The sequence below is a fragment of the Pelodiscus sinensis genome, chromosome 19, assembly GCF_052426305.1.
Source record: "Pelodiscus sinensis isolate ZL-2025 chromosome 19, ASM5242630v1, whole genome shotgun sequence".
NCBI classification, from domain to species: domain Eukaryota; kingdom Metazoa; phylum Chordata; order Testudines; family Trionychidae; genus Pelodiscus; species Pelodiscus sinensis.
In genome coordinates, this window is record NC_143070.1 from 21,025,596 (window position 1) to 21,130,936 (window position 105,341).

The window sequence follows — 105,341 nt, forward strand, 5'->3', positions numbered from 1 at the left end:
CCGGGAATAAGACAAGAGAAATGTTATGAAATTTCATGTCCTGTCTTTAGAACACCTTTAAAATGTAGTAAGTAGAAACATAAAGGCTAAGTCTACATTGGCAGCTTCTTGTACAAAAACTCTTCCAGAAGAGAGCATCTACACTGGCATGTGCTTTTGCGCAAGAACATCCATGCCAGTGTAGACACTCTCTTGCGCAAGAAAGCTCTGATGTCCATTTTAACCATAGGGCTTTCTTGCACAAGAAATTCATGTTGCCTGTCTACAGTGGCCTCTTCTGGAAGAGCTCTTGCGCACGAGGGCTTATTCCTGAGCGGGCATGTCATAGTTCTTGTGCAAGAAGCCCTGATTTTATAAATTAGAACGTCAGTGTTCTTGCACAAGAACACACAGCCAGTGTAGACAGGCAGCAAGTTTTTGCGCAAGAGCTATAGAGTGGGCATGGCAAAGTGCAGGGGTGTCTGCAGGCCTATTGAGCATGCTCTGTGCAGAAGTGAATAAATGATTAAAATAAATGTTTAAGCAAATAAAAAAGCCCTTTTGTCACCACTCTGACTTGTGCCTCATTTCCACTGGGGAAGCTGTTTTAAGTCCTCCTGCCCTGCCTGTGCTGGGGCTTTGCTCTCTGTGTTGCAACGTTTACCTGGCGCCCCTCCCCCCACCAGAACCCATCCTAGCCCCGCCTGCATCTGCTCCACCCCCTGCCAAGTCAATGTGAAGCCGCCTCCTCCGTTGAGCCACTTTCCCCCCTTGCGAAAGGCTTTTAACAGGGACTAAGCAAAACTCACAGCGCGTGCGGGCAGAGAGAAGGGTAAAAGCTGCACGAGAACTGCGGCGCATGCGCAGTGCCCGGATCTCACACTAGGAGGAAGTAGCACAATCTCTCAGGTGAGCATCCACACACCCCCCCCCGCCGCGCGCCGCCCCGGGACCAACCAAACGCGCGCGCGAATCCGCCGCAGCCACGTGGGGCCCAGAGCGGACCCTGGAGCCCCAGCGCCGCGCGCCGGCCCCGCCCGAAACCTCCCACCTCGGGCAGCACCGAGCCCCCGCCCTTCGCTCAGCTCTCAGCCCAGCAGCACATGCCTCTCTCCACTTGCAGGCCGGCCCGGCCCGCCTCTGACAGACAGAAGTAGCCTCTGGCCTAGGGACAGTCCCCCCCCCCCCGGCGGGGGTGTGACCAGGCAGCTCCCGGTCAGAGCTACGCCCTGGCGCTGGACCCCAGTGGGAGTCACTGAGCTGCTGCGCATGCGTGGTCTGACAGCGCCACCCCTTCTGCTCCGCCGCTGTCACTCCCTGGCCTGCTTCAGGCCCCGCCCATCCCGCTGCGGACCGCAGCAGCGTCTGACTCCGCGCGCGGGTAGGGAAAGGTAGCGGACTTCGCCGCGGTTAGTGCGCATGCGCCGCGCTCTCTAAGCCGGGAGCCGTGTTCAGGGGCCGGAGGGGCCGTTACTCGCAGCGGGGCTGGGGAAGGGGGCGCCAGAGCGGGGGAGGCCGCAGCCCAGCGTGAGGAAGCTGGGGGGTGGCGATTGGCGCGGCGGGGGCAGAGGGAGGGGCTGTGACCCACCGTCCTGTGGTGCTGGGGGGTCCGGCGTAGGGTATCCAGGCTGGGAGCCGGGGGGTCCGGCTGGGCAATGGCCGGCTCTGCGGTCGCGTCACAAACATCCAGCCCCGCTCGTGTAGCTTCCTCTCTCAGGCTGTTGGTGCTTCCTGATGCTCAGGCTGGGCTGTTGAAGTGGGGGCGGTCTGAGACCTGGGTGTAGTCCGGGGGCGCACAGAGGGGCTGTGAGGGGGCTGCAGAGTGTGCGGGGCGGGGGGATTTGAACACAGTGAGGAGGGGCCCTGGCATGAGGGGCACAGAGACGACGGGGGGGGGGGGGGGAGTCTGGCTGGAGCAGGTGGCTGAGGGGCCCAATAGAGGCCCTGGCGTGGGCAGTGGGTGAACAAAGCTTTGGGAGCTTTTTTGGTTTTTAATTTTGATTTTTTTTTATCCTCAGTGCTGGTACCTCATGCACCTGCCCCCTCGGACCTGCCCCTCCATTGCTGAGCTCAGGAAAGTGAAACTACTCCTCTTCCCCAGCCCAGAGGCAGCCATGGCTGCAGAGAGCCCCATGCAAAGTTTCTGGGAGGAAGTGACATGTCCTGTCTGTCTGGAGGATTTCACAGCCCCTGTCACTCTGGAGTGTGAGCACAATTTCCGCCAGGCCCCCCTCAGCCCTCAATGCAGAGGCACTGAGCAGCAGGGACCCCTCCAGCCCAATCAGCAGCTGGTAAAGGTGGTGGAACTAGCCAAGCAGCTGAGTTTCCAAGCAGCAAAGAGAGCAAGATGGGACGGGATGTGCGAGGAGCACCAGGAGGCTATGAAGCTGTTCTGTGAAGAGGATCAAACTCCCATCTGTGTGGCGTATGACAGATCCCAAGCTCACATGGTGGTGCCCTTACAAGAAGCTTCCCAGGAGTACAAGGTACAGAACTGCTGTCCAATGTAATGGGAAATAACATTGGGTTTTAATTACAGGCTAATTTCATTGACTGTTACCGGGCGCATGTGTGAAATAAGTCTGAAAAGCCTTCATGATACAAGAGATTCTGTAAGAAGTAAATGTTCTGGCTTTGTGGCAACTTACATCAACTCTTTACTGATACCTCCTGTGGGAAATGTTTCTCTTAATCCTGAGACCCAGCCCTCACTGGTGACAGGAGGGCTGTTTGCACAAATGAACGTGTTAATCAGAGAGGTTTAGATTACAGGAGCTACAGGCTACTCTGTCAGAGCTGCCTTGCGATTGAAGAAGAGGCGGTTACAAGCTGCTACTGATTGGATGAACAGGAATAATAATCTGTCATTTGTCTTATAGATCCACAATGGCATCTGGGCCCTGCACAACACCCAGTGAGGGAAAGTTCCTGCTCTGAGCAGGTCACAGTCCAGTTAGACAAACTGTGGGGAGGGTAGGTGGGGCAGCAAGTTGCTCATAGTCGCCAAACACATCAGGGATAGAGTTTATTTCCAAACCCTGGTCCAACTGTTAGACTACACTGCTCTCTCTCTCAGCATCTCTGAACAGTGATGAAGTGTGGCTGTTAGGAGAGAAAGATGCCTTGATAAAGCCCTAGGCCCAGCAGGGAGAAGAGGTTTCCCACTGGGATGCTGAGCTTCTGGGCTGCTCCATGAGGGGTTAAACTCTGATGCAGCAACTGGCACTAGATGAGGTTGCTGGGCTGGATACTGTGTGGGGCCCTGAGCACCTTCACTCCACCCATAGCAGGGCTTCAGGAAGTGCAGGTCAATGCCAGGCACAACTAGGATTCAACTGGATTGTAGCAAGAGTTCAAACTGGTTAATTGATGAGCTAATATTTATTGGTGCCAGTTACCGGTTAAACTCCCCACTGCCTGCGTTCCTCATGCAGCTAACGTCAGTCTGCAGCTGCTGGGAGTTACCATCGGCCAGCAGTTTTTGTGGCCACCCCCGTCAGACCTCGCGAGAGAACCCTGGAACCAGGAGAGCCCATTTCCACTGCCTGCTCTGCCTGTTAGTAGGTTAAAAAAATTACTGTCACTGATAAAATTGTAATTGGTTACATGATTAGTATTGTTAACCACCTGCATCATTCTTTATGAAGGTGCCACCACCAATCCGTCCACCACCCTCACGGGTGTCCTTTATCTGCAGTCTCTTTCCGTGTCTTTTTCTATGGACAAAGCTACATCCAGGGCTGAGTCCCTGCTGGACAGAGGCAGAGCTCCACAAAACTGGGATTCTCTTAAAGGCAGACAAATGGGCTCCAAACATCTCATAGGGTTTGCCCTCGTGTTTATTTCTGTTTCTTCAGGAAAAATTGGAGGCCCATTTGAAGGCGCTGAGGGAAGAGAGAGAAAAGCTGCTGAGAAGGAAAACAACAGCAGAAGGGAAAAGCCAGGAGTATCTCGTAGGTTCTTGTGGCTATGAACCAGTAGGGACTGGCAGTGGGAGGGCTGTGTTAGGAAGCAGAATCCTGTGTGGCCTTGGTGAGGTTGGGCTTCTTTGTGTTTCTCCTAGATCATGGATTGCTGGCTGAGATCCATGTGTAGACAGGCCTTGAGCATCCATGTCAGTGCATGAGATAATTTCCAACCTTTCTAGTTTTCTCAGACATCCTCCCCAAGGGAGCTGAATGTCCCCCTAAAGGGCTGTCTGCTCACTTGGTACATTAGCATGTTTTCTTCTTTTTCCTCCCTGAGTATCTCTGTCAGGCTGGTGCTAAGTCCTGCCTCCTGCTGCTCTGGATCTGAATTCCCAGAGCCCATGAATAACAGAAGATGCTGCCCATGACAGACATGGGAACATCCGTTTCAGAGGTACACGGGCCAAAGGAGATGCTGGGAGAGATGCCTCTACCTAGTAATCACAAAGTATAGTCAAATGTTACAAATTTTAGGGTTTTCCAAGAAAGTCTCCCTGCTGTGCACTCAGCTCCCCATGAAAGGGCCCTCAGCTCCGTCCATGCCCCTGCCCAGCCCTTTCCCTGTTTCACACAGAAATGGATCCAAGTTGAGAGTCAGATGATTGTGGCTGAGTTTCATCAGCTGAGGCAGTTCCTGGAGGAACACGAGCTGCGACTCCTAACGCAGCTGGAGAAGCTGGATGAAGAGATTGGGAGGTTCCAGGCTGACACTTTCAGGAAGCTCTCCATGCAGATTTCCTCCCTCAGTGAGTGGATCGGTGAGCTGGAGGAGATGTGTCAGAAGCCAGCAAGTGAATTCCTGCAGGTGAGACTGAGGGAGAAACATCCCATCTCCCCACACAGGGAAAGGAGGCTCCTGAATCTGAAGTGCTGGGGTCCAGCTGTCAGATTTCAATGTAACACCTTGTGCATTGCTGCCATGTGAGTGACTGTTGTGCTTTGTAGAGATACAGGCACAGAACTATTAGAGATGGCAAATCCCCATTCGCTCAGAGGATCCATGTTCCTGGGGCCAGTTCAGGGCCTCTCTTCCCATGTTTGCAAAATCCCTTCCCTGAGGTCCCATGTTTGCAAAATCCCTTCCTTGAGGTCCCCTTGTGTGTGTTCAATGGGGCTGAAATTTTTTTCTGTGTCTTTTTCTTTTCTAGGACATCAGAAGCACCCTAAGCAGGTAGGTGGCTCTTGCTCCCCTCATACTGTGCAGCGCAGGGAAAGGGCTTGGAGCTGATGTTAGCACCACATCTTCCCAGCGCTCCACAGCCAGATGTTCGATATGAATATCTCTGACTCTTCTAATTCTGAGAGTCTCATCCTCGCACTACAGGCTCTGGAATTCCCCATTCAGGGAACAGTCTGACCTAAAGTGTTTCCTAGAACTCTCACCTCCCTGGAGACGGGCATCTTCAGGACTGTGGGATGGAACATGGGCCTGTTATTGCTGGGCACTGGGCACATTCAGCCCAGGGTAGCAGGGACCAAGAATCTGTCCCACTCAAGGGCTGTTTGGAGACCTTTGTGGAAAGAGCTGGGGCACGGGGAGCTGATGTCTCAGTCTAGTCCCTAGTGGACAGATTCCTTCAGCCCTTCATCTGGGGGCCAAGGAGTGAGTTGGCCATGGAGACTCAATTTCCCCTTAGTCCCCCAGCCAGTCTCCCCAGGCCAGAGGTGAAGAACAGCAGTGGGACCTCTCAAGGGAAGGTTGCATGGCCATTAGATGTGTTACCCCTGCTGTCAGGATGGGAGATTTGGAGGAATTCTAGCTCCAGGACAGTTAGAGCTGAGACTCACTAGCCAGAACTTATCAGCAGTAAACAAAATACAATCACATGGAATTGTTTCTGTCCAGGTGTGAGACAGGGGAGTTCCAGCTGCCAGAGGAGATTTCCCCTGAACTAGAAGAACAAGTCAGCAGTTTCTCCCAGAAAACGATTGCTCTGTCAGAGACTCTGAGGGAGTTCAAAGGTACCTAGAAGGGATGTATGAAGGGAAAGTGGTTCAAGTATCTGAGACTATTGAATCTGGCTTCTGAAGCCAACCTTGCCCTGCCTCAATTCTCACATGGAGAATGACAGTGCCATCACTCTGCTCTCCTTAGAGACACTGAGCAAAGAGACCCATCTGCTTGCAGATATAGCCAGGGGTCTGCAAACTCTGAACCGCCCATTCAGAGATCAAAATGGCTAAAGTTACTGTGATAGCCACATGTTCCACCACCACAGTTCCAGGTTATGATAAGAGTCAGTAAGTGAATGAGAAACCAAGTGGGAGGGAGTGAGGAGGGAAGAGTAAGTCTCACTTACAGCTTCTCTTTCCTGGGATTGGTGTGATGCTGTAGGGATATTGGCTCCATTGCTGGGAGGTTCCCGAGTGACAGAGGAAATGAAAATTTCAGACTCTTTTATACCAAATACCTGCATGTGTCTCTGTCTGGTCTCTGATACAGTTGAAACACAGGGTTCAGAGTGGGACATTGTTATAAACAGGAGAGCCTGGAATCTCACCTCTCTTATTCCTTCTCCCACCAGATACTCTGCCCTCTGCACTGGAGAGATCAAGAAGAAAATCCCTGGGAGCTTTCAGACAAGGTGAGTTTGCTGGTGGAAATTCTTTAAACTGTGAGAAAATTCCTGTGAAAACATCTTCATGTGATTGTCATTGAAGTTACCAACCAAACCCAGCGACCACGGTGCTCACAGCCCTAAATCTCACCCAGTGATCTGTGAGGAGACCTAGTGGCACTGCATGGGGACCTGTGGACACTTGGAGACACACTGGTCTATGGGTTTGTGATGCTAAAGGGGTGAAGTTAAAGCACACAAGGGATGGCACCTTCAGGCTCAGATTTCACTACTCAGTCAGTTTCATATGGGATTGGTTTCAAACAATAAATAGGCTGAAAGGCTGAGAGCTGACTGGCTTCCACGGTATCAGTTTGTTCAAGGCAAGAAACTGCTGAGTCCCCAAGGACTGTTAAGTCTAGTGCAGGCCTGGGCAAAATACAGCCCATGGGCTGGATCCACCCCACGGATGCCACTCCCCATCTGTAAGTCACTCAGAAAGGGACTGTGAGCCCGGAGGGGAGGGGGAAAGGCTTCAGGGGCTGCTTCCACCCCCAGGACAATCTCATTGGCCGATTTCTGGCCAGAAACAAAGCACTACGTCCCCTCCCCTCTGGATCATAATTATTCACATACCCACATGGCTCTGCAGCCTGTGAGAGGATCGGGCAGGCTCCCTGCCTGCCTGAGGTGATTTGCCTTTGGCCAGGAATCACTCATAAGTTTCCTGTCCAGAGCTTACCTCTGGCACCTCAACCTCTCTCTTCCCCTCCTAATTCCCCCCCCCCCCCTTTCCCCGCATACCCAAACTTTGTCCTCCTCCTGCAGCTATATATGCAAGAGCTCTCAGAGGTCAGAAACCCACAGCCCCTTATTTGTCCACTAAGTCACTTCTCTAAATTAAAGTTACTTTAAATATCTGAGTGGTTGGCTAATCCAGTGATGTAGATCACAGTCTGCCTTCTTCACCCAAACTCCCTCCTAGGCCTCTCTATCACTCCTGCATTCCAAACCCTTACCCCAAACTTCCTTCTTCTTCCAATGTCCATACCAGACCTTGCATTTCCTGCATTAATGTCATGGAAGAGTGCAGCTCTTAGCCACTTTCCATTTGGCCCCCCATCAAAATGAATTGCCCACCCCATCGACTGGATATGGTTTAGTGAGAGCCAATAAATGACGACTGGAGCCAGACTATTTCAGGCTAGAAAAGAGGAACAAATGTTTGATAGAGAAGAGGATTTGCTGCTGAAACAAATGATCAAAGAACTGGTGGATTCTCCATCTCTTGATACCTTCAAATCACTGGGGGACTTTCTAGAAAATACACAGTGGGGAAACAGAGCTCTGTGCCTGGGTAACTGGACTAAGTATAATGGCTTGTGCCACAGAGGGGGTCAGACTGTGTGAGTAAGGGTATCTTCTGATCCCATGAAACCATGAATTTTAAGATCTCACCCTGGAAACACTCAGCACACATGTTTAATAATAAGCATCTGAATGGTGGTGTTAACTTCACTGACTGTTGTGGAAAGGGTTTATAACGTCTGTCAGATGAGAGAACAAAGTTTGTGCTGCAAATCCATGAATGAAGACTAAGGGTTTTAAATACAGCAGCCTAAATTTAACTTATATCCATGCTCAGGCAGATGAATATGAGGCTTGTTATCCGAAACACTGGGTGCTGAGAACTAAATTCCATTGTGGCAGACGCAGTAAGGCTACATCTAGACTGGCATGATTTTCCGCAAATGCTTTTAACGGAAAAGTTTTTCTGTTAAAATCATTTGCGGAAAAGAACGTCTAGATTGGCATGGACGCTTTTCCACAAAAGCACTTTTTGCAGAAAAGCGTCCGTGCCCATCTAGACGCGGTTTTGCACAAGAAAGTCCCAATTGCCATTTTCGCCATCGGGGCTTTTTTGCACAAAACAGTTTTTAGCTGTCTACACTGGCCCTCTTGTGCAAAAACATTTCTGGAAAATGGCTTTTGCCCAAACGGGAACATCAAAGCATTTGAGCAAGAAGCACTGATTTCGGACAATAGAACGTCAGTGCTTTTGCGCAAAATCAGGCGGCCAGTGTAGACAGCTGGCAAGTTTTTGCGCAAAAGCAGGTGCTTTTGCGGAAAAACTTGCCAGTCTAGACGCAGCCTGTTGGTATAACTCAAGCCAGGTAGAGACAGAAATGAATGTGTATTTGGGATCTAACTCCTATGCGCTGTTTATGTAATTTCTAGACTAAAACTTTTGCCTACAATGGCAGAGTCTAACACTTGTCACTAGGGACAGAGTCTGGGGAGAATGGGGGTGTGGAAAGGATTAAAGCCCCTTCTGAAATGTCTCCAATTCTTCTTCTCCATCTGCCAGGCTGCAGAACACCTATGTCTGTCTCCAGCTCAGCCCCTGGCCTACAGAGCCAGGGACAGGAAGTGGAGCCAGTGAGCTTTGAAGAAGTGGCTGTTTATTTCTCTGAGGATGAATGGGCTCTGCTGCACCCGGGCCAGAGAGCCCTCTACGGCGATGTGATGCAGGAGAATTATGAGTCTGTGAACTGGCTGAGTAAGGATTCCTGTCTCCTTGGGTAACAGAAGCTGGGTGGGCTCTGGAGCATCTGTGTTGGGTTTGGTTCAGGGTCATTTGTTGCCTCTGCCCCCAATGTCAGGAGTATCTACCACAATCATCCTGGTTCTTGTGTGCAAGACTGTCACCTCCCTGCCCCCTCCCAGGGAGAGCAGGTTTAGGGACATAACAGCGGTGCTGCTCTTCCCACATCTAAGGTCTCACTGCGCTTCCCCCTGTCTTGCCCATCTAGTGCCTTGACCGGAGGTGTGAGTAGAAGGGCTCAGGCAGGAACAGCAGGTACCAGAGTTCTGGGTCTGGCTGCAGTGTCCCCTTGTGGTAGTCTGTTGAGCCACTGGAAGGAGGTTGCGGTTCACAGAGTCCTTCCCTGCCTGTAGCTAATGTCTGTGACATGCTTGTTCTTGCCAGTGGGAGGGTCTGGATGTTGGGGCTGAGGGAGGGTGGATGAGGCAGTTCAAGCTCTGCAGGTATTTTGTTGGAGGTAGCTCTGTAGTAGATAAGGAAAGTTCTGCTCACGTTCGCATTTCAGGCACAGGCTGGGTTTCCTTTCAAAAGTTCAGCTTCATTCTCTCTAGGGCTCACTTGCCTCTGTGTGCAATGGAGATAAATCATATAATCTGTGTTGTCTTTTTAGAGTGAAATATCCTCGGGTCGGGACTTTTTATTCCTATGGGAATGTCTGGTTTCATGCTCAACAGACGTGTGTTCAGTTTTCTGCCCATCACAGACTTCCTGCGGGACCTTGATGAAGTTCCTTAGACTCTGTGTGTGATCACCTCTCTCTGCAATAGCTGACCACGTGGCCCTGCCAACCTAAAATTTACTTGCCACGGGCAAGTAGATTAGCTCATTTGTCGAGCCATTGCTATTATAGTGTGTCCCTGTTTCACAGAGCTGGGGAAGGATACCTACAATAAAGAATAGTGATGCTTAGCTCCATATGAGCACCCCAATAGCCAAGGCTCGACAAATTACTCAAACTATTCGCCTGTGGCGAGTAGATTTTAAGCTGACGGGGCCACGCATGTGCGCTTCCGTGCGGCTGGCGAGCCCTGCCAATAGCACAGTGGGGTCCTGATTTACACCAGAATTCCCAGGTACTGCTGTGATTGATAATTTTGCTTCCCGTAGAGCATGCAGTGCCATATGAATTGCTGCTAGCGCCACAGAGCGTCATTACGGCTGTTCAGGGTGGCTTTTTCTGGAGCTCTGATGCCAGCAGCACTGGCAGAGCGTGTGGCTTGCCCATGCAGCACAGCTCAGGGTTATGCAAAGAAAGACCCAGACTCCATTCGGAGGCTAAGGCACTCAGCCAAGTTTATTGTGAAAAGGAGCAGGGTGCTAGTGTTCCAGCTCCTCAGGCACAGGTATAGTGAGACTTGTCCCAGCCCAATAACAGTATTAGCTCAGTCAGCAGTCAGAATGCTGTCCCTCAGCCAGCATCAACATGCCCCTCCTGTGACTTCCCCTCTCATACATAGACACAAACAAGATGCATGTTGCATTCCATTTGTTCTACCACCTGTTTGAACAAAACATCCGTATCCATTATCCCCTCATCCCACTCTTGTGCACAAGGGTCAATGTCTTTCTGAGCCATCTCTTAGGACTATGTGTTTGCATTAACTGCGGAGATCTCTGTGTTGATTGGCTTCCTCCTGCTCAGGAATGTACTTTCCTGGTTACTTGGTACCCACTGCCCCACCATTCTGCCAAAGCCCAGCCTGTTCTAGTTAAAAAATAATGGACATAAACAAGATAATCATAGTCATCACATCAGAACATTCCCATTGACATAGCATTCAGCACACTTTGCACAAGGTTTATTGCAGTTGTGTAACAGCGGTAGCATAATGATCTCCATGGTCATGTCACAGGTGGATCTTCTGAACACTAAATGAAGTTCTGAGAAGGGGTGGGGCCAAAGCTGAGGGGAACACACTCACAAGGTGTAAGGGTGATAGATTCTGTGCAGCCTTGAGGGGAACCAAATCAAAGGCCAGGCTCGCCACAAGAGCCAGACTGGGAAACCACACAAAGGCTGCTGCTGGCAGAGTAGAACTGAGGCTGCAGAGGGGGAGCTGAGCAACAGCCCCAAGTACCAGAGGAGCAGCATGGCCCAGCTCTGCCCTGGCTTACCATTCCCATGGCTGCCCAGGGTGGCGCTGGGCTTCTCTTGGGGTAGCTAGCAGGACCCACCCAGACATAGGCAGTTGGGATCAGGAGTATGGCGCATAGGCAGGACCTTAAGCAACCAGCCAAGGATTCACTTAGATACTCCGGCAACTTCCCCTGTCTCCTTCTGGCCCAAGTAGGGCATCTGAGCCAAAGATCAAGGGAAGCCCAGCCACCAGCCAGAAGTTTTGTGGACAGAGCCCTGGGGATCTAGAGCTCTGCTGGGTCCTTCATCTCCAAGTCCTAGTGACTTGCCATGTGGCAGCTGCAGTCTGAGCCCTGTCTGGGGACCTTGGTGTCAGACCTGCAAGCCCTCACTAGAGCTCCCCTTCTGAGCAGTGTGTTCTTGTCCAGCCCTGGGATGCCTGGGGGATGGAACAGGCTCTGAGGGGGATTGAGTTGTACCCTAGAGAGTGCAGCAGAGTGCTCAGCTCCCCTCAGGAATGAGCTGGGCCATTCCCAAGGTGGGGGGGGGAGGGGAGAGTGATGCACCTTTACTGCAGGTGAGTGTATCCTGGGATCTTGTACCAGCCAGAGCCCAATGTCTGCAAGGTGGGGAAGAGAGACTCTCTGGGTGGGTGACTCGGATCCTGGCTCTGGAAGCAGTAATGGCACAGACCTTAATGAACAAGATCAGCACTTGGTTCATTGCTCTCCAAACAGAATTTCAAGTCTCCAAAACTGATGTGATCTCCTGGATGGAGTTAGAGGAGGAGTTGCGGGTCCCAGATCCCCAGAGCTGTGAGGAAGGGGAGATCATCAGCAACACCCAGACAGGTGAGCAATCAGTCTCCATTTCTCCAAACTAATTTCTGTCTCATTATAGCAGATGTAACTTCTGTGTTTTCATGAAGTCTAACTGACTGTTCAGTCTGTCTTCAACTCCAGTTAGTGTGTGGTGGGTGAGGAAAGACTGGGTTCTCTTCTCTGTGGAAGGGTTGTGAAGCAGGAGGATGAACTCAGCTGGTGATAATTTGATCATTATTTGAGTGTGTGTCCCCTTTTCTATTCCTCTTTCAGAGCTTCCTTTCAGCTCATCATGGAGAATAACTCCTGTCTGGATTATTGCTCTATCCCAACAGGTGATGGGATGCTGACTGAGAACCATGAGAAGAGTCTTCAGCAGGAAGGACCGGAGCAAGTGTCTCCATGTGGGATGTTATTGGGAAAATCTGAAGGGTATGTTTTCCAGATATGTGAGAAAAAAGAGAACTGTGAGAGTCAGCATAGCCCAGAAAGGCAGCAGGGAAACCACCCAGGAGAGGGACAGGGTAACTCCAGTCACAGGAGCAGAGGGGAGAAAAGAAACACAGAAACCCCTCAACAGGAAATCCCTCATCAACAGTCACCCTGCATTTGTAGTGACTGTGAAACTCTTCTTGAACATCAAAGAGCCCACACAGGAGAGAAGCCCTTCAAGTGCTCTGACTGTGGGAAAAGCTTTATAGGGAGCTCAGACCTTGTTCACCATAAGAGAACCCATACAAAGAAGAAACCCTTCAGCTGCTCTGACTGTGGGAAAAGCTTCAGTGACAAGTCACACCTTGTTAGACATAAGAGAACCCACACAGGAGAGAAACTTTTCAATTGCTCTGACTGTGGGAAAAACTTCAGTGACAAGTCACACCTTGTTAGACATAGGAGAACCCACACAGGAGAGAAACTTTTCAATTGCTCTGACTGTGGTAAAAACTTCAGTGACAAGTCACACCTTGTTAGACATAGGAGGACCCACACAGGAGAGAAACTTTTCAAGTGCTCTGGCTGTGGGAAAAACTTCAGTCAGAAATCACACCTCGTTACCCATAGGATGATCCACACAGGAGAGAAGCCCTGCAAGTGCTCTGACTCTGGGAAGAGCTTCCATGAACACTCAGACTTTACGAACTATCAGAAAATACATACAGGAGACACACCCCATAACTGCTCTGACTGTGGGAAAAGCTTCAGTAGAAGCTCACACCTTGTTACCCATAGGAGGACTCACACAGGAGAGGAGCCTTTCAATTGCTCTGACTGTGGGAAAAGCTTTATAGGGAGCTCAGACCTTGTTCACCATAAGAGAATCCACACAAGAGAGAAACCCTTCAGCTGCTCTGACTGCGGGAAAAGCTTCAGTGAAAAGTCACACCTTGTTAGACATAGGAGGATCCACACAGGAGAGAAACTTTTCAATTGCTCTGACTGTGGGAAAAACTTCAGTCAGAAGTCACACCTTGTTACCCATAGGATGACCCACACAGGAGAGAAACCCTTCAGCTGCTCTGACTGCGGGAAAAGATTCAGTCGGAGCTCAGAGCTTGTTACCCATAGAAGGAGCCACACAGGAGAGAAACCTTTCAATTGCTCTGACTGCGGGAAAAGCTTCAGTCAGAAGTCACACCTTGTTACGCATAGGAGGACCCATACAGGAGAGAAACCCTTCTGTTGCTCTGACTGCGGGAAAAGCTTCAGTAGAAACTCATACCTTGTTAGTCATAGGAGTACCCACACGGGAGAAACCCTTCAGCTGCTCTGACTGCAGGAAAAGCTTCAGTCAGTGCTCCTGCATTACTAGTCATGGGACAGTACATACAAGAGAGTCACCTCATAACAGCTCTGATTCCAGAAAAGGCTTCAAACACAGGTCAGACTTCGTTAAACATACGACAACCCACAGAGGGGAGAGAACCATTCAGCTGCTCTGACTGTGGGGAAAGCTTCAGTCAGAGCTCAAATCTTGTTAGCCTTCGGATGACCCACAGAGGGGCGAAACGTATAACCTGAGTTCCCTTTAAGCTGTGTGGCCAGGTGGCTGTGCCACAGCCCATTAAATGCCATGTAAGCTCATAGGGCTTTGGTGGGGAGGAATACCGTTACCCAGTGGTCTCAACCCCAGCCCACACCTGCCGTGGCCAGAGTACAATTGACTATCCCACGGCCTTAGCCCCAGAGCTACCATGGCAGGGAGAGGTGTGTTTTCCTCCTCCCTGTTCACAGTAGCACCTAAGTTGGGGGAGTGAGAGGTTATGGAATTCTCTCCTCAATGTAGCCTTTCAGTGGCCTGCACGTCAGTCCCCTCCATCTTTGAGATCACACCCCCAGCTGAAGCCCTCAACCAGTATTCGCTCTAAGATTTTCCTTCCAGGAATAGAGTGAGTATTTTCTTATGCACAAAGAGTGACATCCTGTGTGATTGTTTGGATGTGTGCCACACACGAGTTAGTGAGCATTTTTGCGTGCGTGCATGTACACACACAATTCAAATGGTTTTGGAAGAAAAATACTGAAACAAAGGATAATTAACATGGTGCATGACCCTGCACACATTGACCCTGGAAACTTCCCCGCTTGGCACCTAGTCTCATTCCCACTCAGCCTTGCTCCACTGTTCCTGCATCCATGAGCTCCCCATTCGCTGCACCCCTATCCTGTGTAGCCTTTACCACCATCCCTGCATTGTGTTCCCTTTGCCCCTAACTTCTGCAGTGTCCTTTCATCCCAACCCCTGCACTTTCCTCCCAGTCTAATCAAGTCAAAGTGTAGTAATTTGTAAACTATAAAAAAGTATGCCCCATCCCTCACCATTAACTCTAAAGCTCATTCTGCAGCTGCAACTTAATGACATTCAGAAGATGAATTTAGGAATATCACCAGAAAATTTCATCCAGGTGTTTTTTTTAGTCCATATTACTACACTGTATATAGGGCATATAATCTATAATTAGATTATTTCTTAAAGTATCTGCATGCTTTAGACCCCTTTGAATCATAGAAAAGTCCCTTTAATATGTCATCATCAATTGCATATTGATTTAGCATGAATAGAAAATAATCAACGTCCATTAAGAAAGTTTTTGTTGCTTCTATGCAGTGCGTGTATGAGAGAGTGTGACAGAGAAATAACTTCCATGGGGAGAAAAAAAGTCATTGGCACAATCAGCACTAGTGATGTGGTTGATGCCTTCACAAGTGACGACTATTGTACGTCAGAGATAATTGTTCTTCTTGACATGGTTTAGGCTCTTAAATATGAACAGAACATTTTTCTAGTCATTTGCCATCTATTTTATCCCTCAAATAACCTGCAGATTTACCTTTTGAGATCTGGAACCAGACCTCCTCACCACACAGCCCTGGTTGCTAGAGCAGGCCAGTCCCTCACCATCATGTGCCTCTGGGTCTGGCCTTGGCTGCAGGCTGTGGCTGAGGGCACCAAAGCACACACTGCTCATGACACAGTTACGGCTCTGGTTCCAGCTGGGCTGCTGGAGCAGATTCCCACTGTGGCTCTTGCCCTGGCCCTGGCTGGGGCCACTAGAACAAGCACTGTGTGCCACTCAACCCACCCCAGAGCAGTTGAGTAGCCATGGCGAGGCTCTGCTTTGGAGGTGAGTGGGCCTCAACCTTAGAGGGAACCATACCCTCAACCCTCCACACTACAAATCTCTATCCAGTGCATCAGGGAAGGGCAGACAGATAAGCAGTGGCAAATTTTTAAAGTGCTTCTACACAAATGCTAGGAGTCTGACTAATCAGATGGGTGAACTAGAGTACCTCGTATTAAAGGAGGAGACTGACATAATAGGCATCATTGAAACCTGGTGGAATGAGGAAAATCTGTGGGACACAATCATACCGGGATATAAAATATATCAGAAGGATAGAGCAGGCCGGGTGGGTGGTGGAGTGGCACTGTATGTGAAAGAGAATGTAGAATCAAATGAAATAAAAATATTAAATGAATCAACATGTTCAATAGAATCGCTATGGATAGTAATTCCATGCTCCAATAATAAGAAATTAGCAGTAGGGATATATTACCAACCACCTGACCAGGACAGCGATACTGACATTGAAATGCTGAGGGAGATTAGAGAGGCTACCAAAATAAAGAACTCTATAATAATGGGGGATTTTAATTACCCCCATATTGACTGGATACATGTCACCTCAGGAAGAGAAGCGGAGATAAAATTTCTCAATGGCTTAAATGACTGCTTCTTGGAGCAGCTGGTGCAGGAACCCACAAGGGGACAGGCAATTCTCGATTTAGTCCTGAGTGGAGTGCAGGATCAGGTCCAGGAAATAACCGTTACAGGACTGCTTGGGAATAGTGACCATAATATAATAACATTCAACATTCCTGTGGTGGGAAGAACACCTCAGCAGTCCAGCACCCTGGCATTTAATTTCAAAAAGGGGAATTACACAAAAATGAGGTTAGTTAAACAAAAGACAGTGACTAGAGCCAAATCCCTGCAAGCTGCATGGAAACTTTTTAAAGACACCATAATAGAGGCCCAACTTAAATGTATACCCCAAATTAAAAAACATAGCAAGAGACCTAAAAAAGAGTCATTGTGGCTTAATCACCATGTAAAAGAAGCAGTGAGGGACAAAAAGGTATCTTTTAAGAAGTGCAAGTCCAATCCTAGTGAGATAAATAGAAAAGAACATAAACACTGTCAAATCATGTGTAAAAATGTAATAAGAAAAGCAAAAAAAGATTTTGAGGAACAGCTAGCCAAAAACTCAAAAAGAAATAAAATGTTTTTTAAGTACGTTAGAAGCAGGAAACCTGCTAAAAAACCTGTGGGTCCCCTAGATGATCGAGCTATAAAAGGAGCAATCAAGGACGATAAAGCCATTGCAGAGAAACTAAATGATTTCTTTGCTTCAGTCTTCACGGCTGAGGATGTTGGAGAGATTCCCAAGTCTGCACTGTACTTTGTGGGTGATGAATCTGAGGAACTGTCCCGGATTGAAGTGACATTAGAGGAGGTTTTAGAACAAATAGAAAAACTTAATGTTAACAAATCTCTGGGACCAGATGGCATTCATCCAAGGGTTCTAAAAGAATTCAAATGGGAAATTGCTGAACTATTATCTGTGGTTTGTAACCTATCCTTTAAATCAGCTTCCGTACCTAATGACTAGAAGGTAGCCAACATGACTCCAATATTTAAAAAGGGCTGTAGAGGCGATCCGGGCAACTACAGACCGGTAAGTCTAACTTCAGTACCGGGCAAATTAGTCGAAACAATAGTAAAGAATAAAATTGTGAAGCACGTAGAAGAACATAATTTGTTGGACAAAAGTCAACATGGTTTCTGTAAAGGGAAATCCTGTCTTACTAATCTATTAGAGTTCTTTGAAGGGGTTAACAAACATTCGGACAAGGGGGATCCAGTAGATATAGTATACTTAGCTTTTTCAAAAAGCCTTTGACAAGGTCCCTCACCAAAGGCTCTTGTGTAAATTACATGGCAATGGGATAAGAGGGAAGATCCATTCATGGATTGAGAACTGGTTAAAAAACAGGAATCAAAGGGTAGGAATAAATGGTAAATTTTCAGAATGGAGAGGGGTAACTAGTGGTGTCCCCCAAGGGTCAGTCCTAGGACCAGTCCTGTTCAACTTATTCATAAATGATCTGGAGAAAGGGGTAAGCAGTGTGGTGGTAAAATTTTCAGATGATACCAAACTGTTCAGGATAGTCAAGACCGAAGCAGACTGTGAGGGTGTCAGCCGACGGTCAGGGCAGTGTGTGTGTATGTGTGTGTGTGTGTTTCCGAGAAAAGGTTTAACATCCGTGTCTTTACTGCTAGGACCGGGGTCCCATCGCAGAGGGTGGCCAGCAGGCCAACAGATGCCCCGTTATATAGGAAGAGCTTATTACACCTTAGATTTTAACTGCTAGAACACACAGGTTCCTTTGCAGCGGGCAGCCTAGGAAAGGCTGGAAAGGTGCCCCAACGGATCTTGTCACCTGGGAGTGACACAGATCCAAATGCCCAAGCTCTCCCTATGTCTGTCCCTTTTTGACCAGCTGAAGTTCTTTTAAATTGTGCTTGGTTCTATTACAGCAACTGAAGGAGTCAGGTTAAAGCTTAAACAGTTACAGGTTTATTAAAGAAGCTTATAAATCATATGGTTACAATGGCTATTGCTCTATTTCTTAAATGCTAGCAAATATATATATATATATAGGTCTTAACAATGATTACAGGAAAAAGGTAAAGATAGAAAATAGAAATAATGGTACCAAGTGGCAGCTTAATCTTTAAAGAGCTCTAACACTATGTGTATATATATACTTAAGCAAAGGACCACATCCAGGTACAATTTTTACCCCTTTCTGTGCCTCTCGACTCCAGCGTGTCAGGCCAGGGCTGGTCTCTCAATTCCTAGGAAAGACAAATACGAGGTGGGCATCCCCTTGGAACCTCGGGAGATCAAACACCTAACCCGACCAGCAGATAGATGGTAGATTGACACTCACTTACAACCTTGGATCTGAGAGCAAGCCAAAAGTATTATCAACTAGCCTTGAACATAGACACAGTGAAGTTTCAGAGTTTGGATTCTTAAAACAATAACTTGGTTTCTTAGAGAGCAAATTTAACCTTAAAAGTTGAATGCCTAACACAAGCACTAACTAATTTGTGCTTTGTCTGTTTGCAATTTTAAGCAAGAGGACATAATTCAAAACAAAATAAAACTAGTTCAGTTGAAACCCACAAAATAGAGTTACAATATATAGAGCTCATTCTTTTATGTAGTTAACCGATTAAGTTTCAGTAGAATCCTTAATTTCTCTTGCAGATTTAACAAAAGTGTCCGTAGACAAATGTTTACATTTGATTGTTTCTTTGCCTAGATGGTTTGCACAGTGCTTAAGAAAGAGAAGAGGCTGCAAAGAAACAAGGTGTCATTTTTAAAGCAGGTTTCCCTTCACATATTACAACAATCGCTTAATTCTTTCTACACTCCCTCAGAGTTCACTTTTTACTCTTATGGTCTGTCTTAATTCTTGCTAAATGACTTTTCCTAATGACACAGGTTTATCTAGTATCAATTTGGTAAGGAGGGTGGGCTTTCCAATTAGCTCCCCCCACACCTCCTGAGTCCTTTCAATAGGTAAATCTGACTGTTTATTGCAGTCAGCTATTACTAATTTTAAACTTCTTAGCATAGGGTTTTCATAACATCCATGCTGTAGCAGAGTCTGTGGTGTAAATAGAGTGCTCATCTTTGGACAGTCATTTTCTTTTGGGCTATTCCCGGTGGCAACTCCTTTCCCTCCAATATGGGCTTAATGATTGGGAGAGGAGTGTGAAGTGTTATGGCTTGAGCTTGGGTTAGCTCTTCTGTTTCCCTTAGTGCTGTGTAGGCTGCCAGAAGCACTTTTCATAAGGCAAGTAATTTAACTGTGACCCTTTCCATAACTTCGAGCCAAACTGTTTGGGGCGGCAGGGTACAGTTTCTCCTTCTTGCCATAAGGCATAGGACATCCCTGTGTTTCCCACAGTAAGGTACAAATGAAATGGGGCATTCAGGTGAATCGGAACCATAGACTGATAAGTGCGTATCTCATTATCAGCTGTCTCAGAGCTTCCTTGTGGGTGGGGGCTCGTTCCCAGCGAGTACGCTTCCTGAGCAAATTATACAGGGAGTAGGTACGAATTAAGGTTCCCCGTTTTTCCAGATCTTTAATTAGTTCACAGACTGGAGCCATAGCTTCGGCTGGAATGCTGCACTGTTTTATCTTGGTTACACTGGAAGGCGGGAGAGCGGGGGCTTGAGCCAGCAACGTTCTAAAGCCAGCTCTAAAAGCTCATTTTTCTCTATTAATTACTTTCTCCTTCCCCTCTCTAGCCTCAGGAGGAGCTGTTCCTGTAGGTGCTCCATGTCCTTATTTAGGGTTCGCACCCGGGTATCCAGGTTCTGGCATTGCTCCCAGAGTTCGTCTCTCTCTCTCTGCACTCTGATCAGCTCTGTTTCTAAGTTCCAGTAGCTAGAGCAGGCTGCTTGCCACACACCCTTTAACAGCCAGATGCAAGTGCCTTTCCCTAAAATCTCTTTATCCCATTTAGGATTGCCCCATCCCTCTCGGGCAAACTCCTTTTCTATACAGCTAAAATCCATGTCTAGCATGACAGGCTTCATGCTGCTGCATTTGAACCAATAGCACAATCCTGCCGACTATGCCAATTCTGTCAGCTGACGGTCAGGACAGTGTGTGTGTGTGTGTGTGTGTTTCCGAGAAAAGGTTTAACATCCGTGTCTTTACTGCTAGGACCGGGGTCCCATCGCAGAGGGTGGCCAGCAGGCCAACAGATGCCCCGTTATATAGGAAGAGCTTATTACACCTTAGATTTTAACTGCTAGAACACAGGGGTTCCTTCGCAGCGGGCAGCCTAGGAAAGGCTGGAAAGGTGCCCCAACAGATCTTGTCACCTGGGAGTGACACAGATCCAAACGCCCAAACTCTCCCTATGTCTGTCCCTTTTTGACCGGCTGAAGTTCTTTTAAATTGTGCATGGTTCTATTACAGCAACTGAAGGAGTCAGGTTAAAGCTTAAACAGTTACAGGTTTATTAAAGAAGCTTATAAATCATATGGTTACAATGGTTATTGCTCTATTTCTTAAATGCTAGCAAATATATATATATATATATAGGTCTTAACAATGATTACAGGAAAAAGGTAAAGATAGAAAATAGAAATAATGGTACCAAGTGGCAGCTTAATCTTTAAAGAGCTCTAACACTATGTATATATATACTTAAGCAAAGGACCACATCCAGGTACAATTTTTACCCCTTTCTGTGCCTCTCGACTCCAGCGTGTCAGGCCAGGGCCGGTCTCTCAATTCCTAGGAAAGATGAATACGAGGTGGGCGTCCCCTTGGAACCTCGGGAGATCAAACACCTAACCCGACCAGCAGATAGATGGTAGATTCACACACACACTGCCCTGACCGTCGCCTGACAGAGGGTCTCCAAGAAGATCTCGCCAAACTGAGTGATTGGGCAACAAAATGGCAAATGAAGTTTAAAGTATAAGTGTAAAGTAATGCACATCGGAAAAAATAACCCCAACTATACGTACAGTATGATGGGGGCTAATTTGGCTACAACAAATCAGGAAAGGGATCTTGGCGTTATCGTGGACAGTACTCTGAAAACTTCCACACAGTGTGCAGCGGCGGTCAAAAAGGCAAATAGGATGGTAGGAATTATTAAGAAAGGGATAGAAAATAAGACCCAGAATATCTTACTGCCCCTGTATAAAACTATGGTACGCCCATATCTTGAATACTGTGTACAGATGTGGTCTCCTCACCTCAAAAAAGATAGTTTGGCCTTGGAAAGTGTTCAGAAAAGGGCAACTAAAATGATTAGGGGTTTGGAACGGGTCCCATATGAGGAGAGGTTAAAGAGACTGGGACTTTTCAGTTTAGAAAAGAGGAGACTGAGGGGGGATATGATAGAGGTCTATAAAATCATGAGTGGTGTGGAGAGGGCCGATAAAGAAAAGTTATTTATTAGTTCCCTAAATAGAAGAACTAGAGGACACCAAATGAAATTAATGGGGAGCAGGTTTAAAACTAATAAAAGAAAGTTCTTCACACAGCGTGTAGTCAACCTGTGGAACTCCTTGCCAGAGGAGGCTGTGAAGGCTAGGACTATAATAGAGTTTAAAGAGAAGCTAGATAATTTCATGGAGGTTAGGTCCATAAAAGGCTATTAGCCAGGGGATAAAATGGTGTCCTTGGCCGTTGTTTGTCAGAGGCTGGAGAGGGATGGCAGGAGACAAATCGCTTGATTGTTGTCTTCGGTCCACCCTCTCTGGGGCACCTGGTGCTAGCCACTATCAGCAGACAGGCTACTGGGCTAGATGGACATTTGGTCTGACCCAGTATGGCCGCCCTGAGACTCTCATCACCAGCCCCACCCCAGAGCCAGCCTTCATACCTCTGCTCCCCAACTTTTTGCCCCAGCCCTATGTCTCTTCCCACAATCTAAATTCCCTGAGCCTCACTCCTGCCACATGAACTTCCTTTTGTGCCAATACAGAGATGGTGTGTAACATAATCCCTCCCTATGGGTACCCCTAACAAAACTCATTCTGCACATGTGGAAAAAATTAAGTGGAACATTGTATAACTGCCCTGAGTGTTAAAAAACCTTCAGCGAGAGTTAGGAACTTAGATGCAGGAGAATCCACACTGAAGAACAACCCTTCAGCATCTCCTATGCCACGGCTGGTACCACACTTTACACAGATGAAGGCTATAAAAACTAGTCACACAATATTCAGGTAGGTTCTCATGATCTCAGAGGATCTGCCACAGTTCCAGATCAATTTATACTTTAGATCCTACCTGAAAGAGCTTGCTGTGCCAGTCCTTTAGAATCTAAAACCAAAAGATTTATTAATAACAAAAACAAGAAAATGTTGAGAGTAAAATTTTTAAACAAAACAAATTGAATACACTAATTGCACTGTTCCTGGTGCAGGCTTGTAGCGGAGGTAGAATAAACTACTATCTTAAATCTCTCTGGCGTACATCGCTTTTGTGCTCAATTCATAGCAAAGATGTTCCTGAAGTGATGAGCTGGAATGAAGACAAAGATGGAGGAATCCCCAGGGATCTCTTTATACCCTTGCTCACATGTAGGGTATTCCATTGTAATCATTGTGTGAAAGTACCTCACAAAATGGAGTTTGTCACATAAGCAAGTCACCTGTCCATGCATGACTGTCCTTTTAGACAAGTAGCCATGGCATACATGCTGGTCTGAAGTTACACATCAAAGTCTTCAGCTGTGGACTGGCACTACTTGAGGTGCAATGTCAGTGAAGAATTGATATTCATTTGACTAGCGACCATTTCACAATAGGTGGGTGAAACCTGTTGATAATCCCCCAGAAGCAAATGTGAAATACAAGTACGGAGCCAATACTCATAACTTCAGGTCAAAAATTATAAATGTACATGAGTCTAAAAATTCTTCTAAAGACAAAAGCGGAATTCGTTATCACATTCATGGTCCAATTTTTCCTGTGTTACGGTCAGGTGATTTAAAAAACTGTGCTATAATTGTAAGGGTCCTGACCAAAAATGGAATTCTTGGGGGTGGAGAGGTGCCACAACATTGTTGGGAGAGTTGTGGTATTGCTACCGTTCTGTGTTGCATTCAGAGCTGGGCACCTGGCCAAGAGCTACCAGGTACAGAAGAAAGAGAGGCAATGCCACAACCCATCTAAAATTAGCTGCATGATTATCTTGTGCAGACACTGTGACCTTGCAGTTCTGCCTATCTACCTAGCCCTGCCTGTGGAACTGGAAGCATTTCAGAGAAGACTTAGGGTACGTCTAGACTACATGCCTCTGGCGACAGAGGCATGTAGATTAGGCTACCCGACAGAGTAAAATGAAGCGGCGATTTAAATAATCGCCGCTTCATTTAAATTTACATGGCTGCCGCGTTGAGCCGACAAACAGCTGATCAGCTGTTTGTCGGCTCAGCGCGATAGTCTGGACGCTCCCCTGCCGACATCAAAGGGAGTTGTCGACAACCCAGGTATGCCTCATTCAGGAGGCATACCCGGGTTGTCGACAACTCCCTTTGATGTCGGCAGGGGAGCGTCCAGACTATCGCGCTGAGCCGACAAACAGCTGATCAGCTGTTTGTCGGCTCAACGCGGCAGCCATGTAAATTTAAATGAAGCGGCGATTATTTAAATCGCCGCTTCATTTTACTCTGTCGGGTAGCCTAATCTACATGCCTCTGTCGCCAGAGGCATGTAGTCTAGACGTACCCTAACATTGAGGTCCTAGATTTCAATCTCTTACTGAGCAGCCTAAATTCACTTCCAGGACCTCTCCCCTATTCTTCCCTATGTCATTGGTACCTATATGTACCATGACCATGGGGCTCCTCCCAATCACTACATATAAGTCTATCTAGATATCTTGAAAAACAACAAATAGTCTAGCAGCACTTGGAAGACTAAGAAAACATGTAGATGGTTTCATGAGCTTTAGTGGGTATACATACCACCTTTATAGAGATCCATAACCCTTGCACAAGGCAGCCAAGTTACCATACAGCTCTCCTAGTCATCACACACTCAGCTGTCTATGTTTCTAATGATCAAATCCCATATTACTAACACCTGCCTTTTCATAATAACTGGGATTCCCTCACCTTGAGGGGGTATCCTCAGTGTGAGAGGATACTGTGACATCATCTGGAAAGAGGCTCCCAACTATGAGATCATTTCCCTCTGTTCCAGTTGGATGTTCTCCTTCCTTGAACCTTTTACCTTCCTCTACAGCACAGAGGCTCCCTGACAGGGGGTGGATCTGTTCTACTGTGGAAGCTGGGATTTGTGTGCAGACATTTTTAAGTTTGTTAGCCTAACTCTTGCTCTGTTATTAATTTTGAGGCTTGACAATGCTATATTTGTAGAGACGCTGTCTCTGTTTTTCTTTAGTAGATAAGGATAGAATGCTGACTCTGGCAGGGACCTTGAGATAAGAAGCATCTGGGTGGAACTAAAATAACTGTTAGCCATTGGTGTTTGTAATGGGAAGTTACAGTATATAAACTGCTTCATAATTATTTGTATTCAAAGATCTGGGTGAGGACAACCCAGGAAACTACAGACCAGTCAGTTTAACGTCTGTCCCAGGGAAGAGAATGGAGCAGGTAATTAAGGAAATCATATGCAAACACTTGGAAGGTAATAAAGTGATAGGGAATAGCCAGCACGGGTTTGTGAAGAACAAGTCATGCCAAACTAATCTGATAGCTTTCTTTGATAGGATAACAAGCCTTGTGGATAAGGGAGAAGCGGTGGATGTCATATACCTAGACTTTAGTAAGGCATTTGATACGGTCTCACATGATATTCTTATTGATAAACTAGGCAAATATAACTTAGATAGGGCCACGATAAGGTGGGTGCATAATTGGCTGGATAACCGTTGTCAGAGAGTTGTTGTTAACGGTGCTCAATCCTGCTGGAAAGGGATAACAAGTGGAGTTCCGCAGGGGTCTGTTTTGGGACCCGTACTGTTCAATATCTTCATCAATGATGTAGATATTGAGATAGAGAGTACGCTTATTAAGTTTGCAGATGATACCAAACTGGGTGAGGTTGCAACTTCTTTGGAGGATAGGGACATAATTCAAAATGACCTTAGCAAGTTAGAGAAATAGTCAGAGGTAAACAGGATGAAGTTTAATAAAGAGAAATGCAAAGTGCTCCACTTAGGAAGGAACAATCAGTTCCATATATTCAAGATGGGAAGCGACTATCTAGGAAGGAGCATGGCGGAAAGGGATCTAGGGGTCATAGTGGACCACAAGTTGAATATGAGTCAACAGTGTGATGCTGCTGCAAAAAAAGCAAATATGATTCTAGGTTGTATCAACAGGTGTGTTGTAAGCAAAACTCGTGAAGTCATTCTGCCGCTCTACTCTGCACTAGTTAGGCCTCAGCTGGAGAACTGTGTCCAGTTCTGGGCGCCACATTTCAAGAAAGATGTGGAGAAATTGGAAAGGGTACAGAGAAGAGCGACAAGAATGATTAAAGGTTTAGAGAACATGACCTATGAAGCCAGGTTTCATGAACTGGGCTTGTTTAGTTTGGAAAAAAGAAGATTAAGGGGGGACATGATAGCGGTTTTCAAATATCTAAAAGGGTGTCACAAGGAGGAAGGAGAAAATTTGTTCCTCTTGGTTTCTGAGGACAGGACAAGGAGTAATGGGCTTAAAGTGCAGCAAGGGAGGTTTAGATTGGATATTAGGAAAAAATTCCTGTCAGGGTGGTCAAATATTGGAATAAATTGCCAAGGGAGGTGGTGGAATCTCCCTCTCTGGAGATATTTAAGAACAGGTTAGATAGACATCTGTCAGGGATGGTGTAGACAGAGCTTGGTCCTGCCTTGAGGGCGGGGGGCTGGACTCGATGACCTCTCGAGGTCCCTTCCAGTCCTATGATTCTATGATGGGGGCTCCCCCTCCCACTCGTACGAATCAGTTTTTCCCTTGCTGCAGCTCAAAATAAACTGCCTCTGGCTACTTGATGCTTACAAATGTAAAGTGAGGACAATGTTTTCTTCCACAATTTTGGTGCCATGACTCAGATGGCTATGCCTGACTGACACAGCGGAGGGCTGCGGGCCATCCCCCTTCACCCTGAAGGTGCCAAACGAGGTAAGAGACCTTTTGAAATCTCTACTGGGGTGTGGAGGAGGACTCCCTGTGCGGTCGCCTGTTTCTTTTTGGGCTTACACCATCCGAACTTATTGAATCTGCAACAAGGTCAGATGCAAAGTGGTGCTGGGGAATTTGTTTTGCCACCCTGTCACGTTATTGGATTGTGAGGGGAGCAGCTGGGTTACTGCTGCACCCATGGAGGGTTGTTCACCCCAAAAGTGGTACAAAGGGGGCCATGTGAGGGGTCAAACAAAAGCTTACATTCTTCTGATTCTGTATCTGCTCTTCATATATCTGTATAATGGCTGTGTGTGGAGTTAGGAATCTGTACTCGGTATGGAGACTGGAAGTCTCTCTGAATGTGCTTGAGTAATGGGCTAGGAAAGTTTGCCTATGGACATGCTAGTAAGCGAAACTCTGAAGGCCAAAGACACACGTGGCCACTAGCCATGTGACTCTAGCAAGCCTGGAAGAAATGAGGAAGGAGATATAAATATGCCATGTGGTCGACACCATGCGGTCTTCAGATTTGCTTCTGACCCCAGATGCGGCCTCGTGGGGAATCATGAGCTGGGAAGAACTGTGGACCCATCCTGCTATAGGATCTGCAACAAGGACTTTTAAGCCAGCAGCTATAACATCTCTGCTAGAGCCTGCATCGAGTGTCGTACCTCGGTGGTCTGAACTGTCAGTGTCAGCGTCGTCTGGTCAGGGTCGTCCTGGCGTGCTCCTGACAGGACCTCTACTCCATCGGTGATGATAAACTTTCGGCTGCATGCGTAACAATCGGTACTCCCTTTATCTAGAGTGTTGCACCCCGTGCACTTGGGTCAACACAAGAGATCTCTGAGAGGCCCCGGAAACGACAGATGCAGGCAAGATTTGAAATCAATTGAGCAGGTTTATTGTCAAATGCAAAGCTCTACCAGTTGGTAAAGAGATCAGTACAATGTTACACCACTGGGCACTATGGCCCGCGTTGACAAGGTACCAACACTGGGCAGGCCTATTGCCATATATCAGATATTAACAGCAGTTAGTCAAAGTTAAGCTATTGTGCATTCTGTAAGTTTAGGCAATGACACCTGCCTTTCAGGCGCCTAGTGAGCCCCCTCCAAGGTCGGCCGGAGAGCACCCTCTGCGGTGTCCTTTTATAGACAGGTACAAACAACTTACATCATTTCTTTACGTACCAGGTTACCACCCTCTGTTGCCTAGTTACCACCCCTCACCTTATGGAAGGGGGGCTTACTTACTATCCTTCATGCTGTCAATTCCGACCCGGTCCTGAACCTAGGTCAGTATGTGCATTAGTTTTTAGGGAGTTTTTGTACCAAGACATTTCTTATTAAGATGTTCCATTACTCCCCTTTGGCTTACAATCTGTACCCAGTGCCTCCCTGTGTCCTTCCATGCTCAACCTAACTTACACAATCACACAGTTATCAATAGGGCTTCTTTCTTGGCTCCTGTGTTACTGAACCAAAGTCTTGCTCACTAGATTGCAGGCCTGTTGCTATTTTCATGTTACAGGCCTCTATTTAGGCCTGCTGACTCCATGTTACTGACCTCAGCTGTGCCCAGACCCAGCCCGGTCCGTCACATGCCCCCAAGTAGATTAAGTTATTGCGGTTCTGGGGAATTTTTGTAGTGCCACCCCCTAGTAGGGTTAGTTGATATGATTTTGTTGATGTGGTTGTGATACCACCCCAAGTATGGGAAAGTGTATTGAGTCTGGACATAGAGAACTATAGGTTCAAGTGGTTCTGGGGGAAAGTGTTGTTTGCCGCCCCCAAATATAGATAAGGTCCATAATGAGAGATGCATCTAATGTGGAAAATGTAGGGGGAAAAAAGAGAAAAAAATTTTTTGTGTGAGGAAAATGAATGAGCATGAATGTAATGAGTGGAGTATGAATGCCACTGCCCTGATATCTGAGAATTAAGCTGATTCCAGCTGCCTCAGGGCTACCCCACGAGGGAGTTCTGAATGCAAGGGGGGTCAGCCAAACCTTGAGACCCAGCGGATATGTGAGGGAGTGATGACTACTTATTTTATGAGCTGCTGATAAGGTCTGAATCTCTAGACCCAGCAGACCCCTTCTTTGGAGTGCGTGGAGTTAGTTTCCTATGAACCGCTTTAGCAGGTGGGGAATGGACAGGATACTCCCCTGAAGCTGTGTCTAGACTGCATCCCCTTTCCATAAAAGGGATGCAAATTAGACACATCGCAAATGCAAATGAAGCGGGGATTTAAATCCCCCCGCTTCATTTGCATAAAAATGGCTGCCGCTTTTTTCCGGCTCGGAGCTTTGCCGGAAAAAAGCGCCAGTCTAGACGCGGATCTTTCGGAAAATAAAGCCTTTTCCGAAAGATCCCTTATTCCTTATTTTAAGAAGAATAAGGGATCTTTCAGAAAAGGCTTTATTTTCTGAAAGATCCGCGTCTAGACTGGCGCTTTTTTCCGGCAAAGCTCCGAGCCGGAAAAAAAGCGGCAGCCATTTTTATGCAAATGAAGCAGGGGGGGATTTAAATCCCCACTTCATTTGCAATTGCAATGTGTCTAATTTGCATCCCTTTTACGGAAAAGGGATGCAGTCTAGTCACAGCCTGAGTGATTAAAATGGGTGGCAGTCAGTCTAAGAATACCCCCACACTGCTGAAAGGCACTCCTGCATACTACATGTACATGCATCATGGTCCAAGGAACTGTAGGCATTTGACAAAGTGGAATTTTATACATGTGATAATCCATCTATTTAGATAAAACTCTATGCCTCAGAGATTTAATCAAGTGGGGGATCTGAAAAGGAAAGTGGAAACATCAAGAAAGTAGTAATAACATTGTTAAAAACCCTTGCATTAAAGGAGGAAGAAATTAGAGCTCTGAGGAATGAAATTGAAGCTCTGAAAAGCAAAAAAAAACAAACAAAAAAACCCAAAACAAAAAAACCCCTCCCTACAGTGAGAGAGAGAACTCACAAACAGCAGCGCCTCTGTGCCAAAATAATGTATTAGAAGAGGGAGGAAAGGATTTCTCAGCTGGTGCACCCATATCAACTGTGCCGCCTCTCCCAAGCTTAAGGGGGGAATTTGGCACAACATCACCCCCCTATTCCTTTCTATGCCCAGCCCCATATGGACCATTGCCAGACATCAATGAAGATAGACAGCAGGAGGAGTACTTAAAAGAAGTACTCGGGATCTTTTTCAGGGGGGATAAGGCAACATGCCACATTTATTGATCACACATAGAATAATCAACACTTATCATATGCAATATATATATATATATGTCACTCATGCACTCACACACACACACACACACACACACACAAGCAAACTCCGTCTTGCTGTTGTTACCAACGAGTTGCTCCCCTTAACTTCACTGGCCAGGTGAATTAGATGGGGGAGGGGTGGAGCCGGGCTTCTGCCGATCTGGATCGATGCTCCGATGGTGACAAGATGAAACCCGGGGTCCTCTGCAAGACACCTCACTTTTATAGCAGCCCTTTCATATGCAAATATATCCCAGATTCAAAATCTAGGTCTGTGTCCGTTGGTCCCTTTGTGCTGCAGAGAGGGTGTTTTCCAAAGAAGGTGCCTGCTTCTAATCCCCAAAGCCGTCAATATGTCTGCTCTTCTATCTTGAGCCCACTTGACACCTTGGGTCTAGCTTCCACCCCCTCTTCAACTGTTGAGGCTGTCTGGAGGTGCTTGGCTCCCAAGTCTTACTCATTCACACCTCATTCATTCAACAGGGCAATTGATTACAGAGTGGGGGGGGAGAGAGTAGGGGGAAGATCTTATTCTACTCCTAGCAAAAGACATTTTTATCACTTTAACTATATACTCAGTTTTCTACAAGTTTTTTATATAGGGTTCTAATACAAAGTTACAAGGTTATATGGAGAGGCACAATGCCAAGTTATATGAAGTAATATATATAATACATAGATTTATCTACAGAGGCATGAAAAATATACAACAGCCTCTCTGGCTGGAGCCTCAGGCAACCCAAGGATATTTCACAAGGCATGAATGGGGGCCAGTCTGGCAAAATATTAATAAATAGTCAAAACCTTCCCCTCATATGCCGTTATATTTGGCTTGAGGGCATGGGCGAAGGTAAATTAAAAGCCACCCTAAGTCAACCGGTAGCAATTGAATTTGAAGATGTAATCACTAAAAGCTAATTTGCCCTAACAAGGAGACACATTTTGCAGCGTAGATCTCTTTACAGAGCAAGGGGAAGTGATCTACCCCAGAGTCAGCAGTATTGGAACACCCCTGCTGCAGCTTGGCTGCTATGAAAACCCCTGTACTAAGAAGTTTAAAAATTATTAGCTGACTTCAACAATAAACATTTGAATTTACCGAATGAAAGGAACCAGAAACTGTGGAGGCTAATTAAAAAGCCCACCCTTCTTATTAAATTAATAATGGACAACAACTGTGTCATTGAAAAAGCCATTTAGCAGGAATCAAGACAGACAATAGAAGGAAAAAGCATGTGTTAAGGGGGTTAGAGGTTTGGAGCCCTGTGGGGGCAAAATAGAAGGAATAAGGAAAGTAGTAATGCCGACATTGGAGGGTTAATAGGAATGAGGAAAGTTTTCATTTGAGGAACAAAGCAAGTGATTAAGGGTATGCGAAGGTGAGAAGTTGACTCCTTGGGAGAGTGGAAGGAATTAAGCAATTGTATGTGTGAGGAGAAAACCTGCTTTAAAAATGACTACCTATCTCTTGCAGCCTCTTTCAATAATCCAGGCAAAGAAACAATCAAATTTAAACATTTGGCTACAGACACTTGGTTAAATCTGCTAAAGGGGAAATAAGGAATTCTATTGACACTTAATTGGTTAACTGCATAAAAGAATGAAATCTATACATTGTAAATTTGTAAATCTGCTTTGTAAGTTTCAAATTAATTGGTTTTATTTCATTTTGAATAATGCCCTCTCACTTAAAATTGCAAACAGACAAAGCACAATTTAATTAGTGCTGCTTTTTCGGGGTATTCAATCCTCAAGGTTAAATTTGCTCTCTAAGAAAACAAATTATTGTTTTCAGAATCCAAGCCCAGAAACTTCACTGTGTCTCTGTTCAAGGCTGAGTTGATAACATTTTTTGGCTTCCTTTCAGATCCAAAGTTGTATGTGCTACAAAATACAGGACTATGTAGCACTTTAAAGACTAACAAGATGGTTTATTAGATGATGAGCTTTCGTGGGCCAGACCCACTTCCTCAGATCAAATAATGGAAGAAAATAGTCACAACCATATATACCAAAGGATATAATTTAAAAAAAATGAACACACATGAAAAGGACAAATCACATTACAGAACAGAAGGAGGGTGTGGGGGGGGGGGGGGGGAAGGAAGGTGAATGCCAGTGAGTTAATGATATTAGAGGTGGGGAAGAGGAAATGTCTGTGAGTTAATAGTAACATCCCACATGAAGACGGATTACAAGCTATTAGAAACACTATCCCAGAGGACACCACTGCCAACCTGGTAGCAGACCTATGTAACTTCGTTCTCACCCGCAAATATTTCCAGTTTGAGAACAATTTATATCTCCAGATCAGCGGCACAGCCATGGGTACACGCATGGCCCCACAGTATGCTAATATCTTTATGGCTGACCTAGAACAACGTTTCCTCAACTCCCGTCCCCTTTTACCCCTTCTCTACTTACGCTACATCGATGACATCTTTATGATCTGGACGCATGGCCAAGAAACACTGAAGACATTCCACAGAGATTTCAACAACCTACACCCCACCATTAACCTCAGCCTGGACCATTCCACACGAGAGATCCATTTCCTGGACACCACAGTACAAATCAACAATGGAAAATTAGACACCACCGTCTACAGAAAACCCACTGACTCATACAGTTACTTACATGCTTCCAGCTCCCATCCAGCACACACCATACGATCCATCATCTATAGCCAAGCCCTTCGATACAACCGCATCTGCTCTAATCCCACAGACAGAGACCAAAAACTTCAGGATCTCTACCAAGCATTTATAAACCTCAACTACCCACCTGGAGAAATAAAAAAGCAAATTGAAAGAGCCAAACGAATACCTAGAAACCATCTACTACAAGACAGACCCAAGAAAACCAACAATAGAACACCACTTGTCATCACCTACAGCTCCCAACTTATACCTGTCCAACACATTATCAATAGATTACAGCCTATACTGGAACAGGACACTAAGCTCCAAGAAGCTCTGGGAGACAGACCCATAGTCTCCTATAGACAACCACCTAACCTCAAGATGATTCTTACCAACAACCACAGGACATACCACACTAATACCAACCCTGGTACTTTCCCTTGCAACAAACCCCGCTGCCAGCTTTGTCCACATATTCACTCTGCTGACACCATTATTGGGCCTAACCAAGTGAGTTATAAGATCAAGAATACATATTCCTGCGCCTCCAGAAATATAATCTATGCTATCATGTGCCGAAAGTGTCCGTCTGCTATGTACATTGGACAAACGTCTCAGACACTTCGCCAAAGAATCAATGCCCACAAAACAGACATTAGACAGGATCACAAAGAAAAAACAGTTGCTTGTCATTTCAACCAGAAAGGACACTGTCTGAATGACCTGCTAACCTGCATCCTACTTCAGAAGACATTCAAATCTGCACTTGAAAGGGAATCCTCTGAACTGGCATTCATGCTAAAATTCGACACTCTCCGCAGGGGAATTAACAAAGACTCCAATTATCTCACCCATTACAAAGATAGCTTCCCCAGTTATCACCTCTAATACTATTAACTCACAGACATTTCCCCTTCCCCACTTCTAATATCATTAACTCACTGGCATTCACCTCCCCCCCCCCCCACATCCCCCTTCTGTTCTGTAATGTGATTTGTCCTTTTCATGTGTGTTCATTTTTTTAAAATTGTATCCTTTGGTATATATGGTTATGACTATTTTCTTCCATTATTTGATCTGAGGAAGTGGGTCTGGCCCACGAAAGCTCATCATCTAATAAACCATCTTGTTAGTCTTTAAAGTGCTACATAGTCCTGTATTTTGTTTCAGCTACACCAGACTAACACGGCTACATCTCTATCACTATTCTGTATGTGCTACAGGCTGCCTCAGCTATTTCAAAGAAATATAAAACCTACTGTCCCTCAAAAGTAAGCCTGTAACATTTGTGGAAACCATTTCATATTTAGCTAGAAGCCATTCTGTATAACAAAAGCCATTTCAGTTTCTTGTGTCTGCATGTATACTAGAGGGAGTGAACTGGTTTTAACTGAGGTGGGGAGAGGCCAGAAGGATGCGCTGTTGGAATGTGTTAATGAACTATTTTGAGCTGAAACTCTCACTCCCTAAAACCTGTTTTTTTCTTTGTTGATAATAATTCCTCTTTGAAGTTTGCTTTGATGGAATGCCCTGGCATCAGACTTGTTTGGTTAAGGGTATAAAATACTAGGATTGATTGTGTTGAGCAGCCATACTGGGCCCGGCTCTGAATAAAGCCATACACAGATGACCACAACTATGAGGAAACTAGTAACCCCACCATTTCAATAATAGCTACTTGCCCTGCTACTCGTTAGTGCCTGATGCCTTAAAAGGCCTCAAGAATCATGGACTTACATGGGTTTCCATTAATAATTAAAACATCCTAGAACCATGCTGTGGACGCACTCATAAGAAAGCTCTGATTGCCATTCACAGAATAGCCACCAAAGTTTTATTTCATGTTCCCTAGATACCTCCAATATCACAGAAAGACTCTTCAGTCTAGACATGCCCACAGACGTGGGGCTTCTTTTCACATCTCTGTCTATGGGGGGGGGGGGGAGAGAGGCGCTAAGGAGAGATACGTTACCACCCCACTGGTCCCTATGGCCAGCATGGGGCTTGAACCCATGACCTTGGTGTTTTTAGCACCATGCTCTAGCCAACTGAGCTAGCAAATCACAGGAGTGAAGCTTGTAAGTGGCCCATTCAGAAAGGCTCCTCAGGCAGCTGCAGGGATGTTGTGGGCTCTGGAATGGGGGGGCAGGAGCACTGCTTACAGATGGGGGAATTAGCTCAAATGGCAGAGTGCTCACTTAGCATGTGCATTGCAGTGAGATGGATGCCACATTCTTCAGTGATGGGAAATCCCCATTTCTCTTTTCACAGGCACAGCAAGCCAGGAGGCTAAGGGCCTCCAGCGGCTCCTACCTGCTCTCCCCAAAAGCCAGCCCTGCTGGGGCAGAAAGCTGCTGGGCCCCAGCCTCCCTTGGCCTGGCCATGGCAGGAGCTGCAGAGACAGAGCTGCCCCTCAAAGGTCTCCAAGGAGAGTTCCTTCTCCTTCCCCCTCCTCTGGCTGAGGCAGGGGAAGGACTAGCTGGCTTGTGGATGGCTCAAAAGCACAGCCAGGCTCTCCACAGAGCTTCAGCTTTTCAGTCTCACACTCCCAGCCAGCTGAGAGATTCATCACCTTCACCTGCTCCTCTGGCCCTGGGGCCCCCACTTCTCTTTTGGGAGTAGCTGGGAGGAAGCCGGAGACTCTTCCTGGGGGGGGGGGGGGCTCTGCCTCCTTCCACTCCCCTTTCCAAGTGCCTGGCAGCTGGCATGTCACACTGGGGCTGGGAGCCAAGCAGTAAAGGGGCAGCTGGACCCTCCACCACAGGTCCCTGTAGGCCGGGCGCTTGTGCGGCCCCACAGGGAGAATTTCAGACCCACCCGCCTGGTGGGAAGAGCCATACAGCAGCATGTGGCAGCCCTGCATTAATGAAGGGCTTCTCCCAGCAGGCTCTGGGCACTGTCACTGGACGTGGGGAAGCTTGGGGGGCCTGGTTGGGGGAATAGAGGTGGAGGAGAGTGGGAGCTGCTTTAAAAAAGCCTCTGCAGCTGGCCAGACAGCTCTGTGCCCCCCGCCCCTCCACTTCCCTCTCTCCATCCACAGCCCTGTTCTGTGGGGCTGCTTTAAAAAAACCTCCTCCTCATCTCTCAACAGGTAACTCCAGCTGCTTGGCTCCTGTTCAGAGGGCCAGGCAGGAAGCGCCCATAAGAGAGAGCAACCCAGACCTAAGAATGACTCTGCGCTAACTGGGTGCTGCCATCCTGAAGTTCACTGTCTGCCCATGTGAGTCAGTATGTCTACACTGCACGGCTATTTTGGGATAACAGTGGTATCCCGAAATAGCGACCCTGTGTCTACACACACCACCTGTTATTTCACCATCGCAATAAACCTTTTGCATGAGGGATAAGGGATGGCTTGAAATAGCACATTATTTTGAAATTTGACACTAGGTACATGCACCAAATTTCAAAATAAGCTATTTTGAAATAAGTTCTAAATGAGATGTGCAATTTGCATTACACAAGTTGCTCATCATATTTCTAGTTTAGGGTGCTGTGTAGATGTATCCTCAGTCACTGATGAGGTTCACAAATACAAATAAATGAATAAAATCTGCAGAAGGATTTCATCCCTCAGCCTTCCACAGAGCTGAACTGCCCCAGCTTTGAAGAAGGAAAGATTTGTGTTATGGAAACAACTGAAAGATGTAAAACTCTGTTTCCTAGATAACGGAGCATTATGGGCACAAACAGCACTCCGCATCAAGACCATTAAATAACAGAACCTTTAATTTCAAGCATAAAGTGAACCTATTTCATTTCATGTATCCATACGAATCATGTTGTCTGCTAAATCAAGAAGATGGACAATTTCATTTTAGGCCTCAAAGGAACAGATACCAAATGGCAACTGAACATGTTGCAGTGTTAATGTTCTTTTTATTTGATTTCATATTAAATAAAGTCACATGCTTTGTTAATTATCCTTTGTTTCAGTATTTTTTCTTCTATTACATTATAAAAATATCTCTAGCTAAGCTGTTTGTTAGCAATCAGTGGGCACCATGGTGGTGCACAACTGCACACGACCTCACTAGTGGTGCACATTATGAAACTCCTCCCATGGATGGAAAATCTACTATCAGAGACAATGGATTTCAGGAATGCGGATTTTGGTAAGCTCAGAGAGCTGATAGTCTTGATTCCCATGGAACCTTGCCTAAGGGGAAAAACAGCTGAAGAGAATTGGCAGTTTTTCAAAGGGACATTGTTAAGGGCCCAAAAGCAAATTATTCCGCTGTGTCAGAAAGATAGAAAATATGGCAAAAGACCACCTTAGCTTAACCACAAGACCTTGCATGATCTAAAAATAAAAAAGGAGTCATATAAAAATGGAAACTATGACAAATTACAAAGGAAGAATATAGGCAAACAACACAGGAATGCAAGGGCAAGATTAGAAAGGCAAAGGCACAGAATGAGCTCAAACTAGCTATGGGAATAAAGGGAAACAAGAAGTCTTTTTATAAATACTTTAGAAGCATGAGGAAGACCAAGGACAGAGTAGGCCCACTGATCAATGAGGAGGGAGAAACAGTAACAGGAAACTTGGAAATGGCAGAGATGCTTAATGACTTCTTTTTTTGGTCTTCACCGAGAAGTCTGAAGGAATGCCTAACATAGGGAATGCTAATGGGAAGGGGGCAGGTTTAGAAGATAAAATAAAAAAAGAACAAGTGAAAAATCACCTAGAAAAGTTAGATGCCTACAAGTCACCAGGGCCTAACAAAATGCATCCTAGAATACTCAAGGAACTGATGGAGGAATCTAAGCCTCTAGCTATCATCTTTGGAAAATCATAGGAGACAGGAGAGATTCCAGAAGACTGGAAAAGGGCAAATATAGTGCCCATTTATAAAAAGGGAAATAAGAACAACCCCAGAAACTACAGACCAGTTAGTTTAACTTCTGTGCCAGAGAAGATGATGGAGCAGGTAATTAAGGAAATCATCTGTAAACACTTGGAAGGTGGCAAGGTGATAGGGAACAGCCAGCATGGATTTGTAAAGAACAAATCGTGTTAAACCAATCTGATAGCTTTCTTTGATAGTATAATGAGTCTTGTGGATAAGGGAGAAGTGGTGGATGTGATATACCTAGACTTAGTAAGGCGTTTGATACGATCTCACATGATATGCTTATCAATAAACTAGGCAAATATAACTTAGATGGGGCTACTATAAGGTGGGTGCATAACTGGCTAGATAACTGTACTCAGAGATTAGTTATTAATGGTTCACAATCCTGCTGGAAAGGTATAACAAGTGGGGTTCCACAGGGGTCTGTTTTGGGACTGGCTCTCTCCAATATCTTCATCAACAATTTAGATATTGGCATAGAAAGTACGCTTATTAAGTTTGCAGATACCACCAAGTTCAGAGGGGTTGCAACTAATCTGGAGGATAGGGTCATAATTCAAAATGATCTGGACAAATTGGAGAAATGGTCTGAGATAAACAGGATGAAGTTTAATAAAGACAAATACAAAGTGCTCCATTTAGGAAGGAACAATCAGTTTCACACATACACAATGGGAAGCGACTGTCTAGGAAGGAGTATGGCACAAAGGGATCTAGGGGTTATAGTGGACCACTAGCTGAATATGTCAGCAGTATGATGCTGTTGCAAAAAAAGCAAACATGATTCTGGGATGCATTAACAAGTGTGTTGTGAGCAAGACACGAGAACTCATTCTTCCGCTCTACTCTGCGCTGGTTAGGCCTCAGTTGGAGTATTGTGTCAAGTTCTGGACACCGCATTTCAAGAAGGATGTGGAGAAATTGGAGAGGGTCCAGAGAAGAGCAACAAGAATGATTAAAGCTCTAGAGAACATGACCTATGAAGGAAGGCTTAAAGAATTGGGTTTGTTTAGTTTAGAAAAGAGAAGATTGAGGGGGGACATGATAGCAGTTTTCAGGTATCTAAAAGGGTGTCATAAGGAGGAGGGAGAAAACTTGTTCATCTTAGCCTCTGAGGATAGAACAAGAGGCAATGGGCTTAAACTGCAGCAAGGGAGGTTTAGGTTGGACATTAGGAAAAAGTTCCTAACTGTCAGGGTGGTCAAACACTAGAATAAATTGCCCAGGGAGGTTGTGGAATCTCCATCTCTGGAGATATTTAAGAGTAGATTAGATAAATGTCTATCAGGGATGGTCTAGACAGTATTTGGTCCTGCCATGAGGACAGGGGACTGGACTCAATGACCTCTCAAGGTCCCTTCCAGTCCTAGTATTCTATGATTCTATAATTTTGAACTTTTTGGCTACATCTACATTGGCGCGATATTGTGCAAAAACTCTTTAGCGCAAGAGTTCTTGTGTTAAAGTAGTTGCACAAGAGAGCGTCTACATTGGCCAGAACTCATCGTCAGAGCGATACGCTTTTGCGCAAGAGAGCTCCTATATTGGCGGGACACTCTTGCGCAAAAGCAGGAGCCCGGAACCACTTTGGTGAGGTTTGGATTGGCTTACAGGGGAAATCCTTGGTGAACTTAAGCACAAAAAGGAAGCTTACAAAAAGTGGAAACTTGGACGAATGACCAGGGAAGGATTTAAATGTATAGCTCGAGAATCCTGCAGAGTAATCAGGAAGGTGATAGCGCAATTGGAAGTGCGACTGGCAAAGGATGTGAAGGATAACAAGAAAGGTTTCTACAGGAAATGTTAACAAGAAGAAGGTGATCAGAGAGGGTGTGCGGCCTCTACTGGATGAAGGAGGTAACCTAGTGACAGATGATATGGGGAAAGCTGAAGTACTCAATGCTTTCTTTGCCTCTGTGTTCACTGATAAGGTTGGCTCCCGGACTAATGCGCTAGTGACGCAAGATGAGATGAAGATGGACAGCCTGTGGTGGGTAAAGAACAGGTTAGGAAGTATTTAGAAAAGCTAAACGTACACAAATCCATGGGTTCGGACTTAATGCATCTGAGGGTACTGAGGGAGTTGGCAAATGTAATTGAGGAGCCTTTGGCCATTATCTTTGAAAAGTCATGGAGATCAGGAGAGATCCCAGATGATTGGAAAAAGGCAAATGTAGTGCCTATCTTCAAAAAAGGGAAGAAGGATGATCCAGGGAACTATAGATCGGTCAGTCTTACCATGGTTCCTGGAAAAATCATGGAAGGGATCCTTAAGGAATCCATTTTGATGCACTTGGAAGAGAGGAAAATGATTAGGAATAGTCAGCATGGATTCACAAAGGGCAAGTTGTGCCTGACCAATCTGCTTAGCTTCTATGATGAGGTAACTGGCTCTGTGGACATGGGAAAATCAGTGGATGTGCTATACTTTGACTTTAGCAAGGCTTTTGATACAGTCTCCCACAATATTCTTGCCAGCAAGTTAAGGGATTATGGATTGGATAAATGGATAGTAAGATGGATAGAAAACTGGCTAGAAGGCCTGGCCCAGCAGGTGTCTCGATGTCAGGATGGCGGTCGGTTTCTAGCGGAATGCCCAAAGATTCGGTTCTAGGACTGGTTTTGTTCAATACCATTATTAATGACCTGGATGAGGGGGTGGATTGCACCCTCAGCAAGTTTGCAGATGACACTAAGCTAGGGGGAGAGGTAGATACGCTCAAGGGCAGAGATAGGGTCCAGACAAATTGGAGGATTGGGCCACAAGAAACCTGATGAGGTTCAACAAGGACAAATGCAGAGTCCTGCACTTGGGACGGAAGAATCCCAAGCATTGTTACAGGCTGGAGACCAATCAGCACAGGATATTTAAATCACAGCTCCATTTGCAATTTTGAACGTCTACATTTGCAGGGCTTGCCAAACCGCGGTGAGCCCCGCTCGCCAGCCGCACTGTCCCAAACTTGGCTCTTCCGGGTTGCAATCTACTCGCCATGGATGAGTAGACTGTATTATTTGTCAAGCCCTGTACATTTGCATTCCTCTCTCAAAAGGGGATGCAAGTGTAGACATACCCTCAATTGAGGAGACAAAATCTTGCTGCCCCTGGCATCCCCTGTCTCAGGCTACATCTAAACTGCAGACTAGCAAGATGTGACCTACAACTGAAACTCCTTTTCAAAGAGAGCATCCACACAGAAAAAGCTCATCGAAAAAGCGATCTGCTTTTGTGAAAGATAGAACCCACACTGAAGCTATGATTACTATGCATGGAGTGGCCACAAGTGCAACTGCTTTTTCCTCTTTCCTTATATTTTCAAATAGTTCCCTCTTTCCTATTCACACATGCCTTTTTCCAAAAGAGCTCTCTTGGAAAAAGGCTTCTTCTTCATAGAAAAAGATTGCTGCTGTCAGAAAAACTCCTCTGCTCTTCTGATTTTTTTTTTTGAAAGAACGCAACTGCAGTGTGGATGTAATTCAGTATCTGTCAGAAATCCAGCAGTTTTTCCAAAAAACTCTACAGTGTAGACACACTCTGACAGGTCCCAGTGCATCCAGAATTCACCTAAGTTCCTAGTGGAATAGGGTGGGGATATTATTGTAGCTTTGGGGGTGAAACACACCACTGCACTGTGATCCCTGTAAAGTAAAAGCAGTTTTCCATCAGCTTTCTGGGGCCAAAGCAATAGACCACGAGCTGTTAGAAACATCCTGCACTAAGAACCATCCGTGTCCTGGTTGGGTTTGGGCAATCATTTCAGGGAGGCAGTCTACCAAACAAACAAGGAGGGGAGTGACATGGTTTAGTTCTCGGTAGTTGGTGGTAACCTCCAGGACCAGGTTTATATATGGGCCATATTGGGTCACTGAACCTGCAGGTTCCTGTTCCAATGAGACCTCACTGCTCCAGGATTTCTATGGCAGTGGGAAGGTCTTGGACAGCAGCTCAAGGGATAGGATATTGTCTGACTGCAAGAGGGGTCCCCCTCGATTCTCATTGAGAAAGGATACTACCAGTTTTGACCAGACTCTTCCCAAACTATCAACAAAAAAAGGAAAATGTGTTTAAAGGTTAATGCTGTGGCTGACCCTAACCCACAAACAGAGCCATTCCGGACACATATTAATTATTTACATATCCCACCACCTTCCTCTTCCTTTTGGTACTGGGGGCTATTTAACCCACCCTGCTGGCCCTGAGTTTTAGTGAGGGGCCAACAGTCCATTTGCCCACAACAGCAACACCATTGGCTGTAGCAGCTGTTACAGGGCAGAGGCCCCACTGGCCACATGGAATTAGGACAGGCCCAGATCAGTTTATCAAGTATCCTGATAATCAAGAGAATGGGGAGTTGGGGGGCTGTGGCTCCATCTAGTGGCCACAGGAGGAGTCACCTGTTTCAGGCCCTATGTGCACTGGTTGGGGGATTCACATAGCAAGCAGCACAATGGAAGGGGGGTCAGAACAGGGCTCTACTGCACACAAATCCCAGTATCTGTACTGTCTCCAGGTGATAGGACACCTGCTGCTAATATCACCCTCACATGGCTCCTCACAGCACCCCAGCTGCCCCTGCCATGGTGTAGGCAGGAGAGGATTGTTGCACCAAACTGACAGAGGGAGGAACAAAGGCTGAGAAAGGCAAAGGGCCTTGTCTAAAGTCACACAGCCAGTCACACAGAAGCCCTGATTCTGAAATTCATCCTCAGTCTGGAGTTTCAATCCCTGACTGATCAGAATAAAGTGACCTCCAATGAGGTACAGACCCACAGCCCTGCCTAGGGATTGCTCAACCAGTTGTTTAGAAGAACTAGAACAGGGGTGTGCAAAGATTTAACCTTCCTGCCATGAGCTGTACCACTCTCCTGGGAGAGGGGGAAGGGCTCTCCATGGCACACCCAATGGACCACCTGTTGCGAATGGACACTTACCATTAATAAGACCATAAGAAGAACATTAGAATGGCCATACTAGGTCAGAACAAAGGTCCATCCAGCCCAGTACCCTGTCTACTGACAGGGGCCAATGCCAGGTATCCTAGAGAAAGTGAACCAAACAGGTAATGATCAAGCAATCTCTCTCCTGCCATCCATCTCCATCCTCTGACAGAGGCTAGGGACACCATTTCTTAACCATCCTGGCTAATAGCCATTAATGGACTTAATCTCCATGAAATTTATCTAGTTCTCTTTTATATAATTACATCTGAGCCATTTTTGCTAGTGCTGCAGCTGGGGAGATCAGTTTAATTTATATTATAAAACAGGTTAAGCATTTTGACTTCCTTGTGTTACTTCATTTTAAATAAAGTAAAATATATCCAACACACAAGATGTAAACGTTTTCTTTATTTAAGGCAAGGGTGGAAAATCATTTTTTGGTTGGGGGTCACTGACCTGCAGAAAAAAAATCAGCTGGGGACCAGCTTTAGTATCACACCACACAGACCAGCATTTCTCAAAGTGTCCATAGGTCCCCATGCAGTGCCCCTAGGGCTCCTCACTGATCAGTGGATGAGATTTAGGGCTGTGCTTGCCGTGGTCGCTGGGTTTGGTTGGTTACTTCAATGACAATCCCATGAATTTGTTTTCACAAGGAATTTTTTCATCATTTAAAGAATCCCCACCTGCAAACTCACCCTGTCTGAAAGCTCCTAGGAATTTTCCTCTTGCTCTTTCCAGTGCAGAGGGCAGAGTGTCTGGTGGGGGAAGGGATAAGAGAGGTGCGATGCCAGGCTCTCCTATTTATAACAATGTCCCCACTACGAACTCTGCTTTTCAGTTGTATTAGAGACCAGACAGAGACACACTCAGGTATCGAATATGAAAAGGTCTGAAATCTTCTGTTTCCTCTCTCACTCAGGCACCTCCCAGCAATGAAGCCAACATCCCTGAAGCCTCACACCTGTCCCAGGAGAGACAAGCTGTAAATGAGATTTACTTTTCCCTCCTCATACCTTCCCACTTGGTTTCTCAGTCACTTACTGCCTCCTATTATAACCTAGGTGTTGCTATTACAGGAACTTTACCCATTTTGATCCCTTTTACACTAATGGGAGTGTTCAGAGTTTACAAACCCCTGGCTCAATTTTCAAGGAGTTGGATCTATTTGCTCAGTGTCTCTAAGGAGAACAGCATGATGGGGCCAGCATTCTCCACATGGGAATTGAGGCAGGGGATGGTTGACTGCCCAGCCCAAATTCAATAGTCTCAGATACATACCATAAATTAGCGTATATAACCCGCACTCGTGTATAACCCACACCCATTCATAACCTGCGGTTTTTCCTAAATGTGTAAAAAACTCTAAGATAATCCATGCACGTGTATAGCCCATGGGTTATATACCCTACTTTAAGGTACCTGGTAATTGCTGACCGGCCTGCAGGAGGGGAGCCGCACTTGCACACAGGCTCCGTGCAGCCACAGCCAGGCACAACTCATCCTCCTCCGGGTGGGGGAGGGGAGGATCAGAGAGCAGAGGCGAGTGGGCCAGCCTGCGGAAGGGGAGCCACGCTCGTGCCCAGGCTCCACTCAGCCAGGTGTAACCCACCATCCTCCGGGTGGGAGGAGAACAGAGAGTGCAAGCCAGCTGGCCAGCCAGCAGGAGTGGAGCTGAACTCACGCCTAGAGAAGTAAAAATAAACATATAGATCCCACGAGAGGAGTTGTGGTGTGTGTAAAACTTTGTATAACTCGCAGGTTATATGTGCTCAAACATGGTAAACCACTTTCCCCTCCTCCATCCCTTCTACATACCTTTGAACTCCCTCAGAGTCTCCGACAGCGCAATCCTTTTCTGGGAAAAACTGCTGATTTGTTCTTCTAGTTCAGGAGAAATCTCCTCTGGCAACTGGAACTGCCCCATCTCATACCTGGACAGAAACAATTTTTGGCCCGTTAGTTTCAACTCTAACAGGCGTGGAGTTAGAATTCCTCTAATTCTCCTACCCTGAGAACAGGAGCAACACAGCCCATGGCCATGAAACCTTCCCCTCAAAGGTCCCATCACTGTTCTTCACCTATGGCCCAGAGACCAGCTAGGGAACAAAAGTGGAACTGAGTCTCCATGGCCATCTCACTCCTTGGCCTCCACCTGGGAACCTCCTGTTCCTCAGCACCTTAAGGGCTGTAGAAATCTGCCCACTGAGAACTAGACTGAGACACCAGCTCCCCGCTCCCCAGATCCTTCCACACAGGTCTCCAAGCAGCTCTCGGGTGGGACAGACTCTTGATCCCTGCTGCCTTGGGCTCAATGTGCCCAGCAGTGACAGGGCCATGTTCTAGCCCCACAGTCCTGAGACAGCCAGTCCTGGGGAGGTGACAGCTCTAGGAAACTCATGACATCAAACTGTGTCCCTGAATGGGGAATTCCAGAGTCTTCTGTGAAATGGTGAGACACTCAGAATTAAATGAGTCAGAGACATTTATATCCAACATCTGGTGCTAACATCAGCTCCAAGCTTTCTACGTGTGGTGCAGTATGAGGGGAGTGAGAGCCTGCTCAAGGTGCTTCTAATGTCCTAGAGAAAAGAGACAGAAAAGAAACTCAGCCCCATCGGAGACACACAGGGGACCTCAGGGAAGGGATTTTGCAAATACAGGGAAGAGACATCCTTGCCTGACCCCAGGGCCATCGATTCCCTTAGCAAATGTGGCTTTGCCATCTCTAATGTCTCTATGCCTGCAACCCTACAAAAATTAACTGTCACTCACATGTCAGCAACGCACAAGGTGTTACACAGAGATCTGACAGTTGGATCCCAGTGCTTGAGATATAAAAGACTCCTTCCCGTGTAGGGAGCTGGGATGTTTCTCTCTGTCTCACCTGCAGGAATTCACTCACTGGCTTCTGACACTTTCCCTCAGGATGGGAAATCTGTGTGGAGAGTTTCCTGAGTGAGCCATTCTGGAGCTTGACAATCTCCTCATTCAACCTATCCAGCTGAGCCAGCAGGAGTAGCTTTTGTTCCTCCAGGAACTGCCTCAGCTGCTGAAACTCAGCCACAATCTTCTGCCTCTCGACTTGTGTCTGCTTCTGTACGAAAACAGGGAGAGGGCTGCTTGGGGTATGGATGCAGCCTGGGGCCCTTTCATTGGGAGGTGACTGCGTAGCCATCTTGATCTCTTTGCTGCCTGGAAACTCAGTGGCTTGGCTAGTTCTACCACGTTTGCCAACCACCAACTGGGCTGGAGGGGTCTCTGCTGCTCAGTGTCTCTGCAGTGAAGTCTGAGGGGAGCCTGGCAGAAATTGTGCCCACACTCAAGAGTGACAGGGGCTGTGAAATCCTCCACACAGAGACTTTCCATGGCTGCCTCCAGGCTGGGGAGCAGGGGTTGTGTCACTTTCCTGAGCTCAGCAATGGAGGAGCAGGTCCAGAGGGCGGTGTGTGAGGTACCAGCACTGAGGATACAAAAAAAGTCAGAATTAAAAATCAAAAAAATCAAAAAGTTTTGTTCACCCACCGCCCACGCCAGGGCCTCCATTCAGGCCCCTCAGCCACCTGCTCCAGCCAGAACCGCCCCTCCCGTCTCTGCGGCCCTCATGCCACGGCCCCTCCTCACCCTGTGTTCAAATCCCCCTCTCCGCACACTCTGCAGCCTCTCTGCGCCCTGGCCCGCAGTCCCCCCACACCCAGCCTGGTGGGAGCATCAGGGAGCGACCGCCCCGCCCCCGCCCGTTCTCCCTGCCCCGCGCGTTAATTGGAGCCGTTGCCCACAAAGCGCCAGCCAAGCTGGTGTCAGGAGCCGCCCCCCCGCAGCGATTAAACCGCCCGGCCCCGGCCCCAGTCCCACCTCCGCCCCCCTTTGCTCCTCCACTCATCCCCCCCCTCCTGTGCCCGACGCTGCCCGGAAGCGGAAGTAGCCGCGCGGTGAGTAACGGCTCCCTCAGATTTCGCCCCTAGCGCCGGGGTTCCTGCCTCCCGCTCCCCAAAATCTCTGAGCTTCTGACAGCAACCGGTAAAACTCTAACCGCCCTGCACCGCTCCCCACACACGTGTCACGTGTAATATCGGTTGGTGTGAGATGGGGGGGCTGAACCCAGATGCCCCGTCTCAGTCCTGCAGCGCGAGGCCGAAGCTGTTGGGTGAGAAACTCCCCCCGCGCCGGGACGGAGGGTCACGTGAGCTCCGCCCACAGGCGCCCCCGCACCTCACCTGGGCTTCTCCGAGTCCCCAGTCCTGCCCCGCCCCCCTCAGAACCGGCCGCCCAGCAGTACGCGGGGGGCGCGGAGTGGAGGGGCTCAGGCCGCGCGTGCGCAGCGGGCCAGCTCCAGAGGGAGCTGCCTGGCCCGCTGGGTTGGGCTCCCGGGGCCGAGCCCCCCGTCCTCCACTCATGCGCGTGACCGGCCCCTCGCCCGCTGAGCAGCTGCCGCCGCACTCGGAGGGCCTCGCGGAACGATCCAGCCCGGTCTGCGCCTGCTCCAATCGGGCAGCCTCAGGCCTGAGACTAGCTGCTGGGGCCGCTGTATCCCGGTGCGTGCTGGTCGGGGCCGAACTGACCGTGCGGCCGGGGGGGAGTCACAGGGGGCAAAGGGAGCACGGGCTGGAAATGGGTGTGGAAGTGGTGAGGAGGCCAGGGGGTAAATGACACGGGGACCCATCCGTGGTGTTTGCAAAGCGGCCCGTAGGGCGGGGGGTTTCCCGGGGGACGGGGGCATCTGACTGGCCGGACGCAGGGAAACGTTTTAGCAGCAGCCCCTGTTCTGCGTCTGTGTCCGTACCAAGGGACCTGGCCTGCTGTCAAGCAGGGAGAGACAGGGAAGGGGGAGACAACAATATTTGTTCATTTTTTTAATTGTATCCTTGGGTATATATGGTTGTGACTACTTTCTTCCACTATTTGATCTGAGGAAGTGGGTCTGGCCCACGAAAGCTCATCATCTAATAAACCATCTTGTTAGTCTTTAAAGTGCTACATTGTCCTGCATTTTGCTTCAACTACCCCAGACTAACACGGCTACATTTCTATCACTATTCCCCCCCCCCCCTTGTTACACATGCTGGAAATAACCCTGGCCCACCCCGCAGGGCTGGAGCATGCCCAGGCAGAACCTGGTGCTGGCTCGCAACCGGGCTACATCTACACTGGCAGCTTCTTGCACAAGAACTCTTGCGGAAGAGGTCTTGTGCAAAAGCATATGATAGTGTAGACGCTCTCTTCTGGAAGAGTTTTTGTAGAAGAGATGTGCTTTTGCGCAAGAGCATCCATGGCAGTGTAGATACTCTCTTGTGCAAGAAAGCTCTGATGGCCATTTTAACCTTAGGGCTTTCTTGTGCAGAAATTCATGTTGCCTGTCTACACTGGCCTCTTGCACAAGAGGGCTTATTCCTGAGCGGGAGCATCATAGTTCTTGTGCAAGAAGCCCTGATTTTTATACAGTAGAATGTCAGTTCACTTGAGCAAGAACACACGGCCAGTGTAGACAGGCAGTAAGTTTTTGTGCAAGAGCGGCCGCTTTGGCGCAAGATCGCGCCAGTGTAGACACAGCCCCGGAGTCACTGACCCGCTGCGCACGCGCAGTCTCACCCCACCCCAGATTCCATACAGTGCCAGCTGGGTTTTCAGTGCATCCTGCCCCCTGCTCAGGCTCCACGCACCCCTGCTGTGATTAGCCCTGGAGGGAGCCAGCAGCAGCCTCTGACTCCGGGGTGAGAACAGAGGGAGGTAGCTGATCCCTCGCAGCGGTCACTGCGCATGTGTGATGGACCGGGCCGTGTCTGGGCACAGCTGAGGGCGTCCGCTCAGGGCGAATTGCTCAAATCCGGGGCTCCTTACAGCCCCCCCAGACTGGTGACCTCTCCAAATAGGCCACAAACCAGTCCCACAGAGCACTTCAGCAACCTGCCTGAAGCCTCCCGAGCAAAACCCCTCCAACACCCCAGCAATATCCGTGCCCCAGATGGCCCCGGGCCTATACACAGGTGGGGAGTCCTAGCACCCAATCCCACCTACCCCGAACAAGTTCTGTCCGGTTCCAAGAAACCAGCCACAGATCCCTGGTCAATTTACCCTCTGGACCTTACCCACAAATCACGCTGGGCCAATCCTTTAGAATCTATATCTAAAGGTTTATTATTACAAGAAAGAAAAGCATGAGAGTAAGGTTATTAAAGTACAGTACGTTACATGCACCGAATCTCCCAGTCCTCGATGCAGGCTCCAGCAGAGATGTTGCAGCTGCTGGTTTAAAAGTTCTTATTGCACATCCTACGATCAGGATGGGTTCACAGGTCTTCCAGGCTCTTCAATCCCTGCAATGCTGCCTCTGGGATGAAGTGCTGAGCTGAGAACAAAATGGCATTGACCACATGGCCTCTTTATACCCCCTTCCTGGCCTCTTCTGGTCTCAGCCGGTCACCTGGTCCTCAGCCTCTCTCTGCTGGCAGCTCTTGGGTCTCCGCCCTCCTGCTATAGGTGTGTCTTTGGCCCATCAAGTGCCATGTTCTACAGGGTTTCCCTACTCAGCCTGTCCATAGCAATGCTTAACCACATTCCAAGAAATATTCAGCTCCCACACAGATTCCTATCTACACACATAGACATTATATACTCACATAAACAGTGTACACAGGATCAGCAAACAACAAGCTCCCATTCAATACCCCACATGGCCCCCTTCTATATCATTGTTGGGGCCAGCACCCCCACCTATGGGTGCAGCAGCGATCTGGCTGCTTCCCTCCAATTCAGTAATGTGACAGCATGCGCTGCAAATTATGAGGGAGCCATTGCTGCAGTTAGTCGCCAGCTGCTTCTGGCAAGCGCTGGGTTAGGGATGGGGCCAGAGGAATCGGGAGCTGTGGGGCTCGGCCAAGGAAGTCAGGAGGAGTGTGGGTGGGGACAGGTCATGTGTCCACTGGGGAGGTGCTAAGGAGGAATGGGGGTTGGCTGAGGCTGGGGTGGATCAATTGCTGGGGGGGGCCTGTGAGGGGAGGTATTCCCCAGGACGGGCTGCGTGGGGGTGTAACACATGGCGGGGGGGCGGGGATCAAAGATCACATGACACTGGCACCAATCTGGTGACGGGGGGGGTTGTTACCTGGGGCAGAGAGAATTTCTCTGGCTGGGCCCCACCCTGTGGGTCAGGCTTCCTCTGCTAGCCTGGTGGGGTGAGCATGTCAAAGATGCAGCTCTCCTGAGGTGTCTGAAGGGGGGTGGGAGCAGAAGGGAGCTTGGGGCAGGGTAGTGGGGTGTGTGGGGGTGTGCAAGGTCCAGTGGGGGGTATGAGTGGGAGGTTGCGGGGAGGGATCTGAGGAGGGGATGGGGGCAGTAGGGAGGGGAGGGTGTAGGAGACAGGTGTGACCTGTAGGGGATGTAACAGTGCAGTTCATTAATCGATAACCAAAAGCTAATTTGTTATTGCTATAGACCAGTGTTTCTCAACCTTTTTTTATAAGTACCCCTTAAAAAAAGTACCCCAGTACCTACTGATTTCAGACACATAATTTGTTTTCTACCACTGCAACACGTTTGTTTAAACAACTTAATCGTTGCCGTTCTTCCATGCTATTAATGGAGGATCTATGGGGTCTGAGAGAGAAGTTGGGTGCAGAAGGGAGCTTGGGGTTTGCGATCTGGGAGGAAGTTTGGGTGAAATAGACCATTGTTTCTCAACCTTTTTTTATAAAGTACCTGTTTAAAAAAAAATACTCCTAGTAACTACAGTTTTCTCTCACACATTTTTTTTCCTACCATTACAACACATTTGTTTAAATAGCTTCATCATAGCTGAGCATGCGATGAAATTTTTGGGTGTAAAAGGTACAAAAATAATAAAGAACTGTAGAACTTAAAACAAAAATTCCATTTTCTCCAAATTTCAGTTGTGTTGAAGTACCACCAGACTTCCCTTGAGTACCCCAAGGGTAGTCATACCACTGGTTTAGAAACACTGAAATAGGGAATCGTGACCTGGGGCGGAAGTGCAGGGATTTGGGCTGTGACCAAAGGTAGTGAATTTGGGTGCAAGGTCTGAGCGTGGGTTATGAGTGTAGGAAGGGATACAGTGTATGGGGATGGAGCAGGGGTATAGAATACTTGGATTACTTGGGGTAGGGATGCAGAGGGTTGGGGATTCAGGGGCTGGGGTACCAGAGGCACCCCTCTTGGAGGAGGGTGTGAAATGGATCAACCCCCTTTGGAAACCTCTTCAATTGCCTCTGTTGCCCTGACAGGTTGAAGTATCACATCCACACTTTGCTCCAGATCGTCCCATCTTGTTGGAGGCAGGGCAGGGAAATGGCTGTGGTGAAGCCAGCTCAGGTAAGGAATTTTGTGAGAGCTGTGTGTGTGAAGGGGGCTTAGTAGAGGGGGAGGGCAGAAAATACCCAGGTGAGGCAGGAAATGTGGAACTAAGGTTGAAGAGGATCCTAAAGGGAGCAGGAAAGAATCCATTGATCATCCTTCATGTAGGAACAAATGATACGGCTAGATTCTCGCTGGAACGAATCAAGGGAGACTATGTCAGGTTGGGGAGGACGCTTAAGGAAATCGAGGCTCAGGTGATTTTCAGTGGGATTCTGCCTGTTCCTAGAGAAGGGCAACAAAGCTGTGATAGGATTATGATGCTCAATAGGTGCCTCAGGCAGTGGTGCTATAAGGAGGGCTTTGGGATGTATGGCCATTGGGAGGCATTCACGGACAGAGGACTGTTCTCTCGGGATGGACTTCACCTAAGTAGGGAAGGAAACACATTTCTAGGATGGAGGCTGGCACAACTGATTAAGAGAGCTTTAAACTAGGAATTTGGGGGAGATGGTTGGGAGATGTCCAGGTAATCTCTACGCCGGATTTTAGCATTGAGAGGGAGGAAAACGAAGTAAGAAAGGATATAGCCAGGGTAGGAGAATGTACATAAGGAGGAAGGGCAGAGTGGATACTAGTCTAATAGGTCATATCGGAGGTAAAATGTCCATGCCAAATGGGGTAAAGAATGTGAGTGAGGTGAAACAGCAAAAATTAAGATGTTTGTACACCAATGCGAGGAGCCTAGGTAACAAAATGGAGGAACTAGAGCTACTGGTCCAGAAAGTGAAACCAGATATTATAGGAATAACAGAAACATGGTGGAATACTAGGCATGACTGGAGTACAGGTATTGAAGGGTATGAACTGTTTAGGAAAGACAGGAATAAAGGTAAAGGTGGTGGAGTAGCATTGTACAGTAAACTTCCGATAATCCGGCACCTTTAGGACCCAGGGGGTGCCAGATTATCAGCTATGCTGGACTATCAGAAGGGGGGGCTATGAGGGGTCTGGAGTGGGGTGGGAGAGGATGCCACCCCAGACCCCTCATAGCCCACCCTTACGATAGTCCAGCTCTGCCCCAGGTGTTCCTGATTCAGCCGCTGCTGGTCAGTTTCAGCAGCAGCTGAATCGGGGATGCCTGCAATAGAGCAGCTGGGGCGCTGCCCAAAGGACGGCGCTGTGGGACCAACCCGGCAGGACCCCAGCTGCTCTGCCCCAGGGGTCCCCGATTCAGCCGCTGCTGAAACAGATCAGCGGCTGATTGCAGGAAGCCCGGGGCAGAGCTGTCCTTTGGCACTGCGGGACCAACCTGGCAGCACCCCAGCTGCTCTGCTCCCAGCTTCCCCGATTCAGCTGCTGGTCAGTTTCAGCAGCAGCTGAAAGGGGGAAGCCTGTCTGGCTGCCACAGCACTTCTGGGTTCCTGATGGTGCTGGACCATCCGGAGTCCCAGAGCATTGGATGCTGGACTAATGGAGTTTTACTGTATATCAATGATGAGGTAGATTGCAAAGAATTAAAAAGTGAAGGAATGGAGAAGACGTTTGTCTGGGCAAAAATCACATTGGGGAAGAAAACTATTAGATCCTCCCTTGGGATAGTGCTTGGGGTGTGCTATAGACCACCAGGATCTAATTTGGGTATGGATAGAGACCTCTTTAATGTTTTTAAAGAAGTAAATACTAATGGAAACTGTTTAATCATGGGAGACTTCAACTTTCCAGATATAGACTGGAGAGCAAATACTGATAATAATAATAGGGCTCAGATTTTCTTAGATGTGCAGGCCACAGTGGGTCGGTGAGATTCTGTGGCCTGCATTGTGCATGGGGTCAGACTAGATGATCAAAATGGTCCCTTCTAACCTTAAAGTCTATAGGTGTGTCTAGACTGGCAAGATGTTGTGCAAAAGCAACTGCTTTTGTGCAAAAACTTGCCAGCTGTCTACACTGGCTGCTTGAATTTGTGCAAGAGCACTGACTTTGTAATGTACAAAATTAGTGCTTCTTGCGCAAATACTTTCCCGCTCCCGCTCAGGAAAAAGCCTTCTGGCGCAAGAATACTTGCTCAAGAGGACCAGTGTAGACAGGGAAGAATTGTTTTGCGCAAAAAAGCCCCTATGGTTAAAATGGCAATCGGGGCTTTCTTGCGCAAAATCGCGTCTAGACTGGCCACAGATGCTTTTGCGCAAAAGCACTTGCCAATCTAGACACGCTTTTGCGGAAATACCTTTAATGGAAAAACTTTTCCTTTTAAAAGTATTTCCAGAAAATCATGCCAGTCTAGACGCAGCCTATGTGTCTATGAAATGGGCAAGGTGGGATAAAACTTCTGGTACATGCTTAGCCTAGGGCCTGATGGTCTGAACAGGCCCATTGGGAGGGGGATGAAGTTCTATTTCTGAAAGAGAAAACACCCCATGGACAGGTGTGGGAAACTAACCAGAGTCTCCATTGGTCTATCAGTAGCGACTTGTTGTCGTACTTCAGTAACTTCAGTGGTCTATACTGTCAGTGTGAGTGTCAGCGTCAGCGTAATCTGGTCAGGGTTCTTGGGGTTTTCCCGGAGCACTCCTGACAGAACCTCAGTCTACTCCATCGGTGATGATAAACTTTCGGCTGCATGCCAAACTATCTGTGCTCACTTTATCTAGAGTGTTAGAGCCCGTGCACTTGGGTCAACACAGGATATCTCTGAGAGCCCCCGGAAACAACAGATGCAGGCAGGTTTGAATTCAGTCGAGCAGGTTTATTGTCAAATGCAAAGCTCTAATAGTTGGTAGCAGAGATCCTACAATGCTACACCACTGTGCCTTATGGCCTGCATTGACAAGGTACCAACACCTAGCAGGCCTATTGCCATATAACAGACATTAACAGCAGTTAGTCAGAGTTAAGCCGCTGTACATTCTGTACGTTTTAGCAATGACACCTGCCGTTCAGGCCCCTAGTGCGCCCCTCCCTCTCTCCCTCCCCCCAAGGTCGGCTAGAGAGCACCCTTAGTGGTGTTCTTTTAGAGACAGGTACAGGTGCATCACTTCTTTACATACCAGGTTACCACCCTCTGTTGCCTAGTTACCACCCTTACCTAACAGAAGGAGGGCTTACTTACGTAAGTGACCTTCATGCTGTCAGTTCCTACCTGGTCCTGAACCTAGGTCGGTAACTGCATAGCTCCCAGGGAGTCCTTGTACCGACACATTCCTTACTAAGATGTTCTGCAAATCTCTTTTAGTGTACAGTCTATACCTGGTGCCTCCTTACGTCCTAACTGACCTGCTCACACAGTCATCCCTCGGGCCTCTTGCTTGACTAATATACTGCTGAACCAAAGTCTTGCTCACTATGTTACAGGCCTCTATTTAGGCCTGCTGACTCTATATTACTGACCCACAACTTACTACACTAGCCAGGATGGGCAGGGAGGGTGTCTCGAGCCTCTGTTTGCCAGAAGCTGGGAATGGGCAACAGGGGGTAGATCACTTGGTGATTCCGTTTTGTTCATTCCCTCTGGGGCACCTGCATTGGCCACTGTGGGCAGACAGGACACTGGGCTAGAGAGGCCTTTGGTCTGACTCAGCCTGGCCTTTCCTGTTGCTGTTCCTCACATTGGAGACCGAGCTCACTAACCAGAGGCTGCTGGGATTCCTGTCCCCGTGGCCTCTGCAGAACTCTGCTTCCCTGGTAGCCTGTGGCTGGCAGGTGAGTGACTGAGAAGACCCTGCTGGGAGGCACAAAGATCTCTCCCTTCTCTCTCCCCTGGAGCCTCCTGGCCTTTCTGGGCAGGATTGAGGTGAGATTCTACTCCGGCTTCCTCTATTGTGAGTAGTGGGGCTCTGGCTGGGGCAGCAGATGCTGAATGAGGAGCCCTGTTGTTTCAGATGCTGGTGACGTTCGAGGAGGTGGCTGTGTATTTCACTGCGGGGCAGGGGGTGCTGCTGGGCCCTGCTCAGGGAGCCCTCTACAGGGATGTCATGCAGAACTACGAGATGGTGGCTGCATTGGGTAAGGATTCCTGTTACCTCAGCTACCAAAGTCCTGGGGCCAGCGTTTCTGCATCGGCTCAATTGAATTAGAGTGGAGTAAGACCTACAATCCCCATGTGAAAGACACTTGAATCACCATGCTTCCTTCTGAGGAACAGGAGAGTCAGATACCTAGGGGACATGCTAATTCAACTTGGGGAGAAGAGAGCTCAGATCTCTGGCCCCAACCCAGACATGCAGCTCATCCCTTGCTGCAGCTAGCCCCATGTGAAACTTTGTCCAGCTTCCCAGGCAAATGGTGTCCTCTAATTATACACCCCTCCAAGGCTAAGATTACCATGAGCCTCAGTCATTGTAAACATTCTGGCCTGGGCATCCTCCCTCAGTGAGTCACCCCCAAATTCACCTCCACATTGAGATAGTGGTGCAGTGTTCAGAGCATTACTACAGGACAGATATAGACAGATATAGGAGGGATCCGGGAAAAGCTATGCCTAAGTCTAAGGAATGTCTGCTTTTTCAGAAAAATTTCTGAGAACACAGACATGTTCTTTCACCATCCTTTTAAACCTTGTTTGAGGAGGAGGAAGAGATGTCTCAAAAGAGAAGGTTTTACTGAAAGTTGGTGTGGTATACACGGGCCAAATTTTGGAAAAGCCTCTTTAAAAAAAAAAAAAAAACAGAAAGAAAGCAAAATTTGCATACTTTTTTCAACGTTTCTTTGCAGTGTAGACATAGCCTTAGAGTGGGCAGGGTGAAGGGCAGAGGCTACAGCAGAATTACTGAGCATGCTCAGTGCCCCTACATTCTCCGTAAGTAGCACAGCTGTACAGGGAGCAGCTTTCTACATACCACAGGTCTCATTGCTCCCTGGGAGCCTTGCAGGGCATGTAAGAGTTTCCCCTTCCTTCCCCAGGAGCAGTTCCCCGGTGCCCAGAGCTGCAGATGAGCAGGTTGGCCCGAGGCTGCTTCCAGTGGAACTTGTTGTGCTCCTTGCCCAAGACCCAGGGAAACTGCCACCACATCCCAGTGTGTGTGGGGTGGGGAAGCAAGCCCTGGAAGGAATCAGAAGGGGGTTGAAGACGGGAACAGGGATTTGTGAAGTGGGGGCAGGGGAGATGCAAGAGCTGGGAGCAAGAGCAGCCTGGCTGAGGAAGCGAGAGACCTAGGTTGTACAGAAGGAAATGGGGGAGATACAATGGCAACTCTCCCACCTCATGGGGCAGGTGGGAAGACGGCAGAGGTGACTGGTGGTAGCAATAGGGGACCCCATGTCCCGGACAATATTTCAGTTGCTAATTGCTACTAGGGTGCACCAAATGCCCCCAGCCTCTGTGGGTGCCCCTCCCTCTGCAGGCACCAGTCGTCCACCCAGCAGCGAGAAGGGAATTCTTTACATTTTGATTTTTTTAGTGTTGTAGATATTGGCAAACTGGTCCATTACAGACTGGCAGCATTTCATTTGCATATTTGCATATTGATTTTTCCATAATAAATATGCAAATAAAATCTTCCTGGTCTGCCAACATTTGTGAATGGGTTTGCTGGTCTGTGGTATAAAGTGGGAAGCCCTGATCTAGTGGATATGGCTGTGTGAAAGCTGAAGCCAGACAATTTCAGGCTAGAAAAGAGGCACAAATGTTTGGTAGGCACGATGATGAGCTACAGAAATCCATGGCCACAGGAAGTGGTGGATTCTCCTTCTCTTGATCTCTTCAACTCAACGCTGGCAACTTTCTAGAAAACATGCTGTGAGGAAACAGAACTTTGTGCTTGGATTTCTGGGCTAAGTGTAGTGGCTTGTGCCACAGAGGGGGTCAGACTGCAGGGCTAACGTTCCCCTTGGATACTGCAAATCTATGAATTTTAGGGTCTCATCCTGCAAACACTCATCACGCATGCTTAACTGGCATTAACTTCACTGCATCTCTGTTGTGGAGAGGGGTATAAAGTCTCTGTTGTTTTAGTCCTTATGAGAAGGCCTGAGTCTGTGCTACAACTAAATGGAGGAAATTGAGGTATTTTAGCTGCAGGAACCTAAATTTAGACACCTAGATCCATGCTCAGGCAGCATAATTAGTGGCTTGTTTCTTGAAAACACTGGGGCTACATCTACACTGGCCCCAAATTCCGGAAAAGTGATGCAAAGCAGGTAAGTCAGAATAGGGAAATCCACGGGGGATTTAAATATCCCCCGCGGATTTAAATAAACATGTCCGCCGCTTTTTTCCAGCTTTCTACAAGCCGGAAAAAAAGCGGCGGACATGTTTATTTAAATCCGCGGGGGATATTTAAATCCCCCGCGGATTTCCCTATTCTGACTTACCTGCTTTGCATCACTTTTCCGGAATTTGGGGCCAGTGTAGACGTAGCCTGGGTGCTCAGAACTGAATCCCATTGTTACAGGTGCAGTAATGTTGAAACTCAAGCCAGGTGACAGAAATGAATGTGGATTTGGCATCTAATTTGTGCGTGGTGATTATGGAATATCTAGACTCAGCAATTGCCCACAATGGCAGAGTCTAGCATATCCATCACTAGGGACAGAGTCTGGGGAGAATGGGGGTGTGGAAAAGGATTTAAAGCCCCTTTTGAAATGTCTCCAATTCCCCTTCTTCCCCTGCTAGGCTGCAGAACACCCATGTCTGTCTCCGGCTCAATCCCTGGCCTGCACAGCCAGGGACAGGAAATGGCTGTGGCGGAGCCAGTGATCTTTGAGGAGGTGGCTGTGTTTTTTTCTGAGGAGGAATGGGCTCTGCTGGACCTGGGCCAGAGAGCCCTCTACTGGGATGTGATGCAGGAGAATTATGAGGCTGTGAGCTGGCTGGGTAAGGATTCCTGTCCCCTCGGGTATCAGAAGCTGGGTGGGCTCCAGAGTTAGATTTGGTTCAGGGACTCTCATTGCCAGGGCTTGACAAACAGCGGTGAAATCTACTTGCCAGCCCTGCACTGCGCATGCGCAAGACCCGCATTGCACATGTGTGCACCGCCAGTAAATTGGCGACGGGCTGAAATCTACTCGCCATGGGTGAGTAGAAACAGCGATTTGTCGAGCCCTGCTCATTGCCCCCATCTGCGATGTCAAGAATATTTGCCCCAATAATCCTGGCTCCTGTGTGAGAGAATGTCCCCTCCATGCCCCCTTCCGACAGGAAGTCGGGATCAGGAGTGTGGAGCAGCCAGCCAAGGGTTCATTTTCCTGCTCTGACAACTTCCCCTGCCTCATTCTGGCCCAAGTACAGCATCTGAGCCGAGGAGCAGGGTGAGCCGAGCCCCCAGCCAGGAGCTCTCTGGACAGAGCCTTTGGGGCTCTAGAGGTCTGCTGGGTCCTTTCTCTCCAAGCCCTAGTGACCTGCCAAGTGGCAGCAGCTATCTGACCCCTGCCTGGGGGCCTCAGTGTGAGACCTGCCAACCCTGAGAACTCCTTCTGAGCAGTGTGTTCCTGTCCTGCCCTGGCATGCCAGGAGGATGGAATGGGGTGTGAAGGACACTTAGTTGTACCCTACAGAGTGCATCAGAGCACTCAGCTCCTTGGGGAATAAGCTGGGCTATTCCTGAGGCAAGGGGGATGCACCTGGCCTCCAGGAGAGTGGGTCGTGGGATCTTGTCTGTGTAAGATACGGAAGGAGCTTCTCTGGGTGGGAGACTCAGATCCTGGCTCTGGAAGCAATAATGGTACCGACCCTAATGAACAACATCAACTCTTCTTTAATTGCTCCCCAAACAGGATTTTCACTCTCTAAAGCTCATGTGTTCTCCAGGGTGGACCGAGGGGAAAAGCTGCAGATTCTGGATCTTCAGGGTTGTAAAGAAGGAGAGATCACCAGTGACACCCACACAGGTGATTAGTCAGCTAAACTGATTCACAATCCATTTTCTCTGTTCTTGTAGCAGGTGGCTCTTGTGCAAATTCATCAAGTCTAACTGACCCTTCAGCCTGTCTTCAACTCCAGTGTTAGGGTGCTGGGTGGGCAAAAGGGTTATGTGGAAGAAGAGTCTACTTGGCTTCAATCTTTCCAGCCATTCTTTGAGCGTGTTCCCCCTTTTCTATTTCTGTTTTAGAGTTTTCTTTCAGCTAAGCAAAGGAAATAACTCTTCTCTGGATTCCCTGTCCCAACAGGAGGTGGGACACTGACTGAGAACCATGAGAAGAATTTTCAGCAGGAAGAACCAGCACGAATGGCTCCATGTGGGATGTTATTGGGAGGATCTGAAGGGCATGCTACTCAGAGTCCTGAGGAAGGAGAGGCCTGTGAGAGTCAGTGTAGCTCACAAAGGCGGCAAGAAAAACATCCAAGGAAGGGACAGGGTAAATCCAGTCACAAGAGCAGAGGGGTGAAAACAAACACAGAAAATGTTCAACAGAAAATCCCCCATCAGCAGTCCCCCTGTGCTCACAGTGACTGTGCAACTCTTATTAAACATGAAAGAGCCCACATAGAGGATAAACCCTTCAGCTGCTCTGACTGTTGGAAAAGCTTCAGTCGGAGCTCAAATCTTCTTACTCATCGGAGAACGCACACAGGGGAGAAACCCTTTAGCTGCTCTGATTGTGGGAAAAGCTTCAGTCGGAGCTCAAATCTTCTTCTCCATATGAGAACCCACACTGGGGAGAAACCCTTCAGCTGCTCTGAGTGTGGGAAAAGCTTCAGTTGTAGCTCTAATCTCCATATCCATTGGAGAACCCACACAGGAGAGAAACCGTTCAGCTGCTCTGACTGTGGGGAGAGCTTCATTCAGAGGTCATATCTTCTTATCCATCAGAGAACCCACACGGGGGAAAAACCCTTCAACTGCTCTGACTGTGGGAAAAGCTTCATTTGTAGATCAAAGCTTAATACACATAGGAGAATCCACAATGGGGAGAAACCCTTCAAGTGCTCTGATTGTGGGAAAAGCTTCAGTTGGAGGACACAGCTTGTTAGACATCGGCAAACCCACACAGGAGAGAAATCCTTCATCTGCTCTTGAGTATGGGAAGAACTTCAGTAAGAATTCAAACCTTGTACATTGGAGAACCCACACAGGGGAGAGACCCAATACCAGAGGGCTACGTCTACACTGGCCCCTTTTCCGGAAGGGGCATGTAAATTTCATGAGTCGTCGTAGGGAAATCCGCGGGGGATTTAAATATCCCCCGTGGCATTTAAATAAAAATGTCCGCCGCTTTTTTCCGGCTTTTAAAAAAGCCGGAAAAGAGCGTCTACACTGGCCCCGATCCTCCGGAAAAAGCGCCCTTTTCCGGAGGCTCTTATTCAAAGTATTCAAAGTAGGAATAAGAGCCTCCGGAAAAGGGCGCTTTTTCCGGAGGATCAGGGCCAGTGTAGACGCTCTTTTCCGGCTTTTTTAAAAGCCGGAAAAAAGCGGCGGACATTTTTATTTAAATGCCGCGGGGGATATTTAAATCCCCTGCGGATTTCCCTACGACGACTCATGAAATTTACATGCCCCTTCCGGAAAAGGGGCCAGTGTAGACGTAGCCGAGGTGGGGAAAACTTCTCAGCAAGCAGAATCTGGCCTGCCTAGGGCTTTGATCCTGCCCATGAGTCAGTGCCAGGCCCCACCTCCTTATGGGCATGTGCTGCAGAGGAAGGAGCTCAGCCCTGCCCCTCTTTCTACCAAGCAGCCACTGGAAGTTTTGGAGGGTTTTTTTTATTTGTTTTTTGGCTTCTCACTTGTGTGGTGTCCAGCTGAGTTTTCTGTGGATCAGTGACCCCCAACTGAAAAATGGTTTCTCCACCCCTGTCTTAAATAAAGGAAGACATTGAAACTTTTTGTGTTGGCCATAAAGTTTTATTTTGTTTAAAATGGAGTTTGACAGAGTAACACAGTCACAATGCTTGATCTGTTTTATAATGTAATTAAAACTGATCTCCCCAGCTGCTGCACTAGCATAATGGCTCAGGTATAATGATATAATTAACTGTGTGTGTCCATTAGCAACTTGTAGTATGTGGAAAGGTTTGCATCAACTCAGTGTGTGTGGTGGAAAGAGTGTGGCCAAAACACAGGTCTCACTGTGAGCAGGCTTTGAACCTGTGCAGGGAAACTATTGCATGCGTTCCCAAACTGGGGAGAAGTTTTGCTGCTATTTTTGGCGGGGGCGAGGGGGGGCCTGCGGGTTTTTCAAAAAACAAAAAGGGAGGCATGATGCGGAAAAGTTTGGGAACTGCTGCCCTATTTGATTTCAGTTCTAACACCTTAACCACTCAGGCATTACAGCTATGAGTGCAGTAGTGCCGTAGGGCCAGGAAAACTGGTAAATAATCCCAGTGCCCAGGCCTGACATCACCTGCCACACAGAATTCAAACAGCAAACCTGGCTCCCGAAGCACAGCAGGAGTTTGTGGTTTCCCAGTGCAGGTAAAAATCCTGTTTCCAGTGAGGTCTGTGTTTTGGCCACATGCAAGCTGCACAACCCCCAAGACATTCTCCTCACACTCCTCATCCCCCATCAATCCCCTTCTGCCACTTTCAGAGAGATGCCAGGGATGGTGCCTTATGCTGGGTCCCTAAGGTCTCAGAGAAACTCAGCTCCTTCAGCCTCTGCCTGCCTGTGTATCAAAGCTTGGGGAACTGTTCCTGCTGTATATGAGGGTGAGATGCTGCTTCATTCTCAGCCTATCTTGTTTCTGAGGTTTAGATGGTGTTTGTGTTTATTTCTTGCGTGATCTGCTTTGCCCTGTGTGCTCACATCACTCCAGCCAATCTCTGGATTGATAGAGCTTTTCGCCTTTTTCTAAACTACGGTGTGTTGCTAGATGTGCTGCAGGAACCTGTGCAGGAACAACAGCTGGTGCATTGGCCTCACAACATGGCGGGGTGAGTGCCCCGGGTAGCACACTTACACTGCTGAGGCTTGTGACTTGGTCAAGATGGGACAGGGCTGGAGAACCAGGCTTTGGGGATGGGAGTAGCTGCAGCTAGGTCTGGCCCAGGCTGTATAAATATTTGTGTGAGGGCAGCATTAGGGGCCATTTCCACTTTATCCTGGCAGCACAGGGTGAGAGGGGCCCAGGCTGGGGAGACACAGGATGTTGGGAGGGGCCCAGTTTCAGGTGGCAAACCAGGGGGCCCTTCACTATCAATAACTTAGTGCATCTCTCTCCCAATAGTTCTGTCAGTACCAAGCTCTGGGGGCAGTCAGCCCTGTCAGTGCAAGGAAATAGCAGAATGAAGGTGCCTGTACAGCCTGGACCCAGGGCTGTTGTGCATGTAACACAGACTCACAAGTCCTTTTCTGTCACTGTTTCAATCCGTCCCCACTCCCAAAGATCATGGTGCTTTCTCCCACCTCTGGGGCTGGCAGTGAAGATCAGATGCCTTTCTAGAGTTGATTGAGTGCAAACCTCACTACTGTGCCATGCAGGAAGCTGCTGGTACTCGGGGGGTGCAGTGGTTCAGATGAGATGATTTAATTGTCTCTTCTGGCCTTAAGTCTGCAGGTTGCATATGGTGCCCTGAGCAGCCTCTGATATTCCCTACTTGAGCCCCAGAACTAGCTGTGACTAGGGGACGGGGAACAGGAGAAGCAGCTCAAACAGTAGCGACATCACAAGGGCCTTTTGCAGCACCTCAGGTCATTGGTTGGGAGGCAGTGACCTCACAGAGGTTCCATGACAACAACCAGGTGGGACGGGCTGCAGGGCTGGAACAATCTCAAAGACCCCCTGTCCCCCTGCTCCTCCATTGCTTGGCTGTCTGGAATCTCCTTTGTGAGTTTTCCCCTTGAGGGCAGAAGGGATTGAGGGTCACATCTGGGAGTGTCTCTGGAGATTTCCCCAAGCTGCAGTGGGAAAGGGACTGTGAAAGGCATGGTTACAGGAGGGGCTGGCACTGAACTGAGCAGAGCTCTGTAAGAAGGTTGCAAACACCTGATGTGTGTGTGTGGGGGGGGGGGTGTTGAACCAATGTGTGCAGAACACAACAGATTAACAGTCCATCATCTAGATCACTTGGTCACCTATTCTGAGCTGTAGGTGTTTATTTCAAACTACCCAAGTCAGCACTGCTGGGAGCCTTTGTGCCACTCTCTGGCTGGCCAGGGACACCCAGGGCTGGAAGGTTTTGGTTTTCACAGTGTTCCCTGGGCTATTGGACAAAGCTCAGTGCTGATGATAAACCCAAACACACCCTGGGTGCCTAGAGACAGGCTGACTAGTCACAGCCTAGCTCAGAGTGCTTTCTGCAATGGGAAGATGTGCGTGGAGCAGGCACAGGGGAGCGGCACATGGCTCTGTTCACTCTGCTATGTTGCATGTGATCCCTGCTGTCCTGTGCTGTTCTGCAGGAACTCTGTGTGTGCCTCAGTTTCCCTGGGCACCGCACTGTTATCTAGATGGGGATGGGAATTCTGGATGTGACTCACTGAGGCCTGCTCTGTACTCGGCTGGGCAGGTCGGCTTAAGGGATGCAAAATGCCGACCTGCCAGGGAAGCTGAATCCAGCTACCAATTGTACGTCTCTGGTCCCTGGGCTAACAAGTCTATTCTACACTGTCCCCATGTGACGTAACAAACCTTCTGTTCTACCTGCCGGCTAAGAGTCACGTCCGGCTGTAGATGGGGTCGCGGGGCCCGGTGACACCCGGTGACTTACTGGTGTTTCTCACTTGCTTCCCAAACCTCCGCTAATGGCACCTCAGCCTGGGATCATCTGCCTGAGCCTCTTCCTGCTCTTCAGCGTCATTCTCCACCAAAGGCTCATGCTGGGGCAGGAAGCCTCTTCAGCCCTGTTTTGCTGATGGGAGAAAGGAGGCTCATGAGAGTCAGGTGACATGCCTGGGGCTGGCCAGGAGAAGTTCTGGGGGGAGGGGGGACAGAGGGGACAGATGCTTTTTCTTAGGGGGAGGGAGGGTGGGTGTGTTCCTGTTCCTCCCCGTACACTCTTTCTGGCTGGCTTACCGAGAGTGCCTGTCTCCCCACTTCCTTCTTGCCTCTTGAAGAAGTGACATGCCCAGCTGGGCTGAGCTGAGGGTGAGGATGGTGGGGGTGAGACTGGGAGCCACATCACCTGGTGCCTCCCAAATGGTGTCCCCTGACAGAGCCAGCCCCTCGGTGTGGGCTGCAGCTGGGCAGAGCAAGTGGGGTCGGGGGCCACAGTGCAGTAGTGTGACTGGGTTCTAAACAGCAGAGGAGGAAGCTCTTGCTGGAGAGGAGTGGAGCTGTTTGAGCTTGTATGCAGATGTTTTCTTGAGCAGAGCCCTGTGGGAGCGGGAACGGGAGCGGGTTGGTGAGCAGGGCCCAAATTTGGTAAGTGGGGTCGAGCTGGGGCATCAGGATGGGAATGAGCAGGAGGGACACGGTGTGGGATAGTCATGTGGGGCCGTGAGGCCATGCCTGTCATGAGGTGAGTGTGTTTGTGCAATTGAGGTCAGGCAGTGGTTGTGCCTGGGGACCTTATACGTAGCTAGTAAAGAAACTACTACAATCATGTAGGTGGTTTTCTCAGGGAGAGGCTAATCTGTTGGGCTACGTCTAGACTGACATGATTTTCCGCAAATGCTTTTAACGGAAAGGTTTTCCGTTAAAAACATTTTCGGAACAGAACGTCTAGATTGGCACGGACGCTTTTCCGCAAAAGCACTTTTTGCGGAAAAGCATCCGAGGCCAATCTAGACACGCTTTTCCGCAAAGAGCATCTACCATTTTTGAGATCGGGGCTTTTTTGCGGAAAACAAATCTGGGCTGTCTACGCTGGCCCATTTGAGCAAAAGGACTTTTGCCCAAACGGGAGCAGCATAGTATTTCCGCAAGAACACTGACAATCTTACATGAGGTTGTCAGTGCTTTTGCGGAAATTCAAGCGGCCAATGTAGACAGCTGGCAAGTTTTTCCGGAAAAGTGGCTGATTTTCCTTGCACTATGGTTGTGCTGACTCCTGTAATTTCCCCAAATGGCGGAAACTTGACTGTACAATTTGGGGCAGTGGGGGGACTACATTCATGCTTTTCTCTGGTACTCGCTGTGGGGGAAAAAATAGAGCTGTTTTCTGCTTATGCTTTTGCTATGCTGTTTTTTCAGCTACTTTCTTGTATATTTTTTTCCTACCTGGTTTGATGTTACTATCTCAAATAAGGAAAAATGGATCTTGCGCAAAAGGGAGTTTTGCACCAAAAGGTGCTGTCTAAACAGTGCTTTTTTGCACAAAAGGGAAAGGAAGAGGAAATGCAAATGAGAATATAACATATGCAAATGAGCACTCCATTTGCATTTGCTTTTCTACAAGAGGCTCGGGCTATGTCTACACTGGTGGGTTCTTGTGCAAGAACAGCCGTTATTGTGCAAGAATCCACGGAGCTGCCCTCCCGCTCTTGCACCAGAAGATTTACAGTACAGTGTGGTAAGAGAGGGCTTCTTGCGCAAGAGCTATGCTCTTTTCTTACAAGTGCAAGCTCTCTTGTGCAAGCGAGCAGTGTGGACGAATGGCAGGGGTTTCTTGCACAAGAAAGCCCTATGGCTAAAGTGGCCATTGGAGCTTTCTTGCGCAAGAGAGTGTACACACTGCCATGGGCGCTCTTGCACGAAAGCACATCTTGCATATGGCAGTGTGGACATGTTTTTGCACAAGACTCGTTGCACAAGAACCCTTGCTCAAGATGTTCTCGCGCAAAAAGCCACCAGTGTAGACATAGCCTTGTAGTGTAACCATAGCATCTGTTTGCAGCAGGCTCTGTTCCTTCTGCCTTTCCCTGGCTTATCTGGAGATTGCCAGAAGCTGCACAGTCTGCTCCCCTGTGCTCCTAGCTGGCTTGGAAGCTTCTTCTCGAAAGTGCCTCTTGAAAAACTTTCTGTGTGCAAGTATACTTGTGCAAGATATTCTTGTGCAATAACCCGCCAGTGTAGACATAGCCGAGATGTGCTTTTGCGCAAGAGCATTCATGCCGGTGTAGTTGCTCTCTTGCGCAAGAAAGCTCTGATGGCCATTTTAACCATAGGGGCTTCTTGCGCAAGAAATTCATGTTGCCTGTCTACACTGGCCTCTTCTGGAAGAGCTCTTGCACAAGAGGGCTTATTCCTGAGAGGGAGCATCAGAGTTCTCGCACAAGAAGCCCTGATTTTCTACAGTACAACATCAGTTTACTTGCGCAGTTTACATTCTTGGCCGTTTTCATGCAAGAATGCGCCAGTGTAGACACAGCCACTGAGTGCTGCAGGGGAGCATGAAGCTATATTGCTGAGCTGCTGGCAGAACATTTTGGGGAACAACCAGCAGCCGGCCGGTAGGAGCAGTGGCAGGCGGCCACCGGAGCAGCTGGTGGGAATGACTGGCAGGTAGTTGGCAGAGCAGCTGGTGGGAACAACCGGTGGGATAGCTGATGGAGTGTGGCAGAATGGCTCATGTTAAAGGCTGCAGTAGAATCCTATGGAGAGGCAGGGCCATTGGCCTCAGACCATGTAAGGTGCCCCCTTATCAACTCCCCCATTCCACCCAGGTGACTTTGGGGTTGTTGGACTCTCTATGAAGAGACTTTTGGGGTGTTGGACTTTTGGGGACTTTGGGTGATTCTTGCATGGGGTGGGTCTTTGCTCATGCTTTGGTCTATGAATCCTAGTTGTGGTGTTTTCCCAGTTTTATGCTGATGTCAGTTACCTCAGGTTAATAAAGATTTGCTGCTGTACCAAGGCTCTGTGCTTGTGAGAGGGGAAGAATTGCCTCTTTGAGGCACCCAGGAGTGTGTGTAAGATTTTCCAGGTCACTAGTTGGGGGCTTGAGCCGGTGTTGCATTACATTGTTGGGAGGGGACCTCTAGATACTGAACCCAGTCCTTGCTGCTATTAACTTGGCCTGGGAAAAGGGTTACATAAGTGCTCTGGGAATAGTGTGATTGCGAAGGGGGAAGTGATGTGCTATGTTAATTGGGTGGGTTGGAGATTTCTGATACTTCAGGCCAGAAACCTGTTTTCTCACTTTCAAATGGTCCATGAGGCTGCAAAGGACCAAAAGAGGGAAACTGCCAGCTGGGAATGAAACAGGCAAAGCTGGGATTTCTCTACTGCTGGATTTGTGAAGAAGCCAGCAAACTCCCAAGGGATGGTCTGTTCCTTCTCTCCCCAGGCAGGGTGATCCCCTCCCATAGGAAAACACTCAGACAGAAAGCAGAGAAGCTGGAGCTGTGGGAGACACAAGCGGGACTGAAAGAAGAAAAAAGAAATTACACACAAGAAGAGGGGAGGAGGTGGCTCTTTCAGTCTAGTTTTGAAAGCCCTAGTGGGGCAACTCTGCCTCCCTGAGGCTTGTTCCCACTGCTCCTGTCACAGCCAGGTAAAGGGAGGCCACGGCCCAGCAGCTTTCTGCTCCTGCATGGCTTGCTTTTGGGGAGAGCAAGTCGGAAGAGGGAGGGGCAACTGGAAAATGTGGCATCCATCCCACTGCCTCTCGCATGCTAAGCAAGCGTTCTGTCATCTAGTTCCAGAGCCCACAGCGTCCCTGAAAATGCCCAAGGCTCCTTTTTGAAAGGGCCACTTGTGAGGCTAATACCTGTGGATTGGCTAGCTCTGCTGGTTAGAGCATGGTGCTAATAATGCCAGTGTGATGGGTTCATGCCCTATGCCAGCCATGGAAAAGGTTAGGCTGGTGGCCTCTTTTCCTTTAGCTGCCTGCTAAGGACAGGGAAGCAGAAATCAGAAAGAAGCCAAGGGCTTTGCAGAAAGGAGACCAGAGATCTGGTAGCAGGAGGCTCCATCATGCACAGACCCTATGCAGGCCCAGCCTGCTGGAAGGAGGCTCTGGACACCTCCATCTCTCCTCTCCCTCAGCTTCTTCCTTCATCTGGGGGCCCAAAGGGACTTGTGCCCTGTACCCAGTCACCTTCCCCAGTGGAAAGAGAAGAAACTTTTGGCAGGGCTCTCATTTTACCCCCAACCTACTGACCTGATGGCCTGACTTCTTGCTCCCCACTGTATCCACCTCACAGTCTCCTGTGGGGCAGCCTCTCTGGCCCACACTGCTCCTGTCACACTCTAGAACAGAACAGCCCCCAGGGGTAGGGCTGAGCCATGGGGCACTGGGGGAGGAGCAGGGGCAGGAGGAGCTGAGAGTTGGCCTCAGACCTCAGGGACCCAGCATGAGGCACCATCCCAGGCGTGTCTCAGAAAGGCGCAGAAGGGGATTGAGGGGAGAGTGTCTCAGGGCTCGGATAGCTTGTTGCCTTGGTTAGGGGAGTGGCCAAAACACAGGCCTCATTGTGAGCATGATTTGAACCTGCACAGGGAAACCCTATTAGATTTCTAGTCCAATGCTTTAACCACTTGACTATCACAACTGTGAGCTCAACAGTGTCCCAAGGCCAGGGAAACTGGTACATAAGTCCAGTGCCCAGGCCTGATGTCACCTGCCTCACAGAATTCACACAGCAAAACTGGTTCCCAGAGCAGAGAGGGAGTTTGGAGGGTCATTGCTGGGCTGTGGGGTGAAGCATCAAACCAGCCCCCTCCTGTTGGGCCTATGAGTGTTGAAGAATCTGGGCCCCTTGCACCTGGGCAACAGCAAACAAAAAGTGTGTGGGGGGGCACACAGAGACGCTGTTGGGCTGCCTGGGCCTGGGCCATGAAGTAGGAAATGGTTGAGGCTGTGGGTGGCCAGGGAGCTCCCCGGCCCCTGTGATTGCCAGGGTGGAAGCAAAGGGCAAGGCTGAGAGAGATGAAGCCTCCTGTCTCCTCCCCTGGCCTGAGGCAACAGGGCTTCTTCCTCCCGCATGTGCGGGGGCAGGAGGGAGCCATTCAGGCTTAGCTGAAGCTTTTGTGCTGGGACTGGAGGCTTAAGTCCGAGCTTAAGCCTTAGCGGAACTTGTTCCTTCCCCCTATTCCTGCCTTGCTGCCTCCTTTGGTCAGCGGTGCACATGAGGCAGCCAGGAGAGCTGACTGCCAAGGGCCGAGGAGGCCAAGGCACAAGCCTCTCAGAAACTACAGGTCTGAGGCCTCTAGCTTGACCAAGCTCATGCCAAGGGGCTTTCTGTGGTGACGGGTGGGGGAGGGATGCCAGGCCCAGGCCAGTGGGAGAAGGGACAGTGCCTGCCAGGGCAGAAAGGGGAGCTGCAGAGTGAGAGATGAGTGTTTCTGACTGGTTTGGAGTGACAGGGAGGTTGTGACCGCAGGACATCTGTGTGAGACTCTCCTGGGGGTCACAGGCCAGGGGGAGAGCTCCTTGGTACCACACACTGGCCGCTCACTCCTGCTCCATGGTTGTCCCAGTGCTATGGGTATGAGCAAGGTGCCTGTAACTCCCTGCTGGGACTCCTGCTGGGAGCATGGGTCCTGCCCTGCCTGGTGGGGGGGGGGGGAGGGACAAACACATGGCTGGTTCACAGTGTAGAAGCTATTTTATGTTTAGCTAGAAGCCATCTTGTATAACAGAAACCATTTCAGCTTTTTGTCTTTGCACATAGGCCAGAGTGAACTTTGCGCCAGGCCAAGACAGATGTGCTATTGGAATGTGTTAATTGGGCTGGTTCAGAGAGGAGAGGTACTCCCTCGTACCTGTCCGCCCTCTTGTTGATAAGGCTTTGTTTTTCCTAGTTTAATTGATTATTTCTGTAATTGGATGCCCTGACGTCAGACTGTTTGGTTAAGGGTATAAAGATACTAGGATTGATTGTATTAAGCAGCTTTACTGGGCCGGACTTTGCTGGGACCACGTTTGGCTCACTTTGCTTTACTGATCAATAAAGCAATCAGTTGTTAGCCGCCTAAACAGAGAGGAGCGTGTTTTTGCTTTGACAATTTGGAGGTTCCACCGAGATTCCTAACGCGCCACTTGCCTGTATGGATGGACCGTCACTCTACTTCCAAACCTCTCAGAGCGCTCAATAGAAGGTAAAGGGGATACCTGTTATGAAATCTCCTGGCGAGGGCTTAGGATTTGGAGTGACAGCCGGCCATTGGGGTAAGGGGAGCTACAGAATTCAATTTTGTGGAGCGGCTAACATTTTTGTCTGTCTGTGTCTGTTTTTGTCTATTAGGCCTGTCTTATGTGTCACAGTTCCAAAAGGACACACCAGTGTCTCTAGTGAGGCAGCCATACGCTGGACCCTCTGTGTTCGGACGCTAAAAGCTGGTGTGGTGCCATTACTCTCTCTCGGCACACGGAACTGTGGGGAAGCTTTGTTGTCTCTCTCTGTTATTTGTGGGCGTAGTATTGACCTCTGAGGCTAACCCCAGGCCATAGTACCCCATTCAAGCCAGGCTGTCTCCAGGCACCAGGACGCGGTGTTATGCCAGGCTGGGACGGGTGCCGGAAACCCCTGCGAGCCAGATGGACCTTGAGTCCAGTGCCTCGCAACAAAAGGGGGGGGGGGACCAGTGTGAGCAGGCAGATTTCTCTTAATTCGGTGACTCGCAGAAGGTGTAAGCAGGCGGACTTTTAGTTCAGTGCCTTACAGAATCTAAGCGTGTGCAGAAAATGGGGGTAGGTCAGTCTACAGGAATTCCAGTGCCTTTATGATAACAGCTTTCTGGTATAGGATCCTAATGAAGTCTGATATTAAGTGCCGGATGTCTTAGGGCAGCGCCACTTAATAGAAACACCCATGAGAATTGGACAATAAAGAAAGATGCATCTAAATGTGGAAACTGTAGGAAAAATGTGAAAAAAGAGAAAAAAAATTTTGTGAATTTTTTTTTTTTTTTAAATGAGTATGAATGTAATTAGTGAAGAATGAATGCCTCTGCATAGGTCTGAGACTTGAGCTGATCCCAGCTGCACCAGGGCTCTCCCACGAGGGAGCTCTGAACACAAGGAGGGGGGGGTCAGCTGAACCTCGAGACTCGCGGATATGTGAGGGAGTGACGACTCCCCTTATTTCATGAACTGCTAAGGTCTGACACTCTAGACCCGGCAGACTCTTTCTTTGGAGTGTGTAAAGTTAGTTTAAGTGGGGGTTAGTCTAAACACCCCCCACTCTGCCGAAAGGCACCCCTGTGTACTACATGTACGTGCATAATGGTCCAAGGACCTGTAAGCATTTAACAAATTGGAAAAGAGGAAAAATTAAAGCCCTGAGGGATGAAAGTAAAGCTCAGAAAAGCAAAAATCCTCCCTGCAGTAAGATAGGTAACTTAAAAGTTGTTGCAGCACCTCTGTGCCAAAATAATGCACAAGAAGTGGAAAAAAAAAAGAAAAGAGATTTCTCAGTTGGCACACCCATATCAACCAAGCTGGGGGGGGGGGGAAATCTGGCACAACATCACCCCTCTATCCCTCTTTATAATGCATACATAGGTAGAGAGGAAACATGAAAAATAACTGAAAGGAATTAGTTCTTCCCTTTGAAAACACAGGCTCCTGTAACAAACTTGCCCGATCCAAAGCAAAACACAAAGTTTAAAATAAGTTTAACAGTTTAAGGAAAGTGTTCCTCCAAATCCTAAGGGGGAGGAGAAAAAAAAACCTGCTTTAAGAAATGACTCCTTGTTTCTTGCAGTCTCTTTTAATCATCTTAGCAATGAAACAGTCAAGTTAAACATTTGGCTACAGACACTTTGTTAAATCTATTAAAGAGAAAATAAAGAATTCTACTGAAGCTTAATTGGTTAACCGCATAAAAGAATAGAATCTATACATTGTAAATTTGTAAAACCTGCACCCTAAGGGTTAAATGCGTCTTCCAAGGAACCTAATTATTGTTTAAAAAAATCCAAGCCCAGAAACTTCAAAGTGTTTCTGTTCAAGGCTGAGCTGATAGCACTTTTGGCTTGCTTTCAGATCCAAGGTTGTGTGCGTCTGCAAACTGCCTGTCTGTTCTGGAAGGGGGGGGGAGCACTGTCCCCCATAGATCATCAAGAAGCGCTAATATCATCTGAAAATTAACTAAAGAAAAAAAAAACCATGGTTCTGTGTCATGACATAAGTTTGTGTTCTGTGTTCTGTCCAGATTTGTTTTGTGTGTGTCTTAATTTTGATATATGTATTTCTAACATTGTTGTGTGTACAATATTGTTGTTTTAATGAAAGAATAATTTAAGTCCCTTGAATAATCTTAACTTCGTGCTTTACACAGATGGCTTTTTTGCTTTTATAATTCTAATAGAGTTTTAGTAGCAGACTATGCAGTTTGTACTGTCTAGAATGTAGTGAAATCTGCTCCTCTACCTGCTGTTTTTCCCTTCTCTCCTACCATCGCCAGCTCCTTTGCCATCTCTGTCAGAACTGGCCCTCCTGCAAGACCAAGCCCCAGAATCGGAAAAGCAGGAGTGGAGACTGGCAGAGTGCACCTTGCACCCAGACCACTTGTGGTGCAGCTCTGATGGCAACATTGTTGCCCCAGTGGTCTTGCTACCTCACCTTGCCTCCGTGCTCCATGGATTGTCGCACATTGGCAAAGGGGGGATGGTAGCAATCCTTAAAACAAAACTGGTTTGCTCCCAAATTCTCCCAAGCAGTCAAAGATTACTGTCTGGCTTGCCCTGTCTGCCAAGCCCACAATGTGGGTAAACCTGTAAAGATAGTTCTGGCAACCAGACCTCCGCCTTTGGGACCATTTCTGAATTTACAAATGGACTTTATTCAATTGCTTAAATGTCAATCTTTTGAATAATGTGCTGGTTATTGTTTGCTTGTTTTTGAGATGAGTAGAAGCTTATTCCTGCAGGAAAGCTGATGCCATCACAGTAGCTAAGAAACTTCTAAATCATTACATCCCATCATGGGGAATACCCCTGGTGATCTCCAGTGATAGAGGTACCCACTTTACTGGGCAAATTGTTCAAAAAACTGGAAAAGTACTACTCTGTCAGACAAGCACTGCACTGTGCACGACACCTGGAGAGCGCAGAAGCAGTAGAAAGATGAAACAGGATTTTAAAGAACAAACTTGCTAAAATATGTGAGAACTCTGGCTTAACATAGATAGTAGCACTCCCGATTGCCCTAATGAGCATGAGAGCCACTCCTAATCAGAAAACTGGACTCAGTCCACATGAAATTGCATGTGGCCGACCTATGAGACTGTTAAGCAGCCCAGACATTAACCTGGCTGATGCCACACTCGTTAAAGGAAGCATAGTCAAGTATTGTCAGGAACTTATGAGGTGTGTACAGTCCTATCATTCACAGGTTAAGGACGCCTTCCAAGAGGCCCCAACTGAGCCGTGCCATAAACTACAACCAGGAGACTGGGTTTGCGTGAAAGTTCACAAGCGAAAGACTGCCAGGTAGAAGGGTCCCTACCAAGTCCTTCTGACCACCCATACTGCTGTAAAGTGCGAAGGATTGCCCACCTGGATTCATGCATCCCACTGCAAACCCGTTCTGGCCCCCACAGAAGTTGGCCCCAACAAGGAGCACCGCAGACCTGGTACCAGAAACCCAGGTCCAGAAGTAGATGAGGATCAGCGCAGGCTTGGTACCGGCAATCCAAGCCCTGAAGCAGATGATCCTGAAAGACTGAGGCCAAGGTACCAGCTGCAGCCCAGAATGACCTGCCAGCGATAGGTGAAGCAATCTACGAAGTCCTGAAGAACAGCCAGCATGAGGCTGGACAAACAATTCATGTTGAGCTTATGCTTAGTCTTGTTTTTAATACCTAGTAGTTATAACCTATATGGTTCAAATGTGTTTATGCTTTTAATGAACCAAGTTTCTCAAGAATTTAATTCCACAGGTTGCTGGATATGTGCTCACAGTCCTGTCCATTCAGAAGGAAGCATCCCAATGATTCCAGTCCCACTGAACAACACTCAAATGAATGGCCCATTGTGTTTAGTGATCTAAAGCCAAATGATACCTGGCAGGATAAAGGGTTTACTAGCCCAGGGTACATCCGCCTAGCCCTGACACCAGCTGGAAAATACTGCTGAACATGTAATGGTTCAGGAGCCAGGGTGAGAAAAAGCCAAAACCGAATGGCCCTAGACTATGTCCTAGCTAGTAAGGGCGGGGTTTGCGCCTTAGTGGGAAGAGAATGCTGTGTGTATATTTCTGACACCAGCAAAGAAGTAGAGGAAGATGTCTCAGAGATTGAAAAAAACTGTGGAAAGCCTAGACAAGAGAAAAGCTGGACCCTCTGAGGTTGGTTGGGAGGCTGGTTTGGACATGTGGGAACTTGGATTTTGCAAGGTATAGTTTTAGTATTAGCTATATTCTTTTGTGCCTATTTTTGTTTCTTGCTAATCGAATGCTGTATTTCTTGTATTCTGGAGAACAAGAGACAGACCCTTACTAAAGGGAATGTGGAAGTAATGATGTTAAAATATGATGAGCAGAGAAAGGAACAAGAAATGTATATAAATACTTTAATGGAAATGGAGATGTAAAATGGTTTTGTGGTTAGCCTTTAAAAGGCTAAAAGGGGGAAGTTGTAGAAGCTATTTTATGTTTAGCTAGAAGCCATCTTGTATAACAGAAACCATTTCAGCTTTTTGTCTTTGCACATAGGCCAGAGTGAACTTTCTATCACCCCATGCGCCAGGCCAAGACAGATGTGCTATTGGAATGTGTTAATTGGGCTGGTTCAGAGAGGAGAGGTACTCCCTCGTACCTGTCCGCCATCTTGCTGATAAGGCTTTGTTTTTCCTAGTTTAATTGATTATTTCTGTAATTGGATGCCCTGACATCAGACTGTTTGGTTAAGGGTATAAAGATACTAGGATTGATTGTATTAAGCAGCTTTACTGGGCTCGACTTTGCTGGGACCACGTTTGGCTCACTTTGCTTTACTGATCAATAAAGCAATCAGTAGTTAGCCGCCTAAACAGAGAGGAGCGTGTTTTTGCTTCGACAACAGGGTCTCTGACACTCCAGCAGCAGGGCCTTCCAGCCCTTCAGCCGAATTCAGATCAGGCTGGTCAGAGCCTCTCGTGTTCACTGAGGGGGATTCTGCACTTGCTGCCTTGGGAGCCACAGTCACATTACAGAGCTCCTCCAAGGCTGTCCACAGCGCTGCCAGGCCATCCCCAGCCGCTCTCCCATGCCTTCAGCAACATGGCTGCATTTTATCCTTCCCCTTCAGTAACAAGCAGCCATTCCCCACCAGCTCCAGTGGAGCAGCGTTAGCACCAGTGTGGCTCCGTGTTGAAGCTGTGGCTGTGGGAGACTGACTTTTGGAGGGAGAAGAGATGTCAAGGCACCAAGTTTCACCCATGACTAAAAATCCCCCATGGGCCACACACCTTTGGTCCGGTAAGGGTTCCAGTGAGAGCAAGGCAGCGAGGATCACTGGACCAAGCTGTTTTCCTCACCATGGCCATTGCTGAAATGTTCATCCTGACCAACAAGCCTGGCTTGTTCATCCTGACCTCAGCAATGGAGAGCGACTATGGGTAGGCAGCCACTGCATGGTAGGAACTGGCCCAGGGTGGGAATACTTGAATTGCCCCATGGGGGTTGGTGAGTTTTGGCTCGTCCCCACCAACTCTGGCAGTGGACTGTTTCCCTGCCATTAGGGCCTGGGTCAGGACACAGTGGAGGAGGAGGACCTGGGCCCCCCAACCCAGGGGCTGAACCCTTTGCTAGCCCATGCTAAGAGTACCCTGTTGTTGGACTTGAGATGAGAAGACTGTACACTTGTTAACTAAGGACGTTTCCCAGGGGACTTTACCCTAAAAGGCTGTGTTTCTCGTGATCTGAGCCCCTCACTGGGGAGCCTCAGCTGGGCGAAGGCTAGGCCTCTGATAATCAAGGATTCTACTCATATACTTTAGCTGAGAAGGTGGTGCTTCTGTTAATTAAGGGGATGGATTTCCTTAATAAAAGGGCCTCTGATGAACAACTGGAAACAGGGTGTTAGCGTTTGTTTTTGAGGGATTCCGGAGCACAACTTGGGCTCAGCCCAACCGTGTGACAGGATACCCATTGGCAGGGAATGTGAGACACACCCTCTCTCTATTGGTACAAAAAAGTAAGTTCATGTGGCAGGAGTGAGGCTCAGGGGATTTGGATTGTGGAAAGTGACTTAAGGTTGGGGCACGGTTGAGGAACAGATGTGTGAAGGCTGGCTCTAGGGACGAGAGCCTCAGGGATAAAACAGAGGTTTGCAGTGTGAACGATTGAGGGCAGGGTTCCCTCTAAGGTTGAGGCCCACCCACCCCCAAAGAAGAGCTACAGAGTGACTATTCAACTGCTCCAGGGTGGGCCGTGTGGCAGCAGCCCTTGACAGAGATAGGGCAAGAGCCACAGTGGGTGCCTGCTCCAGCAGTCTGACTGGAGCCAGAGCCATAGCTGTGTTGTGGGCGGTGCATGCTTTGGCAGCCTTGACCAGAGCCTGAGCCGCAGCAGCATCACAGGCAGTGAGTGCTTTGGCAGCCCTGGCCAGAGCCAGGGACATGTGGTAGTGAGGGACTGGGCTGTTCTAGTGACCAGGACCATGTGGTGAGGACATCTGGTTCCAGCTCCACTTCACTAAAGAGCTCCACCTTGGGATCTCAAAAGGTAAATCTGCAGATTATTTGAGGGTACGTCTACACTAGTCCCCTAGATCAATCTAGGGAGCCTAATGAGGGCGACCGGAATTGCAAATAAAGCCCTGGATTTAAATATCCTGCACCTGATTTGCATGTTCCCAGCTGGTCGCCCTTTTAGAAATTGACTAGCCTGAAGTAACTGCTCGTATCTACACACAGCAGTGAAACGGGATTCTGGAATAAAGCCCTAAATCGAATAAGGAGGTATTCCTTGTGGAATGAGGTTTACCATCTAATTCGATTTAGGGGCTCTACTCTGGAATCCCATTTCACTGCCGCAGGTAGACACGGGCAGTTACTTCAGGCTAGTCAATTTCTAAAATGGCAACCAGCCATTGACATGGCAAATGACTAGAGAAACGTTCTGTGCCCTGATCATATTTAAGAGCTTAAACCATGTCAAGGAGAACAATTCTCTCTGATCCTCTGTAGCCTTGTTACTTGTAAAGGCATCAATCACATCAATAGTGCTGATTGTGCCAATAACTATTTTTCTCCCTGCGGAAGTTATTTCTCTCAATCTCACTCTCTCCCACACACTGTGTAGAAGCAACTAAAACATTTTTAATTAATGTTGATTATTTTCTATTCATGGTAAATCAATATGCAACCAATGATGACATATTAAAAGGACTTTTCTATGACTGACGGGGTCTAAAGCATGCAGATACTATAAGAAATAATCTAATTATTGGTTATACGTCCTATATATAGTGTAGTAATGTAAAGAAAAAGAGCTAGATGAAATTTTCTGGTGATATCCCTAAATTCACCTTCTGAATGTCATTAACTTGCAACTGCAGAATGAGCTTTAGAGTCAATGGCGAGGGATGGTACATTCACTTTTTATGCTTTACAAATTAGTACTTTCACTAGATTACACTGGGAAGAAAGTGCAGGGGTTGGGATGATGGGGACACTGCAGAAGTTAGGGGCAAAGAGGGCACAATACAGGGTTGGTAGCAAAGGGTGCACAGGATGGGGGGTGCAGCAGATGGGGGAAACTCATGGATGCAGGACCAGTGGAGCAAGGCTGGGTGGGAATGAGACTAGGTGCCAAGCTGGGAAGTTTTCAGGGTGAGTGTGTGCAAGGTCATGCACCTTGTTAATTATCCTTTGTTTTAGTATTTTTCTTCCATAAAAATTTAAATTGCATGTGTGTGTGTGTATGCAAAAATTCTCAGTAACTCTCGTGTGCCACAGTGGCACACATCTGAACAAGTGCACAGAATGTCACTCTTTGTGCTCAAGAAAAAAACTTGCTCCACTCGTGGATGGAAAATCTTAGAGGGAATACTGGTTGAGGGCTCCAGCTGGGGGTGTTATCTCAAAGATGGAGGGGACTGACATGTAAGTCATTGAAAGGCTACATTGAGGACAGAAGAATCCCACAAGCTCTCGCTCCCCAAGCTTAGGTGCTACTGTGAAGGGGAAGAAGGAAGATACACCTCTTGCCTGGGAGACACGTCTGGGCCAGGGTTGAGACCAGTGGGTAGAGGTATCTCTCCCCACCAAAGCCCTATAAGTTTGCATGGCATTTAATAGCCACCTGACCAGACAGTTTAAAAGGAACTCAGGTTATAGGTTTCTCCCCTCTGCGGGTCCTCTGAAGGCTAACAGGATTTGAGCTCTGACTAAAGCTTTCCTCACAGTCAGAACAGCTGAATAGTTCTCTCCTCTCTCTGAGTTGTCTTATGTTTAACAAAATCTGACCTGTGTTTGAAGCTTTTTCTGCAATGTATTATCTGATGGCTGGTAACACAGGAGCACTGACTGAAGCTTTTCCCACAGTCAGGACAATTGAAAGGTTTCTCTCCTGTATGGGTCCTCCTATGCGTAACAAGGCTTGAGCTCTGACTGAACCTTTTCCCGCAGTCAGAGCAGCTGAAGGGTTTCTCCCCGGTGTGGCTCCTCCTATGGGTAACAAGGTGGGAGCTGCTACTGAAGTTTTTCCCGCAGTCAGAGCAATTGAAAGGTTTCTCTCCTGTGTGAGTTCTCCAATGGATAACAAGGTTTGACTTCTGACTGAAGCTTTTCCTACAGACAGAGCAATTGAAAGGTTTCTCTCCTGTGTGAATCATCCTATGTATAACAAGGTGTGAGCTTCTATTGAAACTTTTCTCACAGTCAGAGCAGGTAAAGGGTTTCTCTCCTGTGTGGGTCATCCTATGTCTAACAAGGTCTGAGCTGCTACTGAAGTTTTTCCCACAGTCAGAGCAGTAGAAGGGTTTTTCCCCGGTGTGGGTTCTCCAATGGATAACAAGGTTTGACTTCTGACTGAAGCGTTTCCCGCAGTCAGAGCAATTGAAAGGTTTCTCTCCTGTATGGCTCCTCCTATGGGTAACAAGGTCTGAGCTGCTACTGAAGCTTTTCCCACAGTCAGAGCAGTAGAAGGGTTTTTCCCCTGTGTGAATCCTCCTGTGTTTAACAAGATGTGACTTCTGATGGAAGGTTTTCCCACAGTCAGAGCAACTGATGGGTTTTTCCTCTGTGTGGGTTCTCCTATGGTGAACAAGGTCTGAGCTCCCTGTACAGCTTTTCCCACAGTGAGAGCAAATGAAAGGTTTCTCTCCTGTGTGGGTCTTCCTATGTGTAACAAGGTATGAGCTGCTACTGAAGCTTTTCCCACAGTCAGAGCAGGTGAAGGGTTTCTCTCCTGTGTGGGTCATCCTATGTCTAACAAGGTGTGAGCTGCTGCTGAAGTTTTTCCCGCAGTCAGAGCAATTGAAAGGTTTCTCTCCTGTGTGTGTCCTCCTATGGGTAACAAGGTGTGAGCTTCTACTGAAGCTTTTCCCACAGTCCGAGCAGCTGAATGGTTTCTCTCCTGTGTGGGTCATCCTATGGGTAACAAGGTATGAGCTGCTACTGAAGTTTTTCCCACAATCAGAGCAATTAAAAGGTTTCTCTCCTGTGTGGGTCATCCTATGTCTAACAAGGTGTGAGTTTCTACTGAAGCTTTTCCCACAGTCAGAGCAGTTATGGGGTGTGTCTCTTGTATGTATTTTCTGATGGTTCATAAAGTGTGAGTGTTCACTGATGGTTTTCTCAGAGTCAGAGCACTTGAAGGGCTTCTCTCCTGTGTGGGCTCTTTGATGTTCAAGAAGAGTTTCACTACAAGTGCAGGGTGATTCTTGATGGGGGATTTCCTGTTGAACGGTTTCTGTGTTTCTTTTCTCCCTTCTGCTCCTGTCACTGGAGTAACACTGTCCCTCTGCTGGATGGTTTCCCTGCTGTCTTTCTGGGCTATGCTGACTCTCACAGCTCTCTCCTTGCTCACGTATCTGGAAAACATACCCTTCAGATCTTCCCAATAACATCCTACATGGAGACACTTGCTCCAGTCCGTCTTGCTGAAGACTCTTTTCGTGGTTCTCAGTCAGCGTCCCATCCCCTGTTGCAATAGAGAAATAATTGAGACAGGAGTTATTCTCCATGATGAGCTAAAAGGAAACTCTGAAAGAGGAATAGAAAAGGGGACACACTCAAATAATGGTCAAATTATCATGAGTGGAGTTCATCCTCCTCCTTCACAAGCCTTCCACAGAGGAGAGAACACAGTCTTTCCTCACCCACCACACACTGACTGGAGTGCAAGACAGACTGAACAGTCAGACTTCATGAAAACACATAAATTACATCTGCTATAAGGAGACAGAAATTGATTTCTGAGTCAGTTTAAGTGATTGCTCACCTGTGTGGGTGTTGCAGATGATCTCCCCTTCCTCACAGCTCTGGGGATCTGGGACCCGCAACTCCTCCTCCCGCTCCACCCAGGAGATCACATCAGTTTCGGAGACTGGAAATCCTGTTTGGAGAGCAATGAACCAAGTGCTGATCTTGTTCATTAAGGTCTGTGCCATTACTGCTTCCCAAGCCAGGATCTGAGTCACCCACCCAGAGACGCACCTTTCCTCACCTTGCAGAGACTTGCCTCTGGCTGGTACAAAACCCCTGGACACACTCACCTGCAGTAAAGGTGCGTCACCCCCCCGCTTTGGGAATGGCCCAGCTCTCTCTCAAGGGGAGCTGAGCACTCTGCTGCACAGCTCAGTCCCTCTCACAGTTCATTCTATGCCCCCGGCATCCCAGGGCTGGACAGGAACACACTGCTCAGAAGAGGAGCTCTAGTAAGGGCTTTCAGGTCTGACATCAAGGTCCCAGGCAGGGCTCAGACAGCAGCTGTCACATGACAGGTCACTAGGACTTGAAGGACCCAGCAGATCTCTAGCTCCCCAAGGCTCTGTCCACAAATCTCCTGGCTGGTGAGCTGGGCTTGCCCTGATCTTTGGCTCAGATGCTCTACTTGGGCCAGAAGGAGGCAGAGGAAGTTGCCTGAGCATCTATGTGAATCCTTGGCTGGTTGCTTCAGGTCCTGCCTATGCTTCACACTCCTGATCTCAATTGCCTGTGTCTGGGTGGGCCCTGCCAGATGCCCACAACAGATGCCGTTTCCATGGCTGCCCAGGGTGGCGCTGGGCTTCTCTCAGGGGAAGCCAGTGCAGAGATAGGCCATGCTGCTTCTCTGGTGCTTGTAGCTGTTGCTCAGCTCCCCCTCTGCAGCCTCGGTTCTACTCTGCCAGCAGCAGCCTTTGTGTGGTTTCCCAGTCTGCCTCTTGTGGCGAGCCTGGTCTTTGATTTGATGCCTCTCTAGGGCTGCACAGAATTTCTCACCTTTACACCTTGTGAGCACGTTCCCCTCAGCTTCAGCCCCACCCCTTCTCAGAACTTCATTTAGTGTTCAGAAGGGCCACCTGTGACATGACCATGGAGCTCATTGTGCTACTGCTGTTACACAACTACAATAAACCTTGTGCAAAGTGTGTTCAGTGCCATGTCAATGGGAATGTTCTGATGTGATGACTATGATTATCTTGTTTATGTCCATTATTTTTTAACTGGAACAGGATGGACTTTGGCACTGGGTACCAACTATCCAGGAAAGCACATTCCTGAGGAGGAGGAGGCCAATCAACACACAGATCTCAGTAACTCCAAACACACAGTCCTAAGAGGTGGCTCAGAAAGACACTGACCCTTGTGCACAAGAGTGAGATGAGGGGATAATGGATACGGATGTTTTGTTCAAACAAAGAGGCAGGAGGCTAAGGTGGTAGAACCCATGGAACACAACATGCATCTTGTTTGTGTCAACGTATTGAGAGGAGAAGGCACAGGAGGGGCATGCTGATGCTGGCTGAGGGGCAGCGTTCTGATTGCTGACTGAGCGGATACCGTTATTGGGTTGGGACAAGTCTCACTATACCTGTGCCTGAGGAGCTGGAACACTAGCACCCTGCTCCTTTTCACAATAAACTTGGCCGAGTGCCTTAGCATCTGAATGGAGCCTGGGCCTTTCTTAGTGGCAACGTGAAGGTGTGCTGAATAGATAAGCCGAACGCTCTGCCAGTGTTGCTGGCATCAGAGCTCCAGAAAGAGCCGCCTAACCTGAACAGCTGTAACGACGCTCTGTGGCACTAGCAACAATTAATATGGCACTGCAATCGCTATGGAAAGCAAAATTAACAATCACAGCAGCACCTGGGAATTCTAGTGTAAATCAGGACCCCACTGTGCTATCGCAGTGCTCATATGGAGCTAAGCATCACCCCTCTTTAGTTTAGGTATCCTTCCCAGCCCTGAGAAACAGGGACACTCTATAATAGCTATTAAAGAGAGAGGTGACCGCACACAGAGAGTGTAAGAGACTTGATCAAGAACACACAGGAAGTCTGTGATGGGCAGAGAACTGAACACAGGTCTCCTGAGCACGAAGCCAGACAATCACACAGGAAGAAAAAGTCCCTACCCGAAGATATTTCACTCTAAAAAGACAAGACAAATGACGTGATTTATCTCCACTGTCAGGGCTTGACAAGCGGCGGCTGTGACAGACCGGGCCGTGGCTGGGCACAGCTGAGGGTGTCCGCTCAGGGCGAATTGCTCGAATCCGGGGCTCCTTACAGCCCCCGACTGGTGACCTCTCCACACAGGCCACAAACCAGTCCCACAGAGCACTTCAGCTGCCTGCCTGAAGCCTCCCGAGCAAAACCCCTCTAACACCCCAGCAATATCCATGCCCCAGATGGCCCCGGGCCTCATACACAGGTGGGGGGGGGTCCTAGCACCCAATCCCACCTACCCCGAACAAGTTCTGTCCGGTTCCAAGAAACCAGCCACAGATCCCTGGTCAATTTACCCTCTGGACCTTACCCACAAATCACGCTGGGCCAATCCTTTAGAATCTATATCTAAAGGTTTATTATCACAAGAAAGAAAAGCATGAGAGTAAGGTTATTAAAGTACAGTACGTTACATGCACCGAATCTCCCAGTCCTCGATGCAGGCTCTAGCAGAGATGTTGCAGCTGCTGGTTTAAAAGTTCTTATTGCACATCCTACGATCAGGATGGGTTCACAGGTCTTCCGGGCTCTTCAATCCCTGCAATGCTGCCTCTGGGATGAAGTGCTGAGCTGAGAACAAAATGGCATCGACCACATGGCCTCTTTATACCCCCTTCCTGGCCTCTTCTGGTATGCAGCAGGTCACCTGGTCCTCAGCCTCTCTCTGCTGGCCGCTCTTAGGTGTCCACCCTCATGCTTTAGGTGTGTCTTTGGGCCATCAAGTGCCATTGTTCCACAGGGCTTCACTACTCAGCCTGTCCATAGCAATGCTTAACCACATTCAGAGAAATATTCAGCTTCCATACAGATTACAGATCTACACACACAGACATTATATACTCACATAAACAGTGTACACAGGATCAACAAACAATAAGCTCCCATTCAATACCCCACATGGCTCCCTTTCATACCAATTTCTGGGGCCAACACCCCCACCTAGGGGTGCAGCAGCGATCTGGCTGCTTCCCTCCAATTTGGTAACGTGACACCCCCAATGCAAAATTGATGCAGGAAGTGATGCCAGTAACATCACTGAGGGCATCACAGGCCTCCCCAACCAAAATGGTGGCGTGCCTCAGTTTCCCTTCTCATACAGGACCTTCTGGCGGGAACCCTTTTTGTCCTGTAAGAAGTTCCAAGACCAGTTACAAGTGTTAACCACGAAATAGCAACATCACAATGTCCCCTTACATACCGTCTGTCGTTTGGAACATCTCCAGACAGATTACATGGTATTTTCATAAGCTCATGCACACTGTATACCGTTACAATTCTCTGCAACAATAATACATTGGTTACAAGAATTAACATTAGTAACAAGAACAATCCTATACCAGGTGTATACTGAAATTCTCCATCAGGCCCCATCTCTGGCCCCACACTATTGCAGTTTTGGCCCCTCAGGTTTAAACTGCAAATCTTCTTGACCAAAGCAAGTCCTGCCCCTCCCCCTTGTCCTCTGGGCTCCAGGCCTGAAACCTCTGGCCTGACCAAGACAAAGGGCTGGCTGGGTGTGACTCCCTGGCTCACCATGGCCCTGGAATTCTCCCCCTTCCCCCACTCAGTGGGGTAACAGCAGTAAGCTGTAGACTCCCAAGTCTCTCCTCTGTCCACCTCCAACCTCTGTTTCCACATGGAACCAGCTATCCATTTCCCTGATTGAGTATGAGTGTCCACCGTGTCCGGAGATGGGAGCTTAACTGCCATCTCCTGCATCCTAGAGAAAGTAACCACACAGCCGTTCTGCCCTGCATACTTAGCTACACAGTCCTTCTCCTGAATCTGAGACAGTAACTTCCCACTCTCCTCATTCACCTGGGAACGATCCTGTTCCATACCCACTGACTTCCCAGCCAGCTGGTCACCCACAGTCACTGGGTTAGCAGCCTGCTCCAGCTCTCTGGCTGTTCCTGCCTCATCTGGAACAACCCTCAGTCCCTCTGAGACTTCTCCAACACCATCCACATTGGGTTTCCCTAAACCCAAGTCAGTGGTGTCACTGCTAACAGACAAGTTCTGTCTGTCAGGCACTGCAACAAGTGCCTCACACAAGAAGCTGCTGCCTTTTACAGGCAGAGCTTTCTCCTGAATGCCTTCTCCAAGCCAGGCATCGTCACCTCCCTCAGTCACAGCAAACTGCTTACTACAAGCACTGCCAGGACTCTCCTCCCTATGAGCTTCCTTAATCAGCAGTTCACCCTTCCTTGGCTCTGCAGTAGCATTGCCCTGCTGAGCACCAACCAATTCCTCCTGCAATTAATTCCCTTACTCCCCGAGTTATCTCTGGCCCCTCAGGTGGATTCACAGATAATCCCCTCTCAGGCACATAGACAGACTCACAAGAGACAGGGTCAGAGGCATCTTCACTCCCTGCGCAGCTCTCTAGATGGCTGTAAACGTCCACACCATCATTAGGCACCAGAGTTAACACACCTCATTCTCTTCTTGTGCCCGGGCTAAGGGGTCTCCCTGCTCCCACAGAGTCGCTCCCCCCTCTGCGAGCAACACAGCAGCATCAGGCACAATATCAGGGTCACCACTGTCTGGTCTCTGGGGTTCTGGTAAAACACTGACTGACTCTACCTGAGTCACCTCATCCCTCTCCCCAGCAGACACAAACCTTGGGCCACCCCCTTCCTGGGCCTTAGCCATATCCAGACCCAACTCTGGGACAACAACACTGCTCTCAGCCTTCACAGGCTGTGGGGCACCTTCCTCAGACAAAGGAAGAAACTCTTCCCCACACAGACAGACAACCAGAGACAGCTTCTCCCTTGTCCCAACACCCCTGGCTAATCTCAGGCATACAGCTAGCCACTGGGACAGCTTCCTTTACTGCCCCACTGCTACTTCCACCAGCCAAATTGCCAGCTTGCACACACTGTGCTTCTTCACACAAATCACTTTCAGCTTGTGCAGGTTCAATTTCACAAACCTCACCAGCCAACAACACCTCAACCAAAACTCCGCTCTGGCCAGCCACTCCAGACTGCCCCAGATAAACACTTTCCTGATTTTTGGGCTCTTCCTGCCCCGGTTCTGATTCCAGCCTCACCTTGGAGGCATCAGATGGGCCCTCACCCACAGGCTCACTGCCCCCCTGCACAGACACACAGCCATCTGCCACAGGCACACATGTAGAGACACTTTCCCCTTGATTACAGGGAGATTGACCAGCCTCAGAGAACTTCCCAGAGTCACCTGTACCCCCCTCACAGCGCCCATACATGCTTTGGGGCTGGGTTACAACATTAGCTGGGCAAAATATGTCTGCCATATAAGCACACCGCATACCCACAGAGTTATACATTGAACCTTCAGGAGAATACAGTCTCTCTTGTTCTTTTAGTCTCTTAAGCTGGAGGTCAAGTCTAGTATTGTCCTCCTTGGCTAGGGCCATCTTCTTTGCATGCTCTGCCATTCTCTCTGCATGTTCTGCTTTTCTCATCTCAAGTTCCCGATCCATCTCCTGCTTTCTCTTAGCAATTTCTTCATCTGCCTTCTGCCTTCTTTCAGCAGCTTCCTTGGCTTGCTTCTGCTCCTTTTCATCCACATCTCTGGTTAGTAACAACACTACCAGATCTAGTTTAGAGGCTCTTTTCCTAAAGGCAATGCCTCTTCCTGAGCACAAATACTTCAGAGCCTCTCTATTTAGGCTCTCATACTGGCACTGACTCATTTCAGCTGCCCTTTACCCAACCAAACTCTCAGTACTAAAAATCAAATTTAGACAGCGTGGGGTCCTGATCCCAAAGCTCAATTGACCAAGATCTGTGGATCCTGCTGACTACGCCACTGTGACAGACTGGGCCGTGGCTGGGCACAGCTGAGGGTGTCCGCTCAGGGCGAATTGCTCGAATCTGGGGCTCCTTACAGCCCCCGACTGGTGACCTCTCCACACAGGCCACAAACCAGTCCCACAGAGCGCTTCAGCTGCCTGCCTGAAGCCTCCCGAGCAAAACCCCTCCGACATCCCAGCAATATCCGTGCCCCAGATGGCCCCGGGCCTCATACACAGGTGGGGAGGTCCTAGCACCCAATCCCACCTACCCCGAACAAGTTCTGTCCGGTTCCAAGAAACCAGCCACAGATCCCTGGTCAATTTACCCTCTGGACCTTACCCACAAATCACGCTGGGCCAATCCTTTAGAATCTATATCTAAAGGTTTATTATCACAAGAAAGAAAAGCATGAGAGTAAGGTTATTAAAGTACAGTACGTTACATGCACCGAATCTCCCAGTCCTCGATGCAGGCTCTAGCAGAGATGTTGCAGCTGCTGGTTTAAAAGTTCTTATTGCACATCCTACGATCAGGATGGGTTCACAGGTCTTCCGGGCTCTTCAATCCCTGCAATGCTGCCTCTGGGATGAAGTGCTGAGCTGAGAACAAAATGGCATCGACCACATGGCCTCTTTATACCCCCTTCCTGGCCTCTTCTGGTATGCAGCAGGTCACCTGGTCCTCAGCCTCTCTCTGCTGGCCGCTCTTAGGTGTCCACCCTCATGCTTTAGGTGTGTCTTTGGGCCATCAAGTGCCATTGTTCCACAGGGCTTCACTACTCAGCCTGTCCATAGCAATGCTTAACCACATTCAGAGAAATATTCAGCTTCCATACAGATTACAGATCTACACACACAGACATTATATACTCACATAAACAGTGTACACAGGATCAACAAACAATAAGCTCCCATTCAATACCCCACATGGCTCCCTTTCATACCAATTTCTGGGGCCAACACCCCCACCTAGGGGTGCAGCAGCGATCTGGCTGCTTCCCTCCAATTCGGTAACGTGACAGCGGCAAGCCCCACTCGCCAGCCGCGTGGTTTGGCATGCTGCGCATGCGCAAACCGCGCTGCGCAGCCGCACTGGGCTATAATCTACTCACTATGGGCAAATAGATTAGCCCATTTATCGAGCCCTGTCCATTGTACACAGACGCAAGTGAGCCCCAGAGAGAATGAAGCTGAACTTTTGAAAGGAAACCCTGCCTACGCCTCAAATGCCAGGAGATCTCTGCTCACGTTTATCTACTACAGAGCTACCTCGGACAAAATACTCAGAGCATCAACTGCTTCATCCACCCTCCCTCAGCCCCAGCATCCAGCCACTCCCACTGGCAAGTACCAGCTTGTCATAGAGATTAGCTACAGGCAGGGAAGGACTCTGGGAACCACACCCTCCTTCCAGTGGCTGAGCACATTGCCACAAGGGGACCCTGCAGGCACTAAGAGTAGCCAAACCCAGACCCTGATATCTGGTACCTGCTGTTCCTGCCTGAACCCTTCTACTCACACTTCCAGTCAAGGTAGAAGATGGGCAAAATAGGCAGTGAGACCTTAGTTGTGGGCAAAGCAGCACCACTGTTATGACCCTGAATCTGCTTTTTCTGGGAGGGGGCACAGAGGGCACAGTCTTTCACACAAAAGCCAGGATTATTGGGGCAGATACTCATGACATTGTGGGCAAAGGCAATGAATGATCCTGAATCAAACCCAACCCAGCTGCTTCAGAGCCCTCCCAGCTTTTGTTACCCAAAGGGACAGGAATCCTTACTCAGCCAGTTCACAGCCTCATAATTCTCCTGCATCACATCCCCGTAGAGGGCTCTCTGGCCCGGGTCTAGCAGAGCCCATTCTTCCTCAGAGAAATACACAGCCACCTCCTCGAAGCTCACCAGCTCCATCATGGCCATTTCCTGTTCCTGGCTTTGCAGGCCAGGGGCTGAGCTGGAGACAGACATGGGTGTTCCGCAGCCTGGCAAGGGGAGAAGGGGAATTGGAGACATTTTAGATGGGACTTTAATCCTTTCCACACACCCATTCTCCCCAGACTCTGTCCCTAATGACACACGTGTTAGACTCTGCCATTTTAGACAAAAGTTTTAGTCTAGATATTCCATAATCAACACACAGGAGTTAGATCCCAAATCCATATTCATTTCTCTCCATACCAGGCTTGAGTTACAACATTGCTGCGTTTGCCACAATGGGATTTAGTTCTCAGCAGTCAGTGTTTCTGATAACAAGCCACATATTTATCTGCCTGAAGAGGGACATAGGTTAAATGTAGTCTGGTATATTTAAAACCCTTAGTCTTAATTCACAGATTTGCAGCACAAACTGTGCTCTCTCATCTGAGGGAGAGGTTATGAACCCTTTCCATAACAGTGAAGTTAACACCACCATTCAGATGCTTATTATTAAACATGTGTACTTATTATTAAACACGTGTGCTGAGTGTTTGCAGGAAGAGATCTTAAAATTCATGCATTCATGGTATCAGAAGATATCCTTAGTTGTGCAGTCTGACCTCCCTCAGTGGCACAAGCCATTACACTTAGTCCAGTTACCCAGGCACAGAGCTCTGTTTCCCCACAGTGTATTTTCTAGAAAGTCCCCCAGTGATTTGAAGATATCAAGAGATGGAGAATCCACCAGTTCTTTGATAATTTGTTTCAGTAGCTAATCCTCTTGGCTTTCGAACATTTGTGCCTCTTTTATAGTCTGAAATAGTCTGGCTTCAGATTTCACGAATCTGCTCTCACTAAACCTTATCCACTTGACAGGGTGGGCAATTCATTTTGTTGGGGGGCCAAGTGTAAAGTGGCTGAGAGTTGCATTCTTCCATGACATTAATGCAGGAAATGCAGGGTCTGGGATGGGCACTGGAAGGAGGACGATGCTTGGAGTACGGGTTTGAGATGCAGAACGGATAGAGTGGTCTAGGAGGGAGTTTGGGTGAAAAAGGCAGGTTGTGATCTAGGACACTGGATTAGCCAACTACTCGTTAGACATATAACAACTTTAACATAATTTAATTTAGAGAAGTGACTTAGTGGACAAATAAGGAGCTGTGGGTTTCTGATGACTGAGCGCTCTTGCATATTTAGCTGCAGGAGGAGGACAGAGTTTGGGTATGCAGAGTGGGGGGCAAGAGTGGGGAGCAGAGATTAGGAGGGGAAGGGAGAGGTTGGGATGTCAAAAGACTCCCGTCCAGAGCATGCCTATCTGAGTGACTCCCGGTCAGAGGCCAAGCACCTCAGGCAGGCAGGGAGTGTGCCCAGCCCTCTCACAGGCTGCAGGGCCATATCCGGAGGGGAGGGGGCATCATGCTTTGTTTCTGGCCAGAAACTGGCCAATGAGATTGTCCTGGGGGTGGCAGCACCTGAAGCCTTTCCCCTCCCCTCTGGGCTCACAGTCACTTTCTGAGTGACTTGCAGATGGGGAATGGCATCCGTGGGCTGGATCCAATGGCTTGGTGGGGTGGATCCAACCCATGGGCAGTACTTTGCTGAGGCCTGCACTAGACTTAACAGCCCTTGGGGATCCAGCAGTTTCTCACCATGAACAAACTGATACTGTTGAAGCCAGTCCGTTCTCAGCCTTTCATCCCATTTATTGTTTGAAACCAACCCCATACTGAAACTAATTGAGCAGTGAAATCTGAGCCTAAAGGTGCCCTCCTTTAGCATCACAAAGCCATAAACGAGTGTTTCTCCAAGTGTCCACAGATCCCCATGTAGTGCCCCTGGGTCTCCTCATTGATCAGTGGATGAGATTTAGGGCTGAGAGTGCCGTGGTCGCTGGGTTTGGTTGGTAACTTCAATGACAATCCCATGAAGATGTTTTCATAGGAATGTTCTCATCATTTAAAGAATCTCCACTTGCAAACTCACCCTGTCTGTAAGCTCCCAGGGATTTTCTTCTTGCTCTCTCTAGTGCAGAGGGCAGAGTGTCTGGTGGGGGAAGGGATAAGAGAGGTGAGACTCCAGGCTCTCCTATTTATAACACTGTTCCCACTCTGAACTCTGCATTTCAATTGTATCAGAGACCAGACAGAGATGCACTCAGGAATTTAGTATGAAAGAGCCTGAAACTTTCATTTCCTTCCTCACTCGGGCACCTCCCAGCTTTGGAGCCAACATCCCTGCAGCCTCACACCCATCCCAGGAGAGAGAAGCTGTAAAAGATTTACTCTTCCCTCCTCACCCCCTCCCATTTGGTTTCTCATTCACTTACTGCCTCTTATCATAACCTGGAGCTGTGGTGGTAGAACACATTGCCATCACGGTAACTTTAGCCATTTTGATCTCTGAACAGGAGGTTCAGAGTTTGCAAACCCCTGGCTCTATCTACACACAGTGGGGTCTGTTCGCTCAATGTCTCTAAGGAGAGCCAAGTGATGGAGCTGTCATTCTCTACGTGGGAATTCAGGCAGGGGAAGGTGGACTACACAGGCCAGATACTTGAACCACTTTCCCCTCATCCATCCTTTCTAGGTACCTTTGAACTCCCTCAAAGTCTCCAACAGCTCAATCGTTTTCTGGGAGAAACCTCTGACTTGTTCTTCCAGTTCAGGGGAAATCTCCTCTGACAGCTGGAATTGCTCCATCTCACACCTGCACAGAAGTAATTTCATGTGATTGTATTTAGTTTACTGCTGATAAGTTCTGGCTAGTAAGTCTCAGCTCTAACAGGCCTGAAGTTAGAATTTCTCCAATTCTCCCAGCCTGAGAGCAGGGGTAACACATCCCATGGCCGTGCAACCTTCCCCTGAAAGGTCCCATTGCTGTTCTTCACTTCTGGCCTGAGGAGACTGGCTGGCGGACTAAAGGGGAATTGAGTCTCCATGACCAATTCACTCCTTGGCTTCCAGGTGCTGAGGGACAGGAGGTTTCCAGGTGTAGGAACCTGTCCACTAGGGACTAGACTGAGATACCAGCTCCCCTGTCCCCAGCTCCTTCCACATAGGTATCCAAACAGCCCTCGGATGGGACAGACTCTTGGTCCCTGCTGCTCTGGGTTGAATGGCGATCAGTGGCCAACAGCGATAGGCCCATTTTCCATCCCACAGACTTGAGGCAGCCAATCCCCAGGGAGGTGACAGTTCCAGGAAACATTTGAGGTGAGACTGTGCGCTGAATGGGGAATTCCAGAGTCTGTGCGAGGATGAGACCCTCAGAATTAAATGAGTCAGAGACATTTGCATCTAACATCTGGCTGTAGGACTCTGGGGAGATGTGGTGCTAACATCAGCTCCAAGCCCTTTCCCTGCGCTGTGTAATGTGAGGGGATTGAGAGCCACATACCTACTCAGGGTGCTTCTTACATCCTAGGAAAAAGAGACAGAAAAGAATCTCAGGCCTATTGAACACACACAAGGGGATGTCACGGAAGGGATTTTGCAAACCTGGGACCTCAGGGAAGGAATTTTGCAAACATGGGAAGAGAGGCCCTGCACTGGCCCCAGGAACATGGATCCCTTTGAGCGAATGGGGCTTTGCCATTACTAATAGCTCTGTACCTGTAACTCTACAAAGCAAAAAAGTCATTCACATAGCAGCAATGCACATAGAGTTACACCGAGATCTGACAGCTGGAACCCAGCACTTCTGATTCAGGAGCCTCCCTTCCCTGTGTGGGGAGCTGGGACATTTCTCCCTCACTCTCTCCTGCAGGAATTCATTTGCTGGCTTCTGACACTTCCCCTCCAGCTCACCAATCAGCTCACTGATACGGGAAATCTGCACAGAGAGTTTCCAGACAGTGTCAGTCTGGAGCCTCCCAATCTCCTCATCCAGCTTCTTCAGCTGGACTAGGAGGAGTTGCTCTTGTTCCTCCAGGAACTGCCACTGCTGAAACTTGGCCACAATTATCTGCCTCTCCACTTGGGTCCATTTCTGTATGAAAACAGGGAAAGGGCTGGTCAGGGGCATGGATGGAGTCCAGGGCCCTTTCATGGGGAGTTGAGTGCGTAGCAGGGAGAATTTCTTGGAAAACCCTAAAATTTGTGACATTGGTTACTAGGCAGAGGCGTCTCTCCCAGCATCTCCTTTGGCCCGTGTCCCTCTGAAATGGATGTTCCTATCTCTGTCACGGGCAGCATCTTCTGTTATTCATGGGCTCTGGGAATTCAGACCCAGAGCAACAGGAGGCAGGACTCAGCACCAGCCTGACAAAGATACTCAGGAAGGAAAAAGAAAAAAAACACGTTAATACACCAAGTGAGTAGACAGCCCTTCAGGGGGACATTCAGCTCCCTTGTGGAGGATGTCTGGGAAAGCCACAAAGGCTGGACATTAACTTGTGCACTGACATGGATGCTCAGGGCCTGTCTACACATGGATTTCATGCAGCAATCTATGATCCAGAAGAAACACAAACAAACCCAATCTCACCAAGGCCACACAGGATTCTGCCTCCTAACACAGCCCTCCCACTGCTGGTCCATAGCCACAGGCACCTACCAGATACTCCTGGCTTTTCCCTTCTGCTGTTGTTTTCCTTCCCAGCACCTTTTCTCTCTCTTCCCTCAGAGTCTTCAAATGGGCCTCCAATTTTTCCTGAAGAAACAGAAATAAGCACGAGGGCAAACTACATCAGATGTTGGGAGTCCATTTGTCTGCCTTTAAGAGAGTCCCAGTTTTGTGGAGCTCTCTCCCTGTACAGCAGGGACTCAGCCCTGGACATGGCTTTGTCCACAAAAAAAGAGACAGGAGGAGACTGCTGATAGCAGGACACCTGTGAGGGTGGGGGACAGGTCGGTGGTGGCACCTTTGTAAAGAATGATGCAACTGGCGATTAGGGAGGTAAAAATGCTTAACAATACTAATCATGTAACTGATTACAATTTTATCAGGGACAGTATTTTTTAACCTGCTGACAGCCAGGGCTGGTATCAGAAATGGGCTCTCCTGGGTCCGGGGATCTCTTGCGAGGTCTGCCGGGGGTGGCCACAAGAACAGCTGGCCGATGGGAACTCCCAGCAGCTGCAGACTGATGTTAGCTGCCAGAGGGAAGCAGGCACTGCTGGGGAGTTTAACCAGTAATTGGCATCGATAAAGATTAGCTCATCTGTTAACCCGTTTGAACTCTTGCTACAATCCAGTTGAATCCGAGTTGTGCCCGACATGGGCCTGCACTTCCTGAAGCCCTGCTATGGGTGGGCTAGGGCTTTATTAAGGCATCTTTCCCTCCTAAGGACCATACTTCATCACTGTTCAGTGATACTGAGGGACAGGGAGCAGTGCAGTCTAACAGTTGGACCAGGGTTCGCAGCTAAACCCTATTTCTGACATGCTTGGCAACTATGAGCAACTTGCTGCCCCACCTCCCCTTCCTACAGTTTGTCTAACTGGACAGTGACCTGCTCAGATCAGGGACTTTCCCTTGCTGGGTGTTGTGCAGGTTCCAGATTGCCATTGCGGATCTACAAGGCAAATGACAGATTATTATTCCTGTTCTTCCAATCAGTAATGGCTTGTCACCTCCTCTTCTCCAGTCCCAAGGCAGCTCACTGACAGAGTGGCCTGTAGCTCCTGTGATCTAAACCTCTCTGATTGTTAACACCTTCCTTTGCGCAAACACCCCTGTCACCAGTGAGGGCTGGGTTTCAGGATTCAGAGCCTCAGAGAAACATTTCCCACATTAGGTATCTGTAAAGACTTGACATAAGTTGCCACATAGCCAGAACATTTATTTTTTACAGCATCTTTTGTAGGCTTTACAGAGCCGTGTCACACCTGTGCCCAGTAACAGTCAGTGAAATTAGCCTGTAATTAAAATACTCTGGACAGTAACTCTGTACCTTGTACTCCTGGGCAGCTTCCTGTACAGGCACCACTGTGTGATCCTGGGATCTGTCATACACCACACAGATTGGAGTTTGATCTTCACAGAACAGCTTCAGAGCCTCCTGTTGCTCCCTGCACACCCCATCCCATCTTGCTTTCTTTGCTGCCTGGAAACTCAGGGGCTTGGCTAGTTCCACCACATTTGCCAGCTGCAGATTGGAACGGAGGGGTCCCTGCTGCTCAGTGTCTCTGCCCTGAGGGCTGAGGGGGGCCTGGCAGAAATTGTGCCCGCACTCTAGAGTGACTGGGGCTGTGAAATCCTCCAGACAGACGGGACGCGGCGCTTCCTCCCAGAGACTTTGCATGGGGCTCTCTGCAGCCATGGCTGCCTCCGGGCTGGGGAACAGGGGCCTTGTCACTTTCCTGAGCTCAGCAATGGAGGGGCAAGTCCAGAGGGCATGTGCGTGAAGTACCAGCACTGAGGATTAAAAACATCAAAATTAAAAACCAAGAAGCCCCAAGCTTTGCTCGCCCACTATCCCCTCCACTGGGCCCGCTCAGCCACCTGCCCCAGCCAGAATCACTCCCGTCTCTGTGCCTTCATGCCAGGGCCCCTCCTAACCCGGTGTTCAAATCACTCCCCCCACCTCTGCAGCCCCCTCACAGACCCTCTGTGCGACCCCGGCCCGCGCCAAGCGCTCAGCCGCCCCTTCAGCCGAGTGGGAGCATCAGGCCAACAGCCCGAGCGAGGGATCGATACGCGATCGCAGAGGCCGGGAGGGGGGGGGGGGACAACGGGGCCAGCCAAAGCCTCCTCGCAGACCCCGCCCCCAGCGGGCGCGCCCCGATGCCCAATGCCGGACCCACCAGCAGCTCAACACGGCGGGTCACAGCCCCTCCCCCAAGCTCCCTCACGCTGGGCTGCGGTCTCCCCCGCTGTGGCGACCACTCCCCCAGCCCCGCAGGGCCACGCGCCCGGGGAGTAACGGCCCCACCAGACCCAAAGAACGGCTCCTGGCTCAGGGAGCGCGGCACATGCGCAGTAACCGCGGCGATGTCTACCTTTCCCTACTAGCGCTTGCAGTCAGACGCAGCTGCGGTCCGGAGCGAGATGGGCGGAGCCTGAGCAGGCCCGGGGAGTGACGGGCTGGGACTTGCCGAAAACCCGACCGCGGTAGAGCAGAATGGGGCTGGCGCCGTGACACCGCGCATGCGCATCAGGTTCGTGACTCCGATCAGAATCCAGCGCCGGGGTTTAGCTCAGACTGGGAGCTGCCTGGCCACGCCCCCTGAGGGGGCAACTCCCCGGGCCACAGGCTTCTTCCGCTTCTCGGAGCGCGGTACAGCCCGCAGGTGGGCGGAGCATTTGCAGCGCGTGTAACAACACGGGGTGGTCTCTCAGTGCCGGGTTGGGCGTGTCCCGAGGTGGGAGGTTCTGGGCGGGGCCGGCGCGCGCTGCTGGGGCTGCAGGGTCCGCTCTGGGCCCCACGTGGCCATGGAGCGGGGCAGGGGGAGGCTGCGGTGGGTTCGCGCGCGGGGCCCTGGGACCGGCTCTTTGTTTCAGGGGCGGGCCCAAGAGACACCCACGTGGGCCAGTCCCGGTTTCTGCCCAGCGCGTCTGGTTGGTCTTTGGGAGACGCGCGTGCGCTTACCTGAGAGCTTGTGCTACTCATGTCCGGGCAGTGCGCATGCGCAGCGGATCTGGTGTAGTCTGCCCTTCTCTCTGCTTGCAGGAGCTGTGAGTTTTGCTTAGTCCCTGTCAAAAGCCTTTCGCAAGGGAGGAAAGTGGCTCAACCGTGGAGGTGGCTTCTCATTGACTTGGCGAGGGGGTGGAGCAGATGCAGGTGGGGTTAGGGTGGGTAACTTTTGGGGCCAACTCAGCTCTGGTGAGGGGAGGGGATGCCAGGTAAACTGCAACACAGAGAGCAAAGCCCCAGCACAGGGAAGCTTCCCCAGTGGGAATGAGGCTCAAGTCAGAGAGTGGCCCTGGCAAGGGGCCTTTTTATTTGCTTAAACATTTATTTAATCACTTATTCACCTCGGAGGCACTGAGCATGCTCAGTAGGGCTGCAGCCGCCCCTGCATTTTGCCATGCCCACTCTATCTATATGTTTTTGCTTACTGCATTTTAAAGGTGTTTAAAAGGTAAAAAGGGTGCTAAAGACAAGACATGAAGTCTCATAACATTTTTCACATTTCTTTTGTCTTGTTCCCGGGACTCACAGAATTGCACTCCTGTCTCTGCAACCCATATTCATTATTTTGCTCTGTGTATATATGTCTTGTACTGTAATTACTCTGTGCAATGCACAGTGTTGGGGGGAGACGATACTTGAGTCAAAGTCCTGCTACTTTGAAACAAATGTAGGTGAAAGTCAAAGTAACCTTCTGCAAAACTACTTGAGTGAAAGTACAAAAGAATCATGTCTTAATTGTACTTATAGTAATAGAGATGTAGCCGTGTTAGTCTAGTCTAGCTAAAACAAAAAACAGGACTATGTAGCACTTTAAAGACTAACAAGATGGAAAGCTGTGATGGCACGTTGGGGGTTCCCCGTCTCCTGCACCCCGAAATGGCACAAACAGACTGTACCAGCCAGTGGAATTGAGGGTGGTTTATTGCTCCTCCAGCACAGCGCAGCACAGATGTAATCTGGTTACAGGAACTGGGCTAGGAGGCCTCAGGCCCCCTTGAGATGGGGGAGACTGGGCCCCTAAACTCCAGCTCCTCTCCCTAGGCTGTCTCATCCATCCTCACAGACAGCCACCAACCAACCAACCCACTTCCAGCCCTGCCCCCCAGCCACCTTCCTTTGTTCCTCTCCATGGGGGGTGTCTGGCCACTGGTTCAACCAGTTTGGCCTTACCTCTGCCTAGTGAGGTTTTCCCTGCTGGGTCTTGCTCCAGACAGCAGGGGTCACCACAGCCCAGCAAGTACCCCCACTACGTCACAAAAGCTCATCACCTAATAAACCATCTTATTAGTCTTTAAAGTGCTACATAGTCCTGTTTTTTGTTTTAATTGTACTTAAGTATTGAAAAGTAAAAATGAGTTGTCCTATGGAACGCTGTGCTTAACCACCCAAGTTCTTGCAGGTCACCATTATTTCTCTCTCTCTCACATACACATGATATATATACACTTACAATATAACTCTCTATATTATATACACACACATACTATACATTTTTCAATGATGGAGTTTAACGATAGTCACTGCCTTCATTTATAAAGATGAAGAGTGACCAAATTAAATACAAGTCAGAGTACAGAAATGTATTTATTTTGTCCACATTCACAGTGTGCATTTTTAGCATTTTTCCGTTGTAACAATTAATTTCTAAAGTGTTTGTTCAAGGGTAGGAGCATTTTTTCAAAATTATCAATCCTTGCTGTTCTATGAAAAAAATGAGTCCATCACATGGAAGAATCTCTCGCAGGCAGCTAATGGAGACAGAGGTCTGTTGGCCCTGATGCACAGCTCCCTCATTCTAGGAAAAGACTGAAGCAGATCTCTGGTCTCTCCTGAAGAGGCCGAATACCCATCAAGCTCCTTTGCAGTTTTATTGGTCTAAAATGACATAATCTCTTACCTTTTCTAATCCCAGTTTCGTGCTTGTTCCAAGTGGTCCTAACATTTGGCATCAAGATGTCAGTTGCTATTTGCTCCAGGTCTTCAATTATTTCACCAAAACACTTCTGACTGCCATACTGGAGTCCATCTACCAGTGACCTCGAGGGCATCTTGTTCCTTTGCAGATTTGAAAACATCTAGTATAATTTAAACTTAAAAAAACATGTGGTTTGTTAACATTCTACACACTAACAAAACATATAGATGGTATTGTGAGATTTCGTGGGCACAGCTCACTTCTTCAGATGACCGGAGTTTTGAGTTTTGGATGTGCAGATGTTTTCAGGGAACTATCCACAATGATTCTAAGATCTTTCTGGGGTGGTAACAGATATTTTAGACCCCATCATTTCCTTGAGCATATCTGGGATTATACTTTTCCATGTGCAATACTTTGCACTTATCAACAATGGATTACTTCTGCCATTGTGTTGCCCAATTACCTACTTTTGTAAGATCCTTTTGTGACTCTTTCCATTGAGCTTTTCAATTTCATATTTTGATTAATTTTCTATTATCTGCAACAGTTGCCATCCCACTGTTAACCACCTTTTCAAGATCATTGAAAAGTTTAACTTTACTGGCCCAACAGCAAATTCCTGCATCATAACCCTAATTGCTATTCCTCCCTCTGCCCATCCCCAGCTTTTTTTTTTATAACCAACTCATTGCTAACTAAGCCCTTTCAGATAGCATAGTATAAAAATTTAGTTTTTTTCTAAAATACTACTTTAGTAAAAGTCACACTATCACAAAAATAATTTAGTTGAGTCTGTCATACCTCGGTGTTCTCGTACCTCGGTACCTTCGGTGGTCTGGACTGTCAGTGTCAGCGTCGTCTGGTCAGGGTCGACCTGGCGCGCTCCTAGCAGGACCTCTACTCCGTTGATAAACTTTCGGCTGCGTGCGTAATAATCAGTACTCCCTTTATCTAGAGTGTTAGACCCCGTGCACTTGGGTCAACACGAGATCTCTGAAAGGCCCCGGAAACGACAGATGCAAGCAAGGTTTGAAATCAATCAAGCAGGTTTATTGTCAAATGCGAAGCTCTACCCGTTGGTTACAGAGATCAGTACAATGTGACACCACTGGGCACTATGGCCCGCGTTGACAAGGTAACAACACCGGGCAGGCTTATTGCCATATATCAGATATTAACAGCACTTAGTGAAAGTTAAGTTACTGTGCATTCTGTAAGTTTAGGCAATGACACCTGCCGTTCAGGCACCTAGTGCGGCCCCCCCCCCCCAAGGTCGGCCGGAGAGCACCCTCTGCGGTGTCCTTTTATAGACAGGTACAAACAACTTACATCATTTCTTTACGTACCAGGTTACTACCCTCTGTTGCCTAGTTGCCACCCTTCACCTTATGGAAGGGGGGCTTACTTACTATCCTTCATGCTGTCAATTCCGACCTGGTCCTGAACCTAGGTCGGTATGTGCATTAGTTTTTAGGGAGTTTCTGTACCAAGACATTTCTTATTAAGATGTTCCATTACTCCCCTTTGGCTTACAGTCTGTACCCAGTGCCTCCCTGTGTCCTTCCATGCTCGACCTAACTTACACAATCACACAGTTATCAATAGGGCTTCTTTCTTGGCTCCTGTGTTACTGAACCAAAGTCTTGCTCACTAGATTGCAGGCCTGTTGCTGTTTCCATGTTGCAGGCCTTAGGCCTGCTGACTCCATGTTACTGACCCTCAACTTACTACAGAGTCAAGTTCAAATTTCTAGCAAGGGAACTTGAGAATTCTAGAAGTATTTATCTGTACCTAGCAATTCTTTCTGTGATTAGCATATAGAACTTGCTATCCTTTATTTTTATTGTTCTAGTACTACGTTCTGGAGGCCATAATATCCAGCCCGGAAGCCTAATAAAATAGCATCCCACTGCCCTCCACTGCTTGAACCAAGTGGATCATCAGACGGTTGTGGTGGATGCCAGACACAGCTAAACCACCTTGAGAGCTCCCCTATCCTCATGCTCATCACTCTATTCATATTCCGAATGGAGAACAGAAATCCCTACAGCAGAGCCACAAGGAACTCGTTGACACAAAAAGCACGGAAGCATTGCCTAATGGCAAATTCCTTCTCCTGATGCTAATGGCCTGCCGACACCCATGTCTTTAAGTATCAGGGCGATTCTAGGAAAAAGTCCTATAGCTATGGTTTTCAAAAATATCGAACATGGCTAATTGAATTATAAAGTCCTTCTAAGGCAGGGATGGAGAAACAGTTGCCTATGATTGTATGCCTGTGATGCTTTGGACTTCCTCCTTTCCCCTGTACCAAGGCAACTTGGCACTGGTTCTCTAGCCACGTGGTGGAGTGGCTTCAAGGTTTCTTGCCCCCTCTTCTACACATCGCTGGAGTACCAGCCCATTTTGCCCTGCTGCTTCAGGACTCTGCCTTGGAGCTGTACCTCCTGCTTGCTGTGCAAGGTGTGGGAGGTACAAGAGGGGGATGTTGATGTCAGGGTGTTCCTTCTCACAACACTCCAGTACCCTATCACCACACAGAGGCTGTGTCTACATTGGCACCCCTTTCCGGAAAAGGGAAGCTAATGAGACCAGTCGGAATTGCAAATGCCGCGAGGGATTTAAATATCCCCCGTGGCATTTGTATGAACATGGCTGCCGCTTTTTTCCTGCTCGGGGTTTTGCCGGAGAAAGTCGCCAGTCTAGACGGGATCTTGCGGAAAATAAACCCTTTTCCGGAAGATCCCTTATTCCTACTTTCAAGGAATAAGGGATCTTCTGGAAAAGGGTTTATTGTCCGCAAGATCCCGTCTAGACTGGCGCTTTTCTCCGGCAAAACCTCGAGCCGGAAAAAAGCGGCAGCCATGTTCATGCAAATGCCGCGGGGGATATTTAAATTCCCCACAAAATTTGCAATTCCGACTGGTCTCATTAGCATCCCTTTTCCGGAAAGGGGTGCCAATGTAGACACAGACAGAGAGAAGGGGCTGGGGGGAGTTTAGGAATGACAATCTCTGGCACTCTATGGTAATTGCTACTCCTGGAAGTGTCTGGCATGTCCATGCAGCCCCAGAGAAAGTCACTGCTGGGGGTCTCCATATGTTGTCCTTGCCTGCAGACACCACTCCTGCAGCTCCCATTGATCAGTAATGGGGAACCGTGGCCAATAGAAGCTGTGGGCTCATGCTTGTAGAGAAGGGGCACCAAATGGCATCATGCATGGAGCCATTGCTGTACATGCCAGTGGCTTGCAGGAATGGTGCAGGGCCTGGGCTGAAGTAAGCCTGCCTTAACCTCAATAGTGAAGCACCATAAGTTGTCACAGTTAAACAGAGCCCAGCCGAGCCAGATCCTGCTTCCTGAACCCCTGCCTCAGCCCTGAACCACCTCCTACACCCAACCTCTTGCCACAGGGGGTGCCTCTCCCCCTGCACCCTTACTCAGTGCCAGAACGTAGAACCTGAAACCCCTCCTGGACCCCATTGTCCCACCCTGGGTTAAGATCAGAGCCCTTCCTATACTCCATACCTGTAGGAACAAGCACAGGGCCTTATCCCCAAACCCCTACTCCAGCCTGGTGCAAGTCATTGAGGTTGGGGAAATAAGAGAACATCTTACATTGGAAAAGTGATTTTGCAATTAAAAAGGTTAGAAAGCCATGTTATAAGGAATGTGAGGAGGGAGAATACCAACATTTAAAAATGGATGTAAAGAGGGCAGAAGAAACTGCTCCTGTAAGAAAATACTGGAAGTATCACTTTCCTACAGGGACCAGTGAGAAAGTCCTAGTGGAGGTAGGACATTCCTATGGGGAATGGTTACTTAGTCTGCAGTATAAGAAACTGCTATCATCTCAAATCCTAAGACCTAGCAACTTTCCATTCACTGCTGGAGTGAGAAAGTCCTAGTGGAGGTAGGACATTCCTATGGAGAACAGTTACTTTGTCTGCAGTATAAGAAGCTGCTATCCTCGCAAACCCTAAGGCTACATCTATACTGTACATTGTTGTGCAAGAAGATATGCAAATAGGTGCATACCTCATTTGCATTCCTAGTGAGCTGCCATTTTGCAGAAGGGGGTTTTGCACAAGAAGGAGTTGTTTACACTACTCCATGCACAAAAAACCCTTCTTGCGCAGGAGCTGTTCTGCCTGAAAATAAGTGCAAAACCCCTTTCCACAAAAATGATGGCTCATTAGGTATACTAATGAGCTGCAATGATATTCATCGCCATGCCTCATTTGCATATCTTCTTGCACAACAGTGTGCAGTGTAGAAGTAGCCTAAGGCTGATTCAGGTCTAGCAAATTCCTGGAGTTCAGACCAGCAATGACATTTACTTTTTTGGAGGACTTTTACAAAGCCTTTTACACTTTCATTAAAAGCATTTATAAGTGCACTTGTGTTATTTGTTTAGAGCTGTGTTTCTCAACCAGTGGTATGTCTGAAGAGTACTTTAGCACAACTGAAATTGGGAAAAAACAATTTATGTTTTAAATTGTACAGCATTTTATTATTTTTGTACTTTTTACATGAAAAAAATGTCATCTCCTGCCTGGCTATGATTAAGTTGTTCAACAAATGCGTTGCAATGGTAGAAAAAAATTGTGTGTCTGAAAACTGTAGGTACTGGGGGTACTTCTAATTTTTTTTAAAGAAGGTATTTATACTTTTTTTTTTTAAAGGCGTACTTTATTAAAAAAAAAAAAGGTTGAGAAACACTGGTTTAGAGTAATCCTTTGTAAACAACTGTTGGTGGACTCCTACACTGTTTTTAGATCAGTACAGGCAGTCCCCGGGTTACGTACAAGATAGGGACTGTAGGTTTGTTCTTAAGTTGAATCTGTATGTAAGTCGGAACTGGCGTCCAGATTCAGCCACTGCTGAAACTGACCGCCAGTTCTGACTTACATACAGAATCAACTTAAGAACCCCAAGCGTCCCCAAGTCAGCTGCTGCTGAAACTGATCAGCAGCTGATTCCAGGAAGCCCGGGGCAGAGCAACTCTGCCTCGGGATTCCTGTAGTCAGCGCTGGTCAGTTTCAGCAGCGGCTAAATCAGGACGCCTGGGGCAGAGCAGCTGGGGTGCTGCTGGGTTGCTCCAGTAGCGCCGCTCCTCGGCACTACTGGACCAACCCAGCAGCACCCCATCTGCTCTGCCCCAGGCGTCCTGATTCAGCCGCTGCTGAAACTGACCAGCAGCGGCTGAATCAGGACCAGAGCAGCTGGGGTGCTGCTGGGTTTGACCAGTAGCGCCCAGAGCGGCGCTGCGGGACCAACCGGCAGCACCCCAGCTGCTCTGCCACAGGCGTCCGGAGAAAAGCCTAGTCTGCTGGGGGGAGGGCGTACTAGCTGTGCCCCCGCCACCCTAGCAGACCAGGAAGACACGGGCGGCAGACCGAGACGCACCGCGGTCCCGCCGCCTAGGTCCTCCGTGGCTTTGCTCCCCGTCTCCCTGGTCTGCTGGTCTCCAGCAGACCAGGGAGACGGGAGCAAAGCCTCAGAGGACGCCGGCAGCGGGACAGCCACGGGCTGCCTCGCTGCCTGGGCTGCCTTGCTGCCCGAGCCCCCCCTCGACTTTGCAAAGCCTCGGGGAAGCCGGCAGCGGAGCAGTCCAGGCGCGCCTGGGCTGCCTCGCTGCCCGAGCCCCCCCGCAGCTTTGCAAAGCCGCGGGGGGGGGGGGGGGCTCGGGCAGCGAGGCAGCCCAGGCGCGCCTGGACTGCTCCGCTGCCGGCTTCCCCGTGGCTTTGCAAAGCTGCGGGGGGGCTCGGGCAGCGAGGCAGCCCAGGCGCACCTGGACTGCTCCGCTGCCGGCTTCCCTGCGGCTTTGCAAAGCTGCGGGGGGGCTCGGGCAGCGAGGCAGCCCAGGCGCGCCTGGACTGCTCCGCTGCCGGCTTCCCCGCGGCTTTGCAAAGCCGTGGGGGGGGGGGAGGGCAGCCCAGGCGCCCCTGGGCTGCCCGAGCCCCTCCGCGGCTTTGCTCTGCATCTTCCTGGTCTGCAGACCAGGGAGACGCAGAGAAAGCCCCAGAGTACACGGGCGGCAGGACCGCAAGGTCCTGCCGTCCGTGTACTCTGGGGCAGCCCCGTTCATAACTGCGGATCCGACATAAGTCGGATCCGCGTAAGTCGGGGACTGCCTGTATTTCCAAAATGGTGTGGCATGGAAGACTGGGGTTCAGCAAAGATGAAAGTGATACTTCAAGTAGGAGTTTCTTTCAGTAGCAATTTCTTATTTCTGGAAATCAGAAACTGCCTCCAGGAGCACAATCCTATAGGGAGCTGTTTTTGACACAGAAATGTTGGGAACTGCTGCATGTAGGATTGTGCTGCCCTAGCAGCCATTTCCTACAGTAGCGCTTCTTTATGATCGTATCAATAAGAAAGTGCTACCTGTAGCACATTCCTATAAAGTAGAAGCTTTTGTCATTACACTGCCTTTTCCTGCTGCCTCCCTTGTGTGACTTGTCCAATGAGGATGAGAGGCAGGAATGGGGCAGAGGAGGAATGCCAAGCTGAGGGAGGCAGGGAAGAAGCTCAGCACCTCAGTGGGGTGAGCAGAGCCCCCCCCCCCCCTTTGTTCTGCCAAAGCCTGTGGGGTAGAAAGGGATTCTGGGTGGAAGGAAAACAAGCAAAGCTGGATTCAAGTGTACATGTGCTAGGGGTCCATTGTGGCCCAGCTAAGTGAGGGGTGCTGGGTTTGATGAAACATCCAACTGTAGGCCTCACAGTGTAAGGGTTGGTACTCAGGGCTCTGAAACCTGCAAGGTGTGTTCAAATCTCAGTGGGATCTGCTGGGACATGGCTGGTTGCTGCAAAACCCTCCCACCTCATATGCTTTGGCTTCCTTGTGCCCCCCTGCTGGATGTCTGACACCCCCTAGAGCTCAATCTCTGGTTCAGCGGGTGGCTGGGATGTTTCTTTCTGCTTCCCCTGATGCCCTCATGTCTTGTCCCAGAAGCTGCCAGGCTATGCTTCTTGCCTCCCTGGGGGACACAGGTAAGATCATCAGGCCAGGCTGAACAGCAGGAGCCCTATCCTAGGAGGGAGGAGACGACCACTGTGTGTGATGGTGTCACCCAGACAGGCAGCCTCAGGCTAGGAGGACAGAGCTGACCGACATCTCTAGCGCTCCTGAGGCCGAGGGGATCCCAGCACAGATACAAGAGCAGCAGCCTTGGCCAATGGTGCCAGGTTTGCAGGGGCTGTCCCTGGCTCCCCGCTCAGACTGGCCAGGGGGGCACATTGGTGCTAATAACATGCTCAAATGGTGCCATGTTCCAGCCAGGCCAACAGGGAGTGTTTCTTGTGGAGTCACCTGATGCCCACAGGTGTGGCCCTTGCACCCATCCCCCTGCTTTTCCCCTGACCCCTGTGGAGCTGATAAGAAAGAGGCCCAGGCCCAGGCCTAGGCCCAGGCTAGAGCCAGGGGAAAGCAGGAGGAGACCCAGGCTGTAGCTCAGCTCCCCTTTCCTCCCCTGGGCACCTTGAGCAGGGGTGGCTGGTGCTGACCGCTCCAAGGGAAGCCTCAAAAGCCACAGAGCAACCAAGGCAGAGCAAGAGGGGGGCAGGGCCAGGCCTACATGTGGCTGCAGAGCGACAGAGACCCCCCCCCTCCCACCCACAGGGCTGCTCCCCACCCTCTGGCTGCCAAACGCTGAGCCAAGGCCCCACCGACCAGCATGTGGGTGGCTGCTGATGCACTGCCTCCTGCCCTCAGTGCAGGGAGAGTCCTGGACCGTGCCAGTTCCAACTGCTGAGGCAGTGCGCACTGCCATGGGGAGCAGAGGAGCAAAGCATGCACTGCATGAGTGTTTGGGGCTGGTGTGATCCAGGACCCCGTCTCCCCCTCCACCCATGCGGGAGTTCTTCAGGGGAATGAAGTTGGCAGCACATGTCTTGTTACTTCACTCCTCACGACAGTGTGCCCTGCCCAAGCAGCTGGAGCCAATGCTCTGGGGACTTTATTCCACCACTATCTTCCGAGGAGGAGGGAAGGGGAGTCCCAGACCGCACCAGCCCCAAACACTCATGCAGTGCATGCTTTGCTCCTCTGCTTCCCATAGCAGAGCGTGCCATAGGAGCAGCTGGAGCCAGCATGGTCCCTGATCCCCATTCCCTTCCCTGCGCGCAGGAAGGCAGCAGGGGAACAAAGTCCTCAGTGCGCAATGGACTGGCATTTTAGGTACTGCGCCGACTGTTGAGGGGAGGGGAGGCAGAGCTACCCACATACTTCCGGGACGTGGCACGCAGCTGCAGAACTCCCCCACACGCACACCCCACAAGAAGCCCACACTACCTCCATTGTCCCTGGAGGTAATATCAGCATGGCATTCATCTTGGGGCCAGCGCCAGTGAGTACAGGGGAGCCAGGGGCCATGGGGGAGCACAGGAGCAGCTTCGTGCGCTGTGCTTTTGGGGGGGAAGAGCCATATGCAGCTCATGAGCCATGGGTTGTCCACCCCTGCCCTACTCCTGTCCTGCTTCTTCACCCCAGTTCCCTCCCAGATCCTTGGGGGCAAGAACAGAAAGCAAACAGAACATCAGAACAGCCAGACTGGGCCATGCCATTTAGC

At 48.7% G+C, this 105,341-nt stretch overlaps 3 protein-coding genes, 1 long non-coding RNA gene and 1 other non-coding gene across 19 annotated transcripts; 2 read left to right on the forward strand and 3 right to left on the reverse strand.

Moving 5' to 3' along the window:
* The first annotated feature begins 993 nt into the window (after nt 1–993).
* LOC102458887 (uncharacterized) lies at nt 994–22,589 on the forward strand. The gene is given in 11 exon segments (XM_075912825.2): nt 994–1,360; nt 1,998–2,465; nt 3,837–3,932; nt 4,522–4,752; nt 5,096–5,118; nt 5,794–5,909; nt 6,473–6,532; nt 8,874–9,065; nt 11,925–12,038; nt 12,344–13,757; nt 13,759–22,589. Coding segments are annotated over 10 exon segments (2,892 nt in total). The 5' UTR covers nt 994–1,360; nt 1,998–2,009; the 3' UTR covers nt 13,949–22,589.
* A 10,595-nt stretch (nt 22,590–33,184) lies between these two features.
* LOC142821454 (uncharacterized) lies at nt 33,185–46,339 on the reverse strand. Of its 6 annotated transcripts, none has more exons than XR_012898233.2 (3): nt 44,758–45,600; nt 43,801–44,564; nt 33,185–43,668 (listed from the first exon to the last, which is right to left on the reverse strand). It is a non-coding gene; the product is annotated as an uncharacterized LOC142821454 (long non-coding RNA). The 6 variants fall into 6 exon arrangements; XR_012898230.2 differs by having other exon boundaries at nt 33,185–42,946; nt 43,405–43,668; nt 43,801–45,600; XR_016347374.1 differs by adding an exon at nt 46,200–46,339 and having other exon boundaries at nt 33,187–43,668; nt 43,801–45,445.
* TRNAF-AAA (transfer RNA phenylalanine (anticodon AAA)) lies at nt 34,172–34,245 on the reverse strand. Its single transcript has one exon. It is a non-coding gene; the product is annotated as a tRNA-Phe (tRNA).
* LOC112544451 (zinc finger protein 560-like) lies at nt 45,808–59,407 on the forward strand. 6 transcript variants are annotated; one of them, XM_089771089.1, is made up of 6 exons: nt 45,808–45,914; nt 50,220–50,307; nt 54,171–54,294; nt 56,903–57,103; nt 58,003–58,116; nt 58,396–59,403. In XM_089771089.1, exons 2-6 carry the CDS (start codon nt 50,284–50,286, stop codon nt 59,244–59,246), a joined length of 1,314 nt encoding a protein of 437 aa, XP_089627215.1. In that variant the 5' UTR covers nt 45,808–45,914; nt 50,220–50,283; the 3' UTR covers nt 59,247–59,403. The 6 variants fall into 6 exon arrangements, with proteins under 6 accessions (XP_089627215.1, XP_075769020.2, XP_075769021.2 ...); XM_075912905.2 differs by having other exon boundaries at nt 45,890–46,002; XM_075912903.2 differs by lacking the exon at nt 45,808–45,914 and adding an exon at nt 45,962–46,129.
* An 11,275-nt stretch (nt 59,408–70,682) lies between these two features.
* On the reverse strand, nt 70,683–94,841 carry LOC102458255 (uncharacterized). Of its 5 annotated transcripts, none has more exons than XM_089770896.1 (10): nt 94,216–94,841; nt 93,168–93,631; nt 91,828–91,923; nt 91,031–91,260; nt 90,670–90,690; nt 89,864–89,979; nt 89,257–89,316; nt 87,135–87,335; nt 79,362–79,475; nt 70,683–79,061 (listed from the first exon to the last, which is right to left on the reverse strand). In XM_089770896.1, the coding sequence occupies exons 2-10, from the start codon at nt 93,534–93,536 to the stop codon at nt 77,323–77,325; spliced, it is 2,946 nt and encodes a 981-aa protein (XP_089627022.1). In that variant the 5' UTR covers nt 93,537–93,631; nt 94,216–94,841; the 3' UTR covers nt 70,683–77,322. The 5 variants fall into 5 exon arrangements, with proteins under 5 accessions (XP_089627022.1, XP_089627023.1, XP_089627025.1 ...); XM_089770897.1 differs by having other exon boundaries at nt 94,154–94,221; XM_089770899.1 differs by lacking the exon at nt 94,216–94,841 and adding an exon at nt 94,069–94,170.
* Between the last annotated feature and the right edge of the window lie 10,500 nt (nt 94,842–105,341).

Bases quoted from the DNA above. Each gene is read 5' to 3' on its own strand.
- LOC102458255 (XM_089770896.1), bottom strand. From the start codon at position 93,536: ATGGCTGCAGAGAGCCCCATGCAAAGTCTCTGGGAGGAAGCGCCGCGT. The intron at 91,924-93,167 runs GTACAGAGTTAC...CTGTTTCTTCAG, and splicing joins AAGCTGCCCAGGAGTACAAG to GAAAAATTGGAGGCCCATTT. The intron at 79,062-79,361 runs GTGAGCAATCAC...CTATTGCAACAG, and splicing joins CATCTGCAACACCCACACAG to GGGATGGGACGCTGACTGAG.
- LOC112544451 (XM_075912902.2), top strand. From the start codon at position 46,378: ATGCGCGTGACCGGCCCCTCGCCCGCTGAGCAGCTGCCGCCGCACTCG. The intron at 46,518-50,219 runs GTGCGTGCTGGT...TTGCCCTGACAG, and splicing joins GCTGGGGCCGCTGTATCCCG to GTTGAAGTATCACATCCACA. The intron at 50,308-54,170 runs GTAAGGAATTTT...CTGTTGTTTCAG, and splicing joins CTGTGGTGAAGCCAGCTCAG to ATGCTGGTGACGTTCGAGGA.